A 124,077-nucleotide genomic window follows, 5' to 3' on the forward strand; every position below is an offset into this window, starting at 1 on the left:
ACTCAGAGTCATCATAGTGAAGCAGGTTAGAGTATAAATCGCAATTGGTAGTTCCATGAATACTCATAGGATTAGCTAAGGTAAGAGTTGTGTTGCGAAGGGAAATAGATTCAACCACTTTGTCATCATGTGAAATATGTTTACCGTTGCCGGCAGGAAAGCCGACGGAATTACAAAAAAATTCTTCTCATTGCTATTGGATATAACATCTGATAAGGGCATACTGTATATATTGGGAGCCGGACCAAGAAGGCTATCAGGTCTATGGTTGTGACCAAGTGGCCAATTACAATTCAGATAACTATTTATACCTGACGTATGGGTAACGTGTTTAAGACGTTTATTTCCAAGGTTTGTGGTTGATTTCGGCTTCTTCATAAGTTGGGGAGGATTGTGTACTGTTAAACATACTTGCGATGGTTTGCGAGGTTCGAATATATCAACGTTAAGTGCGTGGTCAGTTATATGAATGTTATGATTAGTTTTCCTGTTATCCGTTGCACAGTTACTGTAACTGGGTGTTGCACTAACAGGAGTTTGGATTGTGTTATCCCATTCTTCATCAGCACAACTACTTCGGGTTGAATCAAAGTCAACATTATTAAGAGGATGGACACCACCTACATCGGGATTACTTTCTTCTGGGTTTTGAAATTTATGAGATTCAGAAGAGTTTTTCGGTGGCGGCAAAGTTGTTAAGCTAGACGTCCTCTTAGAATCGGACTTAACTTTACAACCATTAGGATTATGATGCGTTTGAGAGTTTGAAGCTGATGGTCTGTAGTTATCTCTTCCTGCTTTTCGCTGGCATGGTGTTTTATCCGGAAGAGTCTTAATATCCTTGAAAATCTGTTTTTGTCTCCATGAATTGGAGGAATTTAAAAATTCACTGGCGTCTACAGATGAGTTGAATTTGAACAAGATCGGTGAGTGCATACCAGGATGACTTCTTTTTAATCTTGTGCATACACATGGTACGTGTGTCATATTGCTGGTTCTAGGGAGACTAGATTTGATATTTTTAAGGGCATGTGTATCCGGTATATTAAACACAATTGCATTGCTAGATCGTCTTATTCTTTCAAATACCTCTGATGCAACACGATCTAGGAAAATATTTATGTCATTCATTTGATCTGGAGTCTCTGTGAGGTTGGGGTTGATGAGATATTTAAGCGGATTGAGAATGTTCATGTCTACTTGCAACTTTTTTATAGCATCCATATAGTTGCAGTTGCGATTATCATCACTGTTTACCATCAGAGTTTTCAACATGTCTGGAATGGAGACAACTGGTAAAAGCTTGTCTGCTTCCGGATGAACGGAGTGGCACGTCTCGTTGAAACTGTTGGAAATCGTATCAGTAGTGGTGTTAAATTGTGTCGTTTTCCTACGTTTGGCTGAACGCCTAGGAGCAGGGGTCTTCATTTTCTTTTGTGGCATGATAAAGTGACGTATAGCAAGTGGTTTGAACAGAATGTTGGAAATAGGGGTGAAAAAATCAATTCCGAGGGCTCAAGTTAGTCTAAAGATCAAAATCTATGTTTTAACCAAGAGTGAATATATCGTGAGGATTAGTGGTGTTAAAAACAAAAGATGACAATGGCAGGAAGATAGTAGTGGAGATGAAGTATTTATGTCAGTATCTGTGTGGAGGCAAAATAGAATATAAAGGAGCAAGTTGTATAAATTTTAACATATATGACACGAAAGATAGCCTTGTATAGTAAAGTAATTTAGAAATGTCGATAATTAGTATCAAACAATCAAAAAAGTACGGTATGTGATACATATATAAACTGAAAGTCCGTATTAGTAAAAATTAGGAGGTGCAGAGATAAGTAGTTTAGAAGATTATTACCGTCTAAGGTTATTATGTTGCTTCTTGAACAAATATATGAAACAGCTTTTTGGCAACGCAACTTTCATGAAGCGCGCCAACTGTGGTACTGATTAAAACCATCTACATTCATATCTTATAAATTATCAACCCAGCTATGTAATTTACTACAGTGGGTATTGTATCATTTGTATCAATTTGATCTTGCCTGTAAACTGGCATGCCTCATGTAACAAACTGTTATTTGAGAATATATTATTATTATTATTATTATTATTATTATTATTATTATTATTATTACAATATCTGTCGAACGCACTTTCTGGAGAAGAACAGATAACTGGTGGTAAAACTCATCCTTGATTGCATCCGGGCTGCAATCTGTCGGGGCATAGGCGGAGATGACGAAAAGACATCGTTTCTCACGCCGATTTCTTCTCACTTTGATGGAACTCTCTAATCTAACAGCACATAACCGACTGTTAATGGGGATCCAGTCGATTAGTGCTGCCTCAGCTCTAGCGCTTAGTGCGACACCAACGCCAGCAAGACCAGACGAAGATGCCACAGGGTCTCCGGATAAGCGCACTTAAAACAAGCTTTTTGAAGTGACAGATGGGGGGCGAATTTGTAGTACTTCACCAGAGTCTTGAATACGGGTCTCGGATAGACAGCAGACATCGATATGAAGAATTTCCAAAGACATAGCCAGCCCTATCTGTCGTCCAACCTGCATTAGTGTGCGAACGTTGAAGGCAGCCGGTTTGAATGGTGCACGTGGTTTCAGGAAAACTGCTTCAGTTCTCGTATTTGGTGGTAACATACAATTTTCAACCGGACAGTGACTCGAGAACGTTTAGATACAGTCGGATTTCCACCAAAGACGAGCCGCTGTATAAGTATAAAAGAGGGTGAATAATGTGGAAAATAATAATAATAATAATAATGACAGTAATAGTAATGATAATAATTTGAACTATTTGATTGTTTTTCGAAGCGAGTAAAGTAGTTTCCATAGATATAGAGAGTTCATCAATTTGCGTGTGGGCTGTAATACTGCCCGGGTGCCCGAGACCGAAGCAGGTGGTTTTCTTAGGGGGACACACCCCGAGCCTTTGACCTAAAGGTCTAACCCACAAGGCAGTGGAGCATCGTAAGGAGATGCAGTCACATGGTAGCCGGTGATCGAAAATTGGTTCATACGCCATTTCTTCTCGCAGGATACTGGAGCCCATGTGCACCATTGGTTTGGGATCCGGTTAAAGCGCCGGACATTCGCTTTTCGTCCTCTCATTTTCGTAAACAACACCCCTGCCACGAGAAGGCAATGAGTAGGACTTCCCTGGCAGAGGCTGTGTACGCGTGGCCGTGTGAGAGTATTCCGAGAGGGAGAGCGGACTCTCCCCACTCTCGGCCGTACCAGGGCATTCGGGGGGCTTTATGTCACGAATATTTGGCATGCTTACAATTGTATCGTTTATAAACGAAATATCTACAGAATTAGAAATATGATGGTAGCTTCTACTGATAATACGTAATCAAATAATTGGGAGCGCGTCAAGCACTAAGAATAAAGCATAAAGAAGTCGATCGGTGTACACTAGCTTGTGACAAATATGTTAGACATTAGAATGAACGTCAGAGATTTGAAAATTCAGCAACGTATTCAATTATTTGTAATGATTCACTCAAAACCCTACTTAACACATAAAATGGCTACATGCTTTTGGGATTACTCGACATTTACTAATAAAATTTGTCGATTCTTGCATATTACTTGTTATTCGCCATTATTCTTTCCCGGGCTTTTAAGAAAATAATTTGCTGTATTGCGGAAAGTGCTGAAGGCAGTTAACAACATTTGTGATGATTCTCATGGGGTCTTTATTTATATTATTGTGGGTAGACATTTAAAACTCCTAGCAAGTGTTTTCATATCAGATACAAACTGTCCACTTCACTCACATCTCTCTTCTTTTATATCTTCTAGCATAATAACACTTCAATACATTGGAATCCATGTACTCAAGTAAAAGTATAAAATCTCTACAATACTTTTTCTATCAGATACACTCTGTGACGAGCAGGTTACGAGGTCTAACTTAGTCAATAACCTTTTTCTAGTTAAAAGGTTGTACAGATTTATATCTTCTCAAATAAAAAAATTTCGTTCAGTTTTAGATAGTTGATTTGCCTGTTTGTTAATTTATGTATGAGTTTATATTCAGTTGTCACGTGTTATTGGTTAAATAAAGCCAGATAGAGCATGGATACAGAAACATATGGTTGTAAGCAGCTGATATGGGAAACTATGAAATATAATGAATTCATATTATTTTGCATCCATGTTCGTTCTGACTTCAAATTCATAAGGGTCACTAATTGTATGAAATTGTTGTTGCTTGTACATTTTTGTAAGAGTAAATTTTAAAACATTATATGCGAACAATTGTAGATTGCACTGAACACATAATACTGAATAAAGTCATTAATAATAATACTTATATTTTCCACTACAGATCATTCGTTTGTGTGTATATTGAGATCCGTTATTTATTTGTAGTAGGCGTCGACTCGCGGTTAACTATAATCAGCACTACAGATCGATTAAGTGCCAGTTAACAGGTTATATCTCTTCGTAGGCCAAATATCAGATAGAAGTTGAAGGTATATAGTTAAGATGTATTTGTTGGTGAACTCGTGGTATCAATATGATACCGAGATCATGCCCAAATCTACAAGCGAGACTACTGAGTGTACGAGAGTTCATGATAGGTAACGACAAACGGAAGAAAATGCTTTTTTATACACCTAATTAAAAAGATACAGTAAAACAATCACTGGTACAATTGGTTATCATTATAAAATTTTCCATTATACAGTATTGTGGCGTCGAGTCACATTTGACTATGATCACCACTACAGGAAAATTGCGTACCAGAACGGGCTAAACCTTCGAGTAAACCAGAAGTCAGAAGGCAATTGAAGGTTGTAGCAAGATATATTTGCTGGCAATCTCGTGGTATCGAAATAATACTGAGATCGTGCCAAAGGGTACAAGTGGAACTACTGAGCGACCGTAAGTTTGTGCGAGGTCACAAGCAACGGAATAATGTATGTATTTAGTACGGTTAAACAAACAAGTACAGTAAAACAATCAATGGTACGATTGGTTATAACAATAATTGTTTCAGTTATACCAATCGCGTTTTTTTTTAATAAAAGTAAGTCACTACAATGCCAACCGCCTTCTCTTCATAAAAGTACGTCATTGCATACTCTATGTGTCACACTCTTGTATTTTATGTATTTAATCGACTTTGAATATACCACATGTAAATAAATCATTGAAGTACAAATAGATTACATTTTATCTACCGTCTAGACTCCCTGTTATTAGTGTAGTTAAATGACTTAGCACAATTTGATACAAGTTGAAACTGCATAGTCATGTGAATCTCTACGTTCCAATATTATAAGATACTCGAATTTTCTGGTGTTCTGACTGATATGGTGTTGAAACAAAGTAATCTTAGAAAGACAACGGAGATTTATTGGTGTATGTGAAATCATGTCATACTCTAGTTTTTGATATTCTAATAACATACTTTATGAGTCATACTTACTGTTTTGCAACTCATTTGTTACTCACTGGTTAACATCGTTGATTTTAAGCCACACTTTGCTTGAGGGCTAATTAATACTACTGCCACTCGACTTCCCATGACTGAAGTCTCTATGGAGAGATTCGAACCTACAACTCTATAGCTGTACACCAGGTGATCCAACCACTAAACTACCGCTTGCATTGTAAGTCATAAACAAGAGTGTTGTATTTATCAGATCAGTCAGTATAGCCGCTACTCTCTATAAATCAGCATGGGGTACATATTTCTGAGTTATCAGGTAGTCGAAAATGATTAACGGTTAACTGTGCACAAAAGAACTAAACAAACATAACAATGATGACTATTCAGTGGACAATCAATTGTAAATATCTCAATTCTATAAGAGATCGAATACAGTCATATTAGCTTAGGCGTAACACTTCACACTATAAAACCGAGTGAAGATTATTTGAATCCTGTCGTAATCACAAACTCCTTCATAATTACAGGTGCGTTTTGCTGACGAGTGCCATCTATTATGAAAACAAATCCAGGGTTTCTTGTATAATCTGTTCAATCAAATAACACAGTGAGTTATATACATCATTTGAAACACAAATATGTATATATATTAGATTTGTCAATCAAGAAGTTGATGATTTTCTGACAAGAAAATCTACAATAGTAACTGCTATTAAAGTGAAATTGATTGATTGATTGGTTGATTGATTGAAGAAAAAAACTCTATTCTCAAAGGATAATATGGTAATCAATCATAATTGATTTTTTTTTGGCATCTGTGAAACTCAACTATACAAAAAAAGAAAGTACATTTAACGACAATATTCAGTTTGAACGTGGAATTAACGAACTAAAATTTATTCGATTAGATCAGACTGCGTTCTTCTGTATAGTGGACCAAGCGTTTTTAAGTTACTCATATTTAATGATATCAGAACATAAAATCTGTGCTCAATTTAAACGGTTCTAATTTAGGAAAAGGAATAAATTATATCAAAAATACAAAATACCTCAAACAGTACAACTTGTACTATACAGTCAACATATTCTCTAACACAAATTAACATGCTAAACAACAAAAGAAACAGTTAATACAAAAGAGTTCAATATCTAAGACTCAATAAAAATATTCCCAACATGATGGGATCAGGAATCTATCTGCAGGGATTCTAGTAATCTTCTCAAGCAGACAAACAAAGGTTAACAGTCACACACTGAACCATGCCGTGACTTTGAGCTTAGTCAAACACGATCTTCCTGTCAATAGTCTGGTAACATGCAATAGAAAATTAGGTAACAAAAGGTAAGTGTTTAATCAAAATCACATAATAAAAGCTCAGAAGAGGACAACTGAAGAACACAAAGTGTGGTCAAAAGACATTTGAACAAAGGTTAAAATACACGACAGAGAGAAGAAAAAAATAAATGACAGTACTGCCCAACAAAGAAGCTCTAGAGGGATTTTCAACGTTCTCTTTCCGTTACAGTACATGAACATTTTTGAATGGCCATTACATGAAGTGGATTCTTTTTTTTTAAAGAAAAGCGTTTTAGCTTAAAATAGACTATAGTTTTATTGCTTTTCATTAAATGAAGCAAGAAAATATTGTTTCTTAATTATAATAAAGATTTTTAAGTAGTATCTATCATAAGTTCACATAGATAAAGCACTAAATGACCATGATCCTCTAATGTTTAGGGTTCGATTCCAAGTGGAATTGTGTATGTGCACTCCAAATGTGTAGCATATTAGAAAGAACAGATGTTTAGTGTACTCTGGTTTCTATGAGTACTCGAAGTTATGTTAGTCCGCGGCGAAAACACCGCCTAAATATCAAATTAATCATAACTCAACGCTTAATAAATTGATTATATCTTTCTTTACAAGATTAAACTATAATTATTTTGATTTAGTAAAAAATAGATTCATCTCATTTACATAAGATATTTAGTTTGCTTTTACTATTTGAATGTTGACTAGTTAATCTCGACTAGTCAACTGATGGTTAGAGACCCTGAATCACATGGCTCAAAATCGTTTGCAATCGCGCAGGTGTATCCACTGTTTGTGTCCTCACAAATCCTAATCTTCTGAATTCTTCATGTCCCTTTCTTTTTTCTCTTTCCAAATTTATTTCACTCCTTGAATAACACCTTCAAACCCTAATTTTTCCGATTACTGCTTATACTTTTACTACCTCTACCACTATGGGATTTGAATCGACAACTGCATCTCTGTGTTGATGTGGTATGCCAACTGATGTACATACGTACGAAGTCCTACGTTTTCACTGACTGACTGACTGACTGACTGAGTTAATCTCGATGTTTTGATCCTGTATATTTTGTAACTGTTGTGCATTTTAAGGCAGACTTATTATCACCTGACTTATCCGTCAATCGGAATATGAATTAATCAATCTTAGTACTGTGCTAAACCAACGACATTCGACCAGTATGAGCAGCCTAGTGTCCTTATTGGCATTTTATTCTCCTAGCCCCTCCAGTTGAGTCCAGAACACCAATAACAGCTCCCACTATGTGAATCATATATTTCAAACATACTTGGTTTATATACCAGCCAAAAAGATCACATCATGACATAAAATAGGAAATAACATTTATACACGATCAAGCCAAAAAGTAGTTGTGAATGTGGGAGACTGTAATCGATAAACTGAATATAACTTAAGAACAGTCAATAGTACAATAATAATCTATAGGTCAAAATGAAGCTCATAATAAAAGGAATATAGATATACGTAATCCAGTTACCGAACGGTTAAACAATAAGAATATATGTGCATAATATCAGTCCATTAGTGGCTCTCAGATGTTACCCGTAATTTAATCTGTAGTGTCGGTTATTATTGTTAAGCCCATATACCTTATTCTGGCTTTCGGACAGGCCAATCTACTCATTCCACTTTAGTCTTATTTTGACCTTGTTAATTATTCTATTATCAATCTTGACTGTGTTTGTATGAGCGCGTAGGTGGGTGTACACTTCTTATCCCATTACTCATCACATGTCTGTAACTTATTTTTGTGTGCCTATAAATATTGATTAACGCTTGACTAAATGAGAGTTGGTTTACCCGCCATCTCCACTTTGCGTCGTTTCTCTTCTCTATACCATTCGCTTCATATATAAAATATATGTATTCAGAAGTCCATTCTCGTTATTTGACTTATTTAATTCCGTTATTGACTAACGCGATTTAAGTCGATGATTATATACTAGGATAGGCAACATATATATTTCAATAACAATCATTCATACGATCAAATGGGAATCAGACCCCATGCCACTAAAGTGGAGAGCCCATCAACAAACATCGTCCGATCTAATGACGACGAAATAAAAGGCTCCACAAAAAATCTTCATTAGAATATAACAGTAACCCAAACAAAACAAAAACTTTTAAACGAAGTTGTTCTTTGTCTGTACAAAGACAATACTTTTCTCATATGATAGCTGGCTAATATGACTATTGATATTCACAAATACGCACACACTGTATCTGAGTTTGTTTTACATCTTACATTGTAACATAGTTTCATGATTACCATCTCCAGAAATCGAATACATTTACCTCTTGTTTTCAATTGCAAGTATAATTTAAATTTGTATTAGAAGGTAGTTTTACAGCTCTCCAGTCGATATTCTAATATCTAACGACTATAAATATCTTCTAGTTGGTGAGATTAGGAAGAGTGATCATCTAAATAGTGTCTATCACAACTCATGTATTTCGGTACAAATATTTGTTTGATATTTATACAAATTACAAGTGTATGTATTTAGTTTTGAGTCACAAGTCATATGGGAGCTGATAATGCAGTGAGTGATGACTTGGTGGAGTGAACCAATTTATTGTTTTAAGCAAAATAACCCAGTACCTTTGTAGGTTATGAGAATTAGACATTAAATACATCATCTACATATCATCCTTCAATTGTCCTTTACATATTCCACCATCCTCTTAATCGTTTTGTTATTACGATTTCTCCCTGATTGCCTTCTTTTTCTTTTCATTTTGACCTTCTGCTAGTAAGTATTCCACTTCCTATTCTTGCTACATACTACTTATATCTATCCACACTACAGCACTTCTATGCTTCTTAAACTGCACTAGCCTTGCGCGGAGGTTGAACCTGTGACTTCTTTTTTCGGAAATCAATTACTTTGGTCGCCGATCAAGATGAATATCAAAATTTCGCATGATTCTCGCCGATAGTATAGTGAATTAGTAAGCTAGACATCGCGACAATAGTCAGTATTCGATGCACTAATTAAACTGACGAAATCAACATCGTATAAACAATTGACATGGACACCATGGCTACTGAAATTGTCACGAGTATAATAATAGACAAGTCACAACATGAAGTAGTAGCAGTTAATAAAATGTCACAGATACGAGTCTTCAAAACGAACTTAGTGAGCATGGCTGGTAAGTCCATATGTGCGAAAGAATTATATGGAATTAGTCATCATTTGTATGCTGAATGTTCTGAATAATATACAATGTATACATTTAGTGCAGTAGGATTGTCAAACACATATACACAACAATTCATTTACATCTATAAGTGTACATAGGTAGGTAAAGGTTTTGAACTGATTACATGAATAAACAGAAAATAACGAACACTATCACAATTACTCATTTTTACCAAAACAAGAACAACGCCTATGGAAAAAATCTAATGAAATTATATATAGATGTGTCTTACTCTTTCAACAATGACCAAATGGATAGGTCAGCAATCTGAGTCACCACAGTATCAGCATATTACAGGCTGTTGATAAGTTCCTAACACGAAAATGTATACATCCTAGTAATGAGTCAGTGAAATAATCATAAACACTTCACTTGGTATTGTTTACTTGAATCTTCCCATTGTTGTTTAGGTCTGCAATTGATCAGTGTCTTATTGGCATATGTGCTTACTGTGCGTATTGCCTTAATTCACAAGCATTATAAGCAAAGGTGGAGCAAACGGTACTGAGTTCGAGCCGCAGAGTGAACATCAATTTTGGGGTGGAGGAACATCCATCTGACGAGTCCCAAATAGAACAAAGCGTGCGTCCTGGACCCCACTGCTAGCCACTATCCATCTTTGCATATAATCTTAATCAATGACTGAATATCTTAAGCGATATGACTAAAAATTAGTTACAGTGAAACAAATGCATTCACTGAATTGTTTTTAATCTTATCCTAAATCGCAAGTGAGTTATTATTCGATTACTTCTATAATATGAGTGTAACATATGAACGGGATTAACACAGCTGCGATCGTCTCTCAGCCAGTTTATAGTTAATCCGAAAAAAGATTTTGTAGACTGATTATGAAAAAGAAAAGTGATATGAGTGTGTAAACATATTTTACATGATGAATCTACTGTTCTTTGTTAAGTTACTCTGCCTTTAAAACTGACGGAACAGTAAGAAGTCATCCTTGTGGATATCGATTTCTCGTCTTCTCAAACCTTTATAAAGACTCGAATAGGCTTTTTAATTCCCTGGATTGTTCTTAGGGATAGGTATTTAGAGTAAGGATCAGAGTTAGTTTTCATCACGAACTAACACCACCTACAACGCAATAATGTACTGTAACCATATGAATGAATTTCGTGCACAAAAACAAAACGTTACTTTATTAGTTCGTTCAAGAAATATAGCACCACCAAGCTAATGTTTATTTCAAGGTTAAGGGTTAGTGCCGAATAAACGTACGGTGCCTCGAGTCCTTCTATGGTTATCATCTATCCCTATCCCAAATAAAGTTGAATGATTCGAGATGCGATTACCGACCTTATACCGTAGGAAATAACCTTGTTGAAAAACGCCGATTAGTGGGATAACCACTCACGTACAATCAATCAGACAGAACTGAGTATTCGATACGCTTAATATTATCATTTTTAGCCTATGGTAGCAAACAGTAATTTTTCGCTACCATTTTGAGCGATATACAAAAGTACTTCTACCACTCATTATACATGATATTTGAATTTTGCTCAGGAACTCAAAAGTTACACTGTAGACTCTGATTGGCTCGTCACGATACTATACTTTTCTTGCTGTCATTGTTTAAAATCGGTTTTCTTTTTTTTTTTTGAGACTTTTCCTGTATTCTTAACATCTCATTAGTCCGTAACGCCTTTGAAACCTTAAATCACCAACTTCTAGTTTCGGTTATCAGATTGTCTCGATCTCGAACATGTGTTATTTACAATTGTTGCCAAATGTGTATGTAACCATATATCATTATTACAAATTGCATTTAGTGCAATACTTTGAAAACATTTGGTTAACATATATTGATATGAGAAAGATTGGTTGGAAAAAAGAGCAAGTAATCTGTCTACATACATATACAGCACTAAAAAGCAAACAAAAAAAGAGATATATATCCACTCGAAGTTCAACAATTGGTATCTTCACAATTCATATAAAAATACAAAGATAATACTCAGGGAGTTATATGTTTTTTTTTTAAAAAAAAGGTGGAGAACAGGAAGAAAACAGGAAACTCTCCAGATTACAGTCAATAAACAAGTAAACATAGAAAGATATACAGTGTATGTATATACATACTCGACTAAGTAAAACATGAATAGGCCTAACAAACAATTAAATGATTTATGAACTGAAAATCAAGATTTTTTTTTTGGATGATAAACAAAAATAAACTGGAATATAGTTTTTTTTCTCCAAATAAAGAACTATGTTTACATATAAGAAGAAAAAGACGCATTGCAGTCATGTATGATCCATAGATGTCTTTTACTGAACCCGATGGTTTATTCCATGGATTCTCTAAACTTATCCACATCAGCGCTATCTTTTAAATTCAATTGTTCATTAAATGTATTAGTTGAGATTTCATGAGAATCACAAACCACAGTCTCATTATTACCAAGAACACTATCATTATCATCACTATCATGACTATATAAATTAGTTGTTGAACTTCTTTGAATTGCTTCATTCATTCTTTTAAGATTTGATTTAGTTGATAGTAAAGAAGGTGTTGTTTTCGAATTATTTAACAAATCATTTGTATTCTCTATATTTTCTGTTGATAATCCTGTCTTCAATCGTGTACTACGTGCTGGATTAAAATGATTACAATAACAACATCGAAATGCTAAGAATAGGCAGTTGTGTAGTCGAGATGTGACAGTATGGAAAAGGGGAAGGGATGAAAATAAATAAAAAAAGATCATTGTAAAGCATAAATAAGTATATATTAAAAAAATTGTGAATAACGAAATAATAGTGGCCCTAAGATGTAAGGACATAATTTAGTCGGAAAATACCTAGAATTCAGTTAGTTACAAAGTACTTTTTTAGGTAATCAACACAAAAGTGCATATTTTATGAACTGGACTCTGATATTATAAGATTTTTAGATGGCATTGGAGATTTATACCATAAAAAGGGGATTAGAACGGTGGTGTATCTTCTGGGTTGTCAGTCAGTCAGTAACAACGTAGAACTTCGTACGTACGTACATCAGTTCGAGTTGCCAAACCACATTAGCACACAGATGCAGTGGTCGATTCAAATCCCGTAGTAGTAGAGGTAATAAGAGTATAAGCAGTAATCGGGAAGATTAGTGTTTGGAGATGTTATTTAAAGAGTATAGTACAGTGAAATAAATTTGAGGGAAAAAAAGAGACAAGGAGGAATAAGGAGAGCAAAATTTGGGAGAACACAAAGAGTGTATGCACCTGCGCCATTGCAAACGATTTTGAGCCATGTCATTCAGGGTCTCTAACCATCGGTTGTTATCATCTCGCGGTCCCCAACCAGGTAGTCTACACCTACCAACATGACTCAGTTCACTTGTCAGTGACTTCATGGACTTGTGCCATGTTTTGGTTTGGCCGCCCCTAGCTTTCTTCCAACCTACTCCTATACCACTGAACATCGCACGTCGAGGCAGTCGGTCGTTGGGCATACGTAACACATGTCCCAACCATCTCAAATGATGAAGTTTCACTACTTCATCAATTGATTTGCCATTCTTACCTAGTGACCGTTTCCTAACAACTGCATTACTTACTCGATGGTCCCACGATATACGAGCAATATTTCGAAGACACCTATGATCAAATACTAATAACCTACGAATATCCTCTACTCTTACCGGCCATGTTTCACTGCCATAAAGTAGGACGGAACGAACCGCTGCGCAGTAAACACGTCCTTTGTTTGATAGACGGATATCTCGCCTACGCCATAAATGACGCAAGTTGGTAAAAGCTAGTCGAGCCTTCTGTATCCGTGCTGAGATTTCGTCACAGACCAGACCACAAGGGCTGATGAGACTTCCAAGATAAGTGAAGCGATCGACACACTCAACTACTTCACTCCCTATCACTAGTTCGGGTGTCAATGCAACCCAATCCTGAAGCAACATTTTGCATTTCGAGGGAGAGAAGCGCATCCCGAACATGCCTGCATTGCTGCCTAGTGGTCAGAAGACTGCGTTTTGTCAGCGTCCTCACCAAATATGTCATCGGCATACTCTAAGTCAACAAGTGAATCTCCTGATAGAAGTTCAACCCCTGGAAATTCAGATGAGGATAGTGTTATCTCTAAAAGTACGTCGACGACAAAGTTGAACAAGAATGGAGAGAGTGGACAGCCCTGACGAACACCACTTGAGGTAATCAATTCTGATGACAGTTCGCCATAAGCTCTCACTCGACCAGTTGTGTCCGAGTAGAGAGCCTGTATAAGATTAATGTACTTCTTTGGCACTCCTTTCAGTGACAAACACTGCCACAGAACCTTACGATCAACAGAGTCAAATGCTGCCTTAAGGTCGAGAAATACTACCATTGTGGGGCGTCTGAATGTGTGTCTATGTTCTAGGACCTGACGTCGTGTGAATATCTGATCTATACAACCACGTCCAGGTCGAAAACCAGCCTGATTTTCTCTAGTCTGCTCTTCACGAGCTTTGGTTAGGCGTCGAAGTATTATTGAAGCTAATATTTTAGATACTATATTAGTCAAACTGATTCCTCTGTGATTGTCACAAGAGGGCTTTTGTCCTTTCTTAAAAACTGGCACAATCAGTGAGTGAGACCAGTCAGATGGGATTACGTCCAGTTCCCAAATTCTACCTAAGACCTCAGTTAATCTCACTGCTAATACTGGACCACCATCCTTAAAAATCTCAGGAGTAAACCTGTCAGGGCCTGCTGCTCTCCCTCGCTTCAGATTTCCTATGGCTTTTTCAACTTCGTAAAGAGACGGAGGACCTATATTAACTTGCCATTCAGGTTGACTGGAGATCGTGGGAAACCGAAGTGTGGCTGAAGGCCAGTTGAACTGATCCCTGAAGTGTTCTGCCCATCGATCCAATCTCCTGGATTGAGAATGTATAATATGTCCATCTTTCTCTGAGATTTTTTCGCTAACAGTCGGTTTCCTAATACCGGTTTCCTTAACAAGTCTGAACAATTGTCTGCTATTACCTATTGCCGCTACCTTTTCCATCTCTCTTGCTTTCGCTACCCACCACTGTTCACGATCATTGCGTAGACTTCTTGTCAGCTTGCGTTTAAGCTGACTCCGCTCTTCGTTATGTTCAGAGCCAGGTGGAACGACTTTCCGAGCATCTATCAGTGAGATAGATGCTGCTGGGATCCAGTGTTGCTCCCTAACCTTACGGGTTACCTTACTGACAGATATCACTGCTGTTTCCACAGCTTTTCGGATGTCATTCCATGCTGCCTCAGGGTGGGCATCACATACATGGCTGCGTAACTGTTTTCCTTTTACTACTTAAACTGCATTTGCTTTTTTTCTATTTTCCTCTTCTATATGTAAGAATCCTACTTCTAAATCTCGACACCTACTACTTATATCTGCCCGTATACGCAGCACACATCACATTGATTGTATTAGTAAACAACATCATTCATCAACAGCGTAAACTTCATAGTAAAGTGATATAATGAAATTTCCCCACAAATGACTACTAATATCTTTTACGTTTGAAATGAAGTTCCAAGTTAGTTGTCAATAGTGGTGCTAATGATATTTACAAATTGACATTGTTCTTTTACTCAATGATTGATAATAGGTTGAATTTAAATGTTTACTAATTAATATATAACATGGACTAGTTCAGTGGTTGAAGCCATCGACTTTTGACCAATGGAATGTAGGTTTGCAAACTGTTTCGGTTATTTTCATCTATGAATCCAGTAGATATTCTTATCCCTACCCTAAACACAGTCAAAGCCAATCCATGATGTAAACTGTCTTTAAATCATGTGATCTACACCGCCTTATCATTCTAATAATAATAATCATTCTCTTGGTAGTGACTTTGAAAGTAAATTAAGGATTCCTAGTAGGAAACCGCGACTAGTTGTTGGGATATTCAGGAAAATATCCCAAAAATTATCCTGTTAAGCCTAATGCCATCCTTGGACATGAAATGGTATCATCTTATTGGTCAATATTTATTTAACGTGTCATTTTCCTGTTGGCCAATATTGTACAATGTTATTTCCTATTTTATGGTACGTTGTGGTCTGCTTGATTGATATATAAACAGAGTATGTTTGAAATATAATGATTCATAACTCAGAGGCTGTGACTTGCGTTCTGGACTCAACTGGCTGAGCTAGACAGGGGAGCGGGGCCAATCAGAACCCTAGGCTGTTCTACATGTTTGCGCGTCTTTGGTCCGATCAATAATTCGTTACCCCTTAATCTGCAGTTTTCACGTTATAACACTAGTAGAGTATAACTATGTCCATAATGAAACAGTTATCAACAGTAGGATTGAATGATGATTGTGCAATATTCTGAACTCAGTTAATTTAGAAATACGGAACATTCTATAATGTATTGGTAGTTTAAATGTAATGTGCACGATGAGAGGTCTTATTTTCCATCTCCGGCCAAATGGTACGTCCATAATGAGGTGCCTTAATTTTGAGATAAAACATTATTTTACAGGTTTTCAATGTTGATTAGTTTGTGATTTACGCTACCTTCGTATGATTAAATCAGGTAATACTACATGTTTTAAGATGGTAGTACAATCTAAATCGTTACTTACATGAATTAGGATTCGAAATAATTGGTGAAAAGCTGATCTTTGGTTACTTTGGGTTTATTTAATTACATTTTATAGATAGGCAAGCGTGTTCTCTATTTTTTTTAAATTAGTTCCTACTTCCACATAAAATTACATTGGTTTCCTTTAATAATCAAGCATAAGTTCAGCTGATTATTCATCATCTATCGCTTTACAACTATTCTATCTTAACAGTACCAGATCAAAGAAATGTCAAAAAATTAACAGTATTTGATAGAGAACAAAATGGTTTTCAACACTTCATAAAAAAACTATATTATTTGAATTGTTAATAAACTAACCTAAATATTCAAATTCTTCCTGTAGTGCCATTCCATTGTGTGATGAACATTCATTACAAATTAGTGCAAATCGTTTATCTGGACCATCACCAACTAATGCATCTAAAACTTTATCAATAATTGAACGTTCTCTAGGTAAAAGTGGTCGTAATAACCGCGGTTTTTTAGAATACAATGTTTGATTACTCCCGACCATAGGGGTACTCGACTGTGCAGTTAAACTTGAACCTATTTAAAAAAAAGTCATTGAATTGCAATGAATTATATACAATCTCGTTTATTGTATCTGATTATTTTTGTATTAATAGTTTGTAATATAAGCATGTTATTTCATTACATACTCTATAATTGTTGGGAATGTGAAATCGGTAAATCAATATCGATTTAAGGTGAATTTAAGGTCAACTTTTAATACATTTCCACTATGCTACTTCATGGACTATTAATGTATTTTTACTATGATTTGTGTTCAGTGATGATTACTGATTAATACAAACGTAGTTTTATTCCCCATTTTTTTGGAACCTTCATCATAACGTCTTCCTCTCAAGACTTCTCTTTTCTCTATTTCATCACGAAGAGGTGAACCATCATAGAAGTGTTGTGTATTAGACTTCCATCCTGATTAGGTTTGAGCAGCTGAGGAGTATCCCAGACCGCACACAAACTCAATTATTTGTGTGGCACGTATATATTTCAGTGCCTCCTTGGTACCAATGTTTATGTGCTTAAATAAACAAATAAACAAAAATCGTCGATTATACCCAGTTTGCATAGATCTTGTTCCGTATAACGGAATCAGTCCAACCATTTTACTTCAGTCCATAACAACAACAATAGGAATGGAGATAAAAATTGATCATTAAACTGATTATATTGAATGAATGAAAACCACTATGGATCCAGTCAATGAAATCAAGGACAGAAATTATTAAAATTGAAATATATATGTCACTAACTCGAACCAAATACAGTTCAAAATGTATTGTAGATGGGGATCTGAATTTATGGGATTACATTATCAATTCAATGATTGTTGATTTGACCCGACCGAAATTCGTCAAATTCTATCTTAAAATTGATCTAAATGGGAAGTACAAACTAACTCTATCAATTATCCTATGTGACCACAAGTATTTTTATACAATTATTTACTGGACTTTCAAGAATTATTTTTCATCATGAGGCCCAGATACTGAACGTTGATTCGACTAGCCTTAGTTTACAAAATTGATAATTTCGAAACCATGCGTTGACAGTTCAGTCATTCACAATCAATATAGAGCCTGGTACAAAAATGCATCAGCCCAAGCTAGCTATAGCATTTGATTTTCCGTTAGTAGATTTCAAGTGCTAATTTCGTTTAGGAATTGGAGTAGGATTGCTATATCTCACAATAGCAGTATGACTCAATCCCGAGTGTATTGGGATGAAATTGGTAAACCAACTATAATGACTCGTAATGATTGATAGACAACAGTCATAAATAGGATAGATGAAAAGTCTCACTGTTTATCCAACCAAAATGGGGTGTTACGCTGACTAGCAATTTTGTCTGCAAGAACTATCTATCTAAATATGTGGTGCGAAAATCCTTGATCAATTAGGGCTAAATAAAATGAAATTACACTTCTGTCAAACGGAAACAATAAAATTATATCATGCTAAAGACGAAAATATTATCAGTTAGTCAGTTAGTTATACGGAGTGTAGAATCTGACATGTGTGCATCGGATTAAGTTGGCATACTACATTAACACGTCCAGATAGTTATTTTAACACAAGTCCCAAAGTAGTGGTAGTAGTAGAAGGCTAGGAATAGAAAATGAAAAAACGTGTACGAGTTCGAGACAAAGAATCTAAAAGATGACAAGGAGAATGCATCTGTACCATCGAGAGAAATCAGCAGACATATCACAAAAAATCTCCAAACCATGGTTACCATAACCAAGCTGACCCCGATATTGAGATAGTGGAGAAGATATATAGCTCAGGTGGATGATTTTGGTGGAGTTTCGTTCTCTGAGCTGGGTGGTTTGGTCGTGGAGCATTCATTGTTCTTCTGAACGACATCATCAGCACAAACTTCAGATAGAAGTGAAGTGTTCGAATTTCTCCATGTGCGTTTCACAGCTTGTTCTGTGCACCTCGATGTTGATTGGTTCCTATTGACCTTAAATTCATCATTCTTTACTTCTTTGTTTTGGTTGTGTCTCCCATTGGTTTGATTTTTGTCCCTATATTTGTGCATGATTTTCCTGATTGGTTGATGAATTGGATTGATTCCAATATGTTTGTTGATTGCTGATTGACCTGAGTGCTAGGCTTCGAAAAATCCTCTGGTGTTTTTAGAGTTTCCTCTGTCTAAGATTTCTACATTTTTTCAGTCGAATGAGTGTCCGTAGTTGTCCACGTTTATTGATATAAGTGAAGAGATATCATGGCGTTTGACTGCTAATTGGTGTTCATGTAGGTGAAGGTGAAGGGGGCATCCGCTTCGTCCGATGTAGTGTTTTTCGCAGTTAGCACAATTTATTTTGTAGATGATGTTTGATTTGTTTTCCTTTGTTATTTCATCCTTTGGTTTGCATAGGATTGATTGTAGTGGCTTTGTCGGTTTGTGTGCCACACCTATCCCGAAGGTTTTCAGCAGTCTCGTTGCGGTTTCTGACATTCCTTGTATGTATGGTAGGGTGATCCTTTTGTTGATTTTTGTGCTTGACTTGGGTTCTGATGCTGCGTGCGGTTGGTGTTTTTTTGATGAAGTTGATTGGGTAGCCGTTCTTTTGAAATACGTCTTTCAGGTATTTCTCTTCATTTTTTCGTGCTGCCAGTGTGCTGCAGTGTGTCTTCACCCTCTTGAACAAAGTGTGTACGCAGTTGATTTTGTGAGCTCTTGGGTTGTTGCTGTTGTAGTTGAGAATTTGATCTGTATGGGTCGGTTTCTTATATACTTGAGTTTCCAGTTTTCCTGTGTCGGTTCTAGTGATCAATATATCCAAGAATGCTAGTTGGTTGTTTGACTCCTGTTCCATTGTGAACTTGATGTCATTGAAAACGTTGGTCAGTTTGTAAGTGTTTTCCAGTTCATTCTTTTTGACGATGACGAAGGTGTCGTCTACATAGCGAATCCAAATTTTTGGCTTGATCACTGGTAATATAGTGGCTTCTAGTCTTTGCATCACTGTCTCTGCGATCAGTCCTGATATTGGTGATCCCATTGGTGTCCCTTTCGTTTGTTCGTAGATTTTGTTGTTGAATTGAAAATATGTTGTTAGGCATAAATCGATGAGTTCCAGTAGACTTTGAATTTGAAGCTTCGTGTATTTAGTGAGATTTGTGTCGTTGTTGAGCAGCAGGGATATAGTTTCTCTTGCTAACTTTGGTTCAATTGAGGTGAATAGTGCTGTTACGTCGAAGGATATCATGAGTTCGTCGTTGTTGATTTGAATATCCTTAATTCGGTCTAGGAATTGTGTTGGGGATTTGATGGAGTGGTTGGTTGAACCTACTAGATGTCTTAGTATTCGTGAAATTTCTTTTGAAAAGTTGTACGTTGGCGTTCCGGGGAGTGCTACAATTGGACGTAGTAGGATGTTTGGTTTGTGTATTTTGGGTCTGCCGTAGAATCGGGGAGTACTGGTCCACTGGATTTCATTCTCCATTGGTATTGTTTTGTTATTTCTCCTGCTTTGACTAGCTTGTTTAAAGTCTTTGAGATTTGGTTGTCTAATTTTTTTACGGGATTTGTATCCATCAGTTTGTATGTGCTCTTATCTTCAAGCAGTTCTTCGGCTTTGTTGACATATTCTTCTTTGTCCATGACGCACCACTACTGTGGTGCCACAGACTGATGGATACAAATCCCGTAAAAAATTAGACAACCAAATCTCAAAGACTTTAAACAAGCTAGTCAAAGCAGGAGAAATAACAAAACAATACCAATGGAGAATGAAATCCAGTGGACCAGTACTCCCCGATTCTACGGCAGACCCAAAATACACAAACCAAACATCCTACTACGTCCAATTGTAGCACTCCCCGGAACGCCAACGTACAACTTGTCAAAAGAAATTTCACGAATACTAAGACATCTAGTAGGTTCAACCAACCACTCCATCAAATCCCCAACACAATTCCTAGACCGAATTAAGGATATTCAAATCAACAACGACGAACTCATGATATCCTTCGACGTAACAGCACTATTCACCTCAATTGAACCAAAGTTAGCAAGAGAAACTATATCCCTGCTGCTCAACAACGACACAAATCTCACTAAATACACGAAGCTTCAAATTCAAAGTCTACTGGAACTCATCGATTTATGCCTAACAACATATTTTCAATTCAACAACAAAATCTACGAACAAACGAAAGGGACACCAATGGGATCACCAATATCAGGACTGATCGCAGAGACAGTGATGCAAAGACTAGAAGCCACTATATTACCAGTGATCAAGCCAAAAATTTGGATTCGCTATGTAGACGACACCTTCGTCATCGTCAAAAAGAATGAACTGGAAAACACTTACAAACTGACCAACGTTTTCAATGACATCAAGTTCACAATGGAACAGGAGTCAAACAACAAACTAGCATTCTTGGATATATTGATCACTAGAACCGACACAGGAAAACTGGAAACTCAAGTATATAAGAAACCGACCCATACAGATCAAATTCTCAACTACAACAGCAACAACCCAAGAGCTCACAAAATCAACTGCGTACACACTTTGTTCAAGAGGGTGAAGACACACTGCAGCACACTGGCAGCACGAAAATGAAGAGAAATACCTGAAAGACGTATTTCAAAAGAACGGCTACCCAATCAACTTCATCAAAAACACCAACCGCACGCAGCATCAGAACCCAAGTCAAGCACAAAAATCAACAAAAGGATCACCCTACCATACATACAAGGAATGTCAGAAACCGCAACGAGACTGCTGAAAACCTTCGGGATAGGTGTGGCACACAAACCGACAAAGCCACTACAATCAATCCTATGCAAACCAAAGGATGAAATAACAAAGGAAAACAAATCAAACGTCATCTACAAAATAAATTGTGCTAACTGCGAAAAACACTACATCGGACGAAGCGGACGCCCCCTTCACCTTCACCTACATGAACACCAATTAGCAGTCAAACGCCATGATATCTCTTCACTTATATCAATAAACGTGGACAACTACGGACACTCATTCGACTGAAAAAATGTAGAAATCTTAGACAGAGGAAACTCTAAAAACACCAGAGGATTTTTCGAAGCCTAGCACTCAGGTCAATCAGCAATCAACAAACATATTGGAATCAATCCAATTCATCAACCAATCAGGAAAATCATGCACAAATATAGGGACAAAAATCAAACCAATGGGAGACACAACCAAAACAAAGAAGTAAAGAATGATGAATTTAAGGTCAATAGGAACCAATCAACATCGAGGTGCACAGAACAAGCTGTGAAACGCACATGGAGAAATTCGAACACTTCACTTCTATCTGAAGTTTGTGCTGATGATGTCGTTCAGAAGAACGATGAATGCTCCACGACCAAACCACCCAGCTAAGAGAACGAAACTCCACCAAAATGTCCACGTTCAGGCAGTTTGCACGTGTTACCGTGGCTCAGTCCAGTTGCCAACCACTTCACGAAATGGTGGTACGTCTCGGTCTGGCTACTTTTAGATTCCTCCCAGACTACTAAATCGGACAACATTGCTCGTTGAGGTAAGTTATGGTTGTGGATACGTAACACATCTCTCAAACACCTTTGTTGATGGAAATTCACTACATAGTATGCTATGTCTAACCTCAGCATCGATTCCAAAATACACGAACGGTGCTTTGAAGACACTTACGACCGAATACGAGTAATCTATGAATATCCCCTTGTCTTAATGGCTATGTTTCACACCCGTAAAGTAGAACGGAGCAAACTGCTTGGTAGTTAACTCATCTTTTTTGATTGGGGGACATACATCTCACCTACGCAACAAGTCACACAAGCCTCCGAAAGGCAACCGAGCTTTCTGAATTTTTGCCCGGATTTCGTCAAACTATGTTACTTAAACTGATGTAAAGTATACTTAACCTTTTATATAAAATTCCACATCTGTACTAGGCCATGAGCAGTATCTAGTGTCAAAGATCAGAATGAACCTTTTGTCAACAACCATTCTAAAAACCTTATAGGTAGATTTCTTGGTCAAATATGAAACTGGACAGTTAAACAAAAAAATTACATTTCCGACAAAGACAGACAAAAACAAAACAATACTGTCACCATTTTAAACCATAATTGTTTTATCCGTTAATGTCTTTTGAATTTTAGTCTTTGCACTTAACAATGATTCCAGGTTGCATACATTTTAGAGGTTATCTCTTGATCGTTTGGGATTATATCCAGTTGAACACTACTTCATAACACTATATACTTGTTACTACACTTTGAAAATATGACAATCAGCTGCTCAATACCAGTATCCGATTCGACATAGACAACCAAAGTCAAAAGAAAGGTAATAGGCAGTTATCTCTAGGCGTATAAACACTTGTAAAGGAATTCGTGGTGAGACTAGTTTATGAACGAACCAATCAGATTAAAAATAGCAGGTTTTGGATTTCGGCGCAAAACTCGTTCTCATTTAAATACCATTTTGGCATTATAGCTGTCAGCTCGTGATGAAAACATTAAATATTATTCCCAAACCCAACGTACAACGGTGAATCCTAATCCTAATTCCTCACATAATTCTATAACCCTTACTTAACCGTAGTAGACAGGTGGACATTTTAAGGTCATTTTAGCGCTGCCCAAAGGTCGTCCATAAATTATAGTCTCACGGAATTCGTATGCAAATACATAAAAAAATGTTCTGAAATGTTACGGAAATGAGAAAAATCCATATCATTTATTGTCTTGTAGTTTTGTGTACGAGAACTTAAAATATATAGAAACGAAAAATTATCGGATACAAAATTAATCAACCTGCAAGCTTCAGCTTGAAAGTAGTATTCCTACCTAACAATCCTGGAGTTAAATGTTTATCCCCCGAATTATTTCTACGGCGTACTTCAGAATGTGGAGTAACGAGGTTAATCATCGACCCGAAAACCGGTTTGGGGGTCTTCTTTTCCTGCTTAGCAGAAATGACAATACACGTTCTCTTACCTCAACAGCTATAGAAGCAAATGTTAATGGATCAAAACGTTTGAGGATTTGTTGGGCCTTGTTGAACGTCTCCTTTTCCATCACCTCTTCTAACTTGCATTAAAAATAAATACATCTATCAGAACGCACCAATTTCTGTTTATCAGCTCGGAGCTTTTTTAGTTTTTCATCTACAAATAAATTTAGGAAACACCACAACACTAACTCGTCTTATTTACGCGTCTAGTGAACATAATCCGAAAGATATACTTCAGGAAATATACACTAAAGAGTTATTCAGCTTTAAATATGAGTACCAAAAAGGATATACAGCAAATATCATAGATATCACCACCTTTCCAGCTACTGTACTTGGCCAGTAGTAGTAATAAACTGTTATAAAACTCAAGCCAAAGAATATGAATGAGTAGAAAATAAGTCGGAAAACGAATTGTTTTTCTGAGTCTATACTGTTAGACCGATCACTTTCCAGTTCCAAAATTTCCTAATCACTGATAACTAAATGTCAAAAAACTTACATCATCAATGTCCTCTAGTTGATCAACAATGGACTTTTTGGACCCCTAAAATATTACATATATATATTATTTCATGAAACCTTGAAGATCCAAAACAGGTATTTCTTAGCCCAGCTCATGGGACGACAGCACGATCATGACCTTGACGAGGTTTGACAGAGGCGCTGTCCAAATCTCAAACGTTCAGTCTTCAGTGATACAAATGGTAGGTTGGTGGACCTGTGTTAATCCTTACAGTTTGTTTTTCAATGGAGGTCTAGCTTATCCTTGAAAATATTCACTGATAAGACCGAGATCACTTTTCGGGTAAGGCATTTCAGTCGTTGACCACTCCATGAGAAAAACGAAACCTCCCCGTGTACATTAAGTCGTGGTTCTGAACCTTCTTGCTATGACCTCGAAGATTAGTCCTGAAAGGAGTAAGAAGATGAAACAATTTTATACCCGGATCGTAATTAAAAGTATCACTTACTTACTTACTTACGCTTGTTACTCCTCTTGAAGGAGCATAGGCCGCTCACCAGCATTCTCCATCCAACCTCGTCCTGGGCAATCCTTTCCAGCACCTTCAAGTCGTTATTTATCCTTTCCATATCTGATTTTATTTTCCGACGTAATGTGTTCTTTGGCCTTCCTCTTTTCCGCTTCTCTTCAGGATCCCAAGTTAGTGCTTGTCTCGTAATGCAGTTTGGTGATTTTCATAATGTATGTCCTATCGATTTCCATCGTCTTTTACTAATTTGCTCTTCAGTTGGAAACTGATTTGTTCGCTCCCACAGAAGGCTGTTGCTGATGGTATCCGGTCAATGGATGCTGAGTATCTTGCGTAAACAGCTATTTATAAATACTTGCACCTTCTTGATGGTGGTTGTTGTCGTTCTCCAAGTTTCAGCTCCATACAGCAGAACTGCCTTGACGTTCGTATTGAAGATTCTCACTTTGATATTGGTTGAAAGTTGTTTTGAGTTCCATATGTTCTTCAATTGTAGGAATGTGACCCTTGCTTTGCCAATCCTCACCTTTACGTCTGCATCTGAACCTCCTTGTTGATCGATGATGCTTCCCAGGTACGTGAAGGATTCTACATCTTCCAGAGTTTCGCCATCAAGAGTGATTGGATTGCTGTTCTCCGTGTTGTATTTGAGGACCTTGGTTTTCCCCTTGTGTATGTTGAGGCCTACTGATGCAGAGACTGCTGCTACACTGGCTGTCTTTATCTGCATTTGTTCATGCGTGTGAGATAGGAGGGCTAGGTCATCTGCGAACTCCAAATCGTCCAGTTGATTCTGATCTGTCCATTGTATTCTATGTTTTCCCTCAGATGTTGAGGTCTTCATAATGGAGTCGATCACCAGAAGAAAGAGGAAGGGAGAGAGTAAACAGCCTTGTCTGACTCCTGTCCTTACTTGGAATGCGTCTGTCAGCTGTCCTCCATGCACGACCTTGCACTGTATTTCGTCGTATGAGTTCCTGATAATATTGGCAATCTTCTCAGGAACTCCGTAGTGTCGAAGAATTTCCCATAACGTCCTCTTATCTACGCTACCAGATGCCTTTCCATAATCAATGAAGTTGATGTACAGTGACGAGTTCCACTCAACTGATTGTCCGTAGTGTCGCAATTTGGTCTGTGCACGACCGATCCTTACGGAATCCAACTTGTTGATCTCGAAGTTGGGCGTCTACTGCGTCTTTCATCCTGTTCAGCAGCACTCTGATAAAGACTTTCCCTGGTACTGACAGTAGTGTGATGCCTCTGTAGTTCTCACATTTGCTCAGATCTCCTTTCTTTGGAATCTTGATGAGGTGTCCTTCTTTCTAGTCCATCGGCACTTGTTCCTCCTCCCAAATCTTTTTGAATAGAAGGTGAAGCATGTTTGTAGTTAATTCGATGTCTGATTTCAGTGCTTCAGCTGGTATGTTGTCGGGTCTTTCTGCTTTCTCGCTCTTGATTTGTCTGATGGCCACTAATTAAAGATATGGAATGCCAAAATAAGATCACCTTGTGTCCCACGATAAGATAGGGGGAAAAGTTTAGGCGATTTAAACGTTCATCGTAAAGGAAGTTTAGAAATACTTTTCACTAATTTTGTGCCCATATACTAAACACGATCAAGTGAGCAAGTATGTTTAATAAGTCATGAACCGGATGTTTGGATACAGTATTCCAAGTTTGGTTCTACGTAGGTGGTATATAAGACTACAAACATCCCATCAAATCATCTGAATGCTCTGCGAAGTAACCATAACTCATGGAAACTTCCGGCAAGTTCTGCGCTGCAATGTGTAGTTGTTTTGAAAAGGTGAATTACTATTACCCTTATATCTTTATGTTCCTGCACGCTTGGAAGTAATGTGTAGAATTTTGTTCTACTTCGTTATTAGTACTGCTCTAATAATAGACCTGATCCCTGAATTGTAGGTTTGTCACATTGTAACTGACTAATCAATAAGATCTTACGTGGAAGTCACATCATTGTCTACAGTGACTCATCGTATCGTAACAATTACCATTATATGATAGAGAACACATTCAGGCTGGAGATAGGACAACATATTTAGAATGAGTGAAAACAAATCATACAGAATGACTACTCCTTCCAGGCTGAGCCATACCACCCGATTGGATCCAACTGAGCGAATTCTTCCCGCCCTCTCCATTGATGGGTTTCTTCCTGCGTTAAATGTTGAACGTCTATTTTCCCAGTTGTCTCGTGTTCAGCTTTGAGGATTGTGTGTTTAGAGGCCAATGCCACCACACTATTCTCTCACGAGAGTCAAAGTAACCTTGGCTCGATACCAAATCCAATGGAATTGTCGCGCGCCGGAGGTTACCAGGAAAAACAATAGTACTTCGGGTATTGATAAGCTGAAAGATAAATCAAGAAGAAAGCGGCAGAAACTGATCGAGAAGTATTTACAGTAATTTTAAAATGTTTGGTTTTATTCTTAACACACGAAAAATGGAACTTTAGGTGATTATATAGGAGTTAAAGAAAGTGGGGCTATAACAATCAAGAATGATTTCTTTTATGTATATTTTAATAAATCATCGTAATATGCGTAGTAATAGCCGTTGGAAAATAGCTTAACTTACAGGTAGTGCAAGTATTTCATGTTTAAAAATATTAAAAACAGCTATTATTGTAGAAATGTTACCATTGGTATTATTTTTGGTTTAAATTATGAAGTCAAATAAAGTTTATTCCAGTAAGTTATCCATATGAGTTGATTTCCAATTGCATCTGTATTGGTAGGTTAAGTGAAAGAACAAAAGAATAACCGTGGAGAAGAAGTATTCAAACTAGTGTTCCAGTTGATTTGTTAAGTTTGACACGGTTTATTTAGCTACGGGTAGATTTTCTCGAACTCATTATTACTTGACCGTGATAAAATTTAGTAATACTACTAATACATATGAGTGGTTATAAAAATTTTTTGCTTGAAAATATTGATAATTATTTGTATTTCGGACAGATAACCAAAAGCGATTCGTTAAACATGGTTGTCTTCTTGAGAGATATGCTCAAGTCTCAATGTTATTTATATCCATACCAACCGGCTGATGGTGCATACAAGTTAGTTGCAGGTAAGGAGTTTAGCGTAATGTAGGCAACGACATATTACAAATATAGTGATTAGGAATTATTGGAATCGACAAAGCCTATGCGATATGGGTATATATGCTGTGGTGTTGGACGATGCTTCCGGCTGAATAAATCTTTACAAGATGATGAGCAGTGAGTGATGCTCATGTGATTATTAGGGAGAACATAAGTTGTAACCAGAGGAGTACATTCCCAACTCATGTCCACGATAATGACATGAACCCTAGTCAGTATTGAGGTAAACTCGGCAGTGTTTTCAGTTTGCAAGAGGTTCGCTCGACTGCTGACACTGATGATTTGCATGCATGATTGTGTCGCTAAACCTCTAATTAGACTGACAAATTTTTAGGATATTTACCGAATGAGCAACCGAGAGAGAAACATATAGAAATCATCTGTGATGGATGGAGACAACGAGAAAACAACACTATTTAGTGATAATTGCAAGTTAATTTGTTGGCCGATTTTGTTAATAGTTCCACCAATTTTATCAAACATATTACGTGATTGTCAAGTCCTGACAATGCCTTATGACGATATCGTAGAACCATTATGTTTAACTAGTTATAGTGTTGATTTAGGATTATCCAGTGAGAAATAGGTATTATTGTTTAAGATGATTCCGAAATAGCATGAGTTTGTAGCGTTAACGAATACCAGCTGCCTGATTATATTATAAATTGCAATTTAAAAATACTCTTCTACAGCATTAATCTTAATAGTAGGCTTCAGCTAGTATATCTTAATTTTCATGCAACAGTAATCAAGAGTTGCCATTGCTACGTTTTGCTCTTCGTTTGTTGTACGAAAATAATCGATTTGGGTAGATATGGCTATCATGTGCCAACTGCCTTTCGAAAGTAGAGAAGCATCTAGCAATGGTCTTTTTTGATGTAGTTCGTATTTTCTGGAAATCATACTTGAATGGCTCGTATCTAGTTGACAATGATAAGTCACAGGAGCGTTTTCACGCCTCAACAGCTTCCGGTTTTCCTTGTTATTCCATGAAGGGCAATGCTAATGCCTTCGTGTTGGCCATGGGATATAGGGTTATCTTATCGAATCAAATGTAGGGTTAATCTTATTCCATTCGTCTTTAATCGGTCCAACTGCACTGACCGACAAGCCTGTAGAGGCTGCAAGTCTCTAGTTACCGGGATATTAGCTTGCCAGGTATCAGGACATGATGGAGCAGATACATACTGTATACCATGTGTCCAAAAACCAAAGTACAAGATGATCATTATTTGCTAGTGTGGGAAGGTGCTGAATGTCGATGACGTTGTATTAGTGGCAAGTAAAGACTAGGTACGGCAATGACGGTTCATGTTTCAAATCAACATATGTCGCTTTTGTGATACATTGTACAGGTGCACGCCGAATAATGGTTGATAACAGGTTGATGTTAATCATTCGCCTGAAGCTCTGAACTCTATCCAGTTGATATATGGTGCGTTGAAATCGCTTACTAGCAAACAGCAGTCGGCCTTCCTCCAGCAACAGATATCACCTAAGATCAAGTCATCAACAAGACAACATGTACTTCCGTATACTCCTCTTATTGTCACTAATCTATGTCTAGGCTTAATCGTACAACGAATTACTTCATATGTACCACTGTCATGCGCTTCTGATGTGATCGATTGTGCATTCGAGTGATCTATGAAGTATAGTAATATGCCTCCTCCGTTGCCATTTATAATTCAGTCAATTCTTGAACAGATATATCATGCAGCGACTAAAGAACACTCGATACCTACGGTGGGCCACATTTCTGTGTTAACAAATATATCGGGATATAACTCATCAACCATCAAATTTAACTGAGACTTTTCATTTCGAAGACTATCAGCACTCGTGTATCATACCCTTGAGGTGTTTTGAGAATCACTCATTCTACCTGTACAGCTCTCGGAAGCGTTGGCTTCCAAGACCTGAATACACGAAAACCCTGAATGTTAATGTATGTTTTGACATTTTGATTTCACTTTTTGAACTCAATTAAGGCATTCTTTCACTATATTCGATCGTAAAGTGACCAACCCGGTCGGGTACGAATATTCAAATCACGAGTTTCGTAAGTGTTATTGAGCATGACGTCTCTTTCTTTATAACTTGGTTGGGTCTCAACTCCAACCCACTTACCGAGTCTTATTGTTTATATAATATATATCTCTAGAACTTCTGTCAGTACATTTCTGGTAGTACATTTCACTAACTCCAAACAGTGTGTGTGACTTTTAGCACGGTCAAATTCCGATTAATCGAACTAGGAACGTATTTGACCTCCTTGAAAGTTATGTTTATGATTTATAATGGTGTTCTAATTTCCCCCTGTTAACTACTGGGGGATTTTCTATAGTTATTTTTAGACCAGAATAGTTTGATTCGAGTAAACTGCTTACAGTAATATTGTGTGGGTCCAAGCATTTGCAATTACTACTGGGTTAAAAAAATCGTCTGACCTAGGGACTTTCGCAGAGTAGCTTGTGACGCATATTGTGAGACTACCAAAGACTTGTCAACTGGACGGGTGTTATTTGTGGCTGTATATTTTCTTTCTTTCGGCACTACCACTCACCTCCCACCAGTCGGTTTTACTTAGGTCTTTAGGTACTGATGTAGTATCGTGATTATCAACATCCAGTGGTGTTTCACTCGTTAATGGTTTCTGAAGAGATTTACCTATTGCATGCTGAGCATCCGGCTGTTTGACTCGTCCCGCAGCAGCGCTCACAACACTAACAGATCCTTCGCGGTCATTATATCATACCTGTAAACTGACATGCCTCATGTAACAGACTGTTATTTGGGAATAAATTATTATTATGACCCGTGTTACCAGTTCAGACAACGCCAGAAGGCTAATTGCCTCCAAGATAAGTGATGGCTTACTCAAACAACAAAATATGCAAAACCAGAGAGGGTTAGGCTTTGAGTGCATATAGATGCTGTGGGTTTTAAACGAGTAAACATCTTATGAAACCAGTTTCTACACTCATCGCATTGCATCCTCTTCTCTACAGCGAATAAGCAATTTGAATGTCAACATATTTCAGTAGAGCCGACCATTTCAAACGGATATCGAGGGGGGAAATTGACCAAATACACCAGACAATCACAACTAAAAAGAGTAATACAAAGTGGATTTTGAAGAAATTCGAAACGTAAACTGAAACTAATCGAGCCAAAGTCTGTCGAGTATTCCTCGATGCAATAAATACGCAAAGGCAAAGTTGATTCGCAACAATTACGAAACCACATAACATTTTTGAAACGATCGTGCCTGACTAGGACAAGATGATTAACTATATGTGTTGGGACGGCTTCCGAGAATTATGACAGAACCCCCAGAGGCCCAAAAGGAGCCGAAGTATTTCCATCCAATCAGAAAATGATGGGGATTTCTAGAATATCATTGTGGCATCCTATTATTGGACGGTAGCATAACATGCTTCTTCACGAATTACTTGAGTTATTATGTTGATATAACAAACGCTAATATCTACAAATACCCATGATCTTCTGTACATTTTGATTCTTAACCAACAAGCACTTTCTCCAGTCTTCTTCTGCCTTTTGATTTGCGACTGTGAGGGGTTCTATACGTTAGGGTGCCGTAGATGTATACTGTATTCTGCGTTAATCAAGTGGCAAAACTAACAATATGTTGTTTGAGTTCTAAGTATCAGCGACATCAAGTATCTCTTGATTATAAGACTTTATGTTCATTCACAATCCAGGTGGTATAACCTATGAAAAAAATATTCGAGGAGTGAGATAGAGTAATTCTTTTCAGTAATTATGGCACTTTGTCTGGCAGCGGTACTCCTTGAGAACGCTCATGTTTAAGATGAATTTTATAGCTTTTCTGGTGTGTATTGACGGCACAATATGATTTAGTATCAAATTGCATCAAAGCTAATTTATTATGCCGAATACCTCTCCGACTAATGTTTGTAGCCCTGAAATGGTTTTACTTCCCACTGAGAAACCCTAATAAAGGCATAACAGGACAATTGTGCTAAAACGAAGTCCCTTTCTGACCCTACAAATCGTATAATAATAAAAATGATCTGTAGCAGCTTTGAAGAGAAAAACAGAGAGCCGTTTGTGTACCTGTATAGTGTGTTTTCAGCACTTTATTACATTTTAAAAATACACATAATACTATACTTTCGGCTTTTTTTCATTTACCTCCATTTATACTCTCCTTTGTCCATTCATCGCAATAATTAGGTTTATTGCCTTTAGCCTTCTAAAATGCTCTTGCTTGGAAATTGGATTAATGAAAGAGAATAAGTTTAAGTAGTTATACCTTACTTACCCATCACTATAGATTCAACTTCAGTAGCCGTAAAGATTATTTGCTCTGCATCTCATTCCTTCCCTTTTACCAGCTTTTTCGGCACCTTTGTGATATGCCACCGAAAACACATATGGAACATGTGACGTCGTCCCACACCATCACTAATACTTCAGATATCTCAGAAAGATATAGGGCCGCTATTTCTAGAAGCTCTCAACTCTATGTAAATTAATTCTCGAACATCAGTTGCCCGTCTCAACGCAACCCTCATAGAGCTAGCTAACTCCTGTATCGACAATCCGAGTCTCATTAATATTATTTATATTTCTATGTGAAGAGTGTTACCACCCTGATTCTTTGGCCAATGTGCCTTGTAATATATCAACCATACTGACTAACTTAATACAGTTAAGATTATATCTTCTGTAACAATTTGATCAAGTCGGTAAACTGGCAAAGACTTTTATTACGAAGAAGGTAAAGACCGCATTTTCCTTATTTTTGCCACGATATGCTCAACCGCATTTAAGTTACACATATTTAATGAATTGTAATCAGCAGTAAAATCTAAAATGTTTTAAGTAGACAAATTGGTAAGGGATGTAAGAGGATGACTAAGCGCAACAAACCCTAAGGGCAGACACACGCCATTTTTACAGGGGCGATCTACAAATTACAACATTTGTTGGCCCACAGTATGCTTTCCAAGTAAGGCCGTTAATTAGATGTATTCAATAAAAGTGAATAATAGTACATTCGTGCAAATGTCTTGAAGCGTGAATGATTAAGCTTGTATTTTAGTGTTACACTGAGTACATTCTTCAAAATATTTTCAAAATGGCATCGCATCCACGTTACACACGAGGTCCACTCTCCGGATTATTGTGTTGGAATTCTGGTTGTGCTAAGTATTTTTGCAATGCAACGTTGTAAGTTTATAGTTGTTATAAAGTAGATTTGTAGAGCACTTTGTGTGGATTATGAACTTGAGAAAACGCGCGTGTCAAGTTTGTTACAGATGTCAGAAGTTCCATAGCTGTGGCCTCAGAGCAAGGTTCTGAAGAAAAACTTAACAAAAGGAGCAGCAGGCACTCGGATATGAAAAATGCTTAATATTTTGTAATGGAACGGAAAAAGGTATAATAAATTAGTAGATTTAATTCATGCTAGCTATTGTTGCAAGAGTGAAATGTTGTTAGACGCTCCAGATGAGATAATGCAATAAGAAAAAACAATGATTTGTGATATTTACTAGGGTGGAGTAAGTTCAAATCAAGGAAGGGAATTCAAGTTTGGAATAAGGTAAGCTTTTTATTAGGACGGAATGTACATATATAGTGTGAAGTGTTAAGAAAACTAGTAACTTCATTATAAGCATTACTGTCCAGTAGATCGCGCCTTTACTTACTTACTTACTTACGCCTGTTACTCCTCGTGGAGGAGTATGAGACAACGATAAGCCCTTCAAATACAATAACTGGTCCAAGTACTATGTTATTAATCCACATTCATTCACCCTATTGTTAAAAGCACGGCAAATGAGAAAGCTGCAAAGGATTATGTTGGCTTGTCTATGAGTGGTTCGTACTGGAGCGATTTCAACCTGCACACGATCCATGACAAACGACCTTGATTATTTCCGTAAACCGATCTAATGCTTAAATTACATTAACTCTCTTTTCTGTAAGTGTCCACGTGAATAAACTCGAACGACGGCAACCGAAGTTAGCAGTTATCACTGACTGAAACAAGTACCTATGCAGAAGTCAGAGCTTTAAATGATTTCCTAACAGGAAACCATGTACTTATAAACAGCACTCGCGCAATTTTTTAAAATTTATTATTATTATTATTAGAAGCTTTATTCAACATTATATTTTTGGTACATAGAATTCTCAGCATAAAGTGCTTCAACAAGTTTCCTTTTCTTATATCTTGATCGATTGTGACGATAAATTTTGAATGATGACCAGTTAGGTGTTAGGAATTCGATAATCCACATTTGATTAATGATCATTCGCTTCATTGCGTATTGTCAGCCACCATGATATCGCTGATTGTACCTTTCTGTATCCCGTATAGCAAAAGGTTGTAAACTTTTCATAAACGCGCCCGAATAGATTATGAGCAGAATAGACATACTGATGTGCTAAAACAAACAACAAAACAGATAACTTGGAGAAATATCTAGATCGGCGGAACAGATAGCCCAGATATCCGAGCAGGCCGCCGTAAATTAGCGAACTGAAAACACCAGATATTGCACACAAATTGATGACTAAAGAGCGTTTCAACTATAAGAATGGGGATATCTATCACATTCCACTAATTTTATGAATCAACATAAAAATTGGAAGCCGGTCAAAAGTGGTGTACCACAAGGCACCATCTTAGGCCCTCTGCTCTTCCTTCTCTATGTTAATGAGTTACCGCTGTTACTTAGGTCGTCGACATTATTGTTTGCGGATGACGTAAAAATCTGGAGAACAATAAAAAGTGCGGCTGATCATGTGGATCTTCAAGCTGACTTAGACGATTTAGTTAGATGGGCTCGAGAGTGGGGCTTAGAAATCAATGCTAGGAAGAGTGTACTAATGCACGTCGGTCACGGTAATAGTTACCGTTACACTATTGAGGGTAAGCCTCTTCCATGCGTTCAAGAGCATAAGGACTTAGGAGTAATATTAAGTCATGATTTAAAAACAACTGCGCATTGCAAAGCAGCCGCTGTCAAAGGTTTTCGTGAGTTATGGTCACTTCGCCGAGCGTTCAAATCTTTTGACGAGGAAACGTTTCGAATTTTATATCCCACCTATGTAAGACCACACTTAGAGTACTGTATCCAAGCAGCTGGCCCGTGTCTGGTAAAGGATACTAACTCCCTTGAGCGTGTCCACTGTGTGGGAACGAAATTAGTGAAGGGTCTTTCTAGACTCCCTTATGATGAGCGTTTAAAACGCCTAGATATTTTCCCCTTGTCTTATAGTAGGACACGAGGTGACCTTATACTGGCATTTCGTATCTTTAATTATGATTTGGGTGTTAATATGTCTTATCTTTTTGCTCCCTCCAGCACTAATAATCTCCGAGGTCATAGCAAGAAAGTTCATAAACCAAGATCTAATAAACTTAAAGTGGGGTCCCGTTTTTCTCATCGAGTAGTCAATGATTGGAACGCCTTACCCGAACAAGTGGTATCAGCCCCATCAGTGAATGCTTTCAACGAGAAGATGGACCTTCACTGGAAAGCAGTGCTTCAGGATTAATACAGGTTCATCAACCTACTATCCTTATTACTGAAGACTGAAGACTGAATTGATCACCTTCAGATCAGGCAGTTTTAAAGTCCACATTAGTACATCAAAAAAATCAGTCATAGTACTTCCAGTCGTGATTCTCGAAAATCTCTTCTTAACCAGTAACCCATTACAATCCCTCAGGTACAGACCCCAAGGAACTGACTAGATAATGACAGTGTCCAGAAAAGTTTGAACTTTCCAGTTTTATGGTTGTATGACCTTGCACTCTTACGGTTCGAAGGTCGTGTGCATTTATGTGCAATGCCCGTGTTGAGCCCTCTCGAGTTTCGTGATTGTGTTGTGGACAGCCCGAATTTTCGAAAGGCTTTGTCAGACCATGAGGCAGACTTAAAAATCGCAAACAAGAAAGTCAAAAGTGTTCTAGTGAACACAAGGAGAGTTTTCGAAGCTATGGAATGTAAGTTTTTCGTGGACATATTTCTAATAAATTTCCATAAGTAATATGATTAGTCGTCTTCTAAGTTTTTATTATGTTCTTAATTCAGCGTGTTAGTCACTACATTAAATCAATTGGTTGATAATTGGTGTTTTGTTGCTTAGACTTATCATTGTGCTTTAGATCATTAATTAAGCCACAGTATTGTGCAAGAAAAAGTAAAAAAGCAGCGTGAAAGCAGTAAAATTGTTTCACATGTAAGGTTCATTTGCCACAAATGTCCATCTCTTGATAATCAGGGCAGTTAAACCAAGTTTTCCTAATAATGATGAACTTAGAGTATGATCTAGCACAGCTTTTAGATTTTAAGACATTCCATTTGTGTATAACTCGTTAGGATTGTATAAGCTATGCAATTGTTACCATTTTTCGTGTGAGAACTAGACTGGCATCACTATTATCGGTGCCAGGAAGGTTTTTCAACACTATGTTGTTGAACCGAATGAAAGGTTCTATGGACGCCCAACTTCTAGAACGACAGGTTGGATTCCGTAGAGTTTAATCGTTTACAGATCAAATTGCGACACGGATCATTGTTAAGCAATCGGTTGGATAGAATTCGTCAATATACATCAACTTACTTGACTACGAGGAAGCGTTTGGCAGCGTGGATAGGAGAGCCTTATGGAACCTTCTTCAACATTATAGTGTACCTGAGAAAATCATCATCATTGGGGATTCATACGACGGACTACGCTGCGAGGTCTTGCATAGAGGACAGCTGACAGATACATTCAAATTAATGACCGGAGTCAGTCAAGACTGCCTACTCTCACTCTTCCGCTTTCTTCTGGTGGTTGACTGGATTGTGAAGACCTCGACATCTGAGGGAAAGCACGGAATATAATGGATAGCTCGGAATCGACTAGAAGATTTGGACTTTGCAGATGACCTTGCCCTTCTACCTCATACACACTAAAAATGCAGATGAAGACAATTAGTGTATCAGAAGCATCTTCCACAATAAGCTTTGAGATACACAAGGGAAAAATCGAAATCCCCAACTCCTACACGGAGAACACCAAATCAACCATACTTGATGGTGAAACTCTGAAGAAGGCAGAATCACGTACCTGGTCAGCCTCATCGATAAAAAAGTAGGATCAGATGCCCTGGTGTAGCCGAGAGTTGGGTGGACCCGCCCTCCTTTTCGAAATGCTCTCACACGGATCCCAAACCAATGGTGCACATGGGCTCCAGTATCCTGAAGGAACAAATGGCGTATGAACCAATCGTTGGTCACCGGTTACCATGGGACTGCATCTCCTCACGATGCTCCACTGCCTTGTGGATTGGACCTTTAGGTCAAAGGCTCGGGATGTGGCCCTCTAAGATAACCACCTGCTTCGATCTGGGCACCCGGGCAGTATCACAGCCCACACACACAAATATGGTGTGGCGCATATATATTTGGTGCCCTCTTGTACCAATATTTGTGTTGAAATAAATATAAAAGGATCAGATGCAGACGTTAAACCAAGCTTTTCTTCGGCTTGCCGTTCTGATAGCCGTTAGTAGTAGCTGAAAAGTTTGTATATCTGCGTAGTTTTGTGGGTTTTGATGCTGGCGTGACCGATGAGATTGTTTGTTTGAACACAAATATTGAGACAAGTTGGCATGTATATATATATATATATATATATATATATATATATATATATATATATATATGCGCCACACAACATAAATGGGATTGTGAAGTGATAGAGAACGTAAGGTAAGTTTAATGGAAAAACGACAAAGATGAATCCGAATCAGTAAATGAGAGTGAAATAAAAGTAAACTAGTAATAATTATTATAATTGCATAAAAAGATCAATCAGAAATAATACGACCATAAAGAGTTTTTTCGGTTAAAGAAGTTACTCTCACTTTTATGAAGAAAGTATAAAAAAATTACAACAGAATCGCCACTGGTTTCTATACTGATTCATATTTGGTAACCCTTCAAAGCAATATGACACCATCTCTAGAACCCCGACCAGGGATTTGCGAAGGACTAACAAAAGCCAGTCCCGTACGGCTTTTTCTCATACTACGAAACCATGTCGTACACTGGCCACTCCTCTGCTTTTCCCAGCCTATTCCCACCGTTGGAAAACAATGCACGATATGGAATTAGCTTTTCGAAGCCACCAAAGTCAGTGTTTCAAGATATTAACATCAACTGAATAATCGTCACTGTGCCTGAACACACGTTGCCGACCCTCTGCATTACCATCATGGTGTTGCCACTGAATGTCCATAATCAACTCGGAAAGGCCAGGTTTTACAAGCGTAAAGCAAAACTATTCTCATCGACGCATCATAGATCCGGTCCTTTACAGCTAGACTTACATCACGAAGGTGCCAAAGATGCCCCAGATTGGCATAAATCTATCTGGTTTTTATTACACATGAATTGATCTCATCACTCATTCCACCACCAGCACCTGCAGAGCTACTCAGATACACGAACCTCTTGATTGCTTCTAACTGCTCACTATCAAGAGTGAATGCAGGTCTTAAGTCCTGCCAGTCTTGTAAAAGCACTTTGCACTTCGAAGGTGCAAAGCACGTACCATACCTACGGACACTAATCGCCAACTGATTAAGTGCGGATTGGATGGCTTGAGCATCATCGCACGGTAAGACAACATTATCCGCATACTCAAGGTAGAGAAGTATTTCTCTGTGCAATAGATTCACACCACCACTACGCACATCCATCAGATCTGTTTCCAGAGCGTCATCGATAGAAATGTTGAGGAGGAAGTTTGAGATTGGGCAATTCTGCCTAACCCCACTGCTTCAACTAAACGATGGAAATATGTGGTTGTATGTCCTCGGTTTGTCTAAATTGTTTGTATGTAAGACCTTCAAGATGTTAATAAATATCTCAGATTCACTCTTCTTCAACAGGAAATACCAGAAAACGGCCTTGTCCAACGAAATGGAGGCTGCCTTAATGTCAAGAAACACTACAATTTTTGGACTGCAATAAGTATGGCGGTGTTCAAACAATTGACAGAGGGTGAAAATATGATAAATACATCCTTGACCTAAACAAAAATCAGTCTACTCCTCGTGAATTAACTTTATATTGAGTTCTATAAAGCTATTCTGTTAATAATACCTGACCGACTGAAATTGATAAGTTCATAACTAAAACATTTTATAACTTCACTTTAAGTAACTTTCCAGACCATGAAATGAATTTAGAACTGTACCTTTAAAAACATCTAAGAGATATATAACAAAAACATTATTTTATGCAGACCCTAATACTTTAACAAATTGATATATTTGTCTTCAATAAAAAAATGCATCTGCTATTTCATCAAATAAAAAACTACTTGAATAAATATATGAAATCTCGTACTACACAGCTGTTAGATACATTTATGGTAATATTATCCTCTTGATTATCTGCTGTGAAATTTTCAAAAAAGTAACAGTTTATAAATATGTAGAATATTTTAGTGTAATCTCTGAATAAAATTCGGAAGGACTTTTTGACTGTGAATTTATTAAAAACAAAAATCATGACATCATTTGATATAGAATAGGTAGAATATGGCCAGTAGTGGCATCCAGGGCGCTCATTTCTCCCTATTTTAAACTCATCAGCTGGATATATTTACATTCCTGAGTTGATGTTCACCTCGGGACTTGAACCCAGTATCGTTTGTTCCGAACTCCATCACATCATCCACTTAGTCACTGAGTTCAATTAGCCAACCATTTGTGCCACGTCACTTATCATATGTTGTTCAGTTGTACAAATGGTTGATTATGAATAAAGCTATATATTCGGCGAAATATATGAAATACGATCCCAGTGAAGATGTGAATTCCGTCAATGTTTCAGATAAGTCGTTTCAGTAATCCCAAACATTTGTGTGAAAAATTGTCGTAAGACTAGCTATATATTTCTTTAAAGCACCTAGTCATGTTGTGATACTTAATTCAACAGAACGAGAATACTTTTAGCTGTAACAATGACTCTCTCAAATTCACTTAATCATTAGTTCATTTCAACAAGCCATGTGTTTGTCACACTTAAATTTAGACTTTAATTTTTTAGGCATTATTTCCTTGTTAAATTTTCAGACAAAGTGGTTGTATTATACTTTATAATGCATCAGTTATTTATATATGTCTCACAATGTAGTCTTTTTCATGTGTGCGACAATCCCCAGTAAATATCTGTTTGATTAATACATAATTACAAATGTAAGATAATATCAGTATAGGTACCTCATAGTGTAGCTATCAGTGGAATTTTGACACGAACAAATAACTCATAAAAGTGGTCAATTAGTCTTGATCAGCTTGTATTGGCATAAATGTATATCAACTCAAGTTTCAATACCACATCAGTGTGGTGAGATGAAACTAACAAAATGACTAGAAAAGGAGTCGAAGTAATGGTGTTAGCAATGATAAAAAGCATAAGAAATTACGGTTGGAAACATGGGATAAATTCTTTGAATAAAACATGTGAAATAATAATGAAATTCAAGAATTTACTCAAGATTGTGAACAAACACGTCTACTGCAGTATGGCTTATTCTAGTCCAGGTCGGTTAACATCTCTAATTATCACTAGAAATACAACTAGATGGTCTATGCCTATCAATGCAGCCCATCTCAACAACCAATAACTTCGTAGACCAATAGAATGTCTTGATTTTTACCTCTTAGACGTGTTCCAAGCTAGTCCTATCCTTGCCAACGCACCAAGATAGGGGATGATTAAACATGTGTAGTATTTGTTCTAGCCATCTCAGTCAGTGAGAATCCACCATTTCTTCAACTAGTTGTCATAGTACCCCATAGCTAAGCTCACCATTGCTTACTTGGTTATTCTGCCATACGTGTTGTAAAATATTCAAGTGGTCATTAATGACGAAGTCTTCTTGGCTTTATGTCACTCTAATATTTATTGTTGACATAATCTAACGTTAAGCTGCTATTATAAATGATAATATACGTTATCTCTTTACAAGTTCAAACGATTGGAAAAACTATAGTCTGAGTATAATTGGTATGTGGCTGTCAGTAAAATCCAAAACTCGCGTTTCTTCCGATTTACGACCCACCATACGAATGTACCTTTATCTCAGTGTTAATCTTCAGACTCGTCAGATAACGCCCTGTGGTTTTGAAACGAAGGATATTAGGTTCATGTCTCAGTGTGAATATCAACACTAAGATGCAGGTGCATTCAACTGATGAGTTCCAAACAGGACGAAATATGCGTCCTAGATTTCCAATCGGTTACTAAATATGCCAAAACTGGTAACATAATTCTGTATCAAGGCAGTCTGTTAAGTATGTACATATGAAAACAGAGACTGATCAATTAAAGCCCTGAATTCTAATAACGATAAATCACAAACACCTACTAACACAAAAAATGATGGTTTTTGTAGACAACGACAGATTAATTGTGTTGTTTTCCTTTCTCCTCAATGGTTCTTACAAGTTGATTAAACATTAGGAATTGCCCATTAGAGAATAGTAAATTATTTACTAGGAGAAATCATAATGTTTAATATAGGAAAGTTTTGATGAGGTTGAGGTTACAGGTTACACAACCTTTGATATTCGAAATCATGATTACAATGGAAGTCAAAAAGATCAAATAGTTAAAAATTTATAACCATTTATTTCTAACTATCTGATCTTTTGTTACCAGTAATGCCGTATAATGTTCTTCGATACATGATATATATACAATTGATTGATTACTGGGTGATGATCAATGTCATGTATGTCAGGTCTTTCTTAGTGCAGATCAAATCCTATCGACCAAGTTGCAATATGGTCACTAGTCTAGGTGACTCGACATTGCATGCAATATGTTGAGATAAGATAGTGGTTGAAGGTAGTCAACAGGAAACCCTGGACATTTTTATATAGTCTTTAAAAAGTGCCTATATCTTTGTTATACTATAATGATGTGTTTTCATAACAACTTCCAATCAAATTCGTTTGTCAGAAGGGGTTTTGTGGAGATTTTAGTAATTTCAATAGTCGAAATCATGCGTCAATTGAAGCTAGATCATCATGGAAAACCTGGAAGCACTGGACGGCCGTTCCGTCTTACTGTGGGACTCCTCAGCAATGAGCATCCACAATCCCGCCTCAAGAGATTCGAACCCAGGACCTATCGAATCTCGTGGGGTTGGGGTCGTGGATGCTCATTGCTGAGGAGTTCCACAGTAGGACGAAACGGCCGTCTAGTGCTTCCAGGTTTTCCATGGTGGTCTAGCTTCGATTGACTCATGATTTCAACTATTGAAATTCATTTGTGTAAATATCCTTAGTCTACTCTGTAATTTTTGGTTTCGAAATAATTGTCATAAATCATACTAAATAAAATGAATTCATGATGTTCTGCACAAATCGTCGTTCTTGCTCTCTTCTATAAGGAAGAAACAAAAACTCTTTTTAAATTTCAAAGTTTGATTTTAGCCTTCGAAATGTTATAGTCTGCATAGATTTCAGTAGTATAATATTCTAGTATTTATTGGTTTTTCTAAGTATATCTACTTTGTATTACTTGTTGAATTTATCGACCTCAGTTGGACTTATTATACTATTTTAATATTAAGTTCAATGTGTAGATAATCTGATTTTTTGTCCTTTTAATGTATCCGCTCTTAGATATGGACGTATATTGTTTTGTGCAGTTAAAAGTGATAATATTTGATAAATACCTGTCTACTTTTGCGTATATTACCGAACATATCCCATGATAGCTGATCTAGCTTCATGGCAAGAAATATACTTACATACTTACGCCTGTTACTCCTCGTGGAGGAGACTAGGCCGCCCACCACCACTCTCCATCCAACTCTGTCCTGGGCAGTTCTTTCCAGCTCTTTCTAGTTGTTATTCATCCTTTTCATATCTGCTTCTATTTCCCAACGTAATATGTTCTTTGACCTTCCTCTTTTCCGTTTCCCTTCAGGATTCCAAGTTAGGGCTTGCCTCGTGATATAGTTTAGTGATTTCCATAATGCAAATCTTGCAAGAAATGTGCTAATAATGATCGTTTTCAGATTTCTTCCTCATTGTATAGTACAATGATTTCATGGTACTCTTCAGACATTATTCTTCTTAGTTTATTTAACCTTGGAACTTTGTTAATTATATAAACAAATCACTATATGGTGTCGAATGTCATTTCATCGATTCTTCGATCAGTTAGTCAAACCCAACGTGCAACATGGTACATGTTTACATCGATCCAAGTTACCATATGCAATAAGCACAACAAAATGCAATTGTCTAGGTCAATCCCAGACTAGTAGGCATGGTCACATGATTAATGGTAATAAGAAGGATTAGGAATCTAAGGTACATTTCTAGAAAATATAAATTAGTGAAAGGAATTTTATAAGGAATCAAAAAGTTCTGAATCTAATGGAAGACAACTCGACAGTCCCACAATATACATGCAATGCTTCAAAGACACCCATGGGCGAATACTAGTAGTCTACGAACGTCCTCCATTTTTGAAGGTCACTGTTAAACTTACCTGTTTGTTTGTTACTTTAAAAAGCTTCTAGAAGAAAGTCATCGTGAATGTGTGGCCATAGTGTGTGCATGTTTGTCATATGAGTCATTCAATAAGTACTTTATTTCTAAAAAAAGTATTATGGTAGGGTCTGTCTCTTTTACTTAGGGGTTTGAGATTTTCACCCTTTTTATAACTATTTCAGTGTGTTTGTGTTATGCATCGAGAATTTTTCCCACGAAACTTTTCCTTAAAACTAGATAACATTACGTGACAAACTGATTGTTGTGTCGAGGTAGGATTCAAATTAGCAGCCTTTAAGTAGAATGTCCGGTATTTTAGTGACTGGGACAAGAGATCTAACTATTAAACAGTCTTTAAGTGTTATTATTTGACTCTGTGATATGAATAAATCCCAAGGACTTAGTCAAACTTTGCACTAGCTACTCATCCAAATCTTGTATAAATATAAATAAGTGAAGTTAGATAAGGTGAGCGTTTAGTTGATTGAGAAGCAAGGTATTTGAGAGAGGGATAACGTTGTCTAAACTACTAATTTCTGTAAGAATGGACAGCGACTGAACGGTTAGTTGTTCCGTGATTACATGTTTAATATCTTTGGATTAAATGGTTTCTAAGTAAATTTGTAGTTTTGTTAGCCTTGTATCACAGGTCTGGTCATTACATTTAAACCAGTCTTAAAGACCTCGGGGGTATCAATGCCCCGTACATTTGAAGATGTAATTTGAAGCCGAGTTAACTAATGTGTAGTTGATTAGTAAATCGCAATAACAATAATACTATTTAACATCCTCACAGAATAGATATTATTGTGATTTTCCCTACACTCAATTACACTGATTTCACTAATGCAATAAATGTATACGTTAAAACTCGTTATCTCCACACAAAATGTACTCGTTCTTTGAAACGACAAATCAAGACATTGAGATAACCAACTTCATGTAGCTTGTATTGATTGAGCTGTCCACAAATATCTGATCCAAACCTTTGAGGTGGCTAGTTATTTTAACTTTGTAAGAAATCGTGAACGATGATTTCTGTCGAGGATCGTAACCAGATTTGACCTCATATTCAAGGATTGAACTGTTGATTGACTTCTAGCTCTCCTTAGATAATCTTGCAGAATAATGGTTAGAAATGCGACTAATAAGTGCACATTTTGTACCAGGTACGCGTATATAGCCACCACCGGGGAAGACCTACTCACTGCCTTCTCGCGACGGGGCTGCTGTTTATGAAATTGAGAGAATGAAAAGCGAATTTTCAGCGCTTTAACCGGGTTGGTTGACAAAGAGAGTTCACTTAGGGGAATTGAAAAACTCTGATTCCAAACCAATGGTGCACATGGGCTCCAGGATCCTGAAGGAACAAATGGTTTATGAACTCATTTTTCACTGGTTACTATGGGGCTGCATCTCTTGACGTTGTTCCATTGCCTTGTGGATCAGATCTTTAGGTCTAAGGCCCCAGGTGTGACACCCTAAGAAGACCACCTGCTTTGGTTTGGGCATCCGAACAGTATTCCAGCCTTCATACAAATCGAATGATCTATGTGGCGCATATGTATTTCAGTACCCTTTTGTACCAATGTTGATGTGTTTAAATGAATAAATAAAACTCATAGGATCAGATCTTAATAACTTCATCATCAGAGAACGATCAAGAAATCAACTAAAAACAAGAAAATTTAAGTGTAATTAAGATTTTGCAAAATTATTTTTTCAGAATATTTATTTTTCAATTATGTATTCATCAAATAATGATCATAATGTAGGTGAGATTTCAGTGTAATGATTCACTTCCTATCATTTTTTACATAATGAGGTATGGTCTACACTCATTAATCACTGTAATAACCAATATGATGTTTATTTAGTCCTTAGTGTTCATCGAGTTTTATTGATTATGTTACTAGTTAATCACTAGTTTAAGTGAATCGATATTATGTGTCCTGTTTTGACATAAGTTAATTATAAGTACTTGATAGAAAACTCGAAACCTAGTTTATAACCTAGGTTATAACAGGAAGTATAGAATCACTGTTTTGTCAGAATATGAAACTTCCCAGAAGTGGTCATTCACAATCCTATCGGGGATCGAACCCAACACCCTTAGACCTGTTTAAACTATTGAGTTAGCATCTAATAATGTACATGTTTAATTTCAATCAATTCAGAAAGTAGTAAGTAAACTGCTTCTCACATTCGATATGGTTCAATTTTATTAGTTATAGTTTATCGCTAAATTTTTGTGAACTATCTCTCCAACTGACTCGGAATATTTTACACTCGTATTAAAAAGAAACACTTATATGGTGAGTATATGAACTTGTAATTGTTAAGTGTTTAAGTTGTACATGTAATAACATCTTCTCTTCTGGAGGTGCCTGAAAACGAAATTGGATCAGAGGTGGTCTTAGTGACCTGAGAGCGTGACCGCAGTGCCCAAGGGACAACTGCTTGAGGTCGGTCACACACGACCTTTTTATGAGTAATTTTTGTGTTAGCTCCGTACTTGTTGAGACCTTACCGCCAGAGACGGATATCCGTGGGATAAGGCGAGGTGTACATTTTTAGGGTCGACCTTTTCTAACCCCACCCCTCCTCGTGGGAAGGCAGCATTGCTGTCATGCTGGTTGTTTGAAGGAAACACCTTACTACTATCATACCTTTGTACAGTCAGCAATACGACTTCGCCTTCGGACCTCGGGTTTGTTGCTTTTAGTGTTACCGCTCTTCAACCGACCTGTCTGACATGGTAGGACCTTGAGGAACGGTTGCTCGGGCCAGTATAGCTCGGTTGCTTCATCACGATAGGCAAGCTCGACCACCACGTCAAGGTAGCAACAACGGTCGTAAATTATAACAGTTTGGTTCAATGAACACATTTATTCTGATTAATAAATGCTATTGAATATATCATAAAGTAAGGATCAGCTGTGATAAATAGTCTGGTTCGTTTAGTACAATAATCTCAGCAAATAATTTTAATAATAATAATAACAACAAACACCATGGTTTTAAAGTCCTACATATCTAATCATGTATGTGTTTGTTTTACCGAAGTTTTTCTAAAAAATTTTTTTTAATATCCATCTGGTTTTTAAGTTTTGTGTGTTAGTTAAGTTAATGTAAATGAATAAGTTAATGAATTCATGAGTTAATTGAAGTTAGACTACCATAGAAAATCTGGAAACCTTGAATGATCGTTTCATCCTAGTATTTGAATTCCTTCGCAGTGTACATCCACGATCCTACCTTGCAAGATTCGAACCTATGACTTATCAGTGTCGCGTATGAGCGCTTCAATGAACTCATGAATTCAATTATTAAAATTACTACAATCTTTACAAAAACCTCTTTCTGATTATTGAGTTTATATCATATTCATGGTTAGAATATAGGTGCACCTGTAATCTTGAGGGAACTGGTGCTCCCTGGCAGATTCGATCCCGTGTCACCCAGCTTCACAGTCAGAGGCGTTACCACTGAGCTATCCGGGCCGCGACCGACCGATTACAGGTACACCTTGCTGACGAGTGCCAAGTAGCACAAAACCCGGGTCCAGGGTTTCCTGTCGACTACCTCCAACCACCATCTAATCTCAATATATAGTGCACAGTGTCGAGTCACCTAGACTGGTGGCCACATTGCAACATGATCGATAACATTCGATCTGCACTAACAATAAGGACTTGACACACATGACATTGGCCACTACCCGGTGATCAGCCAATTGTGATCATAGGTTTTCTCTCTTTGTATAAACTCATCATTTTTTTCTCACAAGGTCAAAACATGATATGGAAATGAATAATAGCTATTTTTCAGTTTTGAATAAAGAAAAAGTTGAGTTTTATCCTTAAAAGGTTATGCAAATAATGTGACTAGTAGTGGGTAACAAGATGTAAATTTGTTTCTGTTGATTAAAATCCTTAATTGTTAACACCTTGTTATTATTAGTTCTAACATCACATATCTTATAAGTTTCATTAATTTTACTACATTAGAGAATAATGAAATCAAGAGATAGATTCTATATGAACTCGATTTACCATTCTCGAGTTATGCCTTGTCTATCAATCATTATCTTCCACATTCACAGCTACTTTTGGCTAGATCTTGTACAAATGTATATTTTCTATTTTGTGGTACGATGTGATCTGGTTAGTTTCTATATAAATCCAGTATGCTTGAGATACATGAGGAGATGATGAGATCGGTGTTCTGGACTTAACGGGTAGGGCTAGGCACGAAGCAGGTCCGATAAAGACTCTAGACTGCTCGTACGTCTTTTATGCGTCATTGGTCCGGGCAACAAATCACTGTTCTCTAATTGGCGGTATCATTACGTTATACATTGATAAGGGCACAACACCACAAGTTGTAACAATTGGCGACGGGTCTACAGTGAACTTCATGTTTATCTACAATCAACTGGTCTTTGATTTATGTTTGTAACTGTCAAACAGAGGGTTGTGTACTGATGTAAAATACTTCTTAATCTATTTATTGTATTATTTCGTTCACTATCAGCGTAAATTTTGTTTTATTACTACGTTTATTTTAGCATTAAATCAAGCGCTTATTGATTATGCTGAATCATTGAATGATTTTTCAGAGTATGCTCATCAGTCAACTTGTTTATCCCAAACAGAAAACGGTATGGTGTTCATTTTAACCATTTCTAATTTAACTGAAATAGAAGTTTGTGAAACCGATGATGATATTATAATTAAAAATGCCTTGTCAGTTTATGCAACTATAATTACAAATGTTGAAGAGGCTAGGCGTACTATGATTGTAAGTTTTATTGTTTGATATTGCTTAGTTACATATTACTGTTCAATCATTGGTGAGTAGTAATTTATCACAATATTTTCAAAGGTGTATAATGTAAAATAACAATGAGTTAAGAGGTTGTATTCAATCAGTCATTCTTTCATAATCAATGTATGAATCTATTCAAGTTGTTACATCTTAAATTGTCACATTGAGATAAAATCGGTAAGGTGAATAGCAAAAGAATCAAAATTAGGTAATATCAGTGGTACTAGGAAAGGCTAAACATGGAGAATTTGATTCGAAGAGAAGGGAAGAGTTCGTGGAATGAAAGTATGTTGTAATTTATCTTATTACGATCCAGATACTTTTATTGCTTAGCGACTTCTCACTAGAACTCCAGGACTATCTCCTGAGGAGTCCCATACTAAGACGAAACGGCCGTCCAGTGCTTCCAGGTTTTCCATGGTGGTCTAACTTCAATTGACTCATGATTTCAACTATTGAAATTACTAAAATCTCCACAAAACCCATTCTGACATTGAAATTCGTATTATTTTTTTTTTACAGTAAATTACATTGTCAAGGTTAAAATCAATAAATTAAATGTTCTAAATGCACTAATCATCATTGTGCATCATGGTAACTATAGACTAAGCAATTATGACATTTATTCATTTGTACTTGTATTTGTGTTTGTTTATGTTTGTGTGTGTGTGTGTATGTGTTTGTATACGGATACGTCCAGATTTCTAATGGCATATGAATATTATAATTGAATTCACATATTGATAATTATCAACATAAGATATTAACCATCTGTTATTGATTATGTATCCATCCATATTATGTTTACTGGTTGAAATGAAAAAAACAAAGAAAGTAGAATTATTCGGGTACAAAATTTAGTGTATTTTATATATCAATATCATAAAAGGAAATCAATAAAATAGAATAAAAATAAATGGGAATAATAATAATAATAATAATCATACAGTAACTATATCCTTACAAAAATAACCCCCGATGATAAGCATTGAATTTTCTTAATAATACACAGCTACATGACACACTACATCAGGGGAATCATTTCTCCAGTTTCGAAGTTGGCATTGATTATTAAGTTAATGTTTATATAATCAATTTGGCAAGACTATAATTTATAAACGAACTAATTAGATATAAGATAACGAGTCATGTATTTTTTTTGGTGTGAAATTCATTCATACATTTGATTAAATAAAGTTTTGACATTATAACTGATATCAATTCGTGATGAAAACCTTAATTCTAATTCCTAATGCTGACCATCAACTGTAAATCATAATTCTAACTGGTTTATGACACTCATTTAGTCCTAATCAGTAAGTGTCCACTTTCAAGGTCACTTCAGCGTCGTTCAAAAGTCGTCTATAAATGATAATCTCACCACTATAAAGTTTATTATTATTATTATTATTTTGCTCTTTATAGCAACCCAATAAAGAGCTGGTTTTAACTGAACTATCGGAATTACGTTCTCTATGGTTGGGTGGTCAAAATGTAAGTTTCTAGTTTTCATTATTAAAATAACAAACAATAGATTCACTTGATAATGTTTACTTGAATCTTCTCATTGTTGTTTAGGACTGCAATTGATCAGTCTCTTATTGGTATATGTGCATACTGTGCGTATTACTTCGATACTGCCTTAATTCACAAGCATTCTAAGCAAAGATAAATAGTGGTTAGCAGTAGAATCCAGAACGCGCGTTTCGTTCTATTTGGCTATCAGGACTCAGTAGCTAAGTAGATTATGCGATGGTGTTTGAAGCGAATGGTACTGACTTTGAGCCCCAGAGGGAACATCAACTCTGAGGTGCAGGTACATCCATCTGATGAGTCCCAGATAGGGCGAAACGCGCATCCTAGATTCCACTGTTAGCCACTATCCATCTTTGCATAGATCGCTTTATAGTTTACATAATGGATTGATCTTTTTTAGAGAGATACTGTAAAAGCTAAAAATATACTGGATAGTTTTTTCTTCCTAGTATGGGACTCTTGCAATAAAATGAGTTAAATAAAATTGGAAGTATAGACCATTAAATACCGTTTCAGTGGTTCAATGGTTAAGCGCTCTCCTAAAGACCTTAGGCTGTTGAGTTCGATTTGTGACAGGACTGTAAATGAATACTACATGTGAGTCTCCACGATCTAACGAAACAGCTATTCAATGTTTCCTGGTCTTCAATCGTTCTCTAACTAAAAGTTATTTTGTGATATAAAGTATGCAATTGAACATCTCCATAAATCCTTTACATTAATAAAGGGTTAAATAATCAAATGTTTCCCAATCTTTATTATTTTGTATAATTTAACTTCTTCACAGTTAATTCATAGATTAGATAGAGACGAAGAGAGAATTAGAATAATATCCACAATAAAATTGTTTAGAATTCATATCAACCATTAAGGTCTGTAAATCTTACCGAATAGCTGCTTCGTTCAAGTTTTTCTTCACTTAATTTAGTAATTAGTATATGCATGTTATTGACTAGTGTTACCAAGAGGAATTTCTTTAGATTTTAGCAGTTGGATTTAATCTCTCACTTCCTCTTAATCTTAAGCTAAATCGCATCCCCAACTTCTTTACTCTGATCTCATGTTTTTTTAATATTTATTTTAACGCATAAATATTGGTACAAGAGGGCACCAAATATATATGCGCCACACCATATTTGTGTATGTGTGGGCTGTGATATTGCCCGGGTGTCCAGACCGAAGCAGGTGGTCTTCTTAGGGGGCCACACCCTTGACCTAAAGGTCTGATCCACAAGGCAGTGGAGCATCGTGAGGAGATGCAGTCCCATGGTATCCGGTGACCAACGATTAGTTCATATACCATTTGTTCCCTCAGGATACTGGAGCCCATGTGCACCATTGGTTTGGGATCCGATTAAAGCACCAGACATTCGCTTTTCGTCCTTTCATTTTCGCAAACAACACCCCTGTTACGAGAAGGCATTGAATAGGACTTCCTTGGCAGAGGCTGTATACGCATGGCCGTGTGAGAGCATTTCGTGAGGGAGGGCGGGTCCACCCCACTCTCGGCCATGCCAGGGCATTTGGGGGCTCTGATCTCATGTTTTATTTATATTGTATTTCTGATGAGTAGATTATTATATCAGTTGATATTCGTTTTCTCAGTTTTATCCTTCATCTGTCCCTTCCTGTTATACTTATATGAGGTGTTGTAACTTATGCCGATACACATCCTACGTTCACTATGACTAATGGATTGATTCATTACTTCTTATTTTCCAATGATTCTGTATTTGTGATGCATCTTTTACTTGAACACTTGATACTGTCTGTCTGACCACTTCATAGTCTTAAAAACCTCATACAATTGAAGCCGGAACAGAAGGCAGATAGTGGGGAGTACAGAAATCAAGGATATTGATTGGTTTGTTTTGTAGCGTTGACACTATAGAAGGTTGTGAAAATATACTGGAATTAGTAACGAAATTGTTAATTACCCAATCAGGATATGACACATAATCTATCATTTTCTTAGATCTCTGCAAGGTTTCTATTGGACGCTGATTGAATGAAGTATTTTAAACATTTTCACACCTTCCAAAAACTTTTCCAAAGAATTTCCGAAACTCCTAACAAATTGATTTTATTCTTATTAAAGCTGTTAGTCTCTATCTAGTTCCATTGAATATCTAGGTATATATTAATATTCGTTTTAAAGATAGAATCAATTCTCATCGATTGATTTTATTACTACTTCCTCTACCATCGTCACCGTTTCACATGACTTGTATGATCTTATTTCATGTTTGTTTTTGCTTTGACTAGGTGAAACGTTCATATGCACACATATATATAGACAGATAGATAGATAGAGACACTAGTAGTCGTTATAAATCTGTTTAATTTGATGATAAGCACACTGAAAGAAAATTGATTCTTCTTTGTTCACATTGGTGCATTCAGTTAATACTTTATCATACTATTCATAATGTAATGTGTCATTAATTTCACCTATTGTTGATATCTCTATCGGCATTGTTTTTTTTTTGTTGTTGTTGAAAGTATTGTTTACTTACATGTATGTATGTTTGTTTGTGTGTTTATATTTGTATCAACACAATTACAATAAGGTATTGCGTTCGAGCCTTAGTTTGAAAATCAATACTGAAGTCCAGGTACATCATCTAGCTGCAAGTCCCAAGTTGGACAAAATGTGCATTTCGAATCTCACTGTTAGCTACTATCCAACCTTATTTCTTTAAAAAAAAATTGTGACTAATTGGCAATTCACTTAAGATGCACATATGTCTATAGCGACTGGTTGGTTGCAGTTCGTAACATCAAAAGTGATCAAATTTATATAGTATTATAAATACTTAGAATGGAATTTTATGATATTCTTGATGATGTGTTGATGAATGCAAATGAACTGAAATAAGACTATGTGTATACTGCACATTAGTTTGGTTTGTAATACTTTGTGTTTGCGACCTATAAAGGTAGAAGATATGTAAAGCTTGCAAATGTATGATCACGTATATCTCGAATGCATGTGGTACTGAATACTGTAAGGTTAGACGTCAAGTATCCGGTAGAAATGATAATTTGTTTGTTATGGTCATAAATCTTTATCAGTTTATATGTTTGGGACATCGGTTCCATTACTTGGTTACACGCCGAGTTCCATGACATTTTTTTTATTACAACGAGTGGTTATGGTGTTTTCTCTGAAGAGTTCAATGTAAGAACGAAACAGTCGTTACAATAGTCCTTTAACTGATATCAATGTATTATTGAACCAATGAAACTGTTTATTTTTGGATAGTAATCTCAAATCGGTTATTCAACCTTTTGTAAATTCTCATTTGACACAACACTCGTTTTCTCTGTTATACATCATAATGATGATGATGATGATGATGATGAATCATTCCATCGGTTTTGACCTTTTCTTTTCATTGTTAAACCATCATGTATGATTAGTCTAAGAATTAGTTGTTTATTTACTGTTCGTGCGTATATATAGGCTTGTTTCCTTTTTATTAGTTTGAAAAACAACAAACATTAATCAGTTGTTTGTACTGGTTTTTCGTTTGTCTCTCTCCTTCTTTTTCTTTCCTTTTTTTTCGCAGCTTTTCTTGTATTCATATTAGTATGTACTATGGTTATTAGTGTTTAAATCCCATCCATCTATTTGTCCCTCTCTTTCTCTTTCTCTCTCCCTCCCATTCATCCACTCACTGTGCTTTATTTCATCTTTCAGTTTCGTTCATTGTACGATAAACAGTTCGCATCACTTAAATTGTTTATACACGAATCGGTCATCATCAGCCCGTAACTAATTTACATGGTTGTGTTTATAATATAGTTTGTTTTTACTGTTAATTGTTTTTTTATACAAACAATACAATTATTTCGTACAGAGATAGTGGTTGATCCTTTATTGAATAATGTAGCACATGGTCGTATAAAACCTTTAGGACTAAGCTTTATAGAGTAGTGAGTGGATTGGACCTCATTATATTTCTTGGGCATTTCATGAACTATCAGTGCTGATAACATTTTGTGAAGGATTTGAAGAGCTTGTTCGACTTTCTGTTAATTTGTGTCAGCTGTGTTGTTGTAAATGAGCTATTCATATACTTAACGTGGAGCTAACATATTATACAACAATTCATTCTGTATTACTCTGACTGTGAAAGTGGAGAACATATTTAGTTTGACAGTACTTGGTCATAGATTTCTTCAAAGTATTGCTCATTGATGTTGAAATAACCAAATAAACAATATTGAGGTTAAACTTAAGGGACTATGTAAATATGGCGGATTGGTTTTTGTAGACCGAAATCGCCAAGACCTGTTAGTACATTGTATAGGAACAGACTGGAAAAAGATTACGGTCTGGCTAAGCAAGATGTGTCGTATCACAGCGTCGAGTTATTGACTGTTTGCCTTGACCTTGGCTACAGACGCTGAATGACATTGCTAGAAATTGGTTTCACTAACTCAGGTATATTCATTGCCCATCTGTCTCCAAATCTTGAGTGTTAATATAGTTTCATACATCTTACTCCATTATTATATTACTTTTTTCCAACTGTATTATCGATGTTTAGTATTCTACTGTCGTTGACACTACTATTACTACACTATCTTCGCTAGATATCTTGCTAATTTTGTTTAACTGTTCTTGATATGGTGTTTTAACTTGATTTGATGCACATCTATCTGAAGCACTTTGTTGTTATAATTGGTTGAGTACGGGGTTCTTTAGCTACTTATTTTCAAACCAACTACCATTGTCCTCTGAATATTCAACCTTCATCCAAATGAAACTGCAATTTTGAATTAGGTACGGAAATGGTTTTTTATAAAGTTACACTTAACTTTGCAATTCTGCAGGGTCACATGTTAACTGAGATGGACTAGTGTAGGCGGTTAGTTGTAAATAATGTCACTATAATATTAATGTATACTTTTTTTTGCCATTGTATCGTTATAAATAACCATTAATAATGCTAGGCGGATTGGGTGTTCCTGACAGTTAGTACATGTTACGGGAACCGATGTTCGATGTGGGATTGAAACATGGATCACCCTACTTCACAATCTGAGATGTTATCACTAAGTCATTCAGGCAGCCACAGACCTCTCGCTGAACTGAGATATTTACAAATGATTGACCATTGAGTTGTGACTAACGTCATTTTTCTCTAATTCTCTTGTTGGTCGAATTCTGTTTATTGAGGACTGTAGGTACACACTCCTGGTTAATGTCAAGTAGAACGAAAAATCTGTCGAGGACTTCATGATGGCTACTTCCAACGACCTACTTACTTACTTACGCCTGTTAATCCTAATGGAGCATAGGCCACAAACCAGCAAACTCCAACCCACTCTGTCCTGGGCCTTCTTTTCTAGTTCCATCCAATTCTTGTTCATTTTTCTCATGTCTATTTCCATTTCCCGGCGCAATGTGTTCTTTGGTCTTCCTCTTTTCCTTTAGCCTTCAAGATTCTATGTGAGGGCTTGTCTTGTGACGCAAGTTTGTTGATAGGATTCAATCACCACTGAGGATTAGTAAAAATTTACTCTAGTCACCACTCACCGATCAATCAACTGTTAGGGTTTGAGATTCTTGATGATCTAATATTCTACGATACACTTCGTCACTGACTAATTTTAGATGATAAACCATTAGACACCTGGGATCAATGGGACAGATATCTCTTCTCTACTCTATCGAGGCTCATCAACTGTGCTAACCTACAATTCACCAGAGATTAGATCCACGTTAAATACTAACTAGAAAACCTGAATATTCTGGTTTTAATCTCATCTAAGATCGTTGGTTTACACCGCTGACTAGTCGGAAATAAAAATTGAAATTATGCGGATATGAAAATCATACTCGATGCACATGTAAGTGGCTATATGGACTCAGGAGTGTAGTGGATAATGCATAGTACCTTTGAAGAGAAAGGCATTAAGTTTAAACCCCAATGTAGACATCAACACTGGTATGCAAGTACGTTCAGGTGAAAAGTTTCAAACTGGACAAAATGCTCATTCTGATATCTACCACTAATCACAATCCATCAATTGGCCTGGTGTATTATTTACATGAAATTGATTTTATAATTTACGTTTCTAAATAATGAAGGTTTATTGTTTTGATTTTTGCTCTGTGTTAGACTAATGTAAAAGCATTTCAAAAAGAAACTAAAAACTTTTGTCAATACCTTGAAAAATACGCATCAATTAAATCAAAAGAGTTTACAGAAGATGTAAGTTATTCAATGTTTTATGATGATTAAACAATCTTAATTTTATTATCATGAGGATTTGTGGAGATTGTAGTACTTTAACACTTGAATTTACGAGTCGACCTAAGCTAGATCATCAATGAAAACCTGGAAGCACTGGACCGCCGTTTCGTCCTAGTACGGGACTCAGCAGTGCGCATCCATGATCCCTCATGCAGGCCTCGAGCCTAGGACCTTCGGTTTTGCGCGTGAACGCTTAGCCTCTGGACTACTGAGCCGATATCCAACGGTGTTAATGTCTAACTTCAATCCACCCATGATTTTGTGCAACCCTTCGTACATTGTCTCCGGTGAATAAATGTCTCCACCCGTCATGAGTTTCACATGCGAAATCGAAGGTCCTGGGCTCGAGTTTCTCGTGCGAGATCGTGGATGTGCACTGCTGAGGCGTCTCATACTATGGTGAAACGGGAATCCAGTGCTTTCAGGTTTCAAATTGTGGTTTACCTTAGATTGAATCATTAATTCAACTTTTAAAAACTTAATTTTGTTTTCGTTTATTCAGTTCAGAAGTTATTTCTGTAAATTAAATTACATCATTTAAGTATTACTTCATCACTTATCTAATCATCAAAACTGGCCTATTTATATACGTATTATGATCTACTATTTATGATATATGATGTATTCTTATATTTTACTTTCATAACATTCCATCGATTATAGTTCTAAATTGTACTTGTGATCAACTATTTCACCCTCTGTTGTGATTAGAGATCTCTATGGAACCATTTTAAATTCATTCATTGTAACATTCAAATAAAAACCCTTTGGTTAACAACCCTTCTATTCTTAGTGCCTGGTTGTATATCGAGACCACATAGCTTATTCTAGCTTCTGGACAAACCAGTTTATCCATTCTTCTCAAGCTACAGTTTAACCTTGTTAATTATTCACTTATCAACCTTGACTGTTCTTATATGAGCATATCTGTGTGTACATTTTATCCTACTCATCACATGTCCGTAGGTTATTTTGTGTGACTATAAATATTGATCCCAAACCTCTGCATTACTAGCATAGTGTTGCCACTAGATGTCCGCAATCCTTCGGAGACAACACAGAGTCGTCTAACATCCTCAACTCGAAGAGGCCAGGTTCCACAAGCATAGAGCAAAACTGCTCTCACCGACGCGTTGTAGATCCGACCTTTTACAGCCAGACTGACATCATGAATGTGCCAAAGATGGCCCAGATTGGCATAAGCCGCTCTGGCTTTCACTATACGTGCATTGATCTCATCACTCACAACCCCACCAGCACTTATGCAGCTACCTAGATACATGAACTTCTCAATGGTGACCTAATGGCTACCCCATCTAGTTGTCTGTAGTATTCGTTGTCAAATCTGCCCTCTACTGGCGGACATTTTCCTTGCAAAACTGGAAAGTGGACCACTTAAAAGTACAATTAGCCATTCACCAACTAATCATCGCTATATAGACGATACTTTCATAGTATTAGAAAAAGAACATAATAAGGATAATTTACTTAATATATTTAATAACGTCCAATCATCGATTAATTTTACATCAGAAGAAGAACAGAACAATAGCATATCATTTCTAGATGTCTAACTAACTAGACGAGCAGACGGAACTTTAAAAAAAGGGGGTACACAGAAAGCTTGTAACAGGACAATACACTCATTTCTGTAATGCATTTCCAATCAGTTGCAAAAGGAACTTGATAAAGATGTTGACCCATTGAGCCAGAATGATTTGTTCGGATGACACTACTGGAGAGGAATTAACATTCGTAGCTTACTTAGTAAGAATGGGTACCCTATGAAATTCGTCGACAAACAACTGAAGGAGATGACAATAAGGACAAAGATACCTACCGTCCCTAAGAAAGTATTGTCCATAAAATTACAATTCGTAAATGACACTACTGAAGAAATGTTGACTCAAAGACTAAGAAAAGCGGTACAAAAACACTTAATGCAGCCTGACTAAGTGCTATCTTCTGCAACCACCCTACAATAAGAACTGCCAATAAAGACAGATTGCCTGAATTCGCCAAATCCATGTGTATTAATCGATTCAACTGCTCCTGTACAGCCAGTTATATAGGGCGTACAATTCGGCAAGTTCGTCATCGTATAACAGAGCACCATCAGTCGTGGTTAAGCAAAGGACAGATCATCAAGTTGAACTGAATAAAACTTTTAAGGTTATCTACCATATTACATCAAATTTGCCACATGGTTTATGAGTGAGTCTTTTGCACATTGCTGAAGCCATCGCAATCCATGTTCACAAACCTAACCTTTGCATCCATAAGAAGTTTGTACAACCACTGTCGCTACCTTGGCCATCGGTATAGGGGCGTTTGTAGCAGAACTATTTTCGTACTTTTTCCATTTTTTTTGGATTTCGTATTTTTTTTTATTTTTTTTCTCAACATTTATCTCTTGATTCTTACATAACTACTATTCTACTGACAATTCATTAAAATACTCAGTTCCTTCTATTTTTCATATATTATGCAACGTAGCAACTGTTTGATTTTCGAATAATTAATCTGATTATTATTAATCCTCTTTCTTCCACTTACTGAATAGTAATTTATAATCGATATTTCATTATGTAATTATTGCGTAACGTCTACACTCGATGAGTATTATTCCATTATTGTAAATTGTATGTACAACCATGATGAAAAGCAAATTGATAAGAAATTCCTTCGCTCAATTCATTCCTTCTTTATTTTTGTGTGACTATAAATATTGATTAACGCTTGTTTAAATCGAGTTGAATTACGTGCTTTTTCCGCTGCGCTCCATCTTGTTTTTTCTCTCTTCGCTTCCTTTGCTACATCTCTCTGATTATCTATTCCAATCTGTGATTGTACAAAATATACGTATTCGAAATCCATTCTCGTATTTGATCTATTTTTAATACCGGTATATTCACTTACGAGTATTCCATGTACCTAAATAAATGGTTGCTCTGTTTGTCAGAAGGGGCATCGACCTCGTGACTTCCGAAGAACTGGCAGTAGCCCCCGGAGGGACTCCAACTGTGGGAAAGAACAAACCAGATTCCAGCGGAGGAAGAAGCATTGGAAGTGGATAGGACCCACATTGTGGAAAGCACCCAACTGCGTCACAAGACAATCCCTCACATAGAATCTTGAAGGCTAAAGGAAAAGAGGAAGACCAAAGAACACATTACGCCGAAAAATGGAGAAAGACATGAGAAAAATGAACAAGAATTGGGTAGAATTAGAAAGGAAGGCCCAGGACAGAGTGGGTTGAAGAATGCTGGTCGGCGGCCTATGCTCCATTAGGAGTAACAGGCCTAAGTAAGTAAGTAATATTCACTTACATGGATTAGGTCGATAATAATGTACGACAATAGTCAGGGTGTATATTTCGACTGCAACCAGTCAATAACGATCGTTTATATAATCTACTTGAAGTCAGATCCTGGATCACTAAATATTCTCTTATTTCACTTTTCTGTATTCTTTCTGTCTCTGTTTTTTTTCTGTTTGCCCAAGTTTAACCTTCTTTTTATTTGTTTTATTTTACATTATAGAATGATGCCAAAATGCTTCAAGAGCGTAAAAATTATATTGCCAAAGCATTTGAATACATCAGCAATATAAATGAAGCGCATGAATTGAAAAAGTCCAAATTTGTTCAAACAGTAAATTGTTATTCATTAGTTGCATAACTGTTTTATTATTATTATTATTACACATGTTTAATTATGATAATTAACCATCCGAATTGCACCTATGGTGTTAGCGAACAGTTGTATTCAGTAAAAAGAATTTCATCATTATCAGAATGGGTTTTGTGGAGATTTTTAGAAATTCCACTTGTTGAAATCATGAGTCAATTGAAGCTAGACCACCATGGAAAACCTAAAAGCACTGGACGGCCGTTTCGTCCTAGTATGAGACTCCTCAGCACTGCGCATCTACGATCCCGCTCCACCGCGAGATTCGAACCCAGGACCTATCAGTCTCGCGCAGGCGCTTAATCAACTAGACCACTGAGCTGGTTGGCATCCAACGGTGTTAATGTTTAATTTCAACTAATCCATGGGATCGAGCCACCGTCCATCATTGTCTTCAGTGAGTTCCTATCTCACAACAGACCTGGTTGAACTCCACTGGTAATTTTATCTGTTTAGACGTTCATTTCCGAAGCAGTACAATTAGGTTTATACGAATAAGTCAGTGAGCAAAAGTTCGCCGTCTAAATAAATCATCAATGAAAAAGAACTTATTTTCATAATTAATAAAAGTGAGTATTATACGAGTGAATGAATATATTTAAACCATCATTGGGAATGTACGGAGATGAAATTGGAGAACTACTACAACCACCATCAAGAAGGTACAAGTATTTATAAATCGTTGTCTACGCAAGACACTCAACATCCATTGGCCGGATACCATCAGCAACAGCCTACTGTGAGAGAGAACAAACTAGCTTCCAGTTGAAGAGGAAATTAGAAAAGACAATGGAAATGGATAGGGACATACATTACGGAAATCACCAAACTTGGAATCCTGAAAGGAAAAGGAAATATGGAAGACCAGAGAACACATTAGGTTATGAATTGGAAGCAGATATGAAAAGGATGAATATCAGCTGTGAAAGAGCTGGAAAGGATTGCACAGGATAGGGTTGGATAGAGAGTACTGGTGGGCGGCCTATGATCCTCTACTAGGAGTAACAGGCATAAGTAAGTAGTAAACATCATTGGGAATCTGAAAGCACTGAACAACTACTTCATTCTAGTATGAAACTTTTGAGTAATGCATATTCACTTCTTTGGAACTAAAAATCAGACTCGAATCCTTTATTCTTTGTTTGAAGTTTAGTCGGTCTACCGTCTGTCCCTTCATATTTATGATCAATTTAAAACATAGTTCATTAAATGTTCAATTCAAAGTTAATTTTTTGAATTTGGTAACAGTTTGTTATTGTTATTACTGTAGTCATGTTATCTCATATATCATCTACATTGAACAATTAAATTGAGTATTATTATTATTATCATTAGCTTTATTCAATATTATATTATTGGTACAATATAGAATTCTCAGCGTAAAGTATTTCAACAAGTTTCCGTTTCTTTCTTCTTGGTCGATCCTGACGATAACATATTGAGTGATCGCCAGTTAGATGTTCACAGTTCAGTAAATGAATATCTGAATAATGTACATTCTTTTCGTTGTATATTGCCAGCAACCACATTGTCTCTTATTGAGTTTTTTGTAACTTTGACAACGAAAGGTTGTACACGTTCCAGAAACGCGGCAGAATAGGTTACGCAATTAATAAACATAATGATATATTAAAACAAACAAAAATAGATAACTTGTTGAAATATCTAGATGGCAGGAACAGGTAGCCCATATGCTCAGTTAACCTGCTCATCATGCTTGCCTTTATTAATGTGTAAGTTTTTCAATTACGCCCTTCTAATTGTCAACCTTTTGCTTATAGCCTAATGAACTGATACTATACATATTTATGATCAATAAAAAACAATTCCCATGTTTATGAAAATAATTGACTAGACAGCTTGAATTAAGTATGTATAAGATGAAAGGTTTGTCTGAAAGATATTTTGTGCATCTATCTAGGTTGGATGTTTTTTTTTGATGAAGTTTTGTTCTCTGAGCTGAATGCTTTAGTTGTGGAGCTTTCATCATTCTTCTGAATGACATCATTGATATGATTCAACTAGAACAATCTACAATAAATGAAAAATCACAATAATTAGGTCTTCTATTGTGCAATATTTAATGAATTGATGACATTTAGATTTTTGTTTTGATGTATATATATTTTTCAATTTCTTGTCAAATATTCCTCGAAATTTAAGTTGAGATCAATTTTAAACTGATTGGTTACTGAATAGTAACCATTTATATTGACTGAACTCTATCGATTCAGTTCCAGTGTGGTCAGTAACTTAAGTCTGATTAGACATTGAGCATACTTTATGTGAATGTTAGTTATTGGACCAAATATACATAAAATACCAAATCTAGGTCATGTGGCAATTGGCATTCATCAACAAGCCTTACCTGAAATCTTAAAGATGCTGATACTTCCTTAAAGTTTCCAAGCCAGTTCACTCAGTTTTAATTTTTGAAACTTTACTGTTTAGCATTTCACTCAGCGACTGTTCTCACATAACACTGAGGTACTTACATTGGTTTATCAATGAGCATTAACTTATATCAAATTTGTCTTGATCGTTGTGTTCATAGGAATATGCATATTAATAGTTTATATTATAAACTCTTCATGATTACAAATCTTAGATTGTTTCTTTCATTTACGTAAATCTATGCAATAAAACCTTTTTATCTACAACTTATCATATTAGTATTCAAATAAGTATACAGTTTATTAAATCTTCTGCTAATTCGAAGTTAATCAACATCAAAGACCGTTAGATTCTTGAAGTATTAGTGTAGTGAACGAAGACTTGGTGGATAAAGTCAATTTATTGGTTTATGCAAAATTACACAATGCCTTTGTAATAAACTATGAAAATCAGATAGTAAATACATCATTTATACATCTTCCTAGAGTTGTCTGTTATGTACTTCACTATTCTTCTAATCCTGTTGTTATTTCAACTGCCTTTATGTTTTCCTTCTTGTTCTCTTCATTCCAACCTCCTGGTGGTAAGCATTCCATTCCTGCTACATACTACTTATGTCTGTCTACATATGTAGTGCCCATCACAATAGTATTCGTAGTAGCAACAGTACTATTAGAAAAGTATTAAAGACTTGATAAAGTAAACAAATCCTTTCAACCTTTGAATTAGGTCAAATTTTGGGTGAGAAGAATACATTAAAAACGAATCAATGAAGGTAATTTCATAAAAAAGGGCGGTAGGTGTGTACATGTTTGCGAATAATTCAAGTTTACTTATCCTAAGGTTTGCAAAATTGATGAAATATATGAAGATTGATAAACATGTTAAGTCTTTGTTGATCAATTCGAGGATGAAGTTAATATCAAATTATGGTTGTTCGTTTAAATCTCCTCATAATCCTAACTCTGTTTCTGAACTACAAAAGGATGTTCAATTACCTATCTTACCATAACAAATGCGTTTGTAAACCTCTATTGAACCAATAGAACTAAATAATTTATAACCAGAGAGGGGTTTTGTAGGTATTATAGTCACTTAATAATTGAATTCATAAGTCATTTGAAGCTAGACCACCGTGGAAAACCTGGAAGCACACGATCTCACCTCACGGGATTCGAACCCAGAACCTATCGGTCTAGCATGCGAACGCTTAACCTCTAAACTACTGAGCCGTCGTTCAACAGTGTTAATGTCTATCTTCGAATCTCATGACGCGGGGTCGTGGATGCTCACGGCTAAGGAGTCGCATACTAGAAAGAAACGGCTGTCCACTGCTTCCAGGTTTTCACTTTATACATTAATCCATTATCCACTCAATTTTGCACATAGAATAACAACGTCGAACAGAAATTTAGTCGTAACTTCTTATGCATTCGTTACTATACTACTCTATATATCTAATTCTTGTAAAAGAACATCTACTCCAATTACTTTATATCGATTAACATTTTGTAAATCTTAAACACATACAATAACCCATTCATCTTCATTACTACATTCACTCTCTTTATTGCTATTAATCTCCAATTGATGTTTTTGTTTTCTGTGTAATGTGATTGTCAAGTTCATTGCTTACATCTTTTATGTTTCTTTCTAATTATTTGAAATATACAATAGTTGTTTGTTTTAATTCAATTGTCAATATTGAGTAATTTACATTCATCATCATTCTTATCATTATCATCATTGTTAGGTTTACCACTGACATTGATTACATTATAGCTATTATAATTAGTTTCTATTATGTGTACAGGTTTTTAATCATTAAAGATTGAATGAATTGAAATATACTTTAATTAATTTGTAAGACTACTCTGTATGCTCTGTGTATTTATGCTCTTCATATATTTTATATGGTATATGATATAGCTGTTTGTTGTATATATGCATTATTAAGACCTATAAGCAAAGATGGATAGTGACTAGCAGTGGAATCTAGGACGCGCGTTTCGTTGTATTTAAGACTTGTCAGCTGGATATACTTGCATTTTAGAGTTGATATTCACTTCGGGTCTTGAACCCAGTACTGTTTTTTTCAAATGCCATCACGTTGTTCACTTAGCTACTGAGTCCTGAGTGTACATCAATTTTCAGATGTATGTACATCCAGGTGACGAATTCCAGATAGGACGAAATTCACGTCCTGGATTACACTGCCAGATATTATCCATCTTCGCTTAGAATGCTTGTGAATTAAGGTTATATCGAAGCAATCCGCACAGTATGCACATATGCCAATAAGAGACTGATGAATCGCAGTCCTAAACAACAATGAGAAGATTCAAGTAAACAATACCAAGTGAATTTCATTATTAAAACCATTTATTGGATGATGAGTAAATAGTGTTATATAATTGAAAGAGCTCTAACAGTCAAGCTTTACTTACCTGACTTTTACGAACTTTTTTTTTAGAAATTTCCAAGTCGTTCATAAAATCTTATAATGATTCATTTTTTTCCGTTTGAAGTTTGAATTCATATAATTTAATGCCATGGAACAAAAAGATTATAACTGATTTGACATGATTTTCACTGACTTTTAACATAGAAACGAAAGATTTCACATTGGAGACTGGATGTTTATTACTGTGAAGCGACTAATGTCTTGGTACGACCAATAATGGGGGAGTCATCTTTCCATCTCGAAATGCTCTCACATGACCACGCGTATACAGCCACTAACAGGGAAGTCCTACTCACTGCTTTCTCATTGCGGCACTGTTCTTTACAAAATTGAGAGGACGAAAAGCGAATGTCCAGCGATTTAACCGGGTTAGTGGGCACAGACAGTTCACTTAGGGGAGTTGGAAAGCCCTGATCCCAAACCAATGGTGCACATGGGCTCCAGGATCCTGAGAGAACAAAAGGCATATGAACCTATTGTTGGTCACCGGCTACCATGGGACTGCATCTTCTTACGTTGCTCCACTGCCTTGTCGATCAGACCTTTAAGTTAAAGGCTCGGGGTGTAGGGTCCCCTAAGAAAACCACCTGCTTCGGTCTGGGCACCCAAACAGTATCCCAGACCACAAACAAATCAACTGACTTGTATGGCGCATATGTATTTGTTGTCCCTCTGTACCAATATTTATGTGTTCAAATAAATAAATAATATAAATTTATGCTGAACATTCATTATGATAGGAGGGAAACCTCTTTAGTGTTCGTTTTGACATCTTTTGAGGTTTAACTGTCGTTAAAATAACGTATATGTCATTTAATAAGTAAATGTTTATACAATTAACTTATAGATTGCTTGTGTGAAATCCACTGGTTTTATTCAGCTAGGTAAATAGGTGTAAACTGAGTATGAGTTCGAACTTGTTAACTTTTGGTTATATGACTACTGCCATCATACCACTGCTACACAAGTTGTAAGCCTCTAATACTGAATTTTGTTTTTAGACAAATCTCCCATCCTGTAGTTTTTGTACAACTGATAAGTTTGTAATACACGATTTTATGTTAGTTAGAATAGTTGACCTGTGATTTGCCAGTTAAGTGTACCTTCATCTGAATGTTAGTTTTAACATTCGGATCGGAATCAAGTACCTTCCACTTCAACATAAAAGCTTTATCTACTTAGCTATTAATACCAGATAGGTTATTGTAGGAAATCATTAGAATGCTTTGTACTCAATTTTCGTTTTAGCTGACATTTTTCAGTAAGCCTTTGGGACGTTTAAAAAAATCATTGCTCTCTATATCATCCGTACAGTGTAAAATACAATTATAATTCACGTGATTTTATGCTACTGAAACTGGTTGCCTACACGACTACCTGATGGGTACCATTCGATCGAAGCTTACAAGTCGGCAGTTCATTATTCAGCAAGTCAATCATTCAAAGTGATTTCGAGTGTTGTTAGAGTTGTTTATGTCACTTCCTGGTTGACGATATCATAGAAAGATTATTGGTCTTGAGCGACCTTCTTATGAGTAGTTCTTGACGTGTACTTATAAGGCATTAGCAACGGCGACGGGAAGCTTTAGGGCAAGGTGTGGTGTGATTTTTAAAACTGACCTTTTCTAAGGCCTTCCGTTTCAATAAGACAGGATCACAACGGATACTAGTTATCTAAGGGAAATACCTAACAGTCGGTCGTACGGCTTCGTCCTTCTACTGCGAGTTTGTCGCCTTTAATATCATCACTTTCCAACCAACTTGTTTGGCATGATAGAATTTAAAGTATCAGGTTTTTCAGTTAATACACTTCGATTAGGTAATCACGTTAGGTAAGGCTGATCGTCACATCATGGTTACAGCCACAATCGAGACAGTTTATTGGTGTTTACGTATGATGTTGTTGAACGTCTATATGTACATGTATTTGTATCTTTGAAACAAAAAAGAAGTAAGGTTTATTATTTGTATTGTGTTCTATTTAACTGTGTATTTTGTCATGTTTTCATCTGTAGAGAATAACCGATTTTAATCTAATGTACCATTATAGGACAGTCAAGTTAATCAGATGTGAAATAAATTGAATGGTGGTATTGAAAACAGTCCAGTTTCTTTTTGTTTTGTATTTGGATCTGATGAAAGTCACATGATTAGATTTTGGTAATGTTTAATTAGAATGTGAATGATTTATGATACATGCTTTAGTAATTGGAAACATTGATACCATGGGGAAAGTGTGTAGTGTTATTACCAATGTAGTGAACGAGATCACAAGTGGGGACAGCCAAATGTATTTGGATATAAAATTACACAACATTTTAGTAAATTCTGAGAACTATACAGTAAACACTTCATTTGCAACATGTCCATCAATTGTCTCAAACTTGTCTGTTCCTTCTGAAAAATGTCAGCCGATTGTTTTGGACTTCATTGTTCCTTTGTTTCCACAGCAATTATACTCTGTTCTCGTTCTTTTCTCTTCGATCTTCTCAACCATCTACTTCCAGGCATTCAACTTTCGATTGGTGATTCATACTACTTATATCTGTCGACATCAGTAGCATACATCGCACCGATAACTCAAATTTACCAATATTCATTGATGGTGGATAAATTGATACTTTTATAAATCTCCGTTCAATTACTTAGATGATATAGTTGTATTTGGTGAAGATGTTGACAAAATAGTCTTCTGACCGTTTTAAGGTACCATGTTAGCATGTTAGGGATGCTTTCGTGTCTCTCTCTCTCTCTCTCTCTCTCTCTAAATAAAAAATATTTCTTCAGGAACGGTCTGTGTCTGAGCCATGTAGGTAGGTGCATACTCCGTGGTTGGGGTTTAAGTGACTAAATTGGTGGTTAGAGACTTCGTGTGAAACATCTCCGAATTGCTCACAATGGTGTTGGTGCATTTACCCTCGTTTTTTGCCTCCAGATCCTAAGTTTTTAAATTCCTTTAGGCTTTTTTCATCCCAATGGTTCATATTTCTTGAATTGTATCTTGGATGCCCAATCTTTTCTATTATCACTAATATTATTATTATTGTTACTCTGGGATCGGTCCTGACAGTTGCATCTCTCTGTGCTAATTGTGTTTGACAGTTTTAACCAATGTACACATGTGCCATATTCTACATTGTATATGACTAACTGACTAGCTTAGATAATTTTTTTGCTATAAACCAAATACTTAAACCTGTACAGGGTCGCTGATTTTGAAATTGATCATCCTCAGTCTCTGTTAACATTAGCTTATCCTGAGCGATTTCCTCGGTATTGTCTATAATCCTAAGTTTTACTTCTTTGGATATTGTTGGCATCTAAGTTGAGTCCATCTTTCTCATATTATGTTCTACTGGTAGCTATGATGGGTAACTTAAAATGTTTTTAATTATAGTAAATTATCAGGAATTAACTCACAATGAGTGTATGTTAACAGTGACCAATCAAATACAGTCTTGAATATAATAACAGCCTTATTGAACTTGCTGAACTTGTCAAGGATTAATTAGTCTTAGAAACTTAGTTAATAAAGCTTCGACATTTAAAACGATAGGTATTAGGTTTTGATTTCGGTATGAACATCAACACTGGAATGCAAGCATATCTGATCAATAAGTCTCCGATTGGACAAAACGCTTGTCTTGCATACCAATTCTAAATCTTAATTTCGGTAAGGATTCACTGTTTTTAACCTTAAAAACTTGAATGTTACCCGAAAACAAGTGACTTGTGCTATTGTGTAAAAGGAATTGAATTGATAAAATATTTTGCCAGCAAGAAACGTATTGAAATATTCAGCAAAGATGGATAATGGTTAGCAGTGAAATTCAGTTTGACGCGCGTTTCTTCCTATTGTGGGACTCCTCAGCAGTGCGCATCCACAATGGACTTAAAACTATAGAGTATGATGAAGTTATCGAGAACGATCGTTCTCTCTAATACTTTTTATTAATACTGTTAGAAAAGGATAATCTCAGTACAATTGCAATTGGTGAAATGATGCATAGATTAAAACGTATTTATCAAATACCATTATTTATGAATTCGTCTTTGTAACATACATTTTGTACAAAGTTCGAGAATACTTTTCAGAGTGGAGATAAGAGTCAGAAATTTGAATCTGTTAGTGTAAAGTCAACTGACATCCATCAAAGAAATATCAGTTCCTTCATGGTTTCACATATGCCTTGTTTATGAATGCCAACTAGTATGAAACTTAGGTCTACAATATATTGCCAGTTACCTTCAATCACATGGGATTAACAGTTATCTGCTTCAATCATTAGGACACATGTTTCTAGTAGCTTTCATTGCCTTTGTAAATAGAAGCTCAATATTTTTTAACGTAATTGACATTTGATTTTCATTGTTCTTTATTTCCATTCATTCTCTTTTATAATTTTTTTCTCTTTCATACTTAATCAATATACAGGTAAGTTTGATCATGAGAATGTTATCAAATTTCTATTATCAAGCTTTCGAACAATTCAAAGATTCATCACATCAAATTAGTCAGATACTTCAAGCTGCACAGCGTGTAAGTGAACCTATTTCCTCCCTCTCTCTGTGTTTCCTCTTGTATAATTTAATATTTTGTGTGTATGTGTACATGTATATGTTGTGTATTTTCGTATTCCACTGGATAGAAATAATTTGTTGTATAGCATATTGTCTTTCAATATATGTTTCGTCGTTATGTTAATTAAGATAACTCAGTAGAAAACTATTGACCAAGGTTTCTTCCTGGTTATCTCTTATTACCAGACAATGTCTTTAACATAGAGAGAGAGAGAGAGAGCATCCAGTAGGACCTAAATTCACATGTTGTGTCATGCCTATTTAACGTTAAAAAAACTTACTATAGTTCGGAGATAGATTTCTTCAACTGGTCACTGAGTGGTACCCAATACTGTCGAATTATGAGTGTTGATCAATGATCAACATGTAAATTTATAGTGTAGTTACTAGGGGTCTTACATGCATGTCATCATAAACGTCCATGTAATATAGTTGGAAGCAATCACAGTCTGTGCAATCAATTTTTTTTAATAATTTGGAACGGACTGCCTTGTTATAATCTGTTTGGATCTTCGATGATACACATTTTATCATTCATAGAGCTAAACCCGAGCTGTTGATATTTTCATGTATGTACAGTACCCATCATTCAATCTTTCTGCATAAGTGATACATCTCTTACTCTTGAAGAATACAAAGATCGGTACTAAAATTTATCCCTCATATTTTATTCAGAGTAGTTTTTTGGTGGAGTAAGTTAAAATATAAGTCGTAACAGAGCTAGTTCATGCTTAAGTTAATAGGAAAATGAAATGTACATTATTTAGAAAGATGTGACACATAAATTACCTTAATTGAACATTTGTAACACAGATTTTAATAATGTGAAGCATACAATCAGATCAAAATGGATAATAACGTTTTGAAGTACGAAATTATTATCGTAGTATTCATCAATCTTCTGGATACATTTTGAAGAAAGTAGATATACGCCTAAAACGTATCATAACTACAACGTTTTGGAATGACAATTGTCACCTAGAAAGCAGCAGTTAGGAAGAATTCTTTTCTTGGCCCCCCAATGCCCTGGTACGACCGAGGGTGGAGAGAGTCCACTCTCCCTCTCGAAATGCTCCCACATGGCCACGTGTATAGAGCCACCGCTCGCAAAATCCTACTCACTGCCTTCTCATGGCGGGGCTGTTGTTTAGGAAAATGAGAGGACGAAAGCAAATGTCCGGCTCTTTAATCGGGTTGGTGGATATCGAGGTTGAACCTAGGGAAGTTGGAAAACCCTGATTCCAAACCAATGGTGCACATGGGCTCCAGTATCCTGCGGAAACAAATGGCGTGTGAACCAATCGTTGGTCACCGGCTACCATGGGACTGCATGTCTTTACGTTGCTCCACTGGTTCGTGGATCAGACCTTTAGGTCAAAGGCTCCAGGTATGGCCCCCTAAGAAAACCACATGGTTCGGTCTGGGCACGCGGGCTGCATCACAGCCCACAAACAAATCAGGATGTCATTTTTGTTTAAGTGACTCAAATTTGAATGAAAAAGAAATGCCCTAATTTAAAAGAAAAACTGTGTAACATATTACTTAATTGCACATATGAAATAGTCCAATAAATTAACTCACTCATTAGGTACCTAGTTATGAGATATACTCTAAGTATAAGGGAAAATGATTCTACCCGGTCACTTGAACTAAAGCGTATGAAGCATCGTTCAAACCTGGAATTTGACAACTAGAGGTCAAATACCATGGGTCTAGCGTATAGATTGAATTTGATTGATGTGATTTAACCTACTATTACACTGAGTGCTATGTATTGATATATGTTTGATCGACCTTAGTGGATTTGTAACAGCTTTCCTCTCCTAAAAAATGATTAGTCATTGACTTTTTATTGTACATAAAGTTTCAAAATAGAACATGATTAATTACTTAACTATTGCTCTCTCTGTTTTTAGTCTTTTATTTCGATTGTTTGTTGAGCTGATATGAACTTACAAAGCAGTCATAAACAATGTTAATAATTTCTTATAATTCTAAACTGATCTAATTATTTGATTAGAATACCTTTAAGGATCCAAAATAAACTTTAGAAAAGTAACATTCAAGTTAGTTAACATTCATAGAAGATGAGTTCAACCAATCCTATAAATCAGTATAGGGGTTGTGGAGATTGTTAAGTTTTTTGATTGAGATCATGAATCAATTGATGTTAGACCACCGTTGGAAACCTGGAAGCACTGGACGGCCGTTTCGCCCCAGTATGGGACTCCTCAGCAGTGCTCATCCACGATCCCGCTCCACCGCGAGATTCGAACCGAGGACCTATCGGTCTCGCGCCAGGCGCTTAACCAACTAGACCACTGAGTCGGCATCCAATAGTGTTAGTGTCTAACATCAACCAGTCCAAGAAATTGCGCGACCAACTTCTATTGTACTGAGGTAGATACCTGTCTCTACCCGACACGGATTAGCTCCACTGGTCACGGCTTCTCACTGATAATTAACATGTGCTCACTAGTGACTAGCATCGTGAGGGAATTCTCGGAGTTCTAGTGAGAAGCAGTGATCAGTGGAGTTCAACCAAATCTCTTGTGAGATAGTATTTCACTGATGATAATGGTGGATTTGTCACTCAATTTCGTAGATTGGTTGATGTTAGACACTAACACTATTGAATGCCGACTCAGTGGTCTAGTTGGTTAAGCGCCTGGCGCGAGACCGATAGGTCCTGGGTTCGAATCTCGCGGTGGAGCGGGATCGTGGATGAGCACTGCTGAGGAGTCCCATACTGGGGCGAAACGGCCGTCCAGTGCTTCCAGGTTTCCAACGGTGATCTAACATCAATTGATTCATGATCTCAATCAATCTCATAAAGCCAGAATTCAATAAGAATACATGGACATGTAAAGACAGTTACAGTCTATGACCTAACGGTTAATCACAAACATGTACATCGTAACTAACTGATATAACTCTTGTAGAATAATTGAGGCATTCACTTCTACATAAATTACCTGCTGAAGTTGTTGTCTCAAATGACAATGCCAATCCTATCATTCAGCAATCTAGTTTAGCCAGCGTAACATCATCAAATTACTCTTTTCCCTAATCTTAACTATAACCATAATCAAGAACAATTTATTTATTTATTATATATTTAAACACATAAATATTGTTACAAAGGGGCACCAAATAAATATGAGCCATACACATCACTTGGTTTGTTTATGGACTGTGATACTGCCCGGATTCCCAGACCGAAGTAGGTAAGAGTTAAAGAAATTAGGTGTTATATAATCATATAGGTTTATATATGTTGTATTTTTCCAATTTGCATTCAGATGACTGGATAAAAACGTGATTAAGTTCTCGATGGTGACTTTAAGAATTGTTCAAACTTATCCTTCGACACTGTTCTCTTTGATGTTTATTTTCATTCTTAGTTTGATGTAATGTATTTTAATTTTATCACCTCTCTTTTTTTCCTTTTCTTTATCTCATCAATATTAGTCTAGTGAAAATTATGAACAAATTAGTTTAGAGAGTAAAACACTAACAGAAAAACTACTCAATACACCATGGGAACAAATACAATCTACAAATTTAGCTGATACACGTGAAGGTTATGTATTTGTTGCTACAAAAAGTAAGTTAATTGAGTTTATATATTTAATGTCATTTGTTGGTTTTGTTGTTTCTAACCCAAATGGTTTAATTGGTATAATTATATTGTCGGTTTAGGCAACACATCATCATCAACATTTACTTAATTGAGACTATAATTTATGAACGACCTTTGAGCGACTCTGAAGTGATCTTGAAAGTGTTCACCTAATAACCAGAACCAAATGAGGGTTATAAACCAGAGTGAGGAAATAGAATTATGATTTACAGTTGATGGTTAGGGTTAAGAATTAGATTTAGGGTTTTCATCACGAACTGACATGAGTTGTAATGTCAAAACTCTATTTACCCAAATGGATGAATGGATTTCGCGTCAAAAATCTGAGACCTGTTATCTTATATGTGATTGGTTCGTCTATAAGTTATAGTCTCACCCTTACTTACTTATAGAACTGGACTTTTGATTTATTCCATAAGTATTAAACCAGTTCACTTTGATCACATTGTTTATGATTAGTTGTTTTCATAGGTAGAGTTGTCTACATCTATTGTTGTATTCAAGTTGACTGTCTTTGTCCAGTCGCGTTCTGAATACACTGTTGATTTGTTCTCTGTATATATTGATAGGTTATATTTTTTTTATTAAAAATGATATAAATGTTCAATACTCATATAAACTTCTGTAAATCCTTATCATTTGTGGTAAGATGAAGATTTAAAGTGTCGACTCAGGTGATATGTTTGTCATTAGCTTAGTTGACATTATTTTTTGTATGTAGTTTAATTACACTGAAGTTTGTAATAAAACTAAGAAAAATTATCTTTCAGTGATAATTTCTTTCACCTAAGTGGACTTTCACTTCAATATATATACAGAAGTGTTCATATATTCTAAGGTTAAGAAATATATTTAAATGGATAGGTTTTAATAAGGCATCAGTAGGCCTCTACATACACAAGGAGCGGAAAACAACAATCCAATCACTCTTGATGGCGAAACTCTGGAAGATATAGAATCCTTCACATACCTGGGAAGCATCATCGGTGAACAAGGAGGTTCAAATGCAGACGTAAAGGCGAGGATTGGAAAAGCAAGGACAGCATTCCTACAATTGAAGAACATATGGAACTCAAAACAACTTTCAACCAATATCAAAGTGAGAATCTTCAATACGAACGTCAAGGCAGTTCTATTGTACGGAGCTGAAACTTGGGGAACTATTACAACCATCATCAAGAAGGTACAAGTATTTATAAATAGCTGTCTACGCAAGATACTCAACATCGATTGACCGGATACCATCAGCAACAGCCTTCTGTGGGAGAGAACAATCCAACTTCCAGCTGAAGAGGAAATTAGGAAGAGACGATGGAAATGGATAGGATATACATTACGCAAATCATCAAACTGCATCACGAGGCAAGCGCTAACTTGGAATCCTGAAGGGTAGCTAGAAAGAGGAAGGCCAAAGAACACATTACGTCGGATAATAGAAGCAGATATGAAAAGGATGAATAACGACTGGAGGGAGCTGGAAAGGATTGCTCAAGACAGTGTTGAGTGGAGAATGCTGGTGAGCGGCCTATGCTCCTTCACGAGGAGTAACAGGCGTAAGTAAGTAAGTAAGTTTTAATAAGGCAACGTGTGTATGTTCATCGACAAACCTTCTAAAAGACAAGGTTTGTGTTGAGAACCGTCAACTATTGTTCAAAAACATCTTCGAAAGCTAAGAAAATGCTACAGAAGCTTTGATCAATTAACTTTGGCAACGTTCTAGAGCGGTTTTAAAAAATGATGAATTGTCTTAACATTCTCTTGATTGCATTGCTATCGAATTTGTTTACGATTTTAACATGTTTTTTCCGAAGCTTCTAGAATTCCAAGGTTTCATATAAATACTTTTGCTTTTTTCACATGAGTAGTTTTGGAGTAAAGGATTTTTAGAGAGTAAAAAACAGTTTGGAAGCATAGGCGTTCATGAATTAGATGGATCATCTTAAGTTGGGACTCTATTCGATCCTACGTTATTTATTATTTACTTATTTGAACACAAATATTAGTACAAGGAAGCACCGAATACATATGCACCATACAAGTCACTTGATTTGTGTGTGGGATGTGATGCAGCTCGTGTGCCCAGACCGAACCACATTGTTTTCGTAGGAGGCCACACCTCGACCGTTCGACCTAAAAGACCGATCCACAAAGCAGTGGAGCAACGTCGGGAGATTCAGTTCCATGTTACCCGATGACCAACGATTGGCTCGTACTCCATTTGTTCTTTCAGGATCCTGGAGCCCATGTGCACCATTGGTTTTGAATCAGGGTTTTCCAACTTCCCCAGATGGATCCTACATATTTGATTTTTAATAGCTCTCTGTAAGGAAAATGATTTCATCATATCAAAAATGAATAACTGTTTGTAAATAACCGTTTTAATCATGAAACCTAAATTTCAAAGTGAAATACTTTCTGTTTTGAACATTCACATTTTATATTCTGTAAATTTCCATATTAAGCATCTTAATCAGTTTCTTTAAAAGAAAAAACAAAAGAAGTTCACTTTAACAGTGAGCTTATCTGTGATTAAAATCACTTTAATATATCAACCAAATCATTGTATCACATTACACTATTCTAGAAATTATATGCATCGTACCTCCAGATTCTTTGTTGATCTATAACATTAATTAATCCAGAAAAATAAGTTCTGTTGACACTTGAGTTATTGATCTGTGATTGAAATATGCATATTACAAGATTAAATTAAATGAATTTATTACTTACATCACTCTTTAAGTAGTTATTATGTTGAATCTATCTGTATATAACAACATAAGTTCATTTTAGTTTCTTTCAGCTTTCTCAATTTATAACTGTAATGATATGTCATTCAGTTTATCAATAACTAAGTATATTATAATATAGTTTACCCTGTGCTAAGATAATTAGTGAAGATAAACTTAGTTAGTTAATGTGTTATGTATGTTGAGTCAGTGTCTGCTTTGATAGACTATGCTAGATGTCCTGGAGAAAGTCTTGAGATGACTATGAGAAGATATAACATCAGTGTAGTAAACAAGAACACAAGCGGGAACAATAAAATGTATTTGAACACAAAATTACACTATCTCTTAGTAAAATCATACATTAAATACTTCATTAACAAAATATCAACCAATCGTCTCTGAATTGACTGTTCTTTCGTTTCCACAACAATCATTCTCTGTTCTCGTTCTCTTTTCTTTGATATTTTTAACCTTTCTCCATCAGGTATTTCACTATCAATGATACACAATATTTATATCTGTCGACATCAGTAATACACACCATATCAGTACAATATATCCTTATTGCCATCCTTCTTTTATATATTACCACCTCTGAATTAACCACTTATATGAATCCGGTGTCCATCTTGTTGTGTTAATGAGGTATGGCAACTTGGACCGATGCATATATGTGCCTGGTCCTATGTTGTGGCTGACTGACTGACTGACAATAAATCATCCGCTGTTGGTTTGAACTCAGGATAAAATATAAGCTCCTCGATTGAAAACTATGTATGGTTATGCTTATCACTACAATCAAATGTTATCGCCAACTATGTGTATCAGTGTATATCTATCTGTCTGTCATATTGGTTCACTGAAATCGGGGGTTTCGTTATTCTATATTCGTGTGATCTGGTAACATGGATAAAGACAGAATTACTCCGTAGTTCGTCACAATTTCTACATAAAACAATGTTGTCCAAATTTCCTGAGGCACCTAAATTTTTAATCGCTTTAGAAAATGTTTGTTTTGTACACTTATTTACTACTCTATTAAATAAACTGGTTAATAGATTATTTTGACTGTTTCATATCCAACTGATCATTCTCAGAACTGTTCTATTTTCTATAAATACAAAGCAAATAAATAAATGATTCAAGGGTCATTCTAAGCTAGATCACCATAGAAAACCTGGAAGAACTGGATGGCTGTTTCGTCCTTACATGGGACTCCTCAGTAATGTGCAATCAAGATCCCGCATGTTGGACTCGAACTCGGTTTTGATTATTTATTCGGTCACTTCCTTCATGATTACTTTATCTTACTAAATCCTATTGCTTATTGTATTGTGTCTTTCTCCCCACCCTCTATCTTGTATAGAAGCTGTTATGACAATTTGGACAAAAAATTTCTGTACATATAATCGTAATAGTAAAATATTAAAGCTTACACCTTATACTCAATATCAAGATAATGATAATGTAAGTCTATTCATTTGATTATTTCGTTTGATTCTAATAATCAGCGTTTATAAAAGAGGTTTGAACAAAAATTACTTTTTCTTAATGAACCGATCAGGATCATGATATTAATTTTAGCTTTATGCTCAAAATTCAAAACATATGTCCATCTATCAATGTTTTATTGCTTCAAACACCTAAAACTAGTACAAAGGATTCTTTTGTTAGTATAGGGATTGTGGAGATTATTAAGTTTTTGATTCAGATCATGAACTGATTGATGTTAGACCACCTTTGGAAACATGGAAGCTTTGGATGGCCGTTTCGTCCTATTGTGGGACTCCTCAGCAGTGCGCATCCATTTTTATGTTGTCACGTGGTATAAATGACTTAGTATGAATTCAAAAACATACTAGCTACACACTTCCCTTAATATGAAATGTACTTAACACATGAATGGTGAAAAATTTACTTAATTTATTCGAGGTGAATCATACTCTTTATGCGACCTGGGAAAGAAACTGCATTAAGAGTGGTCTTGACAACCTATAAATGTGACTGTAGAGCTCCATGGATAATAATATAAAGGCCAGTTACGCATAGAATTTTTCAGTTACTTAATCTGTTAGCTACGTACTTCGAAAACTTTACAGATAGTAAAGGAAATTCGTGGGACAATGTGAGTTGTGCTATTATTAAGAGCTACTTTTTTATCCGTGCTTATTGCAGGAACGCAGCTTCAGTTAAGATGGTGGTTGTTTGATGAAGATACCTTGCTGGCGCGCATTTCATTACAGTTAACAATGAAGCTTTATCCTGGAATTTTAAGTTACTGCCTGTGATCTAACTGTTTTCCAACAAACCTTTCTGTCTAGCTAAACCCTTACGAACGATGGTTTCAGGCAATATATCTCGATCAGGTTACCACAATATAGAACCATGACTACTACCTCATGTTAAAGGCTACAGTTAAATAAAGAAAAGATAGAAAAGGATATCTGATTTTGTAATGGTGGTTTTGGTATGCTGGTGTTTGAGAAATTCATTTGCATACTTCTTACGATTGTATTTTTTTGTTGTTGAAAAAACAAATCTCTTTCATTGAAGAATACCGAAGTATTGAATGTCATCTCGTGTAGAAGACGATCAAATGATTCCATTGATAGACGTTGGTGTTTTGATATTGAAGTATCAAGAAGGTAAGGATATATTGTTACGGTTTTACAAAAGGTTTTTTGTAAAATAAAATGATGCATGATTTTCAGTAAGAACTGTATAAACATCTAAAATTTGTGTGAAATCAACTACAATTGTCAATAAGTTTAGTACTTATGAATAATTCTTGTATCATGTTAGGTAATTTTTAAATATTCGTGGGTTTTCATTCAAGCACTTCATTAAATATTGACCGTGTTTTGAAAAACTCTGCCTATAGCTCTTCTAGGGATACTGTCGGTCTCATGCCAACACAAAAGAAGAGGGTTGGGTGTGTGGTTGACAATCTCATCCCGTAGAAAAAAAGGTTGCTAAAAGGACGCTAACCAGATTAAACAAACTAAACCATTTGAACTCTGCCCTGGGATTTTAAGAAAAAATTATGACGCCTCATGATAAAAGCCAAGATTCTTCGGAAGTTACGAGGCCGATGACCCTTCTAGCAACCAAAAGAACAATTTTTATACGTACAGGGATCGTCCGGACAATGTGAGGGAGCAGGAGGACCAGTCAAATAGCTAAGGAAATGATGAGATACAACTTGGCGGTTCTCGGAATTAGCGAAACCAATTTGACACTAGCTGGATAGGTAAGGATAGGTACGGGAGAGATGCTGCTGTACTCCGGTCACGAAGAGGGGAATGCTCCGCACACTTAGGAAGTTGCTCTGATGCTTTCCAAAGAGGCTTGAAACGCACTTATAGGATGGGAATTTCATGAACCCAGGATAATCAAAGCATTCTTCAAAACGAAAGACGGGATTACAATGAATGTTATCCAATTTTGTGCACCCACCAATAATAGCAATGACGACGATAAATGTCAGTTCTACGAGAGGCTGAAATCGATCATGGTGAAGTGCCCAGGAAACGACCTGACTATCTTAACGGGAGATCTAAACACCAAAGTCGGAATGGACAACAATGGATATGAAGATATCATGGGATGACTGACTGGGAGAAAAGGATGAGAACGGCAAGCTACATGGGTCTCATCGGATCACACCACGGAGAACCAGATCGATCATATTTGCATCAGAAAAAATTTCACAAAGTCAATGTAAGATGTGAAAACCAGGAGAGGAGCTAGTATAGCTTCAGGTCACCACTAGCTAGTGGTTGCCAAGATAAAGCTGAAGCTTAAGAAGCACTGGACAAATGGACAAGCAGCATTAGAAAGGTTCAATACAGCATTCTTTCGAGATACTAATAAACCCAACGAATTCGACGTAACTCTCAACAGCAATGATCGGTCAATGACAGAGTAGGCAAACCAATCACTGAGGTTCAAGAACAGAGAAACAGATGGATGGAATGCTTCGAAGAACTCTTGAATAGACCAGCTCCATTGGATTCACCGGATATCGAAGCATCACCTACAGACCTTCCTATAGATGCCACTCCACCAATGATCGAAAAAATCTGGATGGTCGGAAATTAGGCAAATCAAGGGTGAGAAGTAATCGGAACTGACAGTATAGCATCTAAAGCACTGAAGTCAGACATAGAAGTAACAGCAAACATGCTTCACACTCTATTCATGAAGATCTGAGAGAAAGAACAAGTGCCGATGAACTGGAAAGAAGGCCATCTCATCAAGATACTAAAGAAAGGAGATCTGAGCAAATGTGAGAACTACAGAGGCATCACGCTACTGACAGTGCCAGGAAAGGTTTTCAACATAGTGTTGCTGAACCGGATGAAAGGTTCAGTAGACACCCAACTTCGAGGTCAACAGGCTGGATTTCGTAAGGGTCGATCGTTGAACAATCAATTTACTGGAACTTACCACCATACATCAAATTCCTTGACTGTTAGAAAGCATTTCACAGCATGGATAGGAGAAGCTTATGGAACCTTTTTCGACACCATGGAGTACCTGAAAAAATCATCCGTAATTCATACGACGGACTACACTGCAAAGTGGTGCATGGAGAACAGCTGATAGATGCATTAGATATTTTTACTGTCTTTAAACCTTTCAGTGTTTTGTGTTGATTGACTTATTTGTAAGTCACATTGTGTATGGTGAGTATTAAGATCCCTGTATGACGAAGGATAGAATGTAATTAAATACAGAAATTACTGCATCAGTCCAAAAACGTGTATTTTTTGTTTTATATCGGTTCAGTTAATGTACACTTCGCCAAATGGATGACAATTATTCACATTCTTTGAATCGTAAACGTTACGTCTTGAATAATGAAAAAAAAGTTTTACCCTCGGGAAAAATATTTGCTTTTCTCTTCTATTGTTTTATAAATCACGATAAAAGTCTACCATACTGATGACCATAAGCAACTTATCAACCTGTTAGAAAATTGTTTAGTTATATAATGTCTTACAATAAGAAGTAGTAGGTTTTAAAGTATAAACAGTCTTCACATGAACAATAATGATAGAAAAGGGGTCAAGGTTAAGTATTATAAGTTGAGTCAAAGTTATGAGTTAGGGTTAAGTGAGTTTCTGTTAGAAATTAAGATTATAAAGTTTGGAGTGGGAAAATGCTTTTCATCCACATAAATACCCTTGACTATACATTGCATCACATCAAGTACTCTAAGATATAATTCTCCTGGTGATCGACTGGATCATGAAGCCGTCAACATCTGAAGGGAAACGCGGGATACAGTGGACATCTAGGATGCAGCTGGACGATCTAGACTTCGCAGATGATCTGGCCCTCCTATCGCAATCGCAACAACAAATGCAGGAGACGACCAGTGTAGCAGCAGCCTCAGCATCAGTAGGTCTCAATATACACAAAGGGAAAAGCAAGATTCTCTGACACAACACAACAAGCACCAATCAAATCACATTTGACGGATAGACTTTGGAAGATGTAAAAACCTTCATATATCTGGGCAGCATCATTGATGAACACGGTGGGTCTGATGCAGATGTGAAGGCGCGGATCGGAAAATGAAGAGCAGCATATCTACAATTGAAGAACATCTGGAACTCAAAACAACTGTCTGTCAACCAACACCAAAATCAGAATTTTCAATACAAATGTCAAGACAGTTCTACTGTGTGGGGCGGAAACCTGGAGAACTACGGAAGCCATCATCCAGAAGATACAGGTGTTTATTAACAGTTGTCTACGCAAAATACTTCGGATCCGTTGGCCGGACACTATTAGCAACAACCGACTGTGGGAGGGAACAAATCAGATCCCAGCGGAGGAAGAAACCAGGAAGAAGTGGTGGAAGTGGATAGGACACACATTGAGGAAAGAACTGAACTGCATCACAAGACAAGCCCTCACATGGAATCCTCAAGGCCGAAGGAGGAGAGGAAGACCAAAGAACACATTGCGCCGAGAAATGGAGATAAACATGAGAAAAATGAACAAGAATTGGATGGAACTAGAATAGAAAGCCGAGGACAGAGTAGGTTGAAGAATGCTGGTCAGTGGCCTATGCTCTATCGTGAGTAACAGGCGTAAGTAAGTAAGGAGGAGGTATTTCTTTAGTTTCTTAGTTTCTAATAAGATACAGGATATGCCCACCCACCGCATCTTAAATTTCGCTCTGAAACTCAGAAGGCGCTATCTTAAATCTGACTTGTTCTTCACTATACTATACTTTTATCCGATCATGCTTGTTGTTGTTACTTATGTAACTATACATTCTGTATCTTGCCATTATTTTTATTTTATTTATATTAACAGATCTACTCCACTTACTTTACAAGCACAATGCTTGGATGATCTTCATGAATGGCTTCTTGTAATGGATGGAAAAGAGCCAGTAAGTTATTTAATTTTTTTAAAATATCTTATAAAAGTTCTAGTGAAAAGCGAATTTTCTGTGGAAATTGTATGTAATTAAATTTTAATATTTTTTGCACTCAGTTCTTCCTGTAAATTAAACAGTAGATAGTTTCAGGTTGTATTACTTAGCGGTACCGATCTCCGACCTATAATTCTGGCTGGTATAATGGGTTTGAAAATAGCTAACAGTTAGTAAAGGAACATATAAAATCACTCTGTGAGATCATCGAATCTTCATTGTTAGTTTTATCGAAAGGTGCAGACTTCATAGTTGACTCCTACACAATACTAATGATCGATATTTGAAGACGTAAGGTTAATGTGTTAGAAATTGATTATGATGGTGCATTCTTTTTTTTAATCTTCCCTTAAATTTCACGTTCCAGTATTACTATATTTCCAAATTGTATTCTTTGTATTCAGTACTTTTTGTGATCATTGTTACCGCTGATTGACTGCTATTATTTCGACCATACTGCTTTTCACTTTGTTGATTTTATTTCACCGTGTTGATGTAAAGTGCATTTACAAACATGGATCAGACTAACAGTGTACCACTTCCTAGACTGATTCTGTGTTTTGGTTTGACCACTCCTAGCTTTCTTCCAGCTGATTCCTACTTCAGCCAACACTACATGTTGACGAAGGCCATGGTTGGGCACACTTAACAGATGTCCTTACTACATCTGTCGATAAGCATTCATAATCCCATCAAATAATTTGCCATCTCTATCTATTGCCCTGCGCCTAACCACTGCAATGCTCGTTACACAATACATGAGCAATACTTCGAAGGTACCGTTAAGGTAAAACATTTATATTATCATTGATATTAGTAACCTGAAGGATGTAATACTTTATACACATCATTGATTTAATATTAAGGTTTCCACTCAAATTACCACTGCATATTTATCTGTCTTACGAGTTTTTAGGAAATATAATTTCGCAACACGAAGTTAGCTGACGTGTCTTCTGTGACTCTGTATATTTCACTTTCTGATGTTCTCTTAAGCATTCAAGTTTTTCTTCCCGTAGTTGTACAATTGCATTTTGAAACTAGTTTCGTCAGTCCTTTAATTTCTTTATGAATGATACTGTTTGTACTTCATTGAAAAATCACCTTTATGATGTCGTCAGTAAATCCTCTCGGTGTTCAAGTACTTTTTTATTTCTTTTGTTTTGTTCTAGATTTATGAAGATAGACGTGTGTGCCTCCATGAATCAGACAATAGTAAGTGTTTTTTTTCGAAGTGTACTTTGACTGGTTGTTGATAATAACGATATTCAGCTAAATTTCTGATAGGACTGTATGTGTAACTCAGGTACATTCTCAAGACTAATTTGTAAGTAGTTCCCATCGTCAATATTAAAATCAGTTGATGTGCTAGTAATAAACGATGTTGCCCTAGACAACTTTTACGTACCAAGCTGAGACTCATAAACAGCGCGAATTCTTCACCAGTTCAGTTGTTGTACCTAAGATCTGGTATCACGACTAATGTGTTACCTTTAGACTACTGATTTGGAGTCCAATTTTTCGTATTCCTAACTTTTATTAACTGAGGATGTAATTCAACGATCACCCAATTCTAAGTGATAATGTCTATAAAATTCTCGACATTATTGAGCTTTACTCGTCACGATTTCATGAGGATTTATAAGGAGTACAGAACATATCTTTATGAAGTTTGAATAAACTATTCTGATGCACATATATGTTTTATCACATTCCAAATGTTGAATGATGTTCTTTCTATTCTCACATGATTCCCCCCAATGCTGTATCACAGTATTTATTTATATATCTGCAAAATTCACATTTCATCTCTTCATTTCTTTGACTCGTTACTTAATTTTACCACTTTTCGGGATCAAGTCTCAGTGATTAACCATTCTAGTTTTCAATCATATTGTCTATGGTTCGAACCACATATCAAATACAACTGTATGAATAGATTGAAATCATGAGTCGATTGAAGCTAGACCATCATGGAAAACCTGGAAGCACTGGACGGCCGTTTCGTCCTAGCATGGGACTCCTGGGCAGTGCGCATCCACGATCCCGCACCCCGAGAGTGGAGTTCAACCAGGTCTGTTGTGAGATATCAGCTCACTGAAGACAATAGTATACGGTGGCACAACTTCGTGGATTGGTTAAAGTTAGACATTAACACCGTTAGATGCCGACCAGCTCAGTGGTCTAGTTGGTTAAGCGCCTGGTGCGAGACCGATAGGTCCTGGGTTCGAATCTCGCGGGGTGCGGGATCGTGGATGCGCACTGCTGAGGAGTCACATGCTAGGACGAAACGGCCGTCCAGTGCTTCCAGGTTTTCCATGATGGTCTAGCTTCAATTTACTCATGATTTCAATCTGAAATTTCTAAAATCTCCAAAAACCCATTCTGATAACTATATGAATAATCGATTAGTATTAGTTATTTAATAGTCGAGTCAATCACTGTACTGTACTATCTATTCATACATTTATGTGTATAATCGTCAATAAGTTAACTGACTTAATGAAATTCGTAGTTAACATTTGCATAAAGTTTTTAACAAATTAGTTCTGTTTATTCACTAGTTTCTTTTTTCGGGTATGTTCCATAATGTAGAAATTTTGTTGTAGTTTAACGTCTAAACATTCAATTTCACAGTAAAACAGATTTTTATCGTGTTTCGTTTAGCTACTATAGATATGCATTATGTGTAGATGTGTTAGTTGATTCATGTTTTGTATTTAAATGATGTGCTATGTTGGAATGAAAATCATGTGCTCAATAGTGATTAGCTTTGAGAGGTAAGTCTCGGAGTTTTTTAATAGGATGTTGTGACTAGCGCAGCTCAACTGTGTCGAGTGTGAGACAATAGGAAATGGTCGTGCAATATTGTGGACTTATTGAAGTTAGACATCAACGCTGTTGAATGCTCGCTCAGTGGTCTGGGTGTTAAGCGTTCACGCGAGACTAATGTTCCTAGGTTCGAGTCCCGCCTGCGGGGTCGTGGACGCGCAATACTGAGAAGTCCCATATTAAGGCGAAATGGCCGTCCAGTACTTCCAGGTTCTCAATGGTCGTCTAATATTAATGGGTTCATGATCTCAATTAAAAAAAAATTATTTGTTCCCTTGTGTTTCAACTTAACTCATTGAATTACTCGTACTCAAATGAAATTTTATCATGAATCAATCAAGGTTAGAATCTGTCGTCTGGTAGTTAGAAATCAATTGTTTTAATAAGTGAATCACAATTTCACTATGAATGTGACTGATTCAGTCTGATCAGTGATATGTTATTCAACTCTTATGTTTGCTAACTTGTTATCAGAAAACGAGACGACTAATCGGCTTTTTCAAAGAACTTGTATTCAGATATTAATTAAAACTTATTTATGATTACGGCATGTGATTTGCCATCGTTGACTTGAAGAACTGAATCGGTCATTCTACCCTTAAAACTAGTCAAAAGTTATATTTGAGGTTTAGATTTGGAAAGGTTCTGTTTACATTTATTGACTTGGACCTGTGAGTCAGCTTTTGAATGTCGAAGAGGTCAAATTGGTCAGTAGATCAAATATAGGTTACTAAAGGAGACTAAACGGTTTTATCTCTTATTAATGATTGGTGTATACCTGTAAAATACCAATCTCCAATGCCGCTGTAGTTTGTTGGCATTGGTCATTCGAAGCCTTGATTGGTGCAGATCAGGGAAGCCTAATATGAATATCTGTTTGAGGAATTACACCAAACATAAAATGCGTAGGTCAGTGATGTTCTGCCATTTGTCTATTTGTCGTTAACAAATTGTAGTCTATGTTTGATGTATCGCCTTAGGACGAGTAGGCGAATCGAAAGTTGAGCGGTGAAATTCAATCAGCAATAAAGATACAGAAGTGATTATTTTCAAGTGATCATTCATTGTGAATGTCTTAGTCTTGTAGAAGTCAAGTGGTGGCGCTAGTTAGTGAATAGTAACATCTCAAATTCGTGATGATACAGATTTCCATAGGTTCCAATCCAGCATTGGACAGCATTTCCTTCAAGATTGCTGATGTGCTTGGCTTATGCTACATGACTAGCATAAAACCTATGTCAGTAGTACGTCATTTTTGTATTGGTTGCTTGAAACTTCCCATTGATTTTTAGAACTATAATTGATTAGTCTCTTATTGGCATATGTGCATCTTGTGCGGATTGTCTCGATATTGCTTTCAATTGCATCAACTCTGGGATGCAGGTACATCCAGCTGATGAGTCTTAAATAGGACGAAACACGAGTCCTGAATTTCACTGCTAGCCACCATCATTCTAGGTCAATAGTATTCTACTGATTATCTCTCACCATCAAGTCTTGTCTTAGACATATAGCTCAGTAACTCACTTTTTCATTTTGTGTAAATTCTTTATGATTTCGGTTTTTTCGCCTTTCCTTTTCCAGTTCAATTAAACGACAAAAGTTATGAATTTCTACTCAATTTAATTCATGCAATTGAAAAAAATGGTAAGCAGTTATTTTTCTTCCATATTCGTTTAAATCTACTTCCGAATTAACTTCCGAATTAAATTCACACATATTTATATTGTTTTAGCGAATACACTCACTAGTGACTGGCTTCAAGAGGTATTTTCTTGAGTTCTAGTGAGAAGCAGTGACCAGTGGAGTTCAGACGGGTCTTTTGTGAGATAGTAACTCACTGAAGACAATGGTGGATGGTGGCTCAATTCCGTGGATTAGTTGAATTCAAACATTAACACCGTTGGATGCTGACCAGCTCAGTGGTCTAGAGGTTAAGCGCTCATGCGTTAGACGCATAGGTTTTGGGTTCGAATCTCGTGAGGCGGGATCGTAAATGCGCACTACTGACGAGTCCCACATTAGGACGAAATGACCGTCCAGTGCTTCCAGGTTTTCTACGATGGTCTAGCTTCAATTGACTCATGATCTCAACTATTGATATTTTTAATGAATAGTTTACTTGATTCTTATCGGTTGTTTGAAAAGACAGTATCTTGTTTTGTCTTAGTTATAATGACCTTACATTGACTATCCAATGTATGTTGTACACTGACATTATTTATTATATTTGTGTAGGGCATGAAAATGTTGATTAGCATTCTGTTCATGCATCAGGTTACTCAATATCAAGAATACCTGGTTAATTAGTCGGTCATATGTGACATGTGATCTTTATCTGAATTATAGATAGTTTGATATTGAAATAAATATCAAAAAATGTCGGTATTTACGTGTAAGATAGTCAATATTGTTGAAGTATGACCACGGTTACATTTTGAAAAATACCAGAAAATATACAATAGTCTCTAGGGTTTAATTTTAATCTCATTATTGATTTTGTATTGAAATAAACAAAGTATTTGTAATGTTTTTTAAGAGACTGATTCTTGCACTTATAATGTTTGATAGTTTAAGGGATATCCAAATGGTGTAGAAGATTTGTAGCTCAGATGAATGATTTTGGTGGAGTTTTATTCTCTGAGCTAGATGGTTTGATCGTGTTTTCATCAAAAAGGATATCCAAATATAATATGTCGAATCATTTAGAAATGCATCACCTATCCAAAGCATGTTTGAATTGAATTACTAAAGTTTTTATTTGAGAATGTAGCTAAAAAGTAATAATCGATGACTCGACATATTTAATTGAGCCAACTTTAGTCACCTGTCCTTCAATCACTGAATAATCGGAAGAAGTTGCATTACTTTTAGTTTCTTTTTCTATGAAATATACAAAGTGAAGTTGTAAATCGTTCATTTTACTAAGAGTTAAAAATACGGCCGCTCACTAATAAGGAAGAAATATTTGTTCAGTTATTGTTAGTTTCCAAAGGTTGCCTAACTACGCTCAGTCTGTTTTGCATCAATGAAAGTTTAAAGTAATTGACTTAACACTTTTTAGATCATCCTTTCAACTCATTATACTTTAATTTCTTGAGATTTCTTTTTGGAGTCACAATATGAAATGGTCATGAGAAAGTGGTAGTACTTGGAAGATATGGTATTGGTAACTTGAATACTACATCTGATTCGTCTTACTCGGAACGGAACGAAGAATCAAGGATTCAGGGACTCGATAGGCTATACTGGTCCGTTGTCTCCGACTCAGCTAACTCGATCCAGAAGTCTTGGTAAGATGTAGAAAGTGTATTCTACAGACAATCAGAAGATACCAGGTCCATCAAGCACACAAATCAAGCGTATTTATACAAAATATATATAATCGATAAGTTCGTCAATCGACTATATGCGTGGGTGGTAAGAAATGCCCAAGCATACATCTCCATACAAGCTCCACAAAGATAAAATTACAAAATATGAGTTTTGGGGATCTAACGTCCCCAACAGTAACACCTGAAATAACGAGGTAGCTAAAGAGATTAACTTCTAAGGATTTTCATAGATTTTTTTCTAACCAATGAAAATAGAGATAGGATGGATTGGTTGACACAAATGAAGAGTAATTTTCAAAGTGGATAAAAATGATGGATCGTAAATTTAGTAAAAGAGAGTTTTCTTAACCGTCATCTACATATTTATTGGACACATATATATGTTTTTGTCCCCGTACTCTTCAAATGGTTGGTTCGATACAAATCATTGTACATACGATCCCGGAAGATATATTACTTTAATGTATCTCAGTTACGAATCATACGTACATATCCCTCGTTGCGGTGTATCTTTAAAGTGGTGGTTTTAAGTTCCAGACATCTAACTTTCTGTTATTCAGTAACATATTTGAACGCCACTCCTCAGCTACCTTGATCAAAGTAGTAGGGTAGTATGTTTAAATTTAGATCATAAACCAATCGATGTTAGACGATCATTGCAAACCTGGAAACATTGCACAGCAGTTCCGTCCTAGTATCGGACTCCTCAGCAGTATGCACCCACGATCCCGTGCACAAGACTCGAACCTAGGACCGTCGTTCTCACGTGCGAACGCTTAACTTCTGGTAACTTTAAACCTCTCTCTTTCCTACATACTCAAAAAACTGTATAAATCATTGTTGGGTGCATAAATCTATAGTAAATACACAATACTTCTTGACCGTCGTTGCAAATTTATGGTGATTTGTATGTAAATCACAAGATCCGATTCTAAACGTTCTCGAAAAACTATCTCTTAACTTATGCGTGACTTGTTTTCGTTAACTTTGTGGACAAATTTTATTGTATTCTCAGTTTATCTTTTTTTTTGTTTCAGGTATTCAAGTTGAAGGAATCTATAGAACATGTGGGGTGAAATCTAAAGTTGCCAGTCTGATTAAACAAGCTCTATGTAAGTTTTAAAATCTGTTGTCATAATCGACTTTTCAATCATTAGCACAAATGTATATCAGTCCAATTTATCACACTTCACATTAGCATTATGAGGAAGTAGCAAGTTCAATTATATAAGAGGCTGTAAGAAAATACCGTAAGTAGCTTCGTAGTTTTTGTCGTATGATGTCTCAAATTGACTTTTCTTGAAATCGTGGAACATTTATATTTGAACTCGGTAGTCTGAAAATGCCGCGTAGTACGAAATCAAACTGTAATGTATCCAACCCTTGCCAGGGTCGATGCTTCGGACTTTTTCAAGCGACCTACACTATGACAAGAAACTTACTGTTCAACTGTTCCTAATCTTTGAATAGTTCTTCAAATCTTATCAAATCAAAATCAAAACCTTGTTTTAATTTATGTGATAGTGGAAAATAGACATGTGAAATATATTTTTACAATTGAATTCACAAGTCGATCTAAGTTAGACCACCATTGAAAGCCTGGAAGCATTAGACGGCCGTTTCATCCTCGTATGGGACTCCTGAGCAGCGTGTATCCACGATCCCGCATGTAAAACTCGAAATAAATTGTAGTTAAAAATGCACGAATTATATAACAATAATTATAATGTTTATGATTATTCTGAGCTTGTAATTTAAAGGTTGATAAAAAGTGAATACATCTACGTCACTGACTTCAAGTTTGCATTCTATTATGAGACATCTACTGTAGATTACGATTATCTTGAACGGAATTTAACTACAATTGTAATGAAAAAGTGAATGCAGTTTTTGATATTGTGAAGTGGATCTAATAGTTTAATACTGTTTGAGTATAGCATGATGTATCTTCAAAAGAGACAATTTTACTGGTCATGTAATCGAGTCGTTTATTATGAAAATAGTTGTCGTATCTAATTCGCTTATTGATTTATTAACTTTTATTGTCTGTATCGCCGATGTCTTTCTGTTTTACCAATGATACTGGTCAGTGACTAATAACCCAAGACCTTAGCATTTATTAATCTTCGAGCTCTTCCTCCCAACCTCATTACACAATCAGAAAACTAAGTTATACATGGCTCAGAATTTATACAATAATATACCTCAAATATCTGATTTCTCAGCAACACAAATAGGAAACTACAATACATAAACAACTCAGTCATAAGTAACTCAAAAATGTCACAACAGTGGAAAATTAATTACTGATAAATCTGAAATAATACGTTAGATAACATCGGTTTATGAATCAAATGCAATGGTAATTACTTTGTGCTCACTAGGGAATAGCTTCATGAGGGAATTCTCGGAGTTCTAATGAGAAACCGTGACCAGTGGAGCTAATCCATGTCAGGTAGAGACAGGTATCTACGTCACTGCAATGGAAGATGTTCTTACAATTTCTTGGATTTGTTGAGGTTAGACATTAACATCGTTGGATGCCTTCTCAGTGGCCCAGATGTTAAGTGTTCGCGCGCGATACCGAAGTTCCTGGGTTCGAATCCCGCGAGCAGAATCGTGTATGGGCACTGCTGAGTAGTAGGGGGCGAAACGGCTGTCCAGTGCTTCCAGCTTTTTAATGGTGGTCTAACATCAATCGATTCACAATCTCAATCCAAAATTTAATAATCTCTGCACAACCCTATACTGAAAGCTTTTAAATAGGTGCATATAAAAATCCAGTAATTCAGGCGTTAAATAATTTTTCAATAAAAATACGAATAATAATTTCCTTTAGGATAGTTAATATAAGTTCAACCTTACTCTGATCCTGTTCCACATGACAAATGTATGTTCAGATACTAACTTACTTACCTACGCCTGTTACCCCCAATGGGGCATAGGCCGGCGACCAGCACTCCCCAACCCACTCTGTCCTAGGCCTTCCTTTCTATTTCTATCCAATTGTTGTTCATTCTTCTCATGTCTGTCTTCATTTCTCGGCGTATTGTGTCCTTTGGTCTTCCGCCTCTCCTTTGTCCTTGAGGATTTCAAGTGGGGGCTTGCCTTGTGATTCAGTTGGCTGCTTTCCTTAATATCAGTCCTATCCACTTCCAGCGCTTCGCCTGGAGCCTACTGCCGGTTTCAAGCCCAGATAAAGAAGGAGAGTTGGGCATGGGGTTAGCGACCTCATCCCGTTGAAAACTAACTCGCTAAAAAACACTAATCAGCAAAAATAATTCAAACCATTTAAACTCTGCCCTATGAGTTAGAACGTTTTCATTGAGAAGAGTTATGATGCCACATTGTGAAAGCCCAGTTCCTTTGGAAGTCACGAGGCTGACGCCTCTTCTAACAGCTAGAGCGACCATTAATTTGTGTACATGGAATGCTTGTACAATGTGGGAGGCCGAAAGAGTCTTCCAAATTGCTGCAGAATTAAGATACTAACTACCTTACTTTTTCTAATCTCTTCTAATCTTGACTGATTGTGTTATTTGTTTGAATTCATTGGTAACTCAGTCAGTCTCTCTCTCTCTGTGTGTCTTCTGTCCGTTATTATAAGAAAGCATGCGTGATTCATAATCATGAGAATTTCCTTAGTCACATGGTACACAACAATATTCTTCACATATTATAATTACTTGTCATAGAAACTATCCAATTCTATCAGCCTAAAATGTCGGCTTAAGTTTTTCATGAACCATATGTGGGCTATAAAATGATTAGTCTAATATTTATAAACTGATTAATCTAAGAATGTCAATTGATTAAGTTAACTTTAAATCTATTAATCAGATTAGTCAAATCCCATTAGCTACCTTAAACATTGATGTGTAAACTTGTAGTAATTTGGTTACATTACAAATGTACTTGATAGGTGTCAATCAGTATTTAATACTAAAAAAAACAATACTTGATTTTGATGGAGTTTTGTTCTCTGAGCTGGATGGTTTGATCGTGGGGCTTTCATCGTTCTTCTGAACAACATCATCAGCACAAACTTCAGGCAGAATTGAAGTGTTCGAATTTCTCCATATGCGTTTCACAGCTTGTTCTGTACACCTCGATGTTGATTGGTTCTTATTGACCTTAAATTTGTACTTGATTACTACTATCCAGATACCGATTATAATGTAAACATTTGAGTCCTACTGAAAAGATTATTTAATATCTCTTTGATTGCAACACACTTGGTGACGTCGTAGTATAATCTGTGTGACTATATCACTCTGTTGAGTTTTGTAGATTATTTCCAACTAATACATAGTCTCATCTCAGAGCTTCTTTACATATTGTTTCATGTTGATAGAGATAGCTAATGCATATACAAGGGAGATGAAAAGGGGATTATTCAATCGTCTAATAGTTTACTATTTACCTTACTGATATATAAAGGATTGGTATATAGTAAGTTCATTACTTCTTCAGTGATACTAGATATAGTCAATAAATTAATATATTTATAATATCCCAATGAGTAGAAAAATTAAATTTTATGACGTTTCGTGACTTAGTGTAAGCCACTTCTTCAGACAAAATAAATAACCAAATCAAAATGAATCTAAGTTCAAATAGTACAACGGAACAACACAAGAATATTATTATATGCGATCAATCAACAACAAAGAATAGGTCTGAATAAATCAATGTTATGTCATTTCGGTCAAGGTGATTCATAAGTGACATGTATGTAAATTTGTGTGTGTGTGTGTGTGACAAAACTATAATAATCACAAAAGCTGACAAAGGCAACACAACAGTGGTCATGAATAGAATAGATTATATTAATAAAGCTCTTGAACATCTCTCTCTACAGGACCATATGAAAAGATCGATCCGAAAAAATTCTCTAACGATTAAAAATTAAATTAGGGACAAGTCAACTTTTGAAAGAACTAAAACGAGTCATTGGTATCTCGTTATGGTTTTCTCTATATCCCATTTCACGTTTTTATGGTATACCTAGAATTCATAAACCAGACATCCCTTTTAAGACCTATAGTAGACTTCACGAACACACCAACATATGCACTATTGAAGTATCTGAGCGGCATATCAAAGCCACTATAACTTAACTTACATAATGTAATTAAAGATTCCTGTGACTTGAAATCAAAAATGTCGGAATTAATTATCGAAAAGAATGAAGTCATGGCAAGTTATGCTGTTGTATCATTATACACTAGTATTCCTATTGATAAATGCTTAGAATTTATTGGTGGTTTACTAGAGAGCGATAATACTCTTCCTGACAGATATCCTTTAAGCATTAGTCTAATCATGAAATCCTTAAAACTCTGCTTAAATTCGGCACTATTTACTTTTAACGAAACTTTATACAAACAAACTAACGGTGTAGCAATGGGATCCCCCATATCCCCGATTGTAGTCAACCTGTTTATGAAACACATAGAATCAAATATTTTCGCCAATGACACTAAATCACGGATTTGGCTTAGATATGTAGATGATACCTTTGTTGTCATAAAAAAGGCTCATCTAAGATCTTTTTCGAAACAGATCAGTACACGTTCATCGCACATCAAATTTACGAACGAGAATGGAAATAAACATGGTGAACTATCATTTTTAGATTGCTTAGTGAAAAGAAATCTAAATGGAATTATAAATTGATCCATTTACCGAAAACCTACACACTCAATGCAAAGATCTCGCTAGCCCTAAATCTTTTTAGAAGAGCAAACAAGATTATCACATCGGAAGTGAATAAACAAAAAGAACCAACGATTGTAATTAACATTTAATACAATTTAATAATTTTCCTGTGAAAAGGTTTTTCCAATTACAAAGAACGGAGTGTAGCTGAAGTGTCCTATGTAATGCTTAATCCTACTGCTTTCAATAGAAAAGAAGGCCTTATCATACATCCTACTTGGACTATCTATCCTAGCCACCTAGTCTGATATCATTCACAATTCACACTATCATCTTACAAATTAAACTCTATCCTTTCTCATCATAAAGATCACACATTTTTCATCCTTAATAGTGCACACATACACGCACACAAATTTACATTCATATCGCTTATGAATCACCTCGACACTGATTCGTTCGAACCTGTTTTTTGATTGATCACATAATGTTCTTGTGTTGTTCCGTTGTACTATTTAAACTTGGATTAATTTTAATTTGGCTATTTATTCTCTGAAGAAGTGCCTTACACTAAGTCACAAAACATCATAAAATTTAATTTTTCTACTCATTGGGATATTACAAGTATACTAATTTATTTATAACAATCCACCCAATGCTTAATTTATTCGGAATTATCAAGTCAAACCTTGATAATGATAGCTAGATACAGTCAAATTTAATTTTATGAATAATCATTTGATATTCAAATGTATCTAGACGCCGACCGTTGTTTCTACTTTGATGTGGTAGTCGGGCTTGCCTATTGTGACCAACCAATCGAATTATGCTAACTGGAACAATCACTCCTCAAGTTTCTACTATGCCAGACAAGTCGGTTGGAAAATGGTAAGACTAAAAGCAGCAAAACCAAGGTCCGAGGGCGAAGTCGTACTGTTGACTGTACAGAGGTGTGACGGTAGTAAGATGTTTCCCTCAAACGACCAACATAACAGCGATGTTGTCTTCTCACAAAAGAAGGGTGATTTAGAAAAAGTCTATCTCAAAAAAGCATACCTCACCTTATCCCACGGATATCTGTCTCTGGCGGTAAGGTCTCAACAAGTACGGAGCTAACACGGAAATTACTCACAAGAAGGTCGTGTGTGACCGGCCTCAAGCAGTTGTCCCTTGGGCACTGTGGTCACGCTTTCAGGTCACCAAGACCACCCCTAGCCCGATTTCCTTTTCAGGTACCTCCAGAAGAACCCTTCCACGGTGTGGGCAACCGTGAAGTGATAATCGCCCTCATTCCTCCAACAGCACTCTAGACTGTATCTAGACCACGGATTCATGTGTACATTTTATTATTGTTTATTTTTTATGTATAATTCTCAAGCTCCATCAGGAATATCCAAGACGACTTTGTCAAATTATGAATTATGCGTTTTAACTGGTGCATTAAAAAGTTTTATTCGACAATTAGAAACTCCAATTATGACATTTCAATTACATGATTCATTCATGTCTGCAATGAGTAAGTTGTTAATATATATTTGTATATATATATAAGTCGTTTGAAAACGATCTCTGTTTTAGTGACGGGCAAACTGCTTATTTTTTTGTGATGCCGTGATCTGACTCCGATTTGGACGAACGTATGAATATATTATGAACATAAATCTTCCATTTAACTCCGTATACTGCCTAGGCTAAACGCGTTTGTGTGACGGCGGCACCAAGAAGCTAGACATTCAGAATAAGGGGTAGAAAAGCGAAGCTGAGCCGAGAGGACGAGTAAGCCCATTCTAGTTGATTAGGTATGACTTGGTATTTATAATTAGACAGGTGTATGATGAGTGGGATGTGCAATGCACATGCATACGCTCATATAAAAACAGTCAAGGTTAATAAACCAATTATTAACAAGGTCAAAATGTGACTTGAAAAGAGGGGGTAAATCGGTTGGTACGAGAGCTAGAATAACCCTTGTGGGCTTGACATTACAATGTATTTCATAGAAAAAAAGTCATAACTAAACATTCTGGTGGAGTTTTGTTCTCTGAGCTGGATGGTTTGGTCGTGGAGCTTTCATCGTTCTCCTGAACGACATCATCAGCACAAACTTCAGATAGAATTGAAGTGTTCGAATTTCTCCACATATGACTCTCAGCTTGTCCTGTAGACCTCGATCTTGATTGATTATTGCTGACCTTTAACCTATCATTGTATACTTCCTTTTTTTTATTGTATCTCCCATTATTGATTTGTCTCTTGGTCTTATGGTTGACCATAATTTTCTGATTGGTCGATCATTGGAAGATACAATCAAAATAAAGTAAACAATGACAGGTTAAAAGTCAACAGTAATCAGTCAAGATCGAGGTCTACAGGAAAAGCTGGGAGTCATATGTGGAGGAATTCGAACCCTTCAATTCTGCCTGAAGTTTGTGCTGATGATGTCGTTTAGAATAACGATGAAAGCTCCATGACCAAATCATCCACCTGAGCTACAAAACTTCTCCATCACAGTAAACATTCAGCAACTATATTCTTCTTCTATTATAGTATTTTAATATTGGATCTCGTTTGAATTGTTGTAATGTGATAGGTTTTAGTGAAATTTCGATAATTTTATGACAAGACGAAGTTTATCAGAATTATGTGGTTTATTTGAGCAATACATTTCAAACGATCTGATCACACATATACTTGTCAAGACATTAAAAGGTTAACTAGACATATTAAAGGTAAGTCGTAACAAAGAAAACGAATAATAAGGTACACAAAAACAAAGTGATAACCACTCTGGATAATAAATCAGTATTACCAGGGTAGGTTAAGGATAAGGATAAATTATTTTTGAACGCATGAAGGGGATTTCAATTTCCGTATCTCCAAGGCTTCAATAAACCTTAGTATAAGTCCTTAAAGGTTTTTGTATAACACTATAAATGCTGACTTGATGTCAACTTTTTGACCAGTCTCAATCAAATGTTTCGCAACTGAGGATGATATCAGTCTATCCTGTGATGTTACTTGACCATTGGAATTCATTTGCTTCTGCAGCCATTTTGATATGTGTTCACCCACCCTTAATTGGAAATCACGATTGCTCCTTCCTGTGTACATGTTTCCATGCATACATGTAAATTGATAGACACAATGAGATGTGACACAATCGTTTACGTGTTGTTTGGGCTTTTGATGAAACACAGACCTTGTCTTCTCGATAGTGAAATTGGAAAAATCTGTACACATCACAATCAAGACTGAGTTCATCTGTAATGTTACATATTGTTGAAGGGAATATTTTTTTTCACCTGATTTAACTAACATTTTAATTCAAATGATGGTGTTATTTAGTTTGTTTTATTGTCATTGAATTGATTTGACTTGAAAAAAATGCTCAACTACTCATCCATCTATACCATTTCTCATTTTGATCTCTAACATTTTAGTTACTTGTTCTATGTACATATTCACAAATCGATCTCTATTAAAAAGAATATCTAGTAAAATATATCTTCATTACCATTAATTTATCTGTAAAAGTTAAACAGGATATAGATATTACAATGATTGAGATCATGAGTCACTTAAAGCTTGACCATCATGGAAAACCTGGAAGCATTAGACGACGCGCGAAACTGATAGGTCCTGGGTTCAAATCTCACGAAGGGGGGGGCAGGATCGTGGATGCGCACTGCTGAGGAGGAGTCCAACAATAGGACGAAACGGCTGTCCAGTGCTTCCAAGTTTTCCATGATGGTCTAGCTTCAGTGAACTCATGATCTCAACCATTGGAATTACTACAATATCCACAAACCCTCTTCTGATCAGATATAGATATGGTTTACTATGAATTTAACATTTCTCAAAATAATGATAGTAATAATTAGATATTAGAAAGAAGATGATTGAACAACTGTTCAATACATAAATGTAATTGATCTCAGCTATGGCTTTGTTCTGCTCTAATTTGAGGAACTTGAATACACAAACGTATATTTGTTTACTGAGTTAAGAGTATATGGTTTAAAAATTTGTTCATATATATGTATACTACTTATGATCAAGTTTGTTCCAGTAACCTGTAGGAAAGTTATACGCTTACACCTCGACAGTCATATTCCTGTTAATGTATATAATAGTTAATAACAAGTTCGCAATATGTATTCAATGATGATTTGGACTAATATTAGTTAAAACGTCCAACTTTCAACCTATAAGTTACAGTTTTGAACCCTTTCTCTATTTTCCTGCCTTGATTATATCATATCACTAACATTTACATCATTGAAGTCTAACTGAAATTTAAAGTGTATACGATTTACATTGAATATTCATTGCCTATTCAATTAATTAATGAATTTGTGTATTGTGTTTATTTATTGGATTGTTCTACTTGTTGTTACTGATTGTTTTCTCAATTTTAGAACGAGATAATGCTTATCGATTAACAGAACTTAGTGCATTATTAAAATTGTTACCACCAGAAAATCAACGTACTTTAGACTTACTGATTAGGCATTTATCAAGGTTTGTTAATTGTTATATCTCCTTTGTTGTTTTTCTTTTATAGGTGTTATTACTATAGTTTAAATTTACTTGGTAGTGTTTTACTTGAATCTTTCCATTGATGTTTAAGACTGCAATTGATCAGTCTCTTATTGGCATATGTGCATACTGTGCGTATTACTTCGATAGTGCCTTAATTCACAAGCTTCATAAGTGAAGATGGATATTGGCTAGCAGTGGAATCCAGGACGCGCGTTTCGTCCTATTTAGAACTCATCATCTGGATGTATCTGCATCTCAGAGTTGATATTTACTCTGGGACTCGAACCTAGTACTGTCCGCTTCAAACGTCATCACATTATCACTGCTAACCACTATCCAAATTTGCTGATAATGATCAAAGTAAATCTTTGTGAGACATTACTGTTTGGGTATAAAAAGTAAAAATAATTTATCGTCAGTCATCTACAATGCAGGATCGGACACATATGCATCGGTCGAAGTTACCATACCTCATTAGCACAACAAGATGAACACTGAATTCATAGAAGTAGTTACTTCAATGGTGGTAATATATAAAAGGAAGATTGTGTATGAGGATATTATATAAGGAGAAAGAGTTAATTCATAAAAATAAAGGTAAACATTAATTTCAATATCACGGTTTAAGGGAAGATAGAGAGTATGTACACCTACGCCATTGTGATCGATTCTGACCCATTTCATCCAGTCTCCAAACATTGGTTACTATAGTCGCACGAACCCCAACCAATTAGTCTGCATCTACCAATATGGCTAAGAATAGAACTCAGTAACTTCAAGCACTGATGCCACATTTTGGCCAGTTTGGCCACTCCTAGCTTTCTTCCATCCATCCCGAACACTAGTCAGCATTGTGCGTCGTAGTAATCGATGTTTAAGCATACGTAACACGTGGCCCAACCATCTCAGTCGATGAAAATTTACAACCTCATCAACTGATTTGCTGTCACTCCCTAATATCCTGCGTTTAACCTCACTATTACTTACCCGATAATCCCAACAGATGCTGGGATTTGTGTACCCGACCGTTGTTGCTACCTTGACGTGGTGGTCGGGCTTGCCTATCGTGATGAAGCAACCGAGCTATACTGGCTGGAACAACCGTTCCTCAAGGTCCTACCATGTCAGACAGGTCGGTTGAAGAGCGGTAACACTAAAAGCAACAAACCCGAGGTCCGAAGGCGAAGTCGTACTGCTGACTGTACAGAGGTGTGACAGCAGTAAGGTGTTTCCTTCAGACAACCAGCATGACAGCGATGCTGCCTTCCCACAAGGAGGGGTGGGGTTAGACAAGGTCGACCCTAAAAATGCGCACCTCACCTTACCTCACGGATTTCCGTCTCCGGCGGTAAGGCCCTTTGAAGAACGGAGCTAACACGTCAAAAACCTCCCACGAAAAGGCCGTGCGTGACCGGCCTCAAGCAGCTGTCTTTTGGGCACTGCGGTCACGCTCTCAGGTCACTGAGACCGCCTCTAATCCAATTTCCTCTTCAGGTACCTCCAGAAGAACCCTTCCACGGTGTGGGCAACCGGGAAGTGATAACCGCCCTCATACTTTTAACAGCACCCAAGACCACTGTATTCATAATCAACCTTCCTCTTCAATTCCTATTATTCCTCCTACATCGATTTTCAACTCTAAACTTCCTCCTTCGGCTTCCTCCTCAAGTGTCACCATAGCCAACGATTCTAGTGCTCAAAACTTTGTCCTAGGTCTACTGAAACCTCGCTCCAAACTACACATTGGAGCTTTCAACGTACGCACTCTATTTCAAATCGGTCAGCAGGCTTCCTTGGCTAGAACTCTAGAATCTCGTACCATTGATGTATGCTGTGTCTCTGAAACACGCATACAGGATTTCAGTGTGATCATTCACTTGACCTCACCTCGGCAAAACGGAGAGCCAACGAGAACAACCCTACGTGTATCTGGTTACCCGATGGCCAGTTCTCGTGGACTGGCAGGTGTAGGCATAGCACTAAGCATGAGGGCGGAACAAGCACTGCTAGAGTGGATCCCCGTCAACAGTCGTCTATGTGCTGTTCGGCTAAACGGCTCCGTAAGAACTCGGAAGGATAGGGACACACGTCGTTGCCTTTTCGTCGTTTCTGCCTACGCTCCCACTGACTGCAGCTCAGATGATGTGAAAGATGAATTTTACAGAAAGCTGTCCGAACTTCTTCAGAAAGCTAAACGCTCAGACATAGTACTCGTAGGGGGTGACTTTAATGCTCAGATAGGTAGCTTAAACCAAACAGAAAGGCATTTAGGTGGATATTTTAGCATTCCGGCACAGCGAACAGATAACGGTGACCGTCTGCTGCAACTGTGCTCAGACAATCGCTTATTTTTAGCAAACACAAATTTTAAGCATAAGGAGAGACATCGTCTAACGTGGCGACCGCCTGCACCAAGCCAACGATGGACTCAAATAGACCATATTGCCATCGGTCATCGTTGGAGAGGGTTTGTACAAGATTGTCGCTCATTCTGGAGTACCTGCTTGGACTCCGACCACGCCCTAATACGGGCACGCATCTGCTTGCGCCTCACTGGACGCAAAAAGCCACAGTAAAAAGACCCATTAGAACCGAACTGAGTAGCGAGGAAACCAAAAGTAGGTTCCAGGAACAACTGAGGTCACGATTAGGTAGTTCTGAAGACGAGGCTGACCCAGATGTTGCTTGGATAGATATACAAGCAGCTGTGGAAGCAGCAGTGACATCTATTAGCGACTTAAACCACAGAGTTTCAAAGAACCAGTGGATTTCTTCAAAGTCTATCACACTGATGGATTCTCGCAAACTCGTCCCATCAGGTTCCGAACATGATGAAGAGCGACAACAAATCAGATCTAGGTTAAGAAAACGACCGTGAGCAGTGGTGGGCAATGAAAGCAAAAGAGATGGAAAAGGCGGCGACTATAGGGAACACAAGACAGCTTTACAGACTAATAAAAGAAACTGGAATTAATAAGTCAAGTGTAAGTGAGATTATATCGGAAAAAGACGATACACTCATCTGCTCCCAGTCCAGGCGTTTAGAACGATGGGCGGAACATTTCAGAGAACAGTTCAGCTGGCCTTCAGCTACTTTACAACTAACCTCCATTCCCAGACAGTGTGAATGGAACATTGAAGTAGGTCCCCCAACTCTTGCTGAAGTTCAAAAGGCTATAGTCAATCTGAAACGAGGAAGGGCAGCTGGTCCAGATGGATTAGCCCCAGAGGTCTTTAAGGATGGTGGTCCAATTTTAGCGACTAGGTTGACTAATATTTTAGCTAAAATCTGGGAGTTAGACGTTATTCCATCTGACTGGTCACAATCACTTATCGTCCCAATATATAAGAAAGGGTCAAAATCATCCTGTGACAACCATAGAGGGATTAGTTTAACTAATATAATATCTAAAATACTAGCCTCGATAATTATCAGACGCCTAACTAAGACTCGTGAACTGCAAACACGAGAGAACCAAGCTGGCTTTAGACCTGGTTGTGGCTGCATCGACCACATATTCACCATTCGTCAGATTCTAGAACACAGGCATACTTATCGGCGTCCGACAATGGTGGTCTTTCTCGACTTAAAAGCAGCATTTGGCTCGGTAGACCGCGAGATTCTGTGGCAGTGTCTGTCATTGAAAGGCGTACCCCAGAAGTACATAAACCTTGTAAATGCTCTTTACTCGAACACTACTAGTCGAGTCAGAGCTTATGGCGAACTGTCATCTACTTTTGCAACCTCAAGTGGTGTCCGTCAAGGCTGTCCACTTTCCCCATATTTATTTAACTTCATCATAGATCTACTGATGGAAATAACTTTCTCGTCGACTGAGTTCTCGGGTATTGATCTCCTACCAGGAGGTCCACTTATCGACTTAGAATACGCAGATGACATGGTCCTGTTTGGTGAAGACTCTGACAAAATGCAGAGTCTTCTGGTAGCACTGAGCGACAATGCCAGAATGTTTGGAATGCGCTTCTCTCCCTCTAAATGCAAGTTGTTGCTTCAGGACTGGTCTGCGTTAACACCTGAACTAAGGATAGGGAGTAAAGTAGTCGAACGCGTCGACAACGTCACTTATCTTGGAAGTCTGATCAGCCCTAATGGGTTGGTATCGGACGAAATCTCAGCACGGATTCGAAAAGCTCGACTGGCTTTTGCCAACCTGTGTCACCTATGGCGAAGGCGAGATATCCGTCTATCAATAAAAGGACGAGTATACTGCGCGGCAGTCCGTTCTGTTTTACTTTACGGCAGCGAAACATGGCCATTAAGAGTAGAAGACACTCGTAAACTACTAGTATTTGACCACAGATGCCTTAGAAATATTGCTGGCATCTGCTGGGATCACCGGGTAAGTAATAGTGAGGTTCGACACAGTGTATTAGGGAATGATGGTAAATCAGTTGATGAGGTTGTGAATCTTCATTGACTGAGATGGTTGGGCCACGTGTTACGTATGCTTAAACACCGATTACCACGACGTGCAATGCTATTCGGTGTTCGGGATGGTTGGAAGAAAGTTAGGGGCGGCCAAACCAAAACATGGCATCAGTGCTTGAAGTCACTAACTTCATGTATGAGCCATGTTGGTAGATGCAGACTACTTGGTTGGGGTCCGCGTGACTATCGTAACTAATGGTTGGAGGCTCTTAGTGACATGGCTCAGAATCGATCACAATGGCTTAGGTGTATACACTCTCTGTCTTCCTTTAAACTAAGAGATTAAAATCGCTTCATATCTTTCTTTCTACGAACCAAGTTTTTCTTCTTGTACTATATCTCTATATGCAATCTTTCTCTTATATATTACTACCTTTGACCTAACCACTGCTATGAATCCGGTGTTCATCTTGTTGTGCTTATGCGGTATGGCAACCTGGACCGATGCACATATGTGCCTGGTCCTACGTTGTAGCTGACTGACTGACTGACTGGGATTTGTGTGCAGACTGTTTGAGAAATGAACAGAGTTAACTGTGGCTGTTTGGATAAACAATCCATGTTGGATGAATAGTCAGGTCTTGTTTTCCTTTGAAGAAGAGGGATGTTTCAGCTATTCGTCTTTCTTTATAGTTGACTAAACCTTTTTGAATCATTTTAATACTTTATATCGATTCGGTGGTTATCGAACATACCTTTTATCGCTATTGCGGATTTGATTTGTAGATTCCCCAATCCTGCAGGAATATTTTGTGGTTGCTTAAGTGTTCCTTGGCATTAGTCGTCGAAAAAACTCTCTATTACATAATGTATTGAAATCAATACAACCTAATCTGTATACTCAATGCCGATTAGATGTAAATGGGATTTTTCCCTTTATTACAAACTAGTACATTTCGAAGAGTGTTAGTTGTTTGGTAGTAAGGTTTAATTCCCCTGTCTATTCTCAAATTACTTTGCGATTGCCCAGTCATACCTTGGCTGTGAGACAAAACTACTGTGTTATTTAAAGACAAATCGTAAGCTGCTTATTATATTTTTTTCTCTTTGCTTATCTGTTTCTGACGTAGCTTTTCTGAACAGATTCAGAGTCAAGCAACTTTTCTCTTAGAATAAATGTGCAGAATATAAATCGATATATCTGTTTGAATGTGCTGGTTTTTTGTATATGGTTAAGTTTAGGTTTTCATCAGGATTCCGTCTAACTAAATGATTCAAGTACGATACTTCACTATGTTCATACTCCTTTTCCAAAGTGAATTTGATATCTGGGTTAGTTTTTTTAATGGTAATAAATGTATCATTCACTTATCTGAGTCAATATATGGTTTAATGGTACTGGAGAAAATAAGTGACTCACTATGGGGCATAAATAAACTAACAACAGTCAAAGACACTCTGTTGAAGTGGTTTCCATCAAGTCACGAAATGTCAAAAATTCAAATTTCAACACACTGAGATGTTACAAATATATCATTATTCTATTATCAAACTGTTCCTTCGTTTCATTTATGAAGTCACTGCCTTTTCGTGGTGGGGGGTGTTGTTTACGAAAATGAGAGGATGAAAAGCGAGTGTCCAGCGCTTTAACCGAATCCCAAACCAAATCAATGGTGCACATGGGCCCCAGTATCCTGCGGGACCAAATGTCGTATGAACCAATCGTTGGTCACCGGCTTCCATGGGACTGTATCTCCTTACGATGCTCCACTGCCTTTTGGATCAGACCTTCAGGTCGAACGCTCGGGGAGTGGGTACCTAAGAAAACCACCTGCTTCGATTTGGGCACCCGGGCAGTATCACAGCCCTCACACATATCGAATGAGATTTGTGTGGCGCATATGTATTTGGTGCCTCCTCCATTTATGAATTCGTCTAAAATAATCTTTTCTGAATTTTTCCTGATGATAAACTATTCACTAAAATATGTGTAATATATAACTATCGCATTGACCACTGAGTAGGCAATGCCTAGGTTAGACATAGGTTGTTGGTGAAAAATGACAGTTCGGTTGGTGAAGTTGTAAATCTTTATCGATTAGTTTTGTTAGGAAATGTGTTGCATATACCTAACCACCTCCTACCTCGATGAGCGATTCTTACTGATATTGAGTTAAATTGGAACGGAGTTAGATCCGGTTAAACCAAGGTATGGCATTAATGCACGAAGTCATTGATCATTGTCACGAGTCATGCTAATAAATGCATGCTATCTGGTTAGGGTCTGCACGATTATCTCACAAAATAATCGGAGACTTTATGTAACATGGTTAAGAATCGTACGCAATGGTGCAGGTGAATTAGATCTCTCTTTTCTTAGATCTTAATTTTTTAAACTAATCCTGAGATTCAGTGAGACATAAGTTACTAGGGGATTCTGGTGTTTATCTATTCTTGTCGTTATACTAATCCTTTCTTATATGGCACAATAACATAGAGTTCATCTCTACCAGGCAGTCATTTGATCCCATTTGTTGAAAGTCTTAAGTGAAATATTAGTAGGTACCACACAAAAGTTACACGGAACTCACAACCTATTCAAATTTATGAGAACGCGCAAACCGTGGCAAATCTTCACTGTACATATGCAGTTTTATTCTCTGAAATAAATTCGTATAAATTTAATACCTAATTTTCTTCTGTTTTTTGTTGTAAACACTTACAAATACACACAACTATTCCAATATATAGCGTTGCTGCCTACAGTCAATTGAATCACATGAATCCAAGTAATCTAGGCATTGTATTCGCACCATCATTGTTTCGTTCACGTGAAGAATCTGTCGCTGCGATTATGTCAACAAAATTTGCTTCAACTGCTGTCGAATTAATGATTATTAATTACTCAAGTTTATTTCCAATACATTCATCGAATATTCTTCGACCAATACCTCAGTTATCTTTACCATTATCTACTACCCCACTTGTTATGGATGATAGAAATGGAACTATAAGCGAAATTAACAATACCACTCATAATTCTATCAGTGATATATTTGATAGTAATAATACTCCTACTAATATGGGAAAATATAACCATATTAAGAATGGTGAAAACTCTGTAGAACCAGTGTATACTACACCGGTTATTGGCTATCCTTTTCAATTAACCAGTGAGTTTAATATTAGAACAAATGGATATTTCTTTTTTTACATCCTTTTAATTTGAGTATTCATTATTCAGTTTATCACTTTGTAACTGCGTTTGCTTGACTGTTTAATATTACATTTTCGTTATTCTAAAATTCCCCTTTGTATGTATATGAACTTGGATTAAGCTTGAAACTAAGTCACCAGAACTAACCTCTGTACGATTGTTACCAAAGAACGAAAGTATAACTGTGTAAACCAAAGTTACATTTCAGTTGATCATTGAAATATTGTTTATCGATTGAAAAACTTACTGGATAATATTTAGATATAAAACTTTCATAATAAATGGGATGGTGGAGAAGATTTGTAGTTCAGGTGGATGATTTTGATGGAGCTTTTTTTCTCTGAGCTGGATGGTTTGATCATGGAGCGATGGGATGATGATTGTAGAACGATTAGTGTTCTGCGACCAAACCATCCAACTCAGAGAAAAATACTTCACCAAAATAATAAATGGGCTAATGTAAACAAAGTACGTGATTGTGTATACAATCAATAATAAATTTGGTACTCGTTTCAGGTTGTCAGTAAAATAATCTTTCAGTTGAATAACCTTAAAAATGAGACTTCTTACAACTTTTTTAAAAAAATCATGAATGATTATGGTTATTTTTGTTTGGAAGGCATTAGTTGCCATGTATATACTCTGGTATTGCATACAGAATACATATGGCATTCTTTATAAATCTTCTATTCATAGAGTTGTTATTAATGAGAGAAATGGTGATGTATACTATACATGTATATAGTCTGATGCTTCAAAATGTTGTGTTTTACAATAGTAATGTTGTAGCTGCTCCCAAATGCCCTGGTATGGCCGAGAGTGGGGTGGGCCCACCCTCCCTCTCGAAATGCTCTCACACGGCCACGTGTATACAGCCTCTGCCAGGGAAGTCCTACTCACTGCCTTCTCGTGGCGGGGGTGTTGTTTACGAAATTGAGAGGATGAAAAGCGAATGTCCGGCGCATTAACCGGATTCCAAACCAATGGTGCACATGGGCTCCAGTATCCTGCGGGAAAAAATGGCGTGTGAACCAATCGCTGGTCACCGGCTACCGTGGGACTGCATCTCCTCACGATGCTCCACTGCCTTGTGGGTCAGACCTTTAGGTCAAAGGCTCGGGTTGTGGTCCCCTAAGAAAACCACCTGCTTCGGTCTGGGCACCCGGGTTGTATCCCAGCCCTCACATAAATCGAATGATTTATGTGGCGCATATCTATTTGGTGCCTCCTTGTACCAATATCTATGTGTTAAAATAAATAGTAAATTTGCTAAAAGGTAAATTTTGGCTTTTACATCTCATTTTTGTATTCAATATTAAGAGCGTATGTTAGGGGGTGGTGGTGTTTAATTGTAAATATTTAAGGCTATACTGAATCTAAAGATCAGTCAGTCGCAAGGTAGAACCTGGTATGAATGTACATTATTTTGACTCTGTTGCTATTCACCCTGTCGATTTTATCTCACTGTGCTGATGTTAAATACATCTATCAACATCATTCAGTCAGTCACAACAGAGAACTTGTATGTTTGTACACTGGTTTAAGTTTCCATACCTCAATACCACAGAGAGATGAAGTTGTTAGGCTAAAACCCAGAATAATAGAGGTAGTAATAGAATAATTAGATTACACATCAAACATACGATTTAAGAAAGTATAAATTAGTGAAATATACCACGAAAAACGGTTATAAGGAGTTCAGAAGCTCAAAATTCAGGGAAGACAAAGAATGGATGCATCTGAGTCATTGCAAACGATTTTCAACCATGTCACCTAAAGTCTCTAATCACTGATTACGATAATAATGTGGACACCAACTATGTAGTCTATACCTATTAACATGGCTAAGTCCAATTCTCAATAGCTTCATGGACTGTTGCCATGTTTTGGTTTAACCGTTTCTAGCTTTGTTCCAATTTCCTCCTAAATCAGAAGTGAAGCGGTCTATGCGTTCAACTACTTAATCTCCTATCGTTAATTCAGACCATGATGAAAATCAATCCTGAAGTGATATTTTACATTTAGAAGGAGAAAACTGCATCCCAAATATGTTTGCAGTGTTGTTTAAGGTGATCAGATTTTTTACTAAACACAACTATATCGTCTGCGTATTCTGAGTCATCAAGTTATAGTAGTATCGATCATGAGACCCAGTAAATCTATTGCATCATCGGCAAATATGCAGTGAATGTCTCGATAGCCACAAAAATCCATCGTACTTTTTTCCAATGAAGTCAAAGGAAATATCTACCTCCGTTGTCATTAACATCTAAACACAGATGCAAAATATCTTATATGGTGATGTGTTTCTATCTGTTTTCCAGTGTTGACATCGTCGCATTACTTTCAAAGCTCTCATACGTTGGGACTATCGAGTTACCGATGCTGAGATTAGGTTCAGAATACTAGGTAACCATGCTAAATCGGTTGTTGTGGTTGTAAGTCTTTATTGACTGAGGTGTGCTGTTGTATGCCCAACTACATTCCTCACCTTGACAAAGTGTAATGTTTACTGTTCTAAGAGTAGTTCGTAAAAAGTTGAAGGAGGCAGTCAAACCTGAGGCATTGCTATGTTGCTAGGTTTAAATTATCATCCAAAATACCTTATGAAGTCCTTATAGTTGAATAATTACTTCATCTTAGTATCGTAGTATGTCTGTAATAGTAGTAGTTTTCTAATTCTTTGTTCTACTAAATCGGTGTAACTCACTTTCATCCATCTCCCATAAACATTATCAAATATGCTGTGTGTGTTTTTTTATTATCCAAAGGGGTTTTGTAGATGTAATAGTATTTTTAATAGTTGAATTCATGAGTCAATTGAGGCTAAACCACCATGGAAAACCTGGAAGAACTGGATGGCCGTTTCGTTCTAATGTGGGACTCTCCAGCAATGCGCATCCATGATCCCGCCTCGCAAGATTCGAACACAGGACCTATCAGTCTCGCGTATGAGCACTTAACTTCTAGACCACTGAGTCGGCATCCAACGGTGTCAATGTCTAACTTCAACTATTCCACGAAATTAAGCGACACATCATGATCTCAACTATTAAAATTACTATAATATGTACAAAACCCCTTCCGATATTAATCAACATATGCTCATTAGTGACTAGCTTCAAAAGGCATTTCCTGAAGTTCTATTGAGAATCAGTGACCAGTGGAGTTCAACCAAATCTGTTATGAGATAGTATCTCACTGATGATAATGGTGGATTTGTCACTCAATTTCTTGGATTAATTGAAGTTAGACATTAACACCGTTGGATGCCGACCAGCTCAGTTGTCTAGAGGTTAAGCGCCCACACGCGAGACTGATAGGTTCTGAGTTCGGCTCTTGTAAGATCATGATCGTGGATGCGCACTGTTGGACAGTCCCACAATAAGACGAAACGGCCGTCTAATGCTTCACAGTTTTCCATGATGGTCTAGCTTCAATGAACTCATGATCTAAACTATTAAAATTTTCTTTATTGTTTTAAGTTTAAAATCATTATCATAATCATGAATACGGTGATCCCATTTAATTCATCAAACATTTTTTCACTTATGTAGTTAAAATTATTTTGCTTGTTTTTTTTGCTTTCTAATTTCACAATAATCATTTTAACTCACGCTTAAAGTTTATCCTTTTTATACACCGTATAGATTCAATATTGGATCGGTAGGTTTAAGTTTTATTATTATTATTAGTAGTAGTAGTATTAGTAGTATGTGGTATACAAGAAGCAAACAGTTTTTTTCTCTGCTTCTTTCATTATTCTTTTTTCTATTTGCACTTTTGCTGAATGCTTTTTGATTGCTAGCGATTTTTCGCATGTTTGCTGATCTGGATATATATATATATATATATATATATATATATATATATATATATATATATATAAGTTTAAGAGTTTCCTTTATGGCGAAGCATAAGATCACTGTGTGTGTGTGTGTGTGATGATGATGATGATGATAGTTTCTATCCCTATCTGGGATCACTATGGGAAAAAATTACGCTAGAGATAATTTTGTACGGAACGGATGTTTCATTTTTTAAGCTTGAAAGTATCCACCCTTTGTGTGGCTTTTTAAAGCTGATTCGAGTAGAGCTCAAAGTTTTACTACAAGAAGAATAAAGTCTTCCGACGTTGTCTATCCGATAAACGCATGAGTTAAACTACCAAGCTTAGCTTCTTATGTTGATGAATAATTGCTATGGTTTCAGTCACTCATTGCATTGAGTCTGTTTTATCACAGTCGCCTGTATTTGCAATAGTTAGGATTTCTAGTTTTTGTCATCTGTCTAATAAGTATTAAAATTGAGATTCTGAAATTTTCGTTTTAACATAATTTAGGGTGATTTGATCACCACGTTAGATCACGTTTCCTATTTACCAAACTTGCTCCACTCCAGTTTTATTTTATTTTCAAATGTGGAATGGCTATGTAAAGGGTCTACATTGTTCTTCGATCCGATCCAGCCACTGATGCACACTCCAGCGCTTATACAATCAGCTACACTCAGAGAGGAAAGTAGAAACTGTGTATGTATCCTTTATTTCACCAAAAGATAAATAATCATTCTTACGACTGATATGTGTATATAAGTTGTGAGAGTGAATCAGACAGGGACATGTGAATTATAGATTTAAGTAGATGAATAAGCTACTTACAGTAACTGTTGGGGTGATCCAGTAAACTTCTCGCAAAATACAAGAAAGGCTCAGGAAACACTAAGAAGCATTTTATCCAATCAGCGTCCACTAGAAGTTTAGCCAGAAACATCAAGAAAGTGAGAAGTCACATGTGTAGTTTCTGGTTAGCTGATTATTATCCTGCTACTATGTTTAGTAGCATTGTAGAATTTTAGGGAAACGCAAGGACATCTAAAATACTATGAAAACCTTATATTTTCTGTACTAAAAAGAACCTTTGGAGTAAAGTGTTTCTCGCATATTTTGCACCTTTTCTCTCGTGTTCAGGTAGCTGTGTAATTCTAGCTTAGTGGTTACGAGAATAGCTTAGGAACCGAATATAGCGTTGAATTAGCAAGACTTATGAGTAACCCCCTTGCCCACACTTTCACCATAACCCCCATGTAGTCTTGAAACCACGTGATACGTTTGGGATTGTTCGAAAAATTGCAACGCCATTAAAAATTGAAAACGCTAAAACGACAAATTAACTGTAGACTGTGATTTTCGGAAATTTCGGACGATGTGTTGTACAATGGAAATGGAGATATAATACATGTATCGCCACATCTAAGAGGGCGCATATTCTGAAGGCAATACGTCTGAAATACTCTATATTTTGAGAAGTGAGGTTTTTCGTGATCTTGGTTCATCTGGTTCATTGGATAGATCACAAATTATTCAATGATATTACTTGATAGTTAACTATATTCTATCTGTTATTCTGTTTCAATGTTTTATTGCTTAAAACCATTTGTGCTTATGCGTTTGTAAATGTGTGTGTGTGTTCTTGCACTATGCTGTTGATCTCTGCTTTTATACCGCTTCATTAATTAACATTTTGCATGCGTTTTTTTAAAATTGTTTCTGTGACTGAACTGATCGATTAGGTGCTTCTTATTTTTGTTGCTGTAATCATTTACAGTAGTAAGAATTTGTTAGTTCAGATTCGAATCATTGACTCTGCTTTTTTGTTGGTTTTTTTGCATATGGAGTGTAGTTTGTTAGTGAGAAAAAGTCTTGAATCATTTGTAATCTTAATAGTTGAGATCATGTGTCAGTTGAAGCTAGATCACCATGGAAAACCTGGAAGCACTGGAAGGTTGTTTCGTCCTACTGTGGGACTTCTCAGCAGTACGTATCCACAATCCCGCTTCGCAAAATTAGAACCCATCAGTTTCGCGCGCGAGCGCTTAATCTTTAGAACTTTCAGCAATACATTTCTATATCTTTTTAGAAAGTTGTCGAACTGATATTGTTTTCATCACATGAACTCCTCTATGAATTTTAATACTGAAAAAAACCCATCAGAAATCTAATCCAACACAAGGAGGAACAACAAACTTGTGTTTACGAAATCAAATGTAGTAATTGTAGTGCTATTTATGTAGGTGAAATATCATGACATTTGAATGTGCGGGTGAAAGAACACAAACTGTACTTAAAGCACATTCCTAAATCATCAGATGATGTAAGAAAACTTGAAAACAAATCAGCGATAGCATTACCTTCGATAGAATCAAGTCATACAATTGATTTCAATGGCACAAGAAATCAAAAAGGTCTTTATTCTTACAAAGAAAGACTAACAGTCGTAGCAAATCCAAATAGTATTAATAGGAGAGATGGGATACAATTAGCTGTCCCATGGCAACTAATAATTAATAGGTAAACTTGAACTCCTTATTCCACTTAACCTATTACTTATTATCTGAATATGTTGAATAATTAGCTGGAACAGGAAAAGTAACACAAACATTCATTCCTTCATTCTTATTTTGCTTATTTATCTTTATTTTATGCATGTTATCACGTATTCACCGAACAGAGGCGATACATAGTCAGTGAAATTTCTTCTCACATCTCAGATCCACTTACGAATACAAACAATCTGTTATGTTAACACACTTTTCGTTACACACGTTACACCTAACTCATACACGCTAAAGCAAATACCTTGATGACCTGTTTATTATATTATATGCAAAGATGGATAGTGGCTAGTAGTGGGGTCTAGGACGCGCGTTTTGTCCTATTTTAAACTCGTCAGATGGATGTACCTGCACCTCAGAGTTGATGTTCCCTTTGGGGCTTAAACTCAGTACTGTTCTATTCAAACGCCATCGCGTTATCCATTTAGCTACTGAGTCCTGACAGCCACTTGCTTGTACGACTATACATTTTTGCATATAATGCTTGTGAATTAAGGCTATATCGAGGCACAGTATGCAAATATGTGTACAGGAGACTGATCAATTGCTGTGCTAAACATCAATGGGAAGATTCTAAAAAGCAATACCAAGTGAATTTATTTAGTATATTGTTAACCAGGGAACCTTGTACTTATTTATATTCGATAATTTTGATTATATTTCTTTAAAAAAGCTTGAACCAGACTGCCGAGTGAAACGTTGGATTTACTTCAAATTCGATCGCTGAGATTTTACAGATACAATCTTCCTTCTTAATTGTATTATGTAGCTAAGCGGTGTGAAAATAACTGTTATAGTTTAGTCTTTTTTAAAATCTTTGAAGAGAGTGTATATTCAACATTCAGCTTTCTTTAAGCTTCGGTAAATTATAAATTCCAAGAAAGCAAAAATTTTGTACAGCTGGATCCTGATTTGATTGATTTGAACACATAAATATTGGTACAAGGTGGCACCAGATACATATGCGCCACACAAATCAAATGAGATTTGTGTGAGGGCTGTGATACCACCCGGGTGCCCAAACCGAAGCTAGATCCTAGTCGTCCAGCTCTTCGGTTGGATGGCTTTTGTAAAAATTCTCATATAAATAGGTCTGTTTATTATCTATACGATTCATGCAAAGGTATAAATTGACCCTATGATACATCATCGTATCTTCTTAAAAGTATTACTTACTTACGCCTGTTACTCCTCGTGAAGGAGCATAGGCCACTCACCAGCATTCTCCATCCAACCCTGTCCTGGGCAATCGCTAAAAAAACGCTAACCAGAAAAATAATTCTTAAAAGTATAAAATAGATGAACTCAGTTTTAGTCAGTGACGACTAATCTCCATTTGCGATTACTACATCAGACTAAAAGCCAATACGACAGTATTTTCAGCAACAAAAGGTCATCCTAATATCTTGGTAGTTTATATTTCTTGTCACATTTACGTCACGACAACTGCCTAATCCTTTCGAAAAATAAACTGAAATAGAGTTTCTATGGAGTTTCTATAGATAACTCAATAAAAACGTGAAGATGTACACAATTTTAAAGTTTACCATCAATAAGTATGGTATATAGTTTGGTGTAAAATAATGAAAAGTATTCGATATGAAACATAAAATTTCGTCTTCTATAAGGTTTGTTTGTAGTTTTGAAGGAACCGATGCTCCCCTTTGAAATCACATCAATTTACAAGCTTTATTTGTCACATATTGATCTCATTTGAAGTGTCTCTGTGTTATGATATTGTTGTTCACTGGTATCACATGATAAAATCACCAATCAGAGTATCGATTTTTGTAACTTTGTACGTAAGCTAACCAATGACACGTCAACCAGCACTAGTAGCAACAAATTACTGCCAAGTCCTTATTGGTTATGAATTCCCTAAAGTCTCTCATTGTCCTGCCTGTTGAGTCCAGAACACAGTAATGAGCCTGCACTATACGAATATCATATTTCAAACATATGTACTTTATAGACAGAAATACCCGACAGCATCATACTAGGCTGATCGAAATCTCATGATGAAAGGAATATATACACATGTCAGTTTACTTAGTTATGCAGTAAGAATATCTATATAATAATAGTCCATAAATTAGTTCTGGAAGTTGCTATTCCTTTATTCTTTGTTTGGATATTAAACGGTGAAAATCTGGAAGTATGTAACTCCTCAGTAGTGCGCACTCATGAAGCGGACAACGACCAAACACTGGACTTTTATGTCATCAGTAGATTCACTGAGTCTGGGTCCAACTGTACAATTACAATTAAAATTAGTTTTCAATGAAGCAGAGGAATCCCCTACTAAGACAAAATAGTCTTTTGGTGTTTTAATTCTTACTAATACCTCAACTGAGATCAATTTGTAATGATTGTAATCTACATATTGGTATCCCACTAAATCCATAGTGGTCGATTCTAGTCAAGAATTCAAAAGCATGTAAACCATGTTCTCTCCTCTGTAGTTTAGTTTAGTTAGGAAGTATCATCAGCCTTCCTACTAATAATAAAATATGGCTCAAAACCTTTACCTAGTCAATCAACTATGTTGCATATATTTCATGGTTTCGTAAAATTCTTACATACATATTTTATTAACTGATATCATTAGATCTGAAAACATGTTCACTTCGTCCAGTAATGAAAACTACTCATCTCAAACATCTTTACAATCGATTAAATCATCATCTACGTTTACATCTTCCTTCACAACAACATCAACAACCACGAAATCAAATTCACAATCATTCAAAAGTTCACCAAGTCTCCCAATCGCATTACAAATTGTCCATGACAATGAATACATTACTAATCAACACGAACAAAATTCAACAAATGAAAAAATTTTAAATCATTCTCTTCATCATCATAATTCTTTATTAGTTACATCACCATTATCTATTCATCACAATAATCCTTTAATTGAACCATCATTGAGATCTCGTATATCACCGCAACGTAGCAGGTAATTATTTTTGATGATAATGATCATAACAATGCTGATGAAGTTTTTCTTATTGGCTATCAGTGAACATTAGTTTCTTTTTTCAATAGTTTACCTCTAGATCAGTGGTTTGGGTCCTTAGTCGTTGGTAGGTTTAAGTACAGTTTAGAGGTGTATTGTTTCCATATAAGGGGAAAGTGAATCCACGAGCAAGAATTGAGAATTTGCTCCCGAACTTCTAGTGAGAGATCGTGACTGGTTGTGGTGTTCAACTTCGTTGACAATGAGATAGTTTATCATCAATGGGATTGAATAATATTGGACTACACCCGAAATCAGTCAAAATTGAAAATGTAGATCATTGGTTTCTAGTTCATTGTTACCAAGATCAACCATTCTCCATTAACTGACACAGTAATAATTTAAGAAAGATAATGGTTGATTAATTTTGGTTACTACACGTGTTCTCCATGATACTTAACCAGATGTCAAGTTGGATTGTGCACATAAATCGGTAACTAAGTGAGCAAACAAGTTTTAACCTTAATTGATTGATGGAAACCGACCGAAGTAGAACCCAACTCTTTACACCATCGACTCAGTGAAGTGGAAGTTTTTCTAAAGCTTGTTTTGATTCATGCCAGTATATGTGATTGGGATAAACCTTATTGCTAAAACAATCAACGTTACATATTGAATAGGTTTCTCAGTTTAACTTTGTATTGTATTGATTCTTTGCGATCATAGGTCAGGCCTTTTCATTTAAGAATCCACAACTCAGTAAGGTTCTGTTGAATGACAATTATATTTTTTGCCAATCTTATTATCCTGTTAGATCCGTTTAATCATATCAATATTGATAAGGATCAATGAGTCAATGGTTAAATTGTAGTCACTAAAAGCAATTAAATAGTACAACTATGCCAACTTTATTATAAACTGGATAACTACAGTGTAGTAAAAATATGTTCTTAGATTTGAATAATTCCAGTCTAATCTATAGCTTAGTCAATGACATTGGAGTGTTAGTTAACAGAAATAGTATCTGAATCGACAATTGTGTATCTATGTGCTAGTGTGGTATGACAACTCGAACTGATGTACATACGTACAAAGTTCTACGTTGTTACTGACTGACTGACTAATAGAAATTCAAATGTGTATCATTTGAATTGTATATCCGCTCATAATTTCGTAATTTCTAGACGATAATTCCTTTGAAAATTTGACTTCCTTCGGAATCTAATCAGATAATTACGAAGTCAAACATTTTACAACAGGTTTATGAGTTTATATTGTGGAAACATACATTTTTGTACTAATACTAATCAGTGATACATCTATCAAAGTCAGTCGTAGTCAGGATATGACTTGGTGTAAATATACATCTGTCCAAGTTGCACTCCGCTAACTTCATGAGGTGAAACTAACAGGATACATTAGTGAAGTTGAAATTATACTAATGATTATTGTAGTAGAATCGACTATACATAGAAACTACGTCTCTAAGAGAAGCAATGAATTCGAGAAATAAAAGTAGCGAAAAATGAATTATTTATCTGCGCCATTGCGGTCGGTTTTGACCAGTGTTCATCAACTTTACTATCCATCAACCATGATTCTCGCTCGGAGCCCAACCATATAGTCTGCACTTGCTAACAACTCGTACTCCAACCTGATTCTTTGCATGTCAGCTGTATGTTCCGCTTTAGACCATTATTAGAATGCTATTAATAGATGGAAATCAAATGTCATGGTTTATGTAATAGTTTTTTTTAGAAAATTTGCTTATTTTTAGTAAAAATTTATATCCTTTAACCGGGTCTATTTTGTATACTAATTTTTGTCTAGTCCGAACCCCCCGATTCATTTAGTTGTATCGCAATCTTTTAGAAAATCGCCGGCACCACCACCACCGGTGACATCAGCAAAGTGTGTAAATACAATCCCAGTAAGAAGCTCATCAGCAAAACCTATCACATTGTCACAAACTCCTGTCACAACGACAATCAAAGAAACTGCCACTACTGCTGTCAGTGCTTTGAATCATGAAGATCTATCCTCTCATAATCACTCTGATAAATGTAATAATTTTGGGGTTGAATCCGATCAAACATGTATATCGCATATGTCTTCTGAATAACATTATTTGAACTGCTCTCTATTCTGCCAGGTAATTGTTCTTTTTTTGCACTTTTTCGATATATATAACGTCAACCTGTAAATCATTGAAGACATGGGAAAACTTAAAGGGGTATGTACACTAGGACCCCCAAGAGACTGAGTCCATGAAATGCAGGCCTCGTATGGTGTGCCTTTACCTCGTTGATATAGGATCCACCAGTCCATGTATCCAATCTAAAAGGGTTCATCACAATTGTACCATTATAGCATGACACGAAATTGAATGAACTTTACAAATGGAGGTTTTTTAATAAGAATCAGCTCAGTAGTGCCTAGCCTTATGAAGAATCTTAGAGGTTTCAATTTGAAATCTTGACTGGTAGACTACTATTGTTACTGATACTTCTACTACTATTAGACATCATATCTATGAATGGTGATATGAATTGAGTTTATCAGTGGACCATTCTGTGTTTGAAGTGAAAAGTAATGGGTTCCATATACAGTGTGAACTTTATCAACGGACCTATCTAGTCTCCTATGTAGGAAAAGACACTCATGTTGTAATCCATTTTTAATCAAACTTTAACATGATGTTACATATTTTAATAAAAAACAAAGACTTATTCCTTATTTTCGCATCATTATGTTTCAGAACTTCAATGCATTGATACAGAAGTACAGATGTCAAATAAAATGTACCAGTATATCACCTAACTTAACTGATTGGTTGAAAATTTCTATGTACAAATTATTCTACTTAAATACTTATAAATAGTGTAAAAATGTTTGAAAAATTACTTGTCAAATAGCGTTCGACTTGTCTTCCTTTCTTTTTTTTGAGAAAAATATACATCATATTACTTATATTTACGTATGTACACACTATTTTTAGTCTGTTTTTGATCAATCAAGGTATCTCTTTTATGCTGTCGTTCTTGTTTGTTCCTTTAGTTTTTTTCTTTTTCATTGGAAATAATCTCAGTATCTGTATTGTACGTCACAATGAGAGTAAAATAAATTGTATTATGATGTATATCCCAGATTATTTACAGGTTGATTTGTTAGTTAAGTTTTTTTTAGATGTGTACTGACTTCCCAAATGATAAGAGATCGTTTTTCTTGTCATGAGTCGTTCGTTCGCAAATTTCCAACATTATCTCATGAAACATTTGTTGAAAATGTAGTATTGACCATTCCCCCCCCCCAGTAATTTTGACTTTGATACAGTTATTTATTGTAAATATAAAGTTCAGAAATGAATAACGTCTTTTCATTTTTGGATTTGATGGAGGTTTGTCGTTTATATTCCATAGATTTATACTATGTAATCAGTGTTGTATTGTGGCTACAGTAAGATGCTTCAAAAGTTAACATTAGGGTCAAATGTGACGATTCTGAAATGTGATAATACAAAATCTGTGCTCAGTCGAAGTGTTTGAATTTCAGCGATTTCAAAATGTGGTCCGATTTAAGAAGACCATTAAAGGATAGCTTTTTTATTGTTGTGTTTCTGTATACGGTAACCTGCTTGAATGTTTTGGCTACCTGTTCCTCTCATCTAAATATTACAACAAGTTATCTTTTTTATTTTGTTCTAACACATTACTATGTTTATTAGTCGCACAACCTATTCAAACGCATTTATGAGTAGTTTACGACCAATTGCCTTGCAAGATACAAAAAAGTATAATCTGAGACATCGTGGTGGCCATCAATATGCGTTGAAAAGAATTAGTTCTGTTCAGATGTCGATTCCTAAACTGCTTAATTATAACTGTTAATTACTGATTGGCAAGGTGAATTATTTAAAATTCCCTCCAAGTCAAAATATGTATGGAAATCGGGGTGTAATCACAATTCAAGGATCTCGGTTAAGTGGTTTTCAAGACGTTTTCCTAATTTCACTACAAGATTTCAGTATATATCGTCCGGATTGATCAGGCAGTAAGAAAGGGTGTTCGAGTGATGTAGCCACATTTGTAAGTGAGAACTGGTGTCATTCTAATTTTTTCAAATATTAATTTTTCAAACGACTTTATCGACTGTTTAACTTTAAGATGCCGTCGGAAACACGTGAATAAATATACTTATGTTCATGTTACCGATATCTACGTGACTCCAGACTGCACGTCATCTGGACTATCTGATTTCGTTGACGAATTCACTGAATTCGATGTTACTACCTTCAGTAGTTCACTTTCGATTGTACGTGGTGATTTTAATTCATGTGACTTTAGCTTTCATCATTAGGTCATCAAAATGCAGTAGACTTTCCCACGCATTTGGATACCCATTTAGACATGGTTTTCATTATTGGTGAGGAAACATGTGAGACTCATAAACGTGCCGCATTGTCTAGTTTGGAGAGTGTTCGACATATCTACTTTCTCATGAAGGTGTGCTACGAGGTGTTGTTCTTGTGCCCCTTCGTTTCCGCATAATCTATCTTCCGCAGTAAACACTTGTTAAATATGCGGACGATTTCAATGTATGCATGCCAATTTTCACCTCCTTACATCCCCTTGAAATTAATGAGTTCTTATCTCGTATGGAATAGTGGTCTATTGTTAATAGTTTCACACTTAGTCCGTCTAAATATCAGACTGTCAATTTAAGCCTATGACACCGACGGCGCTTAAATATTTTGTTGTTCTGTTGGGAGTTCTTTGACAGTGTCAAGAATCAGTTGTCTTTATGTAAGTTTTTCCTCTGATCTACTTCGGTGTTCTCATGTTTTTTTTGTTTTGAACGTTTTTCAACTGACTTACTCCATAGTGAGGCTGCATGCCTTTAACACTATTCAACATTTACTCTTACGATTTATCAGTTCTTGTATATTGCTCATTATTCTTATTGCTCTCCACTGTTCTTTCCCGGGCTTTTGAGAAAATAATTTGCTGTAGTGTGGAGAGTGCTGAATGCAATTAGCACGGTTTGCCGTGAATCTTTTATGTTTATTATTATAATGGTTGTGGATGGACGTTTAAGTTCTCGCGAATTCTTGTCAGGTATTATCGTATCAGATGCTACACATACACATCATTCAAATCTTTCTTCTTGGATATCTCTCAGTCGGGCGAAACATCAAGATATTAAGACGCATACTCACAAGCAGAGAAATAAAACCTTCACATCACCTTATCTAACAACTATGCTATGTGACGAAAAGGTTGTTAGAGTTCATCTAGTCAACAACCTGTGTTCAATTCAAGAGTACAGATTCAAATCTTCTGAAAAGCATTGCGTTTACCTACAAGTAGTTTATCTATTTAACTCATGCAGTCATTAGTTTCCTTCGCTTTTTTTCATTTTTCGTTAAATAAACTTGTTGAAATAACTCTTTCTGAGAATTCTGTTCTACCGACAATGTAACATTGAATACAGTCATTGATAATAATAGTCGGATCAGTACCCTACAAACTTTGAGAGATGCATTGCCGTAACCGATTCTTTTCTTATCAGTATTCAGCAAATTGATCGTGTTATGGATGGCAGTGGCTTGTCTTTATATAGTGTGTTACTTCGAACATTACTACTGACTTCGATGAGATCCATCACTTTTAGACAGTAATCATGATCACTCCGTTAATTGCGCACGCATAACGAAATTTTACCTTTCAAGGTTCATTGGCCTGTTTGTGTTCGTTTTAATGACAGCCTGGATTATTCTCCTCCCGCCACTTTATTCATATTCTCTTCAGAATCTTTAACACTTTTAGTTCTTGGAGTGTTCCTAATATTTCTAGCACTTTGTAGGGTGGTCTATCATATTTGTCTCATTTACGTAAATATGAAATGCATTGTGATATAAAATATTATTTTGTTAGCAGGATTATGTTTGATCCATTTATTAAGTCTTTGTTCCTGAAGAATTTTGATGTTGAGGACTACGTTGTCGATGAACACGATATGAGACTTTCCATCTATTAAACTAGATAGCTGTTTGGCCAAACACGACTACTGCATCTATTAAATAATACTTTTGGGCCGCCGATTTGAAGTTCCAAATATAATGAGTTTACTTGTTCTCATCCAGTTCAACTTTCTGCAAACTACACTATGTCGAGTATTCCTAGTCAGTACAATAATTCGGATGCTTCTAATTATCATACAAACCCGACTTACTATAATACCTTAGTTTAAAATTCATCTCCGACGACCTCCTCAGCTAATCAACAATGATGAGTCAAAATATGACAGATGAGGCTACTTGCTATTCATTTTTTATATTCTGTCATCTTTGAAACTTGCAGGTCATGTTTGCCAATGGGACATAGGTTCAGGTCAGGATTAGTGTATCTATGCTAACCGAATGATAGACCTAATCTAATCTTGTGGACTTGCCCTGATCTTACTGCCTAATTTGTAATATTATACGCCAAAGTCACATCATTGTCCATACTGATCAGTCTTATTGTGATAATCAGCGATTGTTCGTAAGATAGTTTAAACTATGACGGGGTTGCTGAAATGTCATGATCCAAGGTTTTCATACTAAATGACCCCTATCAGTCACTCTATGATATATTTTTGTAAACAGATTCGGTCATTTGAATCAAGGTTCTCAGACATTGATTTATTCCTGGGTTAGAATTCTCGCAAAGTTGCGATTGCGGCCGTAATGAAAAGTCGGGCAATCATCTGACCAAAAAATTTTCCAGAGTAACCATGGCGACAGATTGGCGAGGGTCGACAAAAGAATGAACAAGAATTTTTAAATCCAAGCAATTAGGATTGCTGAATCATTTCTAAGATATTTTCTAACAAAATAAGACTGATACATGAATGGTCTCTGCATGATTGAATTTATCGATAAGTTTATCTCCAATCCAAAGAGCTTATTCCGTTACGCAACCTCTCTTCAAAAAGCTAAAACCGGAGTTTCCCAACTCCTAGGTCCCAATGACCCGACCAACAACGACGGTGACGCTGCTAATCTCCTGGCTGAGCATTACTTTCGGACATTTCAACTGACTCACATTAACTATATTCATTAAAGCTTCATCTGAGACTACACAGGACTTTCAGAAGTGAGCGTGAGGATAGATTTAATGTACCGGGAACTGCAACACCCAAAAAGACACCTCACCTGGTCCGGATATGGTTCGTTCCGCTAAACTGAGGAAAATAGCTTCAGTGTTGTCAATACCGCTTAGCATGAGGTTCCCACACTCGCTAAGCCGAGGTACATCACCGGGAATTTGGAAGCAGGTTCACATCACACCAATTTTCGAGGGAGGTCGACGCAGTGAAACTTCATGCTACCGACCGGTGGCCCATCCCTCTATACCCTTAAAAATTATGGAGTCCCTGATGTGCGATGGTCTACACGACTATTTGTTATCCATAAACTTATTTTCGCCTCAACAACACAGTTTCAGAAAAGGTCACTCTTGTATAATCAACCTGCCAACTGAGGTGGACAGATGGACAATCACCCTTGATCACGAGGGCAGGGTTGACATTATTTACCTTGACTTCTCGAAAACTTTTGGTAGGGTCAACTAAAAATGTCTTACCAATAAGCTCAAAAGATTAGGTATCAAATCACCTTTATTGATTGGCTCACTTCACATATAAAAAAATCAACACTTCAAGATCAGGGTTAACTTCAACTTCTTTCAGGTTATGGAATACCACAGTGGAATCCCTCAGGGTTCAGTACTAGGACGTCTTCTTTCCTTGATTTATATAAACGATTTTCCACAATAGGTATCGTCAGACCTATTGCTTTTTACTGATGATATGAAACTTTGGGGAGAGATGCACAGAGAGCAGTATAAAATGAAAAAGATATAGAAGTGACTGTACCTTACTAGTTGAAGTCTTGCGCTAACTGCGACAAACGCGAGCAAACCTTGCACTGATAACATCTAAGCTCATTTTTGGCCAGTTCGACGGAAGAACTTTGCAAGTAATCTTCAACAGTTTAATGCGTTCTCATTCAGAGTGCGGAGACATAGTATTTCCTCCTTCACATCAAAAGGAAAAAGGGGACTCTGGAACGTATCCAACAGCGAGACACGAAATTAATCTGGAGACTCAAAATCAAGCCTTATGAAGAGTGCTTCTAGTCACTGAACCTTTATTCATTAAAGGTGACCTTCTAATGGCTTACAGCATCCTGAACACTCCTGAGTATCCCCTTAAAGACCTACATGAGCTTAGTCCCAACACAAACTTTAGGGGTATCAGCGAGCAACTAGCGACATAACTCAGCAGAACCGACTTTAGACACA

The 124,077-nt window shown here is 36.4% G+C and overlaps 2 protein-coding genes across 4 annotated transcripts; one reads left to right on the plus strand and one right to left on the minus strand.

Annotated features, from left to right (window-relative positions):
• Nucleotides 1-11,373: 11,373 nt before the first annotated feature.
• On the minus strand, nt 11,374-24,789 carry MS3_00005911 (uncharacterized protein). Of its 2 annotated transcripts, none has more exons than XM_051214005.1 (9): nt 24,683-24,789; nt 24,603-24,647; nt 24,381-24,568; nt 24,290-24,348; nt 24,214-24,254; nt 24,085-24,177; nt 23,935-24,049; nt 16,899-17,126; nt 11,374-12,633 (listed from the first exon to the last, which is right to left on the minus strand). In XM_051214005.1, the coding sequence occupies exons 1-9, from the start codon at nt 24,719-24,721 to the stop codon at nt 12,287-12,289; spliced, it is 1,155 nt and encodes a 384-aa protein (XP_051070029.1). In that variant the 5' UTR covers nt 24,722-24,789; the 3' UTR covers nt 11,374-12,286. The 2 variants fall into 2 exon arrangements, with proteins under 2 accessions (XP_051070029.1, XP_051070030.1); XM_051214006.1 differs by having other exon boundaries at nt 23,935-24,052.
• An 11,212-nt stretch (nt 24,790-36,001) lies between these two features.
• On the plus strand, nt 36,002-119,137 carry ARHGAP26_1 (Rho GTPase-activating protein 26). Of its 2 annotated transcripts, XM_051214007.1 has the most exons (20): nt 36,002-36,236; nt 48,379-48,471; nt 48,514-48,611; nt 50,064-50,132; nt 56,309-56,401; nt 59,986-60,096; nt 69,426-69,530; nt 73,043-73,178; nt 77,313-77,413; nt 78,500-78,591; nt 82,280-82,358; nt 83,573-83,615; nt 86,817-86,879; nt 89,605-89,679; nt 95,607-95,744; nt 98,647-98,749; nt 105,912-106,333; nt 115,379-115,732; nt 117,563-117,884; nt 118,491-119,137. In XM_051214007.1, the coding sequence occupies exons 1-18, from the start codon at nt 36,080-36,082 to the stop codon at nt 115,615-115,617; spliced, it is 2,217 nt and encodes a 738-aa protein (XP_051070031.1). In that variant the 5' UTR covers nt 36,002-36,079; the 3' UTR covers nt 115,618-115,732; nt 117,563-117,884; nt 118,491-119,137. The 2 variants fall into 2 exon arrangements, with proteins under 2 accessions (XP_051070031.1, XP_051070032.1); XM_051214008.1 differs by lacking the exons at nt 36,002-36,236; nt 48,379-48,471; nt 48,514-48,611; ... (7 more) ...; nt 82,280-82,358; nt 83,573-83,615 and having other exon boundaries at nt 84,849-95,744; nt 95,781-98,749; nt 114,927-115,732; nt 117,563-119,137.
• Nucleotides 119,138-124,077: the final 4,940 nt, after the last annotated feature.

Source organism: Schistosoma haematobium, chromosome 3, assembly GCF_000699445.3.
Source record: "Schistosoma haematobium chromosome 3, whole genome shotgun sequence".
Taxonomy (NCBI): Eukaryota; Metazoa; Platyhelminthes; class Trematoda; order Strigeidida; family Schistosomatidae; genus Schistosoma; species Schistosoma haematobium.

What these genes read in the sequence shown, in the direction of transcription:
- MS3_00005911 (XM_051214006.1), bottom strand. Translation starts at nt 24,721, where the DNA reads ATGAGCTGGGCTAAGAAATACCTGTTTTGGATCTTCAAG. An exon ending in AACTAGAGGACATTGATGAT is followed by an intron (nt 24,569 to 24,602) that starts GTAAGTTTTTTG and finishes ATCAGTGATTAG; the next exon opens with GAAATTTTGGAACTGGAAAG. An exon ending in GAGCTGATAAACAGAAATTG is followed by an intron (nt 24,178 to 24,213) that starts GTGCGTTCTGAT and finishes TTTTAATGCAAG; the next exon opens with TTAGAAGAGGTGATGGAAAA.
- ARHGAP26_1 (XM_051214007.1), top strand. Translation starts at nt 36,080, where the DNA reads ATGCCCGTGTTGAGCCCTCTCGAGTTTCGTGATTGTGTTGTGGACAGC. An exon ending in AGGCTAGGCGTACTATGATT is followed by an intron (nt 48,612 to 50,063) that starts GTAAGTTTTATT and finishes TGCTCTTTATAG; the next exon opens with CAACCCAATAAAGAGCTGGT. An exon ending in CAAAAGAGTTTACAGAAGAT is followed by an intron (nt 56,402 to 59,985) that starts GTAAGTTATTCA and finishes TTTACATTATAG; the next exon opens with AATGATGCCAAAATGCTTCA.